At 39.4% G+C, this 116,845-nt stretch overlaps 5 protein-coding genes across 20 annotated transcripts; 2 read left to right on the forward strand and 3 right to left on the reverse strand.

The window, feature by feature from the left end:
• Positions 1-5,968: 5,968 nt before the first annotated feature.
• On the reverse strand, positions 5,969-13,179 carry UTP18 (UTP18 small subunit processome component). The gene is made up of 13 exons (XM_010217133.2): positions 12,928-13,179; positions 12,675-12,805; positions 12,488-12,583; positions 11,783-11,862; positions 11,478-11,563; positions 10,834-10,959; positions 9,853-10,027; positions 9,509-9,609; positions 8,686-8,776; positions 8,272-8,395; positions 7,586-7,760; positions 6,946-7,088; positions 5,969-6,004 (listed from the first exon to the last, which is right to left on the reverse strand). The coding sequence occupies exons 1-13, from the start codon at positions 13,147-13,149 to the stop codon at positions 5,980-5,982; spliced, it is 1,575 nt and encodes a 524-aa protein (XP_010215435.2). The 5' UTR covers positions 13,150-13,179; the 3' UTR covers positions 5,969-5,979.
• Positions 13,180-13,803: 624 nt separating this feature from the next.
• MBTD1 (mbt domain containing 1) lies at positions 13,804-44,584 on the forward strand. 8 transcript variants are annotated; one of them, XM_088535901.1, is made up of 17 exons: positions 13,804-13,944; positions 15,574-15,762; positions 21,100-21,301; positions 22,017-22,156; positions 23,060-23,174; positions 23,257-23,342; positions 28,391-28,508; positions 28,726-28,860; positions 29,254-29,342; positions 30,498-30,732; positions 31,313-31,368; positions 31,644-31,748; positions 32,593-32,740; positions 35,394-35,476; positions 35,568-35,805; positions 36,391-36,468; positions 42,861-44,584. In XM_088535901.1, exons 3-17 carry the CDS (start codon positions 21,148-21,150, stop codon positions 42,977-42,979), a joined length of 1,899 nt encoding a protein of 632 aa, XP_088392027.1. In that variant the 5' UTR covers positions 13,804-13,944; positions 15,574-15,762; positions 21,100-21,147; the 3' UTR covers positions 42,980-44,584. The 8 variants fall into 8 exon arrangements, with proteins under 8 accessions (XP_088392027.1, XP_010215426.2, XP_010215425.2 ...); XM_010217124.2 differs by lacking the exon at positions 13,804-13,944 and adding an exon at positions 14,972-15,242; XM_010217123.2 differs by lacking the exon at positions 13,804-13,944 and having other exon boundaries at positions 15,376-15,762.
• Positions 44,585-47,561: 2,977 nt separating this feature from the next.
• Positions 47,562-49,687, reverse strand: LOC148592052 (nucleoside diphosphate kinase). Its single transcript, XM_088535976.1, has 4 exons — positions 49,525-49,687; positions 48,840-48,941; positions 48,221-48,333; positions 47,562-47,809 (listed from the first exon to the last, which is right to left on the reverse strand). The coding sequence occupies exons 1-4, from the start codon at positions 49,651-49,653 to the stop codon at positions 47,692-47,694; spliced, it is 462 nt and encodes a 153-aa protein (XP_088392102.1). The 5' UTR covers positions 49,654-49,687; the 3' UTR covers positions 47,562-47,691.
• A 1,121-nt stretch (positions 49,688-50,808) lies between these two features.
• Positions 50,809-53,649, reverse strand: LOC104570133 (nucleoside diphosphate kinase). Its single transcript, XM_088535977.1, has 5 exons — positions 53,527-53,649; positions 52,894-53,026; positions 52,299-52,400; positions 51,832-51,944; positions 50,809-51,478 (listed from the first exon to the last, which is right to left on the reverse strand). Exons 2-5 carry the CDS (start codon positions 53,020-53,022, stop codon positions 51,361-51,363), a joined length of 462 nt encoding a protein of 153 aa, XP_088392103.1. The 5' UTR covers positions 53,023-53,026; positions 53,527-53,649; the 3' UTR covers positions 50,809-51,360.
• A 3,528-nt stretch (positions 53,650-57,177) lies between these two features.
• Positions 57,178-111,546, forward strand: SPAG9 (sperm associated antigen 9). Of its 9 annotated transcripts, none has more exons than XM_088535890.1 (30): positions 57,178-57,556; positions 63,471-63,591; positions 74,815-74,885; positions 83,259-83,353; positions 87,647-87,803; positions 88,766-88,976; positions 89,604-89,703; positions 90,753-90,874; positions 93,108-93,165; positions 94,061-94,213; positions 94,301-94,352; positions 94,783-94,913; positions 96,164-96,220; positions 97,069-97,242; positions 97,751-97,880; positions 98,151-98,243; positions 98,529-98,696; positions 99,496-99,667; positions 99,808-100,035; positions 100,294-100,489; positions 101,139-101,261; positions 101,798-101,878; positions 102,317-102,384; positions 103,607-103,755; positions 104,786-104,957; positions 105,671-105,784; positions 107,495-107,533; positions 108,399-108,575; positions 109,391-109,528; positions 110,584-111,546. In XM_088535890.1, the coding sequence occupies exons 1-30, from the start codon at positions 57,251-57,253 to the stop codon at positions 110,697-110,699; spliced, it is 3,972 nt and encodes a 1,323-aa protein (XP_088392016.1). In that variant the 5' UTR covers positions 57,178-57,250; the 3' UTR covers positions 110,700-111,546. The 9 variants fall into 9 exon arrangements, with proteins under 9 accessions (XP_088392016.1, XP_088392019.1, XP_088392018.1 ...); XM_088535893.1 differs by having other exon boundaries at positions 101,142-101,261; XM_088535892.1 differs by having other exon boundaries at positions 57,179-57,556; positions 87,650-87,803.
• The last annotated feature ends 5,299 nt before the right edge of the window (positions 111,547-116,845 follow it).

The raw sequence follows: 116,845 nt of genomic DNA on the forward strand, positions 1-116,845 counted from the left end.
ATTAAAACTGAGTTCTTTACTGATAATATTTTTCTGAGAGTTATATGAAGTAGAATGCATGTCCCATGGCAGCAGGAAATGTGCTCTCTTCCATTTTGTGTTATTATCTTCACCTCCAAGTAGGTTCCAAGGAGCTGGTACGATACTGAACAGCAATGCAATCAGGGTGAGGATAGTACCTATGACTTTATATTTAGTAGATTATTGGATCAAAGAAAATGAAGAACCATTGTATTCCACTGCACATCGCTCCACAAAAGGAAAAATGACTGATCCTTGGCCTTTGAATTGAAAAGTCTTAGGTTCTGGCTCTCATACTGCAGCTTACTATTTACTCTCTGGAATTGCACATTGCATAATAAAAGCAGCCTCAATTTTCAGAGGTTTCTGCAACTACAAGTGAAGCCTATTTGGAAAATCATAACCTCATCAGCTTCTGTCTGAGAAGGGAAAAAGAGATAACCTTACCACAGTCCAAAACAGATTTATCGCATAAAATGAAATACAGAAGCCATTTAGCAGTCAAAAACAAAGAGGTTTGAACTGTTAAGGTCTCCATTCATCTAGTTAAACAGCAGAGTTATAACAAAAATAGACTGTTTTTGAAAATGTCCTAACCCAACAGGATAGACTTTTAAATACAGGATAGACTTTGGTCACATTTACTAATATAGCAGCACCTAAACCCTGTTCTGTATCACCCAGCCTCAACACAATTGCCTGCAGCAAGCAGTGTCCTCTGCTACCCACCTCATTCGCCTGGAGAATTCTTACCTACATGAGGTGCTTGCAATGATTTTGGCAAAGTGAAACTCCACAAACCAAACCGTGATGCTTACAGATTTAAGGACTGCAGAAGAGATTCAACTGTTTAAGGGTCTTTGAATCTAGAGGATAGATTCCCACGCCCATAACATTTTCCCTATGTTTGCTAACACCATGTTCCTTGAAAGAAAGGTGCTCATATATAGCAGCATGACAACAAACAGCTTCTCACAAAGGTCTGCATAACAGACACTTCAGAGGTTTAAAAAGCATCTGCACCTTCCCCTACTGAAATGACCCACCTGCAAATCAGTCTCACGTGCTGTGTACTAGTTATTCACAAGACATCATAAAAACATACGGTATTTAGTGCTTGTAAAAAAAGACCTTACTGGAATACCAAGAGGTGGCAGCCACGTAAGTGTTACACATTTATAGCCACCCACATCTGTTCTAAAAAGACTGTCCAATGCTCCGCTGTCTTACACCTTGGGCTATTCATTACACTTTTTAGAGAAACCTAATAAAGAGGCCTAATTTTTAACCTTCACAGCGTACAGATGTCAATGACAATGAAGTACAAGACAGAAAAAGAGCAATCTCTGAGGATAAATGGATATTTTAACATCTGTCTCTGGGCAGAGACGGCTAGCAAGGCAGCTAATTAGTGATAAATCTGAAGATCATTTTTTCGCTGAGGAGTATACCTGTCTACTAAAGAATTAAAGACAACCAACAGCTTATTTTGCAGATTAGATTAACCAGCCATCAGACAGTGATTATTTTATGTCTGCCAACCAGGAATTGCTGTAGAAGACTAAAAATTACAGAGTCCTCACCTTTCCTCTAATGTAGGTGTGTCTAGTACAGAAAAAAAAAAAATCATACTTTCCAGTTCAGGGAAGAGCTACAGACCATCAGTTCTGCTTTGCAGTGATTTTGTCTCTCGATTAGATATATTTACATTCAAATTAATTAAATGCTATTGAAATAGTGCTAGTTGAACATTAAAACAAAACATCTGCTTTCACTGCCCATTTGTTCTGAGGGGCACGTTGTAGTGTCAGATTATTGTAGTGTCAGGTTATTGTAGTTAATATGCTAGTCATGTACAAAAACAATTACTTTCAAATGAAGCTGACATCATTTGCCCTTCTGTACTGGAGCTGTTCATCAGATGTCTTACCTCTGCCATGCATCACTTGATTCTCTCTGAATTAATTTGCTGGGTCATGAAACCTGCTCATTTAAAATTTTTTAGAAGATAGTTACATTTTTAAATCTTTTCCATATTCTTCAAATGACTTTAGAGCCTTATCCACACGGCTGACCAGCAGACTAGATAAATTTACTAACTCAGAATGAGTAAAGAAGAAAACACACAGCCAGACTGACTCTTAAAAAAAACCACAAACCTTGTAAACCTTTTGGAGGCAGACGTCATTCCTCTGCTAAATTGAACCTTGCCCCAAACCCACCTCTCAAACAGGAGCAGATTCAAACAGCAACCCTCAAAAATATTGCACCAACATAGGTCTCTTTCTCAGACCACATCTACACGCAGTTTTATCTGCTTACATTTGTTCAGTTTACTATATCCAAAACAGAGACCAGACTCAAATGCAGCTCTGAAGAGTATGTGAATTTCTGCAGGTATCTGTAGCAGGGTCAACAACATCAGCATTTCCCTCTTTTCATTTTAAGACTGACTTGGCAGCAAAACAAAGAGCATCATCCTCTAACCAATATTGCACCAACAGCTAGTCAATTTCTTTCTTGGAGGTTTCCTCTCTAAGCCCTAACCAAACTAACTCCCTTTAGCTTGCAGAATCTGACAAGATGACAGCCTGAAGGGGAAAGACTGCGGTAATAAATATTTAATAGGCTACATCAATAAAATTTATTTTTCCAAGAATGGAAGAGAAGAAAAGTGAGAAATAATTCATTAAAAACATTGGCTTAGCAGTGCCAGGAGCCATGCTAGAAAAACAGAATTGAGCAGCTCAGAAACTTAAGTACACTCAACATGTGGCAAACTGAGAAAGAGCCGAGTTCCTCAAAGTGAGATGAGATCACACAACAACTTCTAATTAAAGAGCCTGGCCTTCTAATTAAAGAACCTAATTAAAGATTCCACTACAAATAGTATCCTAAACATATTAGTAACAGTTTAAGCTTCTTGTAAAACTTACCATCATCCAACTAAAAATCTGCTTTGTATCTTTGTACCATCCCCAGCAATGTTCAAGAAACCTGCAGATGAGGCACTTAGGAACATGGTTTAGCAGGTATCATGTGAAAGGTTTACGGTTGATCTTACGGTTGATCTCTGTGATCTTAAAGGTCTTTTCCAAAGGTCTTAAAGGTCTTTTCCAAAAATAATCATTCTATGATTACTAATACATCACTTTTTTTTTCCCCCTTAAGACAAAAGGTATCTTCATTTTTTATTAAATAAGGCAATAAGTTGTTTTGGAGAAGACAAAAAATGCAACAACAATCAAGATATTTAGTATAAACTTGATATATTCCTGTGTATTAGTTCAGATGTTTTGCACAAGCCAAGTATAGACTTGATATATGTAAGTTGCATCAGCTGCATATTAACAATTTGTTAATAACTGTTTAGATTGATCTCTCCTTCCTTCCTAACACTATCAGAAAACAGTTGCACTGACACTACAAAACACATCATCTCAGCAAGACCAAAGGAAGATTTAAAGCACCTTTTACATTTACCTTCATGCTCCCCCATCCAAGTAATCACTGAGCTTGCTGTCTTAGTAACTAGAGGCCAGCGGGATGTAGAATAATGTCAGAAACTGTTGCACTGATGAGTCTGGGAATCCATAGCTAAGTTCTAACTGCAGATTTGCTAATAACGACTTGTTAAAAGGCTTTGGATCAGTGGGGTAGGGATTTCTTCATGGGTTACAGTGAAGATGCATTGGAAGCAGAGAAGACCATCAGGGATAACAGGATTAAACAATGTAAAGACACTTAATAGTCACTTAGGTTAGATTTGGTTAAAAAAAATTTAAAAAAACAAAACAAAAAAAAAAAAAAAACCAACACAGAGACACATGCGCATTTTAGAATTCTTTTAGTTTTCCTGAAAAAAAAAAAAAAAAAAAAAAAAGGAATTGTTTTGGAGAATAATTCACATCGCTTTAAACTTGAACACAAAATGCATAGATGACTGAAGAAACGGGGTAAACTGATACCCAAAACCCCTCATCAGCAGTGCTCTCACAGGACAAAATGTTAAGTTGCACAAGGCAGTCATGTTTCCGAGTGATTAAGTGCTGCCCTCTAGTGAAGATACACCAGTTTCAGCACCTAGATGTATCTATTTCAAAGTCATTCTCAACTAGATTTTAACAAGACTTGTTTTGGTAACAGAAAAATATGCAGCAAATATCTTAATGTGCTTAGTAACTTAATTTTCTTCTGTATTTTGATCTTCGGCTTACTTAGCATCACTATGAGCTCAAACAAACTAAGTCTACAACATCCATATTTTACCTGATTTGTGAAATCCTCTTCCCATCCTGTAACGCATAACTAGTGCACCTTTGTTAAAAACATTCCATCAGAAAACAGACAGTATTCCATTTTTGAAAACTGCATGGTAAGGTAACTACTTAAGAGACTTGTCTCTAAAATATTTTGACAAGATCTAGACTTAGCTTTTTCTTATGCTCAGAGACTGTACCTTCTTTTGTAAGGCCACTTTCACTGAAGGCTTAAAACTGACTTCACTACTGCTTAGTGGAACACCTTGCTCTTGATGCTACTGCTCAAAAAGCTCCCTCCTGTGAAGGGTGACAGACATCAGTTACAGTTCATTCTCAAAATTAAGGTACTTTATTAATGTTGTTGCAGATTTTAATCAATTATATGCAGTTTTTGCAAAGCATGAGGTAGTCAACACAGAGGGAGTTGTTTCACATCCATACACTCCTTAACTTTAGTCTCCTACTTCTAAATCACATCTATCTCATGAAGTCAAACTGAATTATAAACCTCTATCAACAGTATTCCAGGTTACTGCTTTGCTCCTATGGAAAGGAGAATTTATAACCTTCAAGAAAACAATTAGTTACCCAGCCTCAAATGAACTTGGCTGGTGACAAAGCTTCTTGGGGAGAAAATTCATGAAATCACAAGCCAAAGTTAACACACTTTGTATAAGATGTAAAAGTTCAATACATAACACAGTTTTCAGTGTCAACATTAGAATATTTCATGTTCTTATAATAACTAGAGATATTTAAGCATTTCTTGAAGACAGACACTGAAAACCTACTCAGCCATTTGCTTACACAAAACATTGAAAAGAATGAAGCAGTTTGAATGAAAAATTGTTTTCAGATATATTTATTAGCTAACAATATTCACAAATGGGATGTTATGTTAGTATTTTTGAACTTCCATATAAAAGTTAGCAAAAAAACCCTTGTTGAATTTTATCAGCATATATGTAGTCACAGGTTACATCTGGGGAAAGATCAGACAAGAGGATTTCATTAACACCTTTGGAACATTTAGCCATAGCAAAATTGTATGGAAGATTCACGTGCGGGAGATCTAACTGCTTCCAGGCCAAATCAGTCTAGTGGCTGATCATTAAAACTTTTTGGGTCAAACAGTAATACTGCATTACCAACAAAGCTTAGATTGTTCCAGTTTTAGACATTAGCTATTTAATACTTTATTCAACTCTTGTCCATGAAAGGCTTTTAACTGTACAATAGAATCTTTGCCTGTGCGCAAGGTATGCTTCAAACTTAAGCAACCTAAGCTTACAACTTCGCCTACCACTAGTTTATTGTTACTGTCAGAGTCTTTGGTTTAAGTATATCCATTTTTTTTCAACTGTTGTCAGAACTGGAGACAAGTCTAGCTGAACTGCCCTCTCCCTGGGGGAATACAATGGCAGCACAGAGTAGTAGTCTGTATGAAGAGCAGAGCTCAACAAATCAATACTGAATCTTATCATAGTTGTATGGAAACTCTTATAAAAGGTTAGCTTGTCTGTCCATTAATTGAAGCCAGTGTGTACAAGCAATCCAGATAGGATAGTTTCAGATCCCATAGCAAAAAAGAATCTCTTGTAGTTTTTGTTCTAAGGACCCTTGTTATTATCACAAAGTTGTCAGTTTTGCTGTTATTTATACCTGGATGATTTTCAAGTTCTCACTCCATCTTCTTCTAAAAATCTGAATAATGTTTCAGCCTAAAAAAATAAAACAAAGTTGAGGCACATGTAACTTTCGAAAAACCTGCTGACTAAAGTCCACATGAAACAGCAACAAGTGTTCAGTGCTGCCATCCTGAGTGTTCTCAGCTAATCTGAAATACATGCAGAGGAAAAGACAGCAACCATCCACATGCTGGGTTCACTTTAAGTGTTATTACAGAATACAGTTCAAATTCAAATAAGGGAAACTTTAGATTTATTCACATGGCTAGTCTTAAAGCTTTAAGAAAGCTTTCCCTGTCAGACTTTATAAGCCTGATTTAATTTAAAATATGAAGTTTCTAAAGCACCACAAAGTCTAACTTACTATAAAGAAACATCACCCGATCTGAGTTATTACCATTCCACTTCTCACAGAAGGGAAAAAGTTAAATCTATGCTAAAAGAGAGGCCAGTCATTGATACATCTCATGTTCCACAAAAACTGGGATTCTTTGATACTAACTTTAACCTGGCAAACAGTTTAATACATTTATTCCTATGTAATCTCCAAATAAACCAAGAAATCTGACATACAAACCATCCAGCATGTGCAGGAAACCTTCAAATCCCACTGAACCAGAGCACTAAAGATACTATTGTCAGGCTTTTACACCTAGAACAAACCCACGCTGGATATGGAATTAGTACAGAAGCATGACTCCCAGGGGGAAGGGCGTTGGGGACAGATGCCTTCTATCTAGCTTTTTCTGTCCCAGTTACATCAAAGGACAAGGAGAGCTTTGATAGAGATGCCTGCAGTAACATACAATCTATAGTCCAACAAAAGGTCTTTCTCCAGAACAGGAAGCTAGATCCCAAAATAATCAAGACCTCAGGTCAAATTAAGATCATGTCACCGAACACCCTCCACATTTCCTAATTTATTAATTATTCTATCACTTTAACAGGAAAAAAATGAATTAATTAATACATACCTATACAATAAAGCTCGGCCCTTATTATTTGCTATAGAAAAAAATCCACTTCTGGGAGAAAAGTCCATAGATTGAGTAAGATAAATTATCTTTCTTCTGAACATTGGGAAGTTCGAGAATACAGTATATGAAGGAATGTGCACCTATTAAGAGTTATAATTAGTTATAGAAAACCACAAAAATTCCAAATGACACAAGTTCCACATTAAGTTCCAATACTGAGTACTGGGAACACACTGCAGTGCTAGTCATTTTAAGTCACTTGAATAACTACATTAAGCACTTTTTATAAGCTTCCCACCAGTTTTACTCAGTAGTACCAATGCTAGCCAGAGTTCTAACAAGAGGTGCAAAAAATTCAATTTGTTGCAGGCAAAGCCATATTTACCACAGTGAAATACAGTTAAAAAAGAAAACAGTTAACAGTTAAAAAAAGAAAAACATTAAGAATTGAACTAGATGTTATCTTAACTTCAAGGAAAAGAGTGCTTTCTTACAGATATATAGCATTTGCACATGTCCTGATCTGCTTGCCCTCACTGATGCTTTTGCAGTGTATGTATCTGCCTATTACCTTCATGTCACTGAGAATACTTTTTTCAAAATAGAAGAAGCTTGCACTAAGCAAAGCTGAACATACCAGTTTGACAGCCTCATCAGTTCCTTTGGAAGCCACTGCCAAAATTTCTGTTGTGGGATTGAAGGTCACAGAAGTAGCAGCTGTAACTAGGTTCATTATGGCTTTAACTGGTTTCGGATTCTTTTCTCTGAGACAGACATCGGTCGTATATAAGTTCACAACTCCTGAACTTGAGCTAAAGAGGATAGATTAACACCAGTCATATCAATAAGGGGCATTTACAGTACACATTACCTTGTAATCTACAGCCACCCCTAAAAACAAAAACAAAAAAAACCCCACCGTACTTCCAATAAACATTTAATGCGTTTTATAAACCACAAACAGAACATCTGTGTTATTTTTTTTTTCCTCACATAAAGAAAATTTTCATATAAGTTTTTCATATAAAGATGCACTTTTACCAAGGTGATCCTTGGTAATTTTTTGCAACTAAAACTTTGGAACATACAGACATTAAAACACCAATTAGGATTTTTTTTTCTAGTGGACAAGCTACTACAATAGAACATACAAGGAATTCAAAACAATAAGAACTAATATCAGTGATTGAGGGAGCTAAAGTTCTACTCTGTCCTCATTACAGCTCAACTTATTCCACATTCTACCCTCTTACCAGCCATGACAGTTTACTGAAAAGCTACAGAACAAGATATTAAGAAGTTACAACTGGTTTAGTAACTTACCCACATGCCACATACTGGTTATTTCTTGAAACAGCAATACACTTGCCTCCCAGAGAGCCTTCATCTTCAAATCTGTGCAGACACTTCCTACTTTTCACATCCCAAATGAAAACTTCACCCTCCTCTGTTTGTGAAGTAAAGTACATAGTTACATACAAACCACATAAACAGAACAGTGACTTGCATATTTTGTTAGGTTTCAGAAAAAAACAATTTAATGTGTTCACAAATGTGAAATGCAGGGAATTAAACAAAAAGCATACTAAGCATAAAGCATACATTTTGATGCACGACCGCTTTTGGACCAGATAGAAAATGAATTAAAAGACTATGACACTAAAACACTGACTGCTTTGCAAAGAGTTCAATGATTTAAGAGAACTTCGGCTTAGTGCTACTAACAAGAACACTTACTTGAATATGTATATATTTTGCTGCTGTCTGGAGTGAAAGCAGATGCAGTGCACCTTCCATTAGCTTTCATAGTGCTGATCAATTCCTTTGTCTATAAGGCAAAAATTTACAGCAGTGAATTAAAGATTCTTCCCATTTTGACATTCTCTTGACAGAAGTGTTCCCAACTCCTGAAGTACATTTATTGAAGACACATGAGAATTCTATTATCCTCTCCTTTTAACTGCCTAGAACTTAAAAGTCATGGCTTAAAATGCAGCACTCAAAGAATACTTGATGCTCACAGGTGTGCTGTGACACATACAGAAATAGACTCAGCAAGAACACTGCTTCCATACTCCTGTCCCACAAAATTCATTGCTAAATTGGCAATAAAGAACAGCATTAAGACTCCTTCAGAACCAAGTTACCTACAGACCATGGAGATCCACGTACAACTCCTTTTACAACTAGAGCCAGCTCACCAAAGGTTCACAGGCTGTCTCACTGGGAGAACGCTATTGCACAATAAAACTGAATACTTTTGGACAACAGACTTTTTCTAGTGAAAACTTGAAACAAATCCAGCTGTTATCAAGCAAAACTTGGACATGACTTTCCTAAGGATAGCTTAAAAAGCCTACGAACCCTTGGCTTTAGCTCCAGCACTAGTCCCATTATATTTTCAGACACCCAAAAATCATTTTCTGAAGCTGACAGTATATGTCATATTTCTATTTTCACCCAAAAGCCAGACAACTTTTCAGATTAAAGGTAAGCAGATTCAGGCAGAAAAGGGTACCAAGACAATGACACCAAGTGAATCATGATAAAAAGCCCCTACCTTCATTGAGAGCAAGTGAAGATAACCTGAAGTCCCAGTAAGAAGCATTAACGATCCATCTGGAGACACTTCAAAATCTCGAACAAATCTTTCTTCCATACCTTTAAAAAGAGATTCAGAACCTCAAGTTGTCATGATTTATTCTTTTGCTTCAACTTTCAGACTTCACAAAGAATATGAATAAGACCTGACCCCATTTCAACTCTTCAACTCAACTTTAAGCTGTGTAATAATTACTCAAACTAAAACTAAATACATTTTTCACAAGTTAATTTGTATGACAGCTCTATTCGGGACAATTTCAACTATACCCAGCCTCTTAAAGTACTAACACTAAAGCATACCTCTTACTTGATGTACAGGAATTATACTTCCACCCATCATGTCATACACATAGAACATTTTATGGTGGGTACCAGTTGCTATAACTTGTTCTCCATCAGCACTGAAACAAGCCTTATGGATTGGAAAACTCTCTAAATAGATGCTCTGTATTTTTGGATTCTTTATACCATCAACCTTCAAAAGAAAACAAATTTTTACATTAAGGAGCATATAAAATAATTTTACACACAAAGTTAACCTAGACTAGCCAGTACAAGAAACTAAAACAGTAAATAGTATGCTCTTTTTAGGCATTTATCTCTCCCTATCTTCCCAATCTACAAACAACTTGGCTCTCGCTCCTTGTCCTCTATCTTTGTTGGATAGGTTCCAAATCTCTCATCCTTCCTCTCATTTCTATTGTGTATTTTTATTGATTCCATATGGAATCATTTGCTTTGCCTTATTCTTTCTTGCAGCCCTGTAAGTCAAGCTTGACTTGTGCCTTTGACCACTTCATAGGTCCCTGTATAGAGATTTATATTTCAGAGAAACAGAAAAGTCGAGTCTCTAGACTTGCAGCACAGTCTCTAGACTTGCCAAAATGCTTTGAGCACTTGGCTTTCATTTAAAACTATTATTGTTCCTCATTCTACTCCTACCTTTTTTTTTTTTTAAAAAAAAAAAAAAGGAGAAAAGTCTCCGTCTTGGTCACTACAGACCTTGAAGTCAAATACTTCAATAAAAAAAGCCTTCGCTAAAAACCTAAAAATAAATAATTGACTTGCACTCTAAGAGCAGTTAGCATGAATTTACAGATGAAGGAATTTTGTTGGAATAAAATTTCAACCAAGCAAGTTGTGTGGACACATGCAATCCCTATAACATGGATATGCCATCACAGGAAGGGAGGAGGAACACAGAAAGAAAAACTCCACCCCACCCAAGGTATTTTTAAAAAGTCAATTGCTATTTTCATTGCATATATTGAAATTTTGCACCTGAAAGAGCGACACACATCGATCGAGTCCAGCAGTGAGGATAACTTGAGCAGAAGGATGGAACTGCACTGTTGACAGTTTTCCACCAGAGAGGCGTTCCTGATTAGCAGGCAAGCAGACTTTCACCTACAATTCAGGTCAAGCAGTTAAAAATACCGTATTTGCTTATGCTGATGAGCAGTCAACCAATTTAATTGCTCTTTGTCTTTCAAAAGAACAGACCTCGCACATTAGGCTCATCTTTCAGATAACTCAGACAAACAGAACAAAAAATATGTCAAGAGAGGCTGCTTTGGTTCAGACATGGGAAGCTAATTAGCTGTTGTACTGACTTCCAAATTAATGCAGTCTATATAAAATTAGTCAAGTTTCAATGAGTCTGGAACACAGACCAGATACTATATGAAACTCAAAGCTGTCAAATCAAGTAGGCATTTCTCACTCTACCAAATACCATTTCAGTGGCTTCAGAGTTGCGAGAAAATGCCATCCTTCCTAGTTTCTGCAAAATAAATATTTACGTCTTCAAGTTACAGGGCAAAAAGGAACAAGAAATCCATACAATCACCAACAGAAATAACACTGCTCAACCAGCAGAGTGTGCATACGAGCCAGAAACACGGTAGAAGCTGCCTTGCCTTTACCTGTATAGTACCTTTTGGCAGGGACTCTGAGCTTGATATAAAATTACCAGTTCTGCATAGCAGATCATCATCTTCATCACTATCCCCTAATTAAAACAAAGCACATAGAAAAGACTCATTTCACAAACTTACACATCATGTCCTACAAAATCCCTACAGAAACAAAAAACAAAAGCACACTGAAGGGATCGAGCTGATTTACCCAGCTTGTTATCACCAGAAACATCAAAAATTTTTTATGAATTGCCAAGCAGACAAAAACATTATTAGAAACAAAGCTTCATAAATATAATGAGTTTCTTTACTATCACTTGCAGTCCTTTTGGTTTTCTTCTTATTTTCTCTATCAGCCCAGGCAGGAACACCACCCATAGCTCGCTGAAATCTAGCAAGAAAAAACAGGAGACAGGGGGGAGGCTTTTTGAGAAAGCTGCTTCCTTCTGAGGGTAACACTTACATGACAGTCAGTCTCGATTCAATTGAGATTATGCGCATTTAAGCATGCAAGCTTTTCCTGCCCTCACAATTTCACTCATTCTGGTATTGATGTATTTTTGGGATTCGTAGAACATGAAACTGAAGCATAAATCAGAACACGACAGCCCCGTTCTTCGCAGTTGTGTGTGTGGAGTTGTGGGTATACCCATATTCCAAGTCATTCTTCCTTGCATACCTTAATAAATAGAAACCAATCACCTAAACTAAGCTACTATTTTTCATCATCCTATTTAAAAGACCTTTTCTGACATAGCTCCCTAAAAATAGATAATTTCACATATCTCTACTAAAACAAGCACTAAATTAGTCAAGGGCAAGTTCATTCACAAGCTTTTTGTTTGTTATTAGTGTTTCTTCCTAACTTTAAGACATTTCTAGAAATTCAAGACAGCCAATAATGCTAGAAATTATAAACTGTCCACAAATTCAGCAGAGAGGAAAAGCCCTTTAAATGTCACATACAAATATCTCATCTTAGCAAAAGTATCTACACAAGTGTTACTGAAACTCACTCCTCTTGAAGTCTTCGCTTAAGTTTTTCCTTACTAAGTATCTTCTCAGCATCACCTTTCATCATATCTCTCTTATATCTGTGGGTCATATCAATCCTAGGGAAAAAAAATGGACGATGAACTCAAGCCTTTTACACTGGTTCTTTCAGGCATCATCCTTAGCTCCTGTATATGATCTCCAGCTTACATTTCCTCAGCTTCATCCTCATCGTCCACCCAGGCAGGTTTCTTGGGTGGCAGGAAATCATCCTTTGCTTCATTCTCCACTTCCGAGTCACTAGAATCCCTCAGAAAGCTTCCCCCGTCAGTACTGTGAGGCTGAGAACAACCAAACAAGCCACATTACCCCACCAGAAAAGACCGTCGGTTTTTCCACATGGGAAAAAAGGGAAATGAGGGCGATGATGGGGTTTTCCTCCCACACTCCATCCCCGGCCTACCGGAGCGGGCCCCGCGAGACACCGTAGCAGCTCGTCCTCCTCGGCTGCCAGGCTGTCGCCGAACACCAGTTCCTCCAGCGCGCGCTCCGCGCCCGAAGCCCCGCCGAGCGCCCGCAAGTGCCGCTCGCGGCGCGAAGCCTCCTCCGCCTCTTGCTGCGACGCCGCCTTCTCCTCCGCGCGCGGCTGCAACGGCTTCGCCATCCTCATTTTCTGCTTCACCATACTCGTTTTCTGCTTCGCCACCTTCGCTTTCGGCTTCGCTGCTCCCGTTTTCCTCGCCGCCATTTTGGGGCGCCGCGGACCCGCGCGAGCCACCACCGCGCGCCCCATGCCGCCTCACAGCGCCGGAAGCAGAAGGCGGGGGCGGTGCCGCGTGACCCGCCCCGCACCTGATTGGCTCGCGCGGCCACCCCTCCTCCTCCCGCCTGACCCGCCCCCCCGCAGGGCGTGTCACGTGGCCTCCTTTCTTTGCCTTCCCGTCCTCCTGCGCCCTCCCCCGCGCCTCGCACGTGACGCGCGCCGCGGCCAGGCCGCTCCATCGCGCCCACGGCGGGGGGGAACATGCCCCGTGTGACAACAGGCTGCCCCTCAGCGGCAGCCCGAAGGCGTCCCAGCCCCCGCGCGAGGATAAAACAAGCCCCTCCCCGGGGCCGCTTTCCCCTTGAGGGCCGCAGTGTGGTGCAGACGACCCCCCCACGTCCTCAACGCAATGGTTCTGCCCGGGGGCGTACGGCGAGCGAGGGCGCCCCAAAGAGGCGAGAGCCCAATGAGCGCGCGCGGTGGGTCGGGTGCTGCGCGTGCGCACTGCGGTTATGCTAATGTTGTTGATGTTCCGGCGCAGGGAGTCGGGCTCCTTCGGGCGGCGGAGGGAGCGGCTGAACTTTGCAGGCCGCCTCCTGCCCCCGCTGGGCCCGGCCCCTCGCAGGGGGAGGCGGAGGGGGCCGAGCCGCGGGGAGGGGGCAGAGGCGGCGGGCACCTCCTGCCCATGAGGGCCTGATGGAAAGCACAAAGGAGCGGGTGAGTCGCGGAGGGGCGGGCGGGACGGGGGCGCTGCGCGGGGGGAGGAGCGGCCCCTTCTCCTTCTCGACCCTGCGCCGGGCACCTGTGTGGGAGGAGAGCGGCGCCGGCCCCGCGGGGCGGGAGGACGACAACGAGGAGGAGGAGGAGGAGGAGGAAGGAGGGGGGTCTCGTAGCGGGGTCTCGTAGCGGGGTCGCGGCGGGCGGCGCTGTCACCCGCGGGCACGTGGAGGCGGCGGCCGCTTTGTTGTGATGCGGCTCCCCCGCCGCCTCCTCGCCGCGCGCCGCCCGCGGCTCCTCGCGCTGCCCCGCGAGCCGCCCCGCACCGCGAGCTCCCCCGGCGCCGCCGCTTGGGAGCAGCTGCCGCGGCCGGGGCAGCGGCCGCCTCCTCCTCGCAGCCGCCTGCCCCGTCGATATCCTTTATTTGTTAGATGGATTCTTGGTGCCCGTGGATGTTTTGACTCCTCTCTGGACGCGAGCGGTGAACTCGCGGAACCAGTTTCACTTTCAGGTTGGCGGTGAGAGTGTTTTAGTGGGAAGGACTCTCTGTCCCGTGTGTCTTTAAAAATTTACCTCGCTCTAAAGCGTCCGCTGACTGCGGTAGAAGCTGCTGCATGTAGAAAAGTAATTCCTTTTAGAATAAAACTGAAATACGTGGGTAGAAGCCCGTGTGATTTCTTTATTTCACTTTGAAAGCAAGTTGCAGCTTTGCAAGCTGCAGGGAAGTTCTCTCTATTTAAAGTTAAGGCTGTTTTTCAGGTCAGAAAGCTGTATTAATTTGTTTACATCTTTTTTTGTTTTTTAGTCATTTATAACGGCCTGTTTTCCTTCTATAAGGAATGGAATCATAAATTTAAGAGAAAGTCGTCTGGAAAAATTAAATGGGACTTAAACCAGTGATAGGCTTTACAGAAACAAAAGGCTAGTGTGCTGGGTCAGTGATGTTCAGTCGCGGCTTCTGCCTAGGGCTCGCTCTGAGGAACGAGGAGTGTCAGGCATGGGGAAGCGCTGCACAGCTGTGTCCCGTAGCCTAGGGACCTGGCACAGTCCTCCTTTGCACTGAAGAGCAGTTTAGTTCTTAGTATGGAGCGTGCAGCGCCAGCGCAGCAGGGTTGTCAGCTGCACGCGAGGGCTCCCCGCGCTGTGGTTCCCAAAAGAACTACATGGCAGTAGTGGTAAAGATGATAGCACAAAAGTTCCCTTGGCTTTCATTTTTCTTACCTTTTTAAAGTTTGGTTTGATTCTGCAAGGCTCTTGATACCTTCTGCAAACTGCTACCGCATATCTTCATTTCTCAGGTAAGTCAGTACATGCTGGGCATGGTGATGTTTTGCTGAATCTGGTCCTGGGCATGTAGACGGAATTCAAATGTTCCAGGGGTTGGGGATTTTGTTTTCTTCTATTTGTTTGGTTTTTTAACTCTTTTTTAATGATAATGTGTTGTTTAAAATAAAAATATTTGACTTCTAGACTTCATGTCTTCCAAATACTCCTGTGTGTGAGAGCTTTGTAGAAGCGTAATGGAATTTGTAACAAATCTTGAGTTTTCTCAAAACTCAAATATTTCAGATATTACATCTCCTCCCCCCTCCAAATTGCCTTCTAATTTGATATATTTTTTTGTAAAAGAGTCTCCCCTCTTGTGTGAAACCCCCTGGGGAAGAGGCTATGGACAAAACCATTGGCAAACAGCAGAAACTGGCTTCAGACAAAATGCTGTCATACATAGCAAATGAAGAGACAGGAAAAAACATTTCTGTAATTTTCCAGCTGAGATTTTACTTGTAATAAGAGTGGAAGGCACATTTCCAGATAGAGGTGAGTTACTTCTATAAAAAGTAAGTTTGGTTGGTTGTGATTTCCAGGAATCCCAAGATGTTTAGGTCTGGGGTGTTTTGTTTGTTTGTTTTTAATGAAAACTAAAAGTATGTTTTCTTTAAATTGGTACCATGTTTGAACTTTCCTTTTTTTCTTGTACTATAAGATGCAATTAGTTCTTCAGTTCCACATCGGCAAGGTAGTATTACTACACTAAGTTATTTTGTCTAGGTGAATTTCTGAAGCGTTTTAATGACTTAGTTCTGTCATCTCAGTGGCTTGATGATGAAATATGGAGCTGAAGCTAAATTTGCAGCATAAAGGACTAATGAACTTCTGTAAGAGGAAAAAAAAAAAAAAAGGGCTGTGCATCCAATTTAGTATTAGCTTGGAAGTACATGTGTGATCTGATAAGGATGTGTGATTAAAGTAAATGTGTCTTATCATGTACAATTGACTTGAAGTTTGTGATGACCTCGTTGTTGACCTTGGCCTCCAGTGCCATCTGTCCGCACTTCTGTCGTGTTCCTGGGCTTAGCTCCAAATACAGCAAGGGACGCGTTGCCTGTCTTCGAGGTGCTCGTGGGCCTTTGTTAAGCTGCTGTTCTTATATCTTGTCAAAATTCTGATTTGCTGCCTTTCTGAATTCAGCTGCCAAATTATAATAGCAATAAGCATTTTGAGCAGGTTGAAACCTTCCAAAGACCATTTTGTATCACCCTCCTTTGGCAAAGATGCATTTACTTGGAGGCAGGGAATTTAGTTGCTGTGTAATGAGGTATTTTCTCTAACAAGTTCTCCGCTGCAAAACATTTTGTCAAAAGTTTTGCCAATACTTGAGCAGTCTTCATCAAGAGACTAAGGCAGTTTACTGAGTAAGTATTTGATGTTTTATTAGCATTAAAGTGTTTTCTGTATGTGTGTGTGTTGTCGATGCATCATTTATTCTGCTTGTTCAAGTTTTTACTCCGTAAGAGTAGTTGCTAAACTCAAATAGTATGTGATATAATGTACTAAACAAATTCAACTGTCTGTACAACACTATATGCTAAGGGAGAAATGAGAAACAATTTATTTTTCCTATCTGTTTAGAATTGCCTTCATGATTTTAGGGAAACCGGTTTCCTTAACTATTCTTTTATCGTTTCATTTACTTTGTGTAATACCTTAAAAGTATTTCTTAAAAATACATTGTTGCCAAGTATTCACAGCGGGGAGAGGAAGAACTGGAAAGTGGGAGTTGGGCAAAATAAGAAAGGAGTTCTTAAGAGTTCCCTTCTCCACCCACCCCTTCAATAAAGAAAACTATGCAAGAAAACCCCCAAGCAAGTAGACCTATAGACTTATCTGCCAGTCTCACTTATACTACTTTCTATTGCTCTTCATAACAGTCTTTCCTGTTGAGGAACTGGTATTTTCATTGGGAAAATAACTCTTAGCTGGTATGCCTAAAAGCTTGGCTTGACTTTTTGTTTGTTTGTGTATTGCTTCTTAATGTAGTAATAGATTTTCTTTTAGCAAGAGAGTTACTTAAACTACTGCTCATTTGCTATTGACCAGAGTTACACAGGTCTGAGTATACAGATCTGTACCCTGTGACAGTCTCCTGCTCAAAGCATATTTTGCAAACAGGCAGGATGCTATTTCTTCATCTGTTAATTGGTGAAGAACACTGATCTGATTCAGCTTTGAGGGAAAGGTAATCTTCTCAGTGTGGTTTTAATGCTAAGTCCAGCTTCAGAGTAGGAAGCATTGTATTTGTTTTTCTTTTTCTTTTTATGCATTGCATTGCAAATTATTAGATGGGCCTATCTTTACTGTGATGTGAATGTTAGAGCAAGTTACTACTGCTGGTAGTCTCCAGCAGGAAAAAAAAGGGGATTTTTTTTTAAAGGAACTGTATCAAATGGTGATTATTGAAGTGTGTAAATTGAAAAATGTGCTTAATCCCATCCTGCTAATAGTCATAACCCCCAGTTTTGTAGTTTTGATGGGACACCGTCATACTTTTAACTATGATGTAGCTTTCCGGAGGGGCTACGTTCTCATTAGCAGCATGTCTCAGAACTTGCTAGGACATCTGTTTTGCACGTAATAGCCTGACCCTTCTGAGGCTTGGTTCCTAGAGGTCCTGCAGGTGCCCTGGTTAGGTGCATCCGTGTCAGGGAGACAAATGATTCCCAGTCAGCTGATGAGGCAGCCTGCTGCTGCACGTGGCTTGTGCGAGCTCGGCGGGGAGCGCAGGCTGCCGCTTTGCAGCAGCAGCTGCCTCCTGTCTGCTTTGCTTCCGAGGCAGCGGCCGCAGGGACTCCATGGGAACCAGATCCCACTGTCTTGCAGAGAAGTATTTGAGTGGGTTTTTCATCTTCCACCCTTTGCGTAGGGTGCAGTTTCTGACCTTTGAGCGGCACCCCTGCTTTTTTCCATGTCAAACATTGGACAGGCTTTGCAAGTGGAATAGGATCTCAAAGGACTGTGGAAAGTGTTGCCAGAGAATCAAGTTGTTAGCTGCTTTCTACCAATGCTCTTTCTCCATGTGTTGGGAAGAGCCTTAGTGACCTGGAAATGTTTTGGTCAGCTCTAGCACAATTTCAGCTTATGTGTTTATATGTTGCCTTCCCTACATTGCACCTAACTCTGCACACAAAATGCTTTATAATTTCAAAGTCAGTGGGTGTTTTTCTGTTGCAGGACTATAACTTTTTTTCAAGTTTCCTAATATGTATCTTGAGTAATTTCCTAAGAATTACAATTTGAATAATAACTATAAATTAGCATTAAGAATGCCCAAAGTATCCTGTAAACATGTGTGTTTATGGTTTTTAATAAATTTTGCAGCTTGATAAATGTTTTTATTCAAGCTTTTGCCAAAAGAGAAAAACAAAGCTACTGAATTGCTCATAATTTAAATTAGGACTATTTGTCCAAATACAAAGTTAATGAAAGAATGGCAAATGAGACCTCTTTCAAGTGTTTATTATAGCTTTTTTTCTTTCTCATCTGTGGATATTTTGGCAAATAAGGCTTGGCAGTCCTACTTAGTCTCTAAATGTCTGTGAGAAAGAGCAACAACAACAAAAAATGGAGGCAAAAGTGCTGTTGTGATGTCTTCAGCAGCAATCTCGCACCCTGCTTCAGCGTCCTTAGAGCATGTACCATCCATGCCACGGTTCCTGTTCCTCTCACCTCCATCCGTCCCTTCCCTGTTCTCCTTCCCCTTGCAGCGGAGCAGTGCAGGCTATAGGGCTCCCTGCTCCGGCCCTGAGCAGGGAGCACCCTGTGCTCCTTTTGCTTTCTGTGAGTTGGTGGCTCTTCGATCTCTAGCAGTGCAGCAGGTCAGCAGAGTGCAGCAGATTGCTGTGTTGGGTCCAAAGTTCTCTAGTCTGCAGCAAGAAAGGGAATTCCCCAAACTACCTGCTGCTGCAGCTTCCTCCATAGCGTTGCGTCCTCCTTCACATGACATGGGATCCTCATCTCTCAGTGAGGTAGTTATTCTCCATGGTGAGTTATTCTCTATAACTCAGCTGAATGAAGAAGATGATCACGTTTGTAGACTCCAAAACCCCACAGTGTAGGAGGAGTCGGGGTGTTCTGGTGTCAAGTGGTTAATACAGTATTGCATTTCATTACTTAGCAGAGGCTGTATCCTCTGGTCAATGAAAGTTGAATACTGGGAGACATTATGGAGCTTATGAAATGTTGAGGAAGCCAACTGGCCTTCTGGCCATGTTCTCATCTGTACATTATTGGTACTGGAAGCAGGACACTGTATCCACGGCAATGTTGTGCTCAACTTCTAGCTTAAATGACACGCGTTGCACACACCAATAATTCATCCTGCATCTTGTTGGCTTGTAATATCAGTAATAGTGTACAGGTGAGACTTGCTAGCAGCGCAGGTCAGTGCAGAAATCAAGTTTCCCATTTGGCTATGAGGAAATCCTTCTCTAACAGGATTTAGACAGATTGCAAAGGAGAATAGAGAATATGCTACTAAAGGGAGAGTATGGCAGAAAAAGGCTCGAATGAGATCCAGCAATAAAGATGTAGAGACATATACCCTCTAGGAAAGGGATTTGGGGAATTATTGTGACAAAATTTTTAAAGCTGTGAATCCAAATGCAATTTAAGAGGGAAAATTTTGATCACATTATTTTTCTGTCTACAACGTTTTTTGAAATAAAATTAGCTTTGGGGGAAAAAGGTAGAGGTAAAGGCTTTCTTGATACTTCTTTTTGGTTTCTTGCTGTATTTCATTCTCCTAACTTATGTTTCTGTGTTTAAATTTTTTCCTATGTCTTCATTTATTAACTCCTCTCAGTCTAAGTAGATATTGGTCAGAATGATGGAAATTCTTTGGGGGAAAAAAACAGCTTATTGCAGGCAGCTTGCTTATCTAGCATCAGTTTTGTTTCAATAGAGGTGTATAAAATAATCATCATAAAGTGAAAATGTCACAAAGCGCATGTAGTGAGTTTGTATCAGAAAATGACATCGGAACATTTATTGTTTATGCACGTACAATGTCTTGACTGGAAATTGCTCAACATGTTCTCCAAAGTTGTACATTTTCACTTGACCTCTGATTTTTGGTTATAGGAGAACTCTTTTATGTAACAGTGTTTTTTTGGTATGTGACAGTAGCAAATTAGTCACCTTTCTGTCTTTTGGTATTTATACAGACCCTATTGCCATAGTAACTGAGCTCCTCATAATTGTTAATGTATTAATCCTCAGAACATCCGTGTGAGGTAGAGAAGTGCTCCTGTTCCTCACATGCGAAAAATCTCCTACCTGCCCTACGATTCAGTATCTATAAGCCCACAGGCCAGTGAGAGTGGGGTTATACTCTCATTTCCTTGCCCCTAGAATAGTGTATTTTTTTTTTGAACTGTCTTTTTTCTGCACAGCTTTGTCAAATTAATGAATTTTAGTGAAATTAGCTGCAGCCATCTGGAATATGCTCATTTGCATACAAGTTCTGTGCAGCTGTCATTATTCTGCACATCAGGATTAATGAACTCTGAAGATCCAAGAAAAAGGAATGTATGGACTGTTGCTGCATATTCTCAGAGGATCATGAGATAAATTTTTCTACCTATATATCACAATGCCAACCACTGGCTACTTCTGACTGTACTGCTGTGGAGCATATTAATTGGCAGTATGTGGTTCATGTCTCTGTGTTGACAGAGCAGACCCCTGTTTGCAATACATCTACATTTGTAGGCTGATTTTGACCTTTGAAAAAATCCAAGTTTGTTTTTTGAAATTGTGCCCTTGGAATGCTCTGCTATTGTTTTTGTGGTGTTTTTTTTTTATTTTTCTAATTTTTAGGTAGACCTTACTTCACGAGCAGAAAGGAAAAGACGTGATTCATTCGGGATGTTTGACGGTTATGATAGTTGTAGTGAGGACACCAGCAGCAGCTCCAGTACAGATGAAAGCGAAGAAGAAGTTTCTCCTTTGCCATCCAGTCTCCCGATTATAAAGAATAATGGACAGGTCTATACTTATCCCGATGGCAAGTCTGGCATGGGTAAGTATATGGCTACAAAGACTCTGACGTTTATGTTTTTTCAACATACGTTAAGAATGTGGATGAGTCGAAACCCAAATGTCGGACAAATCAGCTGACGGTTGGTGGTGGTGGCTGTTGTTTGATTTGTTCTGTTCTTTGTTTTGTTTTGAGAAACTGAAATAAGATATTTGATGAGGGGTATCAGAATTCTGCATTTTGTAAATGAACATGACATAGGTGGATCACAAATATTGTTTTATTCAGTGGAGAAAAAATCAGTGGCAGATGCTGTGTGCTTAAAAAGCACGTGCTTACAGGTTAATGAGGCTATTAATGGGCTTAGGATACTTCAGATTTTCACAACAGAGGTCTGGTTTTATTTCAGTTTGGAAATGTGGGCAGGCAGGCCTAGGTTCAAAAAGTTAAGAACTACCATGAAATTATAGAAATTGGATCTTGATGATTTGTTCACTTCTACTAATGGTAAAAGTAAGAGGGAGAAAAAAGGAGAGACCATTTCACTTATGAACTTGAGATTCGTAATGTTTTACTGACCTTAGTGGAATTTTCTTAAGTTATTTTTCTGTGTAATTCTCTTCAGCACCAAAACCTAAGAAACTGCTCAGCTTGGTGGTGCCACCTACAGGGCCTTTTGCCTGTCACCTTTGTTCTGATTTTTTCCTGAAGTCCTTATCACCCTTCTAACACTCTGCTCTTTCTCTCCTCTGATCAGCTACATGTGAGATGTGTGGAATGGTTGGTGTCCGCGATGCTTTTTACTCTAAAACGAAACGCTTCTGCAGTGTGTCGTGCTCTAGAAGCTATTCATCAAACTCCAAGAAGGCCAGCATTCTGGCCAGGCTTCAGGTAGCGGTACAGAAACCACTTTCTTTCTATATTTATTGTAGTCTGTGTGACCACATTAACATTTTCACATAAAAAAATTTTGTATGCTGACACTCAAAACCATATCATGGAACAAATTCCTTTGCTCTGTAGAGCAAATTACAGAGAATATTGGCTCATTATTTTAGGTCTGCAGCAGTGGCCCACGTGCATCGGTAAGAAAAATAACATCTGTATGTGTAGTCATTTGGAAAGCACATACATTTGAAAATATTTCACCCTTAAGATGCTTTCTGGCTTTAGAGAGCATAAAGGTTTCTTTAGCATTGCAGTCTTATGTTTTCTTAGTAACTATTAGCTTTACAAAGTAAGTTCTGGTCTATTCATTTAGAATATCAATCACCTGTGTTTTGTCGTCTGTTTTGTATCATTCAAGGGAAGAAATGGAAGTGTCAGGAAATGCAATTATCTTATATCTCATTGCTGCATGCAACCAATGCCAAGGAATTGCATTCATATGGATTAGATTTAAGGTTCTCCCTTTTAACTAGCTTTTAGAAGACACCTTTTTCAGATAAAGAAGTGAATCTGTATGCTCTTCAAGTTGGAATACTGGTACAAAACTAATCTTTGGGACATTTTCTAGACACCGTGGGTTTTTTTTTCTATGTAAATGAAGTTTCTTTAATATTCTTTGTAGTTTTGTGATATTCTGTTAATCATCTTCCATTCTTTGTTGTTCTAATTTAAGAATTATATCTACCAGGAAAAACAAAAATGCTTGGCAGATAACTTTGAAATTGCATTTTATAATTTATTACAGTGATTTTTCACAAAATAGTGTGAGGGATATAGCACAGACCTATAGATGTTTCTAGTGGGAGTTTGGGAAGACTTTATTTATTTAGCTTTTTGTTATTGTTGTTTTAGGGTAAACCTCCAACAAAGAAGGCTAAAGTTCTACAAAAACAACCCTTAGTGGCTAAATTAGCAGCATACGCTCAGTATCAAGCAACTTTACAAAACCAGGCAAAGACTAAGGCAGGTAATGGCGTATAAACAGATTTTTGATAGTGCAAGATTTGTGGTTTATTAACAGTTTCCTAAATAAAATAACTTTCTCTTAGCAGCTGTCCCCGTGGAAGGTTTCAGCTGGGGTAACTACATCAATAGCAATAGCTTTACAGCAGCTCCTGTTACGTGTTTTAAACATGTAAGTATTTTTCATTATGTTTATTCTCTGTGTGTGTGAGATTTTTTTTTATATATATATATAATATATATATATTCAGGAACAAAAACACTGTGAATAATACTTTGATTCATTTTTGGGATAGATTCATATCCCAATGTGCTTTATAACCTTGGAAATTGACTTACATTGTGAAGTCTGGTAATATGACTACTTTTAATCTAAATGTTTTATCCTGTCCTTTAAAACCATTCTGAACACCATCATATGCTTATCATACATACTTCAGTTTAAAACAAAAAAAAAAAAAAAAAAGAGGAGGACTCTGAACGTGTGATTTTTTTCCCTCCACATTTCATAAAAAAAAAAAAAATCAAAAGTGAAATAAATATTTTATTCTCTGTATTAGTATTGCAAAAAAACCTAACAGAATTCACAGAATGCAGCTATGGGACGAGGAAAATATTAGCAGCATCTGTCTTTAAGATATTTGTTAAAACCCATTTCTTAGATGTTGTTTAAAATATTGACAGTACTTTGATATAAAATTGCCTTAGATTAAGGAAGAACTTCAATAGAGAAAGTTTTTTTTTTTTTTCAAATATTTATTTATTTACAAAGCTGAACTGTTTCAGCTTCTCAGTTCTAAGTTTTATTTTGCTGAAAATCATCTGCTGAAAATTACGCTGGAAATAAATATTTTGCTTCATAGAAGTTGTCTATAAGGGAGAAGAGAAATTTCTTTTTTGCCGAGCGCTGGAGCCGGTGCTGAGCCCTGTCTCGTAAATCAGCCGGAGCTGAGGGCCCTTGGCAGTTGGCGCTCCCTGAATAGCCCCCTTTATGCCGAGGGGCCTTGCTGCTGCCGCGAGCAGCGCCCTGCAGCAGCGCAGCCTGGGGAATGCGGAGTGGATTCCCCGTGCCTGAATAACCATGTGTGCGCTCTGCTTCCACGAGCATGTACACGTTATAACGAGTAATTTAAGTGCATATCAGAAGATAGTGTTTGATAAGATAACTGTGCTGTTGTAACAACAAATGCCTCGTGGTGTCTGTTGCACTTCATTAGGACGCAGCAATTATGCCACTTGTATTCTGTATTACAACACTGCATTATTAGAAGGAGTTCTCTCTTGTTTTCTTACTGTTTCATTCATTATACTGGATAGTATATTAATAACAAGAACAGATATAATACTAACATTCATATTTTACCTTGAAAATCTTTGCAATCAAGACGGCAGAAGTGCTGTTAAATCTGAATCTTGTTTCTTCTCTCTCCCTGCTCTCTCTTTCTGTAAAAGTTTATTGTTAGTCCTGAGTCCTCCTTTGGTTGTTTCTGTTAGTTAGAGGTATGACAGTGTGATTTATATTTAGTTTTACTATAATTATTTCTTCAAAAAATGTATCATTAAACCATTCAGAATCTGAAGGCACATTACTTCCGTCTCCTTTTTTAGATCATTCTTTTGTTCTCTCCCACTTTCTCTGTCCCGTGAGAATTAAAAGAAGCAATTTTCTTTTTGTCTATCTGCAAAAATTATTGATAAGTTTTGTATGTATTTATATTGCTTTTGTAACACTGGATGCAGTTTTGTTTACTGTTCATATTATGAATTTTATGCACACGTTCTGTATGTCTACAAGATCAAATACATAAAGCTTACCCTGCCCAAAATACTGGTCTAGGACTGATAGTACAGGTCAGACTTTCTCAGTGGAGTAAGATAACTATGTAGCTATCCTTAAATTTGTTAAGTAAGTGTGCACCTGGTTACACTGGCTCTATCTGCATGTATATTTTATAGGGAGCATTGGGATCAATATTAAAGAACATGTAAGAGGATTCTGAGATGTGCGGTTTGGCTTGCTTGACTTGGTAAAGCACAGCAGATTTTGGTGTTTCAGATCTGTGCCTAACTTTCCCACATCACATGGCTCTTTGCTTAGTGTGGGAAATTATTCCTGCTTTAATTTTAATGTAGACACATTATGAAGCAGAAATATTTAAGTCTTAAAATTCTTCTCTAGTTAATTTCAAAGCATTCTGATATTTCTAAACTGTTCTTACTTTTTTTTCTCTACTTGGTTTTAATAGCTCAAATTGTTCTGGTAATGAAAGCAAGTACCTTGTGAGTCGTGTCAGTACTTAATGTACTACTTAATGCCCATCGATAGCACTAATATTTTTTTCACCTGTTGCTAGTGAGATGCACGTTTTTCTGAAGCTGTGCATTTTTTCAGTCTCTGTTTCAGTCCAATTTTATTGAGCTGCAATATTTTTACTCTGTTTCTTTCGTAACAAAACACTTATAAATTCCTATTTCTCCAAGGGGCCATGTCTGGATTTTACACTAGGTGGCAGTGCTTTGCCTTTAACTTTGATTTTTTCAGCTTTCTCCTTTGTCTTCCCTGATGATACCCTCTAGGAGGGTGCTATATACACCCAAGATAACAGCACAGTATACCTACATTTCAGGAATTGGTAGTATTTCTTTTGCTATTAAATGCTTGATTGAAGCTGCCTCTCTGAAATCAGGGCCATGTGGATAGCTTTAGGAATAAGTTATTTTCCCCGCCAGTTCTTTGTTCAGCTAGGCAGCCGTGTGGAGGTACTTGGCCTTTAGGCATTCCTGTCAAATCCTGTCAAACAGGACCTTCCTGATTGCAACTTACCTTGCAGAGAAGGCAGCTGCCGCTCACAGATAAACCCTCCCAAGTCATCTCCTGGCTCAGGAAGCGATGAACCAGATCTTCCTTGTTTGGGAGTAACGTGAAGCGGATCTCTTCGTCACGAGTCTGAAAGGTAAATTTGTTCTTACCTGTAAATTATGGTTCTGCTAGTTCATACTATGCCAATCCAGACTTCAGAGTTACCCTTCTAGCCAGCTCTTGAATAAGACTTAGCACTTACATAGTGCTTTGTGAGTTCTTCAGAGCACTGTGCAAACATTGATTAATTGCATGAAGACTGTAAAGAAGAAGATGTAAAGGAAGGTGGCTGTCATAGCCCTGGTTTATCCAGTCTTCCTACTTTAAGAATTTATGTAAGGAGTGGAGAGATATACGGTATACCAGGTATACTGTAAAGCATCATGTCAGGACAGTAATGATATCTGGCTTTTCAGTAGGAATGCTACCCAGGATGGCTTCCTTCTTCTAAAGGGTGAGCTATGTGGATTGGTGTAGGAGAAACTAGCAGAACCAATATTTTCACAGACAAGGACAAATTTAGCTTTCTGCTATTTCCCTCTATACCAATCCATGTTTTAGAAGTAAAAATATTTGTGACAATTCCCTTATCATGGAAGGAGAAGTGCTATGATACACTTTTCTCTCTGAATTAACTGAGCAGGCAGTAAAATATATTTCGATGAAGTGCCGCTGGATTGTGAGATCATTCAGCCCTGCTATTTTTGATTGTTTGGACTCATCTGTATTTCTATACAAGGCAACAAGAGTTACTAAAATATGCAGCTTGAAAAGTTTATTTTCCCATTTCAATCCAAAAAGCTACAAATGTCAATTTAGAGATGATAATGAATATGTAATGGGACTTTATTAAGATGTTATATCTGCATATTTTGCGTATGGAAATAAGTCATCTATAAGTTGTTTTTAACTCTGTCTGCTAGATGGCAGAAAAGAGCTCTACAGTCTAGAGCGGTGTAGATGGGACATAGCAGAACATGAAGAGACCAGGCTTCCAGAGTACAAAACTGGCATGCTTGCAGTGGAATTATTTCCTTTAATGTCTAAAACTTGTTGCCTAGCATCATATATTCTCAATAGTTAAAAGCATCCCCTTTTAAGATAAATTTGGTTTACTGCTGCTAATTGGCCTTTGCTGATTGCCGACAAACTTCCAGCATTGTAATTGCCAATCATTCAGAATTAATGAAACTATTTTTCTCCTATGGCTCCCCACTAAGAGTCTAAGAATTTGGAGGCTGTTCTCAGTGAGCTGTGTAAATGCTGTGTTTGGGGAAAAAAGCCTTGTAAATCAGACATGCTTAGAATCCTGACTGCCTATTACGATACGGAATCAAAGGGTCCCTTCTGCCTCCTCTATGGTACCTGAATGCTCTCTGCACTGACTAGAATTTATTTCTCCTAAAGTACCTTTATACTCGATATGACCGTTGTTCTAAACTATCTAAAATCTGAACCTTTCACTTGTTTGTGGCTTCTTGTTGAATTTAGATTCTAAAGCGCTGCGTATTTCTGATCTCTACAACATCATCTCTGACTGTCTTTTCATGATGCTCTGGCCAACAAAACATTCTTCCTGAGATGGCAAACTAGATGTAATTTTTATCTGTTTCCCCTAAATCCTTAAGAGTTCATCAGACTTGTATTTCTTCTTGTTACTAGAATCCTAGTTTAAGCTTTAGGTACAGTGCATGAGGAATCTAGCTATGCATTTCCCTTTGGCTTTTGTTAGAAAGATGCAACTTAGATTTTTTTTTTGTTTGCTTGATGGAACCATCATTTGTGGGTGATATGAAGGCCAGTTTCTCTGAGAGGTTGTGAATCCCTGAAGCCGTATGAGATAATCCTTTTCCTAATAAATCTTCAGGATACATTCAGTAAATAGCTCTTTAGCATTTTCAGGCAAGTTACAAAAACAGATCATATACTGGATTTTAACGTCTGTGACAATGGTATCATTTTTAAGTACTGTAAGTTCCTTGAAAGTAGGATTGTGGGGGAAATTATACCATTCTCAGTGAAATCAGTGACTAGCCTCTAGTTGAAACCTCATGGAATAATGCTGGCCTGTGAGTATGTTATTTCTACTTGTGCTTTACAGATGTTTAACAATCCTACGGTTGTTACAAGAGATAAGCAATAGTAATTGTATATTATCAGTGCACATAAACTGCAGAGCAAAGCAACAATGGTTTCCAGAAAGACCAATATCCAAACATATGTTTGTCTACCATGTATATCGATTTTTGTCTCTTCTTGGAAAGTCGCTCATAAAGCATCACTGTAACAAAAATAGTTATTTTTGTGTGGAGTAAACAGAATGGTGAGCTGGTCTTGTTTTTCCCCATCTTAAATGACAGGCACCTATGGGGACATGCTGGGGTGATATCTCAGAAGGTGTGAGAGTGGAGGTTCCAAACACAGACTGCAGCCTACCTACCAAAGTCTTCTGGATAGCTGGAATTGTAAAATTAGCAGGTGAATATCTTTTGGTTGAAATTATTAAAACCATTAAAATAACTGTGGAGGGAGCTAATAACTTAGTGGCTGTTAATGACGGGAGCAAGATTTTTTTTAATGTTTTATCCTAGGAAAAACAGAGTTATATTTTTTACATTTGAAGGAGAGGTCTGAATACATTTGTCATCTTGCTTAATTTTCTATTTTTTTTAAATGGGCTTTTTTTTTTTTTCAGGGTACAATGCTCTGCTAAGATACGAAGGCTTTGAAAGTGATTCAAATCTTGACTTCTGGTGCAATGTCTGTGGGTCTGACATCCACCCAGTTGGTTGGTGTGCAACCAGCGGGAAGCCCCTAGTCCCTCCTCGATGTATGTAAATATTCGCAGTGTCGCTTGATTGAAATAATTTAAAAGTCTCTTCTTGGTTTAACCAAATTTGCTTATGATTTGAATATTTCACCATGGCAACAGTGTTTCTTGGAGCAACCCCTGCTATATCAAGGTGGAAGCAGTTAGACTAATCAGTGACATAAATATGCAATGGTCTTATTTATGTTTTGTCATTAAATTCTTTGCCCTAACATACACATGAATTTAAACTGGGGTATCATTCATTCTCTAAAGGGATTTTGTCATTATTTTCATCCAGGCTTTTTAACAGTCATGTAGGTTTTCTTCTTTACATATTCCAGGCTATAACATTGTCTCTAATGGACACATTTAAAAATCAGTGGCTTATTTTTTCCCCTTCATTTGCAACAGCCATCCAACACAAATACACAAACTGGAAAGCTTTTCTAGTGAAACGACTTACTGGTGCCAAAACACTTCCTCCTGACTTTTCTCAGAAGGTAAGGCTGATGCAATATCAATAATGTACTATAAACAAAATTGCAGCACAGTGTGAAGAGCTGAAATATTTTACAATGGCACATTACCCCTTTTATAGTGAAGATCTTCTAATAGTTTTCCATGGAATCTCTATTTTCCATTTATCTCTGCACGTGTTAGAATATGATGCCATTTGAAAAACACTTCTTTGAGAGAAAAAGACTAATTTTAAAATAACCCCAATTAAAAAAAGTGCTAAAAAGATGCCCAATGATAGATAGTAGCAAAAAAGTAAAACTAATCTTGCTAATTCAGGATTTTTTTGTCATTTTTTTGTTAAAACAAGCTAAACACAATTTGCTAACACAGCATATGTCTAGATGCAGTAAAATACCTAATTTTAAATGATAATATTTTCATCTACTTTAGGCTAGATTGGTTTTTGTCTTTTTGCAGGAGAGGAGGAGTATCTGTTGCAAGATGGTGCACAGATTTTCATAGGAATATAAGGAGTCCTGTATTGTTGTCCTACCTGCATACTAATATTCTAAAGACTTTTATTTTCTGCACATGTTCATTTCTATTTAAAACTTGGCTCAGTTTGAAGCCTAATCAAATTTAAAAGGTTTAAATGCTTTGGGGAGTTGACATATACTGTGTTTAATTAAAAGCATGTTAAAAAGAATACATGTTCACAAAGCAGATCAGTATTTCCTTTATTTTCTTTTTTCCTTAGTATTGTGAAGAAATATGTCTCTGAGTGGTCAGCTTTAATTATGTTCAAGCATTATTTTCCGTATTTTGATCCTGTTTAAGTGCTGTATTTTGAGTGGATGACAAAGCATTTTTTTTAAAATCTTTATCATTAAAGCTAATTGTTTCTCAAGGTCATTTTTATCCATTGCTAATCACTGAACAAACTTTCATAAAATCAATGGAAAATTCCTATAACCTGTGTGGGAGTCATTTGTACTGTTGTAGGATCTAGTCTACAGAGATTTGTGAAATGTTTCATTTTGTCACGTGTACAACAAAACGTAAAAGAAAGCATTCTGTCACTTTTGCAGGTGGATTAGCAAGTAATTGAATTAAAAGAAGTACTTTGGTTGCAGAAGACAAATGACTAGGCAAAAACAGAATGTATTTTTTACAGATTTTTTCCCTGTTATTTTAAGGTGTCTGAGTGTATGCAATATCCGTTCAAAACTTCCATGAGAGTAGAAGTTGTTGACAAAACACACCTTTGTCGAACACGAGTAGCAGTGGTAGAGAGTGTCATTGGAGGACGGCTAAGATTGGTGTATGAAGAAAGTGAAGACAAAACTGATGACTTCTGGTGCCACATGTACAGTCCGCTCATTCATCACATTGGTTGGTCTCGAAGTATAGGACATAGATTCAAAAGATCCGGTAAGCTTGTTGTGTTTCAGAGGTATCTTTGTGGGCAGTGTTGTCTTAGTGAAGCTTAACTTAAGCCATATTGTAACTTCATATGCTTAATTAAAATAGTTAATGTAATTATTAAGTATATTTATTTTAAGCCTAGATGTCCCCTACAGTTTATTTTCTAACACAACATAGAAGAGTGTGCAAAATATTTCACTGGCAACTTTTTTGCAAAAGCCTACATATATTGATAGCAATTTTGTGGCACAATCGTGGGAATAGTGAGTTTTTTCCTCAGAAGTTAAATTGTATTTTAGTAGCATTTCAGGTAGAATTAAAGAAAAATAGATCACTAGGTTTTTGTGGTAGTTGTCTTAAACTATGGACCTGCCACAGTAATAATGCTAATGGGTAGTACCAGATATTTCCACTGAACTCATTTATAAATAAGTGTAATTGAATTCAAGAGTGGTGCTGAAAGTCACTGAAAGGACCGTTCAGAGCATGTCGGTATATGGGAACTTCTAGCTGCCATATTTAGGAAAATGTACTGTCTCTTTCATTAATAAAGTCTCTGACAAGGATGCACCATTTTCCCCTGTAGATATTACAAAGAAACAAGAGGAACATTTTGATGCACCCCCACACTTATTTATGAAGGTGAGTTTGCCAGCAAGAAAACTGTTTTCTGCAGTTGATGAGGAGCTCTGATTCCTGCTCTGCATGAAACAGCACTGCAACTTTGCTAAAGTTTTGAAAACATGCCCAGTGTAAGTGTTGGGTTTTTTTATTCGTATGCTTAACCAACCCGAGCCTCTTGACATATGAAGAGGTTATGACAGGCGTTTCAGTCTTTTTGTGTTGATAGTGTGTGGTGATGTATCGTTCCAGCCTCACTGATTCTTAGCTTCTGGCGCTGTTTTTTCTCTCTATAGGTAAAAGAGGTTGACACAGCAGGGGAGTGGTTTAAAGAAGGAATGAAATTGGAAGCTATAGATCCCTTAAACCTTTCAGCAATATGTGTGGCAACTATTAGAAAGGTAAGAAAGCAAATGTCTATTTAAGAAGGTAGATATGAATCTAATTTTTAACTCATTTTTATTTAGTTTTGAAACATAAGAAAAGGCTTAAAGAAAATAAAATGCAGTTCATTCACACTGCATATCCATTGAATCCTCAGTTCTAGCCAAGTAATATAGAAAAGCCATATACTCATGTAAGTTCTAATTTAATTTTTAATGCTTGAAAATTCAATGTTATTGTTGACTAAGAAATAACATGCTTATGAGATTAATTTGCAGGCCAATCTTCTGCTAATTATCCCAAATATTCTTCAACCCTGTTCTAAAAACCTCATCTTGCTTACCTGTGGAAGTCAATGAAGATTTTTATATATACGTATATATATATGTGAAGAATGTACCTTTTTTTCCTAGCTGAAAAAGGCACCATCTATGTGAAGTCTATTTTAAAAGGAAATGTAAAGAGTTGCTTAGCAGCCTCGCAGAACCTTACCAATGAGTAAGGTTGTTATCTTGATTTTTTTTTTTTCCTCTTTACGTAGTGCTGAGTATCCATGCAAGATAAAGTGTAAACTAAATTATAAACCTTAAAAAGCTCATGTTCACCAAAAAAAAAAAAGAAGGATATTTTCCCCTCTCAATTTTGCAGTTAACTAAGGTACTCTTTACAATAGTATGCAGAAAATCATGGAGACAGGTATGACTTGTTTTTTTTTGTTTGTTTGTTTTACTTGAATGTCCTTATAAGTATTGTCTTTAGCATACAGTTGTATTTACTCTTTTGAAACATGGCATGCTTTCTTTCTAGCCTTATCACACAGTTAAAGGAATTTAATGTAAAATTTTGTTTTTCTTTACAAAGGTTTTAGCAGATGGCTATCTTATGATTGGGATTGATGGCTCAGAAGCAGCAGATGGGTCTGATTGGTTTTGTTACCATGCCACTTCCCCTTCTATTTTCCCTGTTGGTTTCTGTGAAATTAACATGATTGAACTAACTCCACCCAGAGGTACATATAGCATTCTGACCACATTTTATTTTTAATATTTTTCAGTGATATTGTATATGCCTTATGCTTTGTTTCTTAACTCAGTCTACAAAGTTCTTGTCACTTTTCAGGACTTTCCCGAGTCTGAAACCAATACTACAACGTAACATCAAAGTAATCTAAAAAAGTTACCAAACCTTTTCATACATAAAAAGACAAACAACATCTGATTGGTTCACTGACTAAATTAATTTGCTTTTACTATCAGAATTTGAGAGATTAACAATAAATTGAATAGTACAGCTATTAAGTGAACAGGAAATATAAATATGCAAGTCACTGTTCAGAATATGTCAGTACTTGGGAAGTTCTGGCAAGCAGAGGTTTAAAGAACATTTTAAAAATGTCAGACTTGGGCTAATTAATAACAACGGTAGTTAATTTATTGAAATAGATTCACAAACTTGATTTTTGTAGAAGTTGCTATAGATTTATGCATGGCATAATCCCTGCTGTAAGAAAAGCTGTCTGTCCACTAGCATATATGCCTACAGAAGACTCTTATTGCCTTCATCTTTCTACTTTACTGTCTTTGCAGTTTATTGTACTTTGTGTAACAGCAGATGATCGTGGCTTTCTGTAGTTTTTTATATATGTTCTTATTCTACCAGACTTCTGCTAGACTTCTGCTTGTATTTGTTGAATTTTTTTTAACTATTACACAGAACAACAATACAACAAGAAGATAATAGTTTCATAGCACTTCCTTAGCACACACTAATGAATCTGTCACCTTTGAGCATGTGGAAGGTCTGCGGTTGACAGATTTACTGTTATTTTTTCAGTCAGCTCATTTAGTGAGCTTATTGCCAAGAAATTCATGGGCCTCATCTCAGTATCAGAAATATGAAGAGTGGAGGGGGGGGTTGTTGTGTGGGGTTTTTTTTTTGTTTTGTTTTGTTTTTTCTCTCTTTCTAAACCTGCTCATCTGTCAAAAAATACCTGGTCCAAGATGTTGTCCAACATTATAAAATATGTAGTCCAACATCAGTAATTGGAGGATGCAAAGAAAACACATATTTGTACTAATTAGTTCAGACCCAAAAACATTAAACAGAAGGGAATTTATTTTCTATTTTATTTCAATGATGCAACTTCTCCATTTTAGTCTTCAAATAGTATTTATACAAGAGTGTTCAAATTTTACTGCTAACACCTTTATACTACTGTTTTACAGTACTGTTTTATACTACAGCTTTTCTATATTCATATATATATTATCCCATGTATTGCAATTTTCCATAACAAGCCTGCATCATCCACTAAGAGATGGTTATAAATCCTATGCAATAATCTAAAAGTCATTTGAATGGAGAATTAACTGCAGTAAAATACAGAACCTAATGTACATTAATATACCAAATGTTTTATTACTGATATAAATGGGTATAATGACCAAAGATCCATAGCTCTTGAGGTGACTACTGCCTGAATTGTGGCCTTGAAAATGGACTATTTTTTACTTCTGATTACTGTAGCTAGAACCGTGTGCCCATGTCTTCAGTAAAAGCTCAGAGAATTTAATAAAACAACTTGAGTACAAATCGGCCTATGCAAAAACAAGAAAAAAATCATTAATATGTTAAATTAATATGTTAGTATCCATATCACTTGTTAGTTATCCAGCTGATCTGTTTATGCAGATATGACTTACTTCACTTTGGATACCATTTCCAAATTACATCTAGCATTATGGATAGTTAAAGTATATTCCTGTGAAATCATTGGGCTTTTAGCTTACAGGCTTATTCTGTTTGAACATCCTAAGCACTTGCTGAAATCACCAGAAGTTGATGATTTTAGAAACTTTCAAGAATTTGATTGCATTTTGGGCCCAGTCTTAGCTACCCATTTGAGTCCTGCCCTGCAGTACTGAGCTGCAGCTCAGTGGGAGCTCCATACTGTGACTCCAATGAGATCCAAGCAAGATCCATCACTGTGCCATGCCTTGATAGTCTAAGCTGCTTTAAGTTATCCAAAATAAAAATAGTCGTGTGTGGGTTGCTGTTTTGTGTTTTTTTGGGTGATGTTTTTTTTTTTTTTTTTTTTTTTTTTTAAAGAAATCAGTAGAAAGCAAAAGCTAAATATGGTTTTCTTCCCTTTATTGATTTTTTTTCCATTGGTTTTAAATTTGAAAAACTGCTGTAAGTTACCCTATTACTGCTGTTTTAACCTCTTTATTGAAGTCTGAAAATATCCATGCCTGTTCTTACCAGCCTGTTCCTAACAAATCAAATTTTTCAATAGTGGAGCTCTTTCCCCGCAGGAAAGACGCTGGATGTGCTTAATTACATACTCTGTTCTGGGTGATTTGTGTGGGGCAATGTAGAGATCATGGATCTACGCGGACAGAAAACTTCAAGTATAAAAAAATAATTTTGAATTACAGTTTTTGTATTATCTAGAAGTTCTTTCATCTTGATTGTTGCATCGGGCTGTGTCCGGTGGACTGTCCTTGTCCTTTAGACCAAAGCTCAGAGTGGTGGAAGTTTCTGATATTAATATCTTGCTTCTTTGTCATCTTTTTAGCAGTAGCACAATGCCAATATACTGTTCTTGTAGTTTTTATTTATAAAGCTTGCAGCTGATTTGTGAAAATGTTTACAATTCACAGGTTATGCAAAACTCCCTTTCAAATGGTTTGACTACCTCAGGGAAAGCGACTCAATAGCAGCACCTGTAAAGCTCTTCAATAAGGTAATAAACATCATACATGCCTATTTAGAATTGTTTTAATTGGCATGCTTGCTTCCTGATTTTTACCCTCTTGATGTGTTCCCTTTTCCAGGAAGTTCCGAACCATGGGTTTCATGTTGGAATGAAACTGGAGGCTGTAGATCTAATGGAACCTCGTCTAGTGTGTGTAGCCACAGTAACCCGCATTATCCATCGCCTACTGAGGATACACTTTGATGGATGGGAAGATGAATATGATCAGTGGGTGGATTGTGAGTCTCCAGACCTCTATCCAGTGGGATGGTGTCAGCTAACTGGATATCAACTACAGCCTCCAGCACCACCACAAAGTAAATTTTTGTTTTTGCGAATAGCGTAGCAGTTGCTTTCTGGTCCTTGTTATTCTGTGATTTGTCCTAACTTCAACTCTTTTTTTTTTTTTTTTTTTAACATTTCCTTTTCATAAAAAGGACAAAAGTTATAACAAAAATAGAAGATATTGCTTGCTTCATGGTTCTAATCTCTTCCGTTAAAGTACTTCTGGTCATTTCTGTGTTTACTTACTATTTTTCTGTTTTTATTGCCAAGAAAAGTTTACTTTGTCCTCGGGAAAAAAAAAAAACTTTATGTACTGGTCAGTTCTGGATAATACCTGATCCTTTAAGATTGCAAGTATATGCTTTACATACTAAATTTGATGGAACTCAGCGTGTGCATAGAGTTATTCATGTGCAAGATATGTGATAATAGGTAACTATTTCAGTACTTGTTAATAGGATTATAGTTAAATAGAGGGAATTTTCCTCAGAAAAGTTCTTCTTCCACCCTCTTTCAGTCATTAAAGTTACTGCACAGGATAGAACATCTCTCTAACGCATCTGAAGTGCTTTTCCAAAATACCGAGCTTTAATTCTGCTTTTGAAATTTTTTTGCAGCATCAAGAGATAGCCAGTCAAGTTCATCAAAACAGAAGAAAAAAGCTAAGTCACAACAGTACAAAGGACATAAGAAAAGTGGGTGACAAAATACTGTTTGCATTTTTCTTCCTGTTTTGAAAAGTTTGTGGTCTCTCCCTAAGTCCCTAATCTATCTGGAAGTGTTGCTTGTGTGTAAAATAGGTGTTATGCTTAAAGGTGCAGTATGCCACAAAAGGAACTTTTTAATTAACTGAGAATATCTATTTTTTATAACTTGTGACAGAGTTGATATTGTTAAATATATTTTATATGAATTGTAGATGGACAAATGTTACAGTATTTTTGGTATTTGGAGATTGTTTTAGTTACGGAATATATGGAATAACTAGGTATACTGCCTTAAACTGCTCAGATATCAGTTAACAGACTTTTACCTCTCTGCTTATAGTTATTTTTAACACAGCTGTAGAAGTAATTAAGTTATTTGGATCAGAAAGAGAAGTAGGAAATTTAAGGCATTATCTTGCTGTTACCGGCTCTGGTTCCTTTTGAAAACCAAGCGACTTGTTTGCCAGTTTTCTGGGTGAGAGACATCTGTGGGAAGCTGACAATAAATAGCATTGCTTTACATGACTATTCTTGTCACAGTAAAACATAGTAATGACTGTTTTTTAAGAATCTGAGAGTTACATCAAAGCTACTCAGATTGTTTACATAGTAATTGTTTCCCTCAGGATAAAGTTTTCCTTAAAATTCACAACTGATTTGAATTTTAATTTGGACAAGTGCAAGGTCCACATCCCTCCGTGGACTTGACTCTTTTTTTCCCTGACTCTGGCTGTTTAAACTAGAAATCTGTTTTGAGTGAGTAAAATAAAGGGAGTAGAGGCAGTCAGTTCAAGAGGGCCTTGTGCCTTCTCTCATCGTTCTTCTCTAGAAATGAGATCCATCTGTTTTCTCTCCTCTGAGCAATATTGTAATTTCATAAAGCAGTTCTATTCCAAGCAGTTTTAAGATAATTCTCAAATAAATTGGCAGTTTTGAAAGGTAGCTGCCTCTTGAGTCAAGAGCAGCAGCAACCTTACAGCCATTGCTTGGGAAACGTGTGTGCGAGAGATGAAATGGTAATCATAGGAATACAGTCTTATCCTGTATTCTTAATAAGTTCCACACCATTTTTAATCATGTTTAAACTGTTTATTTTACAAGATTCTCCAAAAAAAATAAAAGTAAATGAGAGGATTTTTTTTCTGTTGCATAAGAATGAATAATTGTCTTGATGGAATTTTATGCCCAATATCAAGACAGCCTAACAATTTAGTATATTTGGAGCACATCAAGCCTCACTGACTCATTCCCTTGGTATTTCCTTGAAAGGGAAGGGGAGTTGAGAAGAAATTGCAGTATTTATGCTGGAAGTAAGGAAAGATGAGCTGCAGAAGAAGGTCTATAATCTGTTGTATGGACTTTGTGCTGCTTCTAAGACAAAATATTTTTTAATAGAAAGGTCTGAGGGACAATTCACTCAACAGTTGATGCGGAAAGTAAATTTGCCCTCAAGTCAACAAACTTAACTAAAGATCTTCTTAACATTCTTTAATGTAACTTTAGGAGAGATCTGATGTTCTCAGCTAGAACAGTAGAATCTATATCATCTGATTGACTTACTGAGACCTCTTTCCAGAGAGTTTCATTGCTGTGGCTGCCTTTGGCCACTGCTCTTGCGTTGAGGATTTCTGAACAGGTGTGGGAAGAATATACTGTCGAACTATATTTCATAATAAGCTTTAAACACAGTTTAGGAAAATAATTTAAATGAGTCTAAAAGACATTGTAAATAAATAGACCTATTGCTAGGTTGAATAGTAGTAGGAGTTGAAACAACAGCATCTAAGAAAACCGTTGCATAAACCTTAGAGTAAACATCTGTAGACTGATTCTGATCTCCTTCAAGTATATGCTATAGCCTACCTATGCCAGGCTTTACCTTGTCCCTTTCCTCCGTCCATTAGCTCTACAAAAGTTTCCTGATCTCTTTCACACTGCACCAGTGACAAAGACACTGGAAAAGAAAATCTCTTTATCTGCTGCTATAGGGAGGAGATTTGTTCCAGGGGGACTGGTTGTTCATCTCTGCCCTGAAACAACTTGTAGTATGTAAAAGGGGAAGAACTTCTGAGTACTTTTTCTGTTGACTCAATATTAAGAAATCGAGTTAATGTTATTTATCTAGAGGAGATGAAGACCTCTTCATGAAAATACCTTATAGTTGGCTGCCTCCCACGTGTTCTAAATAGACTGTAGCAACAGAAGTGCTGAGTCACAGGAAATAATAATTTGTTATCATTACTGTTTAAAATGCCTGAATACTTTGGTTTGGTGTGATTACTGAAGTATAGAGAACAAAATAATTTTATTAAAGGCTTAACAGGCTTTTTTGAACCAGGAGATCATACATAGAGGAGTAGAAATCAATCGGCCTTCAGTAGGCCTCAGTGCTCAGTGAACAGTCTGAGTGACCTAATGCACTTTAACCCAAGCGTTTATTTTAGTTTGACTTGATGTTTAGAGAGGAAGATACCAGTTGGGAAGAAACCTGTCAGTTTGTCCAGCCTACCCATGACAGGTGGGGTGCGGAGGAGCTTCTCTGGGGATGAAGAGTTGACTCCTCCATACCGAGCCCTGCCAGCACAGACAGCCCCGGAGGCCTTCCCGCCTCCCAGGACTAGCCGAGAGTTCAGTCCCAGCCTCAAAACAGGTAACTCGCCACCTCCGTCTCTGTTCCTGCAGAGGGAAATGATGGACAGGGTGGGCACATAAGCATGATGTAGCACGGAATATGCTGACTCATCAACTCTTTCTTTTTTCTCTTTTTTAATTTTTGCTTTTTTGTTTCTTTTTTCTCCTCTTAGAGAGCTTTTCATTCTCACTGATGCACCCCATCACTGAATCAATCTTAGGGAAAAAGGATTCCAGCCTTTTCAGACCTTCATCTGAGGCCAGATTGCAATAATGCACAAAGGCACTGTGGAGCTGCAGTGATTTTAAAATGCATTGAGTTTGACTTACTGAATGGTAATGTGGGATTGGGAATATCTGACATGAGCAGGAAATTAGTGTGAATTTTCTCTTTTTGCAGAGAAAACACCAGAAGCAGAAGATAGAAAGATTTTTTACCTTTTTGTCAGGGGAAAACTCACTAAAGCTTTCATTTATTCATAATATTGATCAGATTAAAACCTTAAGGTTTATTTAAGAAAGGTTTATGTAATGTAATCTTTGATTTTCAGACGCCCGTTTCAAGGAACTGATAACTTCTCTTCCTATTCCTGATATGAAGGCCATATAGATTCTTTTTGATATGATGTAGTTATATGATCTGTCAGACAACTGAATTGTGGTTTCCCTGCAGGACAGTTGCCAGATTGATCCATTTATTTCAACTTTCACCCTCTTAAAATTTCTTTCTGTATGAGAAGGCCACAGGATTGGGCTTTTTTCTTTTCTCTCTCTTCTCTCCTCATTGATTATGATATATTCAGAACACAGATTCTCTTGTATATTATTTCTTTATGTTATAGAACATTATAACCCACCTGCTGCTTTTCTTGGACCCTGAGGACAAATGTCGACTCTGCTTTGCATCCCTCAAGGTGTCTCAACTTATCTTGTTTTTTTGAGGTTCAAATACTGTTGTATCTCTTCAGGGATGAGTTGAAACAGAGCTGCACTGTTTTTGTAAAAGTATTTAAAATTAATTACTTGTTATTTCATTAGCACAGGAGCTATAACAACAAATCACCTGTACACTTTCCTTTAGAATTCAGCTTCTTTGCTTTTCCTGGATTCATGTCAATGTCTCTTAGAGTCCTTGATACAAGACAGAAACATTACACAGGAGAGGAGGTTCTCAACTGCATTTTCTGCACAACTGTCCTTCTTCTATGTCAAAGCTATAGTTAAAATGCAAATATTTAGTGCACGTATATGCATAGACTGAATTTTCTGAGGCATTATAGCCCTGTGTTCCTACAAAAAATTCTTCTTTACCTTGAGATCTGATGCTTTCTATTATCATCTTTAGAAGCTCTTCAATTTTCGAGTTTTTGAGGAGTTGGGCAAAAATATTTTAATTTACAATACAGCCTTTTTATTATGCAAAGTTTTTTTATTATTATTTTTTTATACCTTTTAGCAAGACTACATATTTTCTGTCTGAGGGATAGGGGAGGCATAGCCCTGATGCAATTGTCTCAAAAAATGCATTTGAGAATCAACAAAGATTCCTAGATTGTGTATGTATTCCTCAGCATATCACAGTGCTCCACACTTCAATAATTACAGCTAGGATATAGGCACTTTGCAGAAGATTCATATATGGCTTTGAATGAAAATGGTGAAAGGTTATTGATGAGACAGGCATCTAATCTAAAATATCTATCAGAGATCTTAGTCAGAGCACTGAGGAGCTCTTTCCACTCTTATACCATCATCAGTAGAGGAGATTTCGGTGGTGCTTCTTCATGTCTGGAAGAAGCGTTCTTGTTCTCCAACCAAGTCATGCCGCTTCCTTCACATGCCCAATGTTTTGAATCTCTGAGTCATGTGAAATGATCTTTAAAGCAGCTGGTTTCCATGGAGAACTGTTAACCAGCCTGCTGGGGAAGGAGACTGCTCTGGGTCACTCACCTTATTTGCTGTGCACGTGGTTCCCTCTAAACCATTGCTCTTATTGCTATAATCATGTTCCTGGGGGCAGGAGGAATGACATCAAACAGTTTTTCTTTGTCTCTAGCAAAACATGCTTAAAAAGAGAGTACTTCTCATGTCTCTGTCCCTTTTGCTTAGATCATCATCAGTCAGATGACTTCGTAAGACTTCTTATTTTTCTTTCAAATAACCATTTGGTTGTATGTTTGTAAGTAAGCTTTTCTTAGCAGGAGTTTTAGCTGAATAGCAATATTCAGCTATTCAGCTAAGTAGCTGAATAGTAGGGACAAATGAACTAAAGTATCATTAAATATCTAAATGTAAGGATTCGGGTTCTAATTACCCAGATGCAAGCCAAATTGTGGAGACTGCTCTTGCTCTCATACAGCTCTTGTTCTTGCTCCTGCAGAATTAAATACAGAGGGAGAGAAGGAAAGGCACAGGCCTGGTAGAGTTCAAGTGATATTCCTAACTTTTATGTAGCATTTTCTTAAAGTATTAACAGCATATCTAAGTAACCAATTATGTTTCTTACTATTTAGACAGTACCTTTGTTGTCCTCTACAGAGGACCCAGACCAAAGGAAATGGGGCGTTTCATCAGAGTTGGGTATGAGGCAAGGAGAAGTGAAAACAAGCAAGGGATTTTGGACCAAGCAGATGGGGAGGAGGCATCCATTAGATAAATTAGCAGAGCTTGTGTCATGCTTCATTTCTGGGGATACTTTTAATATCTTGATTTTGAAAATTTGTTTATGTTTAGCAGAAGATGCAATATAGAACCATAATAAAAGAATGATCAAAGGCCTTGTAATTATAACGGGACTACAAATAGCAACAAGTTATGGGTTTTATTTTTAGCTTTCACCACATAATATTTCTGCATTTCAAAAGACATTAATATGCATATAAGTTTTGTATTCAGTGGCTATAAGTTTCAATACTTCTCTCATTCATTTGGTCATAGAGAACCATTTATTTTCGTATAAATCAACCTTTTAATGTGGGTACTGCACCTTTAATGAAAATGTTGACTTATTTTGTTTTCAGTGTTCTTTTCATATGTTATGCTCATTTCGATAATTATCACTATTCATTAAGAAATTTGGAAGGTAATTATGACATTACTGCTATTCATAACATCATTCTTTTTATGTCTTAGATCTCATTTCTGTTTTATTTTTACAAAAGAAGGAAGAAGGAAGATTAAAGCTACGAAAAAAAGATGTTTTGCTTGAATGAAACTGATCTTTGGAATCTTAAAATTTTAGTGATATATTGGGAAGTCCTTGTCAAAGTTATTTCTTGTCAGCTAAAAGATTGTTTAAAGCTAAATATGGTTTGTAGATTGCAAATGACCAGTAGCTATTTTTACCTGGCTAAAGAGTAAACAGTAAGTAAGCTGAAGAGTAACCAGTGAAATAACCAGTCCTTTGAGTGATACTCATTACTTTTATTTGCACTTTCAGATACCATCTTAAAGCAGAGTTTTCAACTAATAAATTCTTGCAGAAAAAACCTCTGCAGAGTATTAATATGTTGTTGAAATCTGTTGTTTAAACACAATAATATTAGAGCATAATTTAATGTTCCATCTAACGTCAGAAAAGATCTACTTTTTATGGGATATGGAGTGTTAGAAGAATTATGTTCTACATTTTATTAAAAATTCGGTAATCTGAGATCTATTTCCAATTTAAATCTCGTTAAGTAAACTTGAGGGAAATTTGTTCATGATTTAAATTTTATGGTTCTTTAATGTTCATCTTCTATTTTTAGTGACTTCATTGCAGCTGAAGGAGGAGTTGCTAGATGGAGAAGAGTATGGCTTCCTTCAAGGAGCATCCGATCAGGAAAGCAACGGATCTGCCAGTTACTACATCAAACAAGAACCATAAAGGCGGAGCTCAAAAAAGTGAGGGGCAGAGTATTGGTGAGAGGAAAAGAGCCTTTCTCCAAGACTGACTGATTTTGTTCCCACTTCGACAGGACAGTTTGGATGGCTGTATCCGGGGCACTTTGCTAACTGTAGATGAGTTAGACTCAGTTCAGAGATTTTTGGAAAGGCGGGGAAACTATTTTAGTGAAAAAGATTTTTCAATTTATTAAAAACAAAATGGACACTTTTGTGTTGTATTTGAAGCTTTTGAAAGAATTTTGTAATATTTTCAAGTTCAGATTTATTGTGCATTGTTAACAAGAACTGAAATTCTAATTTTTTGGTAAGATTAAAGTTTAATTAGTAGGATTGTGGGAAACTGTTGGAGGAAGATATAGTTACAAGTACAAATGAACTGTCATAACAAATGAACCTTTTTTGGTACAAGTTGGGAGACTTTTAGACTCTTGTGAACTGCACTGGTCACGCCTCTGATTTTTATTGTGAAAGTAAGGAATTTAAGCCCTAATTTAGAGGCATGAATTGTAGGTGGGAGATAGTTCTGTAAAGCTCTACTCAGTGAGTAGCCCCAGTTGCAATGGAGCCGTCACGAGAGAGATTTTAACTTTTCAAGATGTTTTTATTTAGTTAAAATACTTTTTTTATATAAGATTTTTTAAATAAAGCTCCTTTTGGGTCTGATTCAGTGCCCATTAATATCCGTAGCCTTGTCTCCATTGACCGCTGTGGGCGCTGCATTGAGACTCTTAAGCTCTTGTCTGTACATGAATGTCTGTAGTCTTGGAATGCTCCAGCAAATGTTTACAGAACCCTATGCCAAACTGGACCTTCAGCAAATTCCCCCATTTGGGAGATTAGATTCAGCTATGAATTTAGACTGGCAAAGAAACTAGATGGACAATAACTCAGGCCTGTCTTGGTAATGAAAAAGGACTTCTGAGTGTTCTTTTCATTTATTTGTTTTTCCCTTCAGGAAGACCTAGATATTTTCTCACCATCTTAGGTATTTATTTCTGCGCTTCATCGCATTTAAAACTGATGTTCCACATGGCTCCAGGTGAGCAGAGAAGAACCATGCATTACGGATGAAAAAAAATAGTTTGGTTCTGCAGAGCTTGCTCTTTCTTTTTGTTGCTGGGATAGTGTAATATGGAAGTTAAGATCTGAGAAAAGATATGTTCGTAAATGGCATCTGTTCATTTTTAGGAATCCTTGCGTCACACTTCACGTATCCCTTAGCTCCACCTGCTTGACTGTCCATATGTTCTTTGAAAGGCAAAAATCATGCAAGAGAGTGAAAATGACTTAACAGTAAAATGTGAAGTACTTTAGCTTGAGCTGTCAATGATTCGGATTTTATCCTTCCGTATATTTTAAACTTTTTACACTTTTGTAGGTGGCTTCATGAAGTTGATTAGCAGAATGAATTATCAGCTCTGCAGAGCTGTGACTGGAAAAATGTGCATCAAGAGCTTAAGCTTTTACCAGTAAGGTTCATTAACTAAACTCTCAGGAATTAATTGCATATGTTCTGTAAGTTCTTCTGGGTCTTAGCAGGTCCCCTTCAGAGCAGTACAATGAGCATCTGACTCTTGACCATAGGTTAGGGCTTTAAAAAAAAAAAAAAAAATTAACTTCTGTGTTCCTACAGCCTATGAAATGCTTTGAGGATATCAACCCACAGAGCCCCAGGAGATCATTTTTCTATATTGTTATTTGAGCTTAAGAAAAAGCATAGAAAGTTGAAAACCAGCAATTTCTTTTTGTTTGTTTGTTTTTTGTTTTTCCCCTAAAATATTGCTCCAACTTTGGGTACATAGTATTGGTAATATGCACAGGTTTACCTCATTCTATGCAAGAGGAGTTAATTATGTAAAGTTTTGTATTTACTACTGGAAGTAAAAATCGTCCTGTATAGTGTAGGAATGTCTGGAATTCTTTTCTCCCTTACTGGTAAAATTACTTTAATAATGACCCCTTTTTGACAATAGTTTCTTATATTGACAGAATCTGGTTATCAAGTTATAAATATCTGTAAATTCAGGTGGTAAAGACATTTAGTGCTCTAACATAGCCATAGTAAAATGACTCTGTTGGGGTTGGTAGATGTCAAATGCATTCTCTCAAATTCTTGCCAAACCATTATTTTTATTTTAAATAGCCCGAGTTGGAGGATAGCCAACTGGATAGCTGGGATCCAGCAATAGGATTGATGAGACAAATGTAATCGCATTTTTGTGAGCCTTTATTTACCTGAGCTCTCCATTTAACCCACTGAGAGCAGGCTGGCAAGTTCTGCAAGGATTGGTTTGTGTTGGTAAGCACATCACTGTTGATTTTTGAACTAGACATTTTGCAGATGGTCCCGATCAGCTGTGACAGGTTGGCACAACTTTGCCTTCTTCCAAGTCCTCCATTTTAACTAAGCGTCATGACTTAAGTGGAAACACGACTGTGCAAGTTTGTGTTTCCTAATGTGACTCTGAGCTGGAGAACTAGGCTGGTAATGAAAACTGTGTTTCCCAGTCCAGAAATCTGGATCCCTCGACTTGGGTTGCTAGACCTAGAACTTGATTTTCTGGTCATATCCATTTGTTTTTTTAGGTACAGTCTTCAAGTGTTAAGAGGAAAATTTAGCACTTATGTTGAATACACTTCCTGGGATGGAGAAATGTGAGAATTGGCTTTGAAGTCTGTCAGTCTTCGTAATTCTTGAAAAATAGCTATTTTGTCAGCTAAACACTAATGTCTGTGAGTCGAGTTGCACTCTCAAAATACCCATGCGCCTTCAGTAGGAGCTGCATGCTGGGATTCTTGGATGAAATTCTGCTCATGTTTCTGAGTTCAAAATATACCTATATTGCACAGTTGTCAAGTACAGTGGAATCTGCCCTAGGCAAACCACATAAGGAACTAAAAGAAGTCGTTTGCTTAGGAGAGGTTTGAGTAAAACCTGAGCAAAATGCTACCAGCTGTTTAGAGAATGGTCTCTTCTACAGTGGGTTGCGTCCTGGCTGCGGTACCATAGTCTAGGCTGCACTGTATTTGTATAGCATTAAACAACATGGTTCTACACATGTTTATTTACACTCTAAGCTGTGTTACTTGGCTAAAAGAAGAGCAAGGTGTTGGACGTCTGAAATCTTTAATGGGGATCAAATTAATTTCAGTATTTGGCATAGCAGGTTTTTACAACTATGGGGTACTGCAAGTCACATCTTACTTTGCAGCTACCCTCTTTTATTGCTCAAAATCTGATTTTTGATTTTTATGTTATTTTAAATACAACTCTTTAACCTTTTCCTTGCTGCATCTGAGGAAAGCTAAAGCAGTTATCAATTTCTTGTTCTACGGATACTAACACGGGTTTCAGTGTTTGTTTGTTTTTATTATTGTTGTTTTATGTGATGTGAATACCCTCTCCCGTCAATATTTGTACAATGGTGCTAATATATTTGGTAACAATCCTTTATTGGGAAGGGATTTTAAAAACTGTGATTTAAACTGAATTTTTCTTCCTTTTAATTTTCATATTTAAGAAAAGCCACAGCCGTTTATACAAAAAGGCCTCCCCTTTGGCCCCTGGGAGATATGCTGGGGCGCGAATCAAGATAAAACAAATAGGGTTTTTACATCATTTCTGTATGTATTTGATATATAGATCAATATCTGTACAAATTTAATCTTTTATTTTCTTGGTAATTTGTGTGGTCAATGAGAGAAAGTATTTAAAACTTTCTCATGCAATGTACATAACTAAGTGAAAAAATGCTTTTGGAGAAATTAATGTTACTTTCATTTTTACGAGACTGCAGATTTTCAGCATGGATGTGAAAAGCATTAAAATTATAACTTTGTGTACAAGATGAAAATAATTCACTAAATTTGCCTTTTTTACACAAAATAAAAATGTTAAAAGCCTATTTATGAAGTGATTGTTCTGTTAAACTAAACTACACCTTAGCCCATAAATGTACTTCAGCTTCTCTCGATAGAGAACACAGCTCCAAAACTGATTTGCAGAACCCCTACTATTATATAACCCAGGAGAAACGGTTTTGTGAGTACAGGAGAACATGAAGGGTCTTGAATCCAAGAAGGAAAGAGGAATGGGATAAGTGTGAGCTAGCACTAGATTAGATAAGCATTTAATGGAAGTACTATGGGAAAAACTAGAGGTTTAGGAAGTTTATTTAGACTTAATGGAGTTCTTCCCTGAAAAGCTTAGATGTTTATTTTCAAGATAGTTATTGCAAAGCTAGTTTTAAAAACACATCCCTACCACTCAAAGAGCTTGCACATGAGTTAGTATGCTGATCAACTAACTATTCAAGTGTTTTGTTTAAATATGCTCTTAAATGCTCTTAGTTAGCTTGAGTAGAAGTGTTGCAGGTACAAGCCTTGCACTGGCTTCCCCTCTTTCACAGGTGGTTAATGTTAACCATGCCATAGAGGGAATTTTGAAAGTGAGTAGTGTCATGTTTTTCTTTTGGTGCAGGACAGTGTTGCAGTCATCACACAACTTTTAGTGGGCTTTTCATCACAAGAAGCCTCTCTCCTAGAGAACACAATACCCAGAATTAGTTCTTATCATCCCATTTATTTGACAGTTCTGAAAATGACAAAGATAACTGTGGTGATGATTGCTCCCAGATCAATAGCTGGAATGAGATGACTTCTTAAGAAGGCACAATTCATTGTGGAAACCTTTTACTCATAGATCCAGTCATGTGCGCAGGATTTGTAGTCAACAAGCTCTGCAGGTTTGAACCACAGGTTGATCTCCTTCTGTGCACTTTCTACAGAGTCACTGCCATGAATGATATTTCTGAGGAAAAAGGAAAAACACACTTCATATAAAAATAGGCCTTTAGAAACCTAGTAGTTTTCCCTCTGCACCAATCTAGATGAAGCAAGACTACTGCTTTCAGGTACAATATTCAGCCATCATCCAACTATAACTAAGGAAGCTCAGCAGCTGTCACTAGAGCTAATTTAGCACAACCAATGCCACTGACTGGTCTTACATAAAGCTCTGCAGAGTAGCTGTATTTCAAAATACAAAATTGTGTTTTGGAACAAGCCATTTTCTTAAGTAGCAGTTATGGATCATGACCTGCAAATAAAACATTATCAGACTAGCATTTTAAAATCTGTCAACAACTTCAACCATCCAGAAGAAAAGACTACAGCCAGTAACTTAAGTCTCTGTTGACAGCACGCTAAGCAAGAGCTTTACCTTCCTACTTGAATGCAGAAGTCACCACGGATGGTACCAGGCTTAGAATCTGCAGGGTTGGTTTCCCCTAGCATTACTCGCCCAGTTTTAACCACATTCAGTCCTTCCCATACCTTAAGGAGAGAAAAAAAAAGCACCTATTAATACATGATTCAAAGAGTTGTAGGGAATCATAATGAAGCTAGTATGTTCTAATCACTACACGTGCTGCTATTAAGGCTTTTTGTTGGTGTTGTTTTTTCAGGGGACATATTCCGAATAGTGAAATGAGAGATGAGTTTCAGTGGGAGACAGCACCCACCCCCAACCCCACTTCCTTCCCAAAACAAAGGGCTCTGATGCAGAAGACCAGATTTCAGCAATTCATTTAAGAAAAGCTAAGGATTCTTTAATACACATTTTTTCTGCACAGTATTTCCTTGTTAATAAATAGTAATTTCTCAATTTAGACTATCTGCATTTTGATTTTGTTCTGCCAGTATATCAAATGAGGGTCACTGAAGGGGAAAGTTTTTATACTAAAAGTGTTTAACTGAGTATCTGAGTATTTTAAAACAATATGCAAAGGAAGATAAATAAACGCAAGAAAGCAGTCTTTAAGGAAAGCCCAGCTGCTTACCATGGCCACAACAGGTCCAGAGTTCATGTATTTAACCAAACCAGCGTAGAAGGGCCTGTCTTTCAGGTCAATGTAGTGCTGTTTCAGAAGATCTTCAGAGGCCTTTAGAAAAACAGAGGTAACGGTAAATACAAATTTCAGAATAACATAAAAGCTGTTACAATTACAGAGGTAGTGATTGGCTTTGCTGTCCGTTTAGGTTAGCGGCAGTTGTTGCAACCCCATTAGAAGAGTTAACAAGCAGAGTCCCTGCTGCAGCCCTGACTCGCTGCCCGGCTCCTTTCCCGCTGCGGCCGCAGTGCAGGGAGCTGCTTGGCCCCGCAGCAGCGCTCAGCGCGGGCTGCCCGGAGGATCCCGCTACCCCAGTAACCTTCCAGTCAAGGTCACTGCAGCTCCCTCACCATTCGGCTGCATCAAACCCGCATCAGAGCAGCCCTTGCGGGGAGCGATCGCCCGCGGACGGGTGCGAGAGGAGGCAGCGCGCGGGCCGCTGCCATGAGGGGACCGGACCCCCGGGCGTCGCCCGCCCCCTGAATGGCGGCCAGGAGCCGCCTCGCGCTTCCCCTCGGCGCCGCCGGCTGCGGAGGGGCTCGGCGGGCAGCGCAGGGCCGAGCGCGGAGCCGGCGGCCGCCGCGGGGCCTGGGGGCCGGGCAGGGCGGCTCCCGCCCGCGGCGCTGGCACTTACGAGCACGAACTTCATGGCGACGAGGTGGAAGCCCTTCTGCTCGAACCGCTTGATGATCTCGCCCACCAGCCCCCGCTGGACGCCGTCGGGCTTGATGGCGATGAAGGTGCGCTCGCTGTTGGCCGCCATGGCGCTGCGGGGACCCGCACCGCCACGTGAGGCTCCCGCCGCCGCCGCCGCCATGGCGGCCCCGCTCCACGCGGCACCTCCCGCCTCCCCGCGGCCGCCGCTCGCTCCCGCTTCCCGGCCCCGCTCCCTGCTCAGCCCCCGGCCTCCCCTCAGCGCCGCCCGCGCCTACCCGCTCCAGCCGCCGCAGCGAGAGAAGGAGAAAGAGGAGGAGGAGGAGGAAGGAGGCAAGGAGAAAGGGAAGGCGGCTGCGGCCCGGAGTCCCGCCCGGCGCAGAGGAGGAGCCCGAGGGCGGCGGCTCCCGCAGCCCCCGCGGGGACAAGTGAAATTTTCGGGACATTTAATCACTCGCCTCCAACCTGCCTTGTACCTGTGAGCCCCTGAGACGCGAGCTCTCGGTAAGCAGATTGTCCTGGGCAGTTTGAGCACTTTGAAACACGTTGGGGCAAGGAAATACAGTATTACATCTGCTTTGCTACTTGTTCACAACTAGTGAGTAGCCATTGTAGAACATTTCTGCACGGGCTTAATAACGTCCTGCTAGAATCACACACCTCTACTGAAGTAGCTTTATTATGAATGTATGTCTTTACAATTAAAAATACTGCTAGATATTCAAGAGCAGCTCGCTATGGAGTTCCATCTACTAAGCTTAAGAAGAGCCCAGGTCAGAATGTAGCCGAATTGTTCTTTTCAGGGCTGTTGTCAGCTGTTGGGTTGGAAAAACAAACAAGTTCCGCAGGAACTTAAGGAAAAAATTCTTTCCTGTGAGGGTGCCAGAGCACTGGAACAGGCTGCCCAGAGAGGTTGTGGAGTCTCCTTCCCTGGAGATCTTCAAACCCGCTTGGACGCAGTCCTGTGCCACGTGCTCTAGGTGACCCTGCGTGTGCAGGGGGTTGGACTAGGTGAGCTCTAGAGGTCCCTTCCAACCTAAAGGATTCCCAGATCCTGTGCTCATCCTCGCTCCTCTGTGTGGGGTCCAAGGGCTGCTGCTGTAACGAGGCTGAGCATGCATCCCCCCAGCCCTTCTTGCACATTAATCTTCTTTTCTCATAAATGGCATTTCAAAAACCCTGGCCCATTAATCCTTCCCTAAAATGCTAAAAAATCCCATGTGGGGAAAAAAAAAAAAAAACGAGTTTAAACTATGTCAATCTAGAGAAGAGTTCTTGCTTCAAGCAAACGTATGCTCTGTGTACAGTAACAGCACCTTTCAGAGAGAGAGATAAATACGCTTGTTTCTGTGGTTATTTTGGCATGGGAAGGGGTTAGCTCAATTTCGTAACATTTAAAATCTTCAATATTTGGGAATACTATCAATATATTTAGATACTGCCAGTTGTTCCCTAACACTTTAACAATGTAATGAAACTTTAACATAGAGTCATTTGCATATGCTTCTATTTACCAGAATATTTTATTTGGCTACAGAGTATTTTGGGAAAAATACATGCAGCCTATGTTATTCACAATGATTGTTTTCTGTGTTTTAATTTTATTTTATCCTTAAAAGTAGCTGCAAAGCTTTATAATACAATTCCATTATAAGTTGATAGCTTTCTAATCAAAGCAGCTGCCAACAGTGTTTATATGTAATATTCACAACAGGAATAGCACTGATTTTTGAGACAGTTTATGTGAAGGGCTCTGAAATAACTACAGGAGAATAGCTGTATATCAGTAAGGATATCAAGAGATGGAGGCTCAGTTCTAGTCATAAATCCACTCATGAGCACAGCTTCTGTAATCAACCAGCTCTTCAGGAGTGAACCATAGATTGATCTCTGTCTCAGCACTTTCTACAGAGTCGCTTCCATGAATGATGTTTCTATAAAAAGAAGAATTAGCAATAGAAGTAGTAATTCTTATGAAACTCAAAGCAAAGAAAATATCCTTTCTGAAGTAGCCTCCATTATGGAGAAAAGTCATAAGCAATTATAAAGTAGGAATAGGCATCAAGTATATAGTCCAAGCTTGCTTTCCTTTGAGAACAGGGAAGAAAGACTACATCTCTGCTTGCATCTTTAGATACTAATGTTACACAGCCCTGCAGAAGGGCAGCTCTGTGCACACAATGAAGGATAGAGTGGAGTTCCTATATATATATCATGACATACCACTGGGCCTTTTATTAAAAAAAAGCATTTTAACTTTAAATGGTTTCAAGATTTCAAACTATACCTGCCAACTTGAACGCAGAGGTCACCACGAATAGTGCCAGGCTTTGAATCAACCGGATTAGTTTCCCCCAGCATCACTCTTCCAGTCTTAATGACATTAAGACCTTCCCACACCTTAAAAAAAAGCATCGAGGTTATAAAAAATCTTAGCGGTATCTAAAGTAGCAAGAGTTAATACCACTCAGCACTACAGAGTGCTGTCCATCATGTTATAGCATAAATCACCAGCTGAATGTTCCTAGTGGCAAGACACAGGAGATCTCCAACTTTTCAGACAGATGCCTGAAGCTGCTGGTGCAGCTGTCCCCTTCCTCATTGCCTCTCTGCACAAACCCCTCCCCACCAAGGATGGGAAGGCACCACCTTTACGGGTCTATAGGGTGAACAGCCCTCCAAAGTTTTCTTATTTTGAAGGCTAGACAATTAAATATTATTTTTCTTAGCTGAGCTTCGTTGTTAAAAACTCACCATAGCAACAATAGGTCCAGAGTGCATATACTGCACCAGACCATCGTAGAACGGCCGGTCTTTCAGGTCGATGTAGTGCTCTCTCAGAAGGTCTTCAGAGGCCTGCGAGAAACACGGGGGAAAAAAGCTTACTGTAAGAATGTAAGAGCATATTGAAATCACATAGGATAACAGAGCACTATTCATCTTAGCACATGTGAGCACTTCAAAATTCACCATTTTTAGCAACTTCCTAGAAACACAACTTGGGATTTGAAATTTGAACAGTTCATTTTACCATAGCTGAACTCAGAAAAGCAGATAGATATAGGTGAACCGATATGCGCTGTAGATTGACAAGGCTATTTCCTAGACATAGAATTCCCTGAAAAGAATATTCTCTTCAGACTAAGGACATCAGGATACTAAAAATAACATGCTTAAGATGTCTAAGGCATTTAGCCGGAGTTAGAAACTGGAAGTTCTCCAAAATACCCCAAGCCATTATCAAAATATTATTTATTCTGAGGACGACATTTACCATTACAGCATGCTACTCTATTCTACGGGTGAAGTTTCCATGAAAAGGAGGACACACGAATCGAGGAAGCCTTACGTGTATTAACTTCATGGCCACCAGTTTGAAGCCCTTCTGCTCAAACCGCTTGATGATTTCGCCCACCAGGCCCCGCTGGACACCGTCGGGCTTGATGGCGATGAAGGTGCGCTCCGAGATACCAGCCATTGCCCTGATGGAGAAGAGAAGCTGGTTTGTTAGTCGTGGAGCAGCAGGCGAGAGCCGGCGCCGTGTGTAACACCGGCTATTACAGTAATTAAACCAGCCCCATCCGAAAGTCATTAGTTCACGCGCTGCCCTGACCTAGGGAATCAGTCGCCTCCTGCAAGGGAGGCTAAAGCACAAACTATTTGCGTGGTGCAGGGATGAGCAATTAACAAACGTTAAACCAGAACAGCTCTGAGCAGGATGGAAAAACTGAGATTACTGCAGAGCTGGACAAGCGCTGCCCTCAACACAGACAGGCAGCAACTGTGAATGACCAGCTCCTCGGGACTGATTTGGGTTTTTTACTGGTTTGCCCTAAGGATGTTGCGTAGGTGCATACATTAATAATGTACACGAATACATATGCACGCACGCGTGGGGATGAGGGCAGCGGTCCCCACAGGGCCCCTTCCCGCCGCCGCCGGCCCGGGCAGCCCCGCGCTGACCCCCGCGCTCCCACCTCACCTGCTGGCGGCCGCGGGCGGCTCTGGCGGCCTCCGGGCCCCGGCCCCGGCTTAGCCGCCCTAAGCCGCCCCCGCGGGGCCGCGCTCCCCGCCGCGCCGCCATCTTGGCGCGCCGCCATGCCGCGCGCGGCCCTCCCGTCGCCATGGCGACGCCGCGGCCTCCCCGCCTGCAGGGGGCGCCCAGCGGGAGCGCGGCCGGGGCCGCCGCCGCGAGGAGCCGCCGGGGCCGCGCTCGGGCTGCCGCGCTCGGGGCTCCGCGTGCTGCGTGTCCCGGCTCGCCCGGCCCCGCCGCAGCCTCCCCGCCGTTCCCCGCACCGTTACCTTCCCGCGAGCCGCGCGCCCCGGCCCGCTAATCCGCTAAGGGGATTGGAGGTCGCCTTTCTTTCTTACTCCTCTTCGGTGGCCCCGCCGGACCTTTTTTTACTTTTTATTTATTTTTTTCCCTTCCCTCTGCCCTTTCGCCGTACTTGGTGTCCTAAAATGTTTCATCTGCTTTCATAAGTTTCAAGTTCAAAAATAGTTTTGTTGTTTTGTCCCATCGTCCACTGAATTTCTGCTCTCTGCATTATCAAAAACAGGAATTTCAGGGAAATTCCTCTAAAGCATTTCACTCCCTGTCTGAAAATGTCCATAAGTCCATTATTAGTGGATTTTTTTCTGAATTTTAAGATCCATGTTCTTATTTGGGATTTCTCCACTACAATCTGCTATAATCCTGGAAAGCTAGGAAAATCCAGGACATTATCATATCATGATACCCAGAAAATAGTATCTTTTACAGAGATCTGTATGTTGACATAAGCATCAGTTATATATATAATATACAACATGACCACCATAATATACATATATTCTGGTAGGTCCCCCATAAAGTTGTTTTGGATTTAGAATTCTGAGTATTTTCCTGATATTGTCTGCAATATTCTGCTATTTCAATACCTCCTTATTTAAGCTATTTCAGAGTTTTAATACAAAGCCTAGTGCTGTAATCCTTACTCGGGCCAAATGGTTCTTAAAAATAGAAGAACTCCAGAAACAGGATGCTTACCAAAAAAAAAAAAATGTAGAGTTAAGAGCAGCAACAGGGCATCTATTTATAGTCTTGCTAAAACTATGCCATTTAACGATTAAAGCTTAGCCCTTGCCATACGGTGGGCTCGCACTATTTGCAGCTTCACCCTAAGTTTGCCACGTGATCTTTGCCAAGCCTTTTAACCTCATTAAATGAAGGTCATCTTTGTAAATAATCATTTGATTGTTTTAGTCACCGTCCTTCGTTTGGTTTTGGTTTGATTTCTGTTGTACTTGAAGAAATAAAGTACTGTTAAGCTTTACAAAATTTCTTCGGAGTGAAGTCCCAGTTGAGCTCCTCTTGTCCCAAACTGCTTCAAGACCTAATTTCTTTCCTTGTTTTATTTCAAATCAGATTACTTTCAAATATAAGCTGTTATTTCTAGGGATGGGGAGTAAAACTTTCCATATTATCCAGAAAACTAATTTATTAGGTAATTTTTCTAATGTTTGTATTTTAAAAATATTTTTCTAGATTAGAAATCCTGCAGGTGACTTAAAAACACGTGCACAAGTAGCTGTCATCCTCGTCAGTCTGACTGCAGTTGTAGTGGTAGCAGCTTGCAATTTAATGATAGTCTAGCTTCAGCTGTGTGAAAGAAAACCACATCTATCAATTTTGCTAATAGAAATGGGATAAAAATAGAATATCCTCAGAGACCCCGTCTCTGAAAGACTGTCACCAGACACCTTGACCCATTTTTGATGTCTGTCAGAAAATATGACTTTTGAGCTAATATATTTGTGCAATTTGCCCAGTAGGATGGCAACATCTATAAAACTTTATGTAGGAGAAAGAATCTTTGCTGCAACTCAAGGTGATGGATATTTTTAAATCTTCATTCTCTTCTGAAGTTGTTTGGAGCTCCTATCACATTATGCAGTAAGGATTACTCATGATAAACGTGGCGAAGCTTGGGTTAAAAGTCCACTGCAGCTAGGTACGGCCTACCAACTTTGTCCTGAGATCAGAACAGAGACACCTCACCACTTTGACTGTTTGGCTTGTCTTCCTACACGATTTATTCGGGTTCACTAGAAAAACACAAGGCAGGGACTCCTCCCTAAAGGCTCTTGGTGTCACCTGCAAACAACTGAGGCAAGTGCTGACCTGGAACACAAGTGGAGGGAGAAATACCAGGAGAGCTTCCTTCAACACTGCTGCATCCTGCAACAACTGCAAAGCACAGCAGACAGCAGGCAAATACAGAGAGGTCTCTCCACTAAAGACAACCACTAAAGAGAAGGATGAACCTACTAGATTTTATAGAGATGATTTCCGTTAATTTAACTGAAAATTTCACTTAGGGACATGTGAGAAAGTACGTATCATACTGTAAAACAGGTTTTAGCTTAAAAGATACATTCTGGGGGGTCGTATGTAGTGACAAGCAGTTTTTCTCTCCCTTTGCCACATTTATAAATATTTTTTGTACTTCAGTGGCCTGTATCTTGGCCTCTTTATATAAAATGTAGCTTAAGAGGATGGTGGCTAAACAAAACTCAAGTGTAACTAATATATTTGACTAAATATATTGGACTAAACTCTTTTCCTTTGTTGTTCCTGTGTGGATCTGCTAGCCTTGTATGTAAAAACAAAGCATCATTTGCATCTAAAGCATGGTTAATGTCTTAGCATCAGGCTAAATGAGAAAAAATACTGCGCAAGCCTCTACTGCTCTCCAGTGGAAATTATATGCAATCAGCATGGCTAAAGTGCCACCATTTCTCAAGCTTTTGCATTTTTTATAATGCTCATTTCTTTTTCGCTGCACTGCTGCTAGGCCACCTGCTTCCTTAGCTCAATTGCATTAGAAATACATACACTTAATGAAAGATAGTGCTTTCCCCAATGGAATATGCATTACACGGTGAACGTGAGGAACATGAAGCACTTGCAGAAACGTTCAAATCTCTTAAGTAGATGTTTTCGAATTTACAATAGATGTGCAATAGCTCACATTATTCCAATGACAAAATAAATGATCCAGGATGGAACTTGCTGTTCTGAATCTCAGGAAAACTGGTGTTTCTGAGCAAGTGCAACATTCTTTCACAATTGTTACTGCTAGTGAAAACAGCATCTTTTGACACTGGTTTATCTAGAGCCTTCTTGAAACATTAAAAATGTCTTTTTCTGCAGGCACGGATTAGCCAAGGCAGCATCACCTCGGCACCGTGAAGCCCCGCAGTCTAGTTTAAGCTGTCAGTCATCCCTAAATAAATCGCTTGATCTACTTATGCCGCAGTTTCTATGTACGCAATGAATAAATAATAACGCTTTCACGGGAAGCGCGGCGCGGCCCTCTCAACTGCTCGTTAACGGCTGCAGTTAAAGCCGCCCCGCAGCCCGGCGGCCGCCACCGCCCCGAGGGAGTCCTCGGCGGGAGCCTCCGGCCGGCCGGTGTCCGCAGCGCGGCCGCTCGCCCCTCGCCTCAGCGGCGGCCGCCCCGCCCGCGTGACGCAGCAGCGCGGCGCTGCCGGCGGCGCCGCCTTCCCGCGCGGCGCCGCGCTGAGGTCAGTGCCGCGCGCCGCTTCCCCTCGCCGCCCCCTCCGCGCTCGGCCGGGCTGCGGGCGAGGCCCCGCCGCAGAGGGAGGAGGCGCCCGGGCCGCCGCCGCTGCCCCCCGTCAGCCGAGGCGCTCGGCCCGCAGCCATGGAGCTGGCGGACGGCGTGGTGTACCAGGAGGACCCCGGCGGCCCCGGCCCCGCCATGATGTCGGAGCGGGTGTCGGGGCTGGCGGGCTCCATCTACCGCGAGTTCGAGCGGCTCATCGGCCGCTACGACGAGGAGGTGGTGGCCGAGCTGATGCCGCTGGTGGTGGCCGTGCTGGAGAACCTCGACTCGGTGTGCGCGCACAGCCAGGAGACCAGCGTGGAGCTGGAGCTGCTGCGGGACGACAACGAGCAGCTGCTCACGCAGTACGAGCGGGAGAAGGCGCTGCGCAAGCAGGCCGAGGAGGTGAGTGGGGCCGAGGGGACGTCGTGAGGCCGCCTGTGATACCCCGGCGTGGGCCGGGCTGTGCAGGAGCTCTGGGGCCTTGCTGGGGAAGGAGGCCGGGAGGCCTCGGTGCCCTGTGTGGGGCTGGGCGCCCTTTTCCTTGGCCCGCCCGGGCCTCTCTGCTCGCAGGGCCTCCCGCCCAGCACTGAGAGCGCTCCCAGAAACCCTGCTTTGGATTGCAGGGTCCCTCCAAGAAACGTGACGCTGCTTGATGGTCAACATGGAGTCATTCGATAACTGCTTTACTATTTCGCTTCTCCTCTGGTCCTTCTTAGGGGCAGGGATTTGATATTTTATTGCTTTTAAGCCTTTATCGTGTGTATTGCACAGGGCTCTTGGAACAAGAGTCACCACAAAGCGCAGGGGAATAAGTACTGTCCAGGCTGCGGCTGTTCTGAGGTGCCAGGTAGAGACTGCAGCCAGCAACAGGTGCTGCAGGTTGTTCAGTGGCCCCAGCTGTGACTTGGGCTGTTGCTGCAGAGATTGAAGGTGGCAAAGAATTACCATTTCTACCACTGCTATTACGTGTTATATGTGCATGTGAAGTGTCTTTTCTGTGAGACCTTAGAGCAGTGCAATAGAAATCAGCTGTGTGGGATATCAGTTCTTTGCCTCCCAGAACTCCAGTAGGAAATTGGATTGGCAGCATTATCTGCAGTAGAACAAACCATCTTATAAGTCTATTTCCAGGCTCTGTGCCCCGTGTTTATCTCCATGGGTGTGTTCGACTTAAATTTTCTAGAAACAAAAAAGCAGCAGCACTGAAGGTAAAAACAATATTAGCAAAGTAAGTTGAACTTGGAAAGATTGTTTTCCCTGGACACATATTTGTGTATATATAATGGCTTGAAGTGATTGGAGATTGTTAGTGTTAGTCTCTAGTCATGACACAAGCAGCATGAAGAAGTCTTCTTAAAAAAAATAAAATAAAAAAGGAATATACTGTAAATATTATCTGAACTTGTTCAGGAAAAAGTCAGTTGGGCTTAAAACACAGGCAATGTCTGCTAGACTGAAAAAGCAGGCCTTGGGCAGCAGAACAGGAACCACAACAGTCTGATGAAATAGAATATAGTATTAACTGTATTCTGTGGCTCTTCTGAAGCTGAGGATGCATGTGTTGGTATTTGTACCTCAGTATAATCACCATTTCATTCTATCATGGTAAATTAACCCAAGGAATTAAGGAGACCAGCATTATGCAGTATGAAAACTACTACTCACGTGCTGTGAGACAACTTACTGCTGCTTTCTAAAATGCGATTAGCTAGAACACCACATTTTCACCTCCAAGTCCAAAGGTCATCTTTTTGGTGTGTGCTGAGGTCAGCTAAGCTGTGTACAGTATGTGTGGAAAATGTTACAGATAAAGCGTTTTATATAAATGACAGTTGTGTGTTTTATTTGTATTTGATTGTTGCAAAAATTTTTTGAATGCTGAGGTAATGGTGTGGGCGCGGTGCTATTGCAGCAAGAGGCGGGAACCGGAATATCATATAGTGCTTTTTTTTTTTTTTTTTTTTTTTGGACAAGTGGTTTGCTTAGTGATTTTTATTTTATTTTTTGCCCTTTCATTTGGATTAAGCAAGCAATCATCACATAGTAGGTCAAATTTTCCACTTCGCTAAGTTTAATATTCTGTGTCTCACCTGTTCTGACAGTCCTGAAGAAATAACTTCCCTGTGTTTACTTTGTAGGGAGTGTTTTATTTGTAGTGGTATCTTGATGAATATTCATAGTTTATTATTTAAATAGTTATCTCCTTGGACTGCTGTCCTAAACTGCCTTCTTCAATTCCTGTATTTTAAAAAAAGTATTACCTAAGAAACAACTGGGAAGTTAATGACTGTGAACTTCTGATATGTCGATTTTAAAAAGCAAAGATACTTCAGAAATTTGGGGCCTCCTTCTCAGATTAAGTAACAGTCATGATTGTCTTAATGGCTTTAAAGTCCCTTGCCTAACTTTTAACCTTGGATATTTGGAGGTACAGCTAAAGTAGCAGAGGAACTAGCTATTCTGCAGTTCTGCTTACAGTTGTACATAACTTATCTTCCCCCTTGGTAAGTGTTAAGCAGAGTGTCCTGCGTCAAAGAGGGAGAGGAGGAAGGGTTTGGGGTTCTGCTATCTGGCGTGTTAATCAGCTCAGTAATTGGTTCTGCTTCCTTAGACGTGAAGTGAGCTCTGCCTGAATGTGTGTGGCAGAGGGGGCTTTGCGGGGTCTCCTCTCAGCAGGGTATCGTGTGATATCATTGCATAGTTAAACAGTTGTGTGCATGTAGAGTGGTTCCAGATCTACATCCTGTGTTGCTTTATTTGTGATCTGAGTTCGTATTTTTGCATCTACTTTATCTAGATTTAAAATTGATTATATAAGGACTACTCAGTCTTATTTTTAAGGCACTGTTTCTTTTTTTTAATAATTTTTATTTATTTATTTATTTCTACTGGCGGTGTTTCAGAACAGGTTAGACGAACATTTCTCTGGAATGACTTTGTTGATCCTGTCTGGAGCAGAGGGGAGGTATTACCTGGGAGTCACCACACACAGTTGCTGCAGGGATCACGGGCTGAGCTGTCAGCACGGGCGCGTGCAGGCGGCGGCACGCCGCACATCCTGCGCTCGCCCTTCGTCACACGGCAAAACTAGGACCGGCAGTATGAGTACCTGAGTATCAGGGTCTAAGAGCCTTGAAACTAGAAGGCCTTTTAAAGTCTGTTCTAGCTCTGGCTTCTCTAATCTTCTGTGGTTTGACTGTTTTAAAAGGAAAGTGTGGTGTGATTCAGCTCCTCAAAAAAATTCAAAAAGCCCCCCAGATTCACTTTGTAACAAGCTCCCTCTTGGAGAGCACTTTCTTTTAAGTGGGGAAGGCTAGTTTTTGTCCGATGCTGTGGTGTTTTGTGTAATTAGTAGCTTTAGTAGCTTAGAACATGTTTTGTATCTGTGTATTGAGTAGCACATGTCTCTGTCCTTGCATTTACTTAAAAAATATTCTACGTCTTCTAAGTCTTTTAAAGTGTCAGTGTAAACTCAAGTCTTTTATAGGGGGTACTCGGTGTATCCCTGGCTGTGCCAGTTGCTTATGAGACTTGTCTTTCCAGTGAACTCATCTTGTTTGAGCCCAAATGATCTCCTGGGACTTTGTGTGTGTTAACACTATCACGGGGAGCAGAAATGAAACAAAATGGAAACATTATAAAATCTAAAGATTGTGTCGAAAGTACTGGGGCACTGTTTGTTCTGGCCTAGCTTTCAGTGGAGGAAGAAAGCTTTAACCGAGCAGCTAAGTATCTGTGTCACACGGGTTTGAATCAGCACGGATGTTCATTATAAATTTTGAAAAATGTCACCTTAGGGAGATGTTGAAACTGGTTTATGTAATTCTGAATTTAAAATAATACTACTGTTCAAAAATGCAAATATCACTGAGATGCAATCAAGTTTGTGACCTTAGAGGGATTAATTTTTTGTAAAAGTTTTGCACCTATAAAGCTGGGGGAAGGGCAGGGGAAGACTTTAATACATGGGTGGAGAGGGAAGGAGGAAATGGGAAAATTCCCAGCAGATTTCTTCATTGAAAAAGAGTGGAAGAGAATGCCTGATATATCTTAATGTTCATGCTTGCAAAGCTAGAATGAGCTTAAGCTTTTCCTAAAGTGACTATTACAGGCTTCATTTAAACTGTTTCTCTCCTATGTATTAATCTATGTGTTTATAGAAACTAAACTAGTTAAAAACCTTCAAACCTTAATATACAGCAGCTTTTAATACTTACTGTTGAACTTGAGAGGAAATAAAACTGGATGAAGAACCTGATCTATCTTTAGCTTCATGAGTAACAAGGACATTGATGGATTTAAGCGGCTGTTCATTCAAAAGCATAATTGTCACTGGTCTTTTGCAAGTTATGAAGCACATCTGACTTTTGGAAATCATCGGAGAAGCAACTAAACAAAGATGTTACAGTTTTATTTTAGAATTCTTCTTTCATGTTTTTCCATTTTTACTTTACCAAACCATGTTGGTATTTAGCCTCAGTGCCAAATTTTTGTCAAAAGCTTTGAAGCCCTTGTTAATAAGGGAGTCTCTTAAGAATGAATAAGCTAGACATGGCTTGGATTTCTAAAATAAAAGGCCATAAAACTTTTGCCTTGTTTGTTACAAAGCGGAGGGTCTGTGGGCTAAGTATGAAGTTTTCAGGGTTCCACTCACTAATTAACCTTCGTAAGCTTTGCTCTGGTGTCTGTTCGTGGGGAAGGGGGTGTATGTGTGTGTTGTGTATGTAGAAATAGTTTTCCACACTGACTTTGTGAGGCAGGAAAGAACTCTTATTTTTAAATCCCAGAATCCAAAGCATTTCTACCTAGCTTGATGTCAGCTGTTTCTTGATTATTTCACTATTTTGCTTCAAGCACAGTCATATGAAAACCATTCCTGGTCCTGTGATAGCCATGTAGCACTTGCTTGAAAGAGGCTCTTGTTCCACTTTACAGATAATGATGTATTTCTACATTCAAGGTAATTTTGAAGCAAAATGTTTTCCAAACACTGTGCTAAACCAAAGCCCTTTCATAGGGTTACAAGTTTCTACTTTTAAAAGCTTGTCAGCAGCTTAAAGGTTGATTATACAAGCATTTGAACACAGTAGGGTTTTTTTTTTTTGCCAAACATTTCTATAAACAAAGAAAAGCTTAGATGCAGATCTATAATATACTTTAAAAATCTATTTTGTGAAGAGTTTATATCAAGTTAGTTTATTTTTACTGAAGGTTACCTCACCTGGTCTGATGTAATAGCATTGTACTAATACAGCAGTGTCTTGCACACAAGTATTAACGTGTCTGATATTTCGTGTGTTCCCCCGTGGTAGGATTTTTTTCATCCACTTCTGCTTTCCTTTACTGGAACTGTTAAATGTTACCTTGTTGACCTAACTGATGCTGTGGAAATGAGTGTTACCACTAATAACCACTCTAAGAGTAGTTTTCCATTTAGATATTTCCCTCAATTCTGTCAAATCGAGCATGAGACTGTTTCATCTTTGACTGGGAGGACCAAAATGAAGTAGGGCTGTGCACAGTCTGTATCCCCCCTTTTGAATTGATAGATTATTGCTGACAAAAATAAATTAATAATCCTTTTTATCTTACATTTGCCACCTGTTACTTTGTATCCAGACTCCTGTCTGCTGCTGCATGTTATCCAGCTTGCAGTTTTCTTTCTGAAACCTGTTAGTGCTCCTGGATGTTTTTCTCTGGTAAAATTTTCCTCCTTGGATGCTTAGTGTTCTGTGCTTTTCCTGTGTGTTATTTCTGCCCCGCTGCAGCATCTCCACCTGCCTGGCTTGCACATGAACATACACCTTAGCAGTGCAGCCAAATGCAAAGGATACCAAGGCTTTCAGTGCTTGTATGTAGTGTTGCCTGGCAGGTGAGTGCCAATCCTAAATAATTCATGTTCACATTAGTCCCAGGCAGACTTCTCAAGTAGTTGACACTCAGGTGATAGTGATTATGCAGAGCAACCTAGATGGAAGGTTTAAACAATGGTCTGGACTGGAATATCATTAGTGTCCTTAGTGTTTAAATGTGGACTCTTGATCTGTGGTATTGTTTTGGAGACAGGCTTGCCCTGTTCTTTGAAGGGCTGCTGCATAGTCTCCTGTATGCTGCTTGGAGTCAAAGTCTTTCTAATTTAAAAACCTCTAGGAAATTTGAAGTCTTTCTAATGTCTGAAGTCTTTAACATTCCTATGTTAAAAACATAGGAATGACTCTAGATTTGCTTCTGTTTCACAATGAAAAAAGTTTGCTGATGCCTTTAAAAGAAATTTTCTGTTGTTGAGTCTAACTTCACTTTATTTTTTTTTGTCTAGAAATTTATTGAGTTTGAAGACTCTCAAGAACAAGAAAAAAAGGACTTGCAGGTCAGAGTGGAAGCACTAGAATCACAAACTCGACAGCTTGAACTAAAAGCAAAAAACTATGCTGATCAAAGTAAGTGAGACTCGTTGCAGTCTGTTTAATGGTACTACTGCAATATGATTTTCCTGCTGCTAAACAGGAATGCATATGCTGAATATCTGTGCTGTGTTCTGTGTTTTGACAGATAATTAGGCGTAACTTTTGTGCAGGTTTTTTTCCCCCCCCTATAATTAAGGTATTTTTTTTGATAAGATCCTTAAGAGTTCTTATCTTATTCTTCTGGTATCATGTTTTCTTGTTTTTCTGTGACCCACTGTCTCCATGTTTAGCTCCTTTTTAAAGTGGCATTTAGAACTTATTCTCATGTTACTCGTCCTAAAATAAGCTAATTTTCTCTCCACAAAGAAGTTGACATTTTACTAACTTGCTGTTTATGCTAAAAAGAAATGTCATCTTCAGGTCTGTAAAAGCTACTATGATGAAAATTCTTTTACTTTTGATTCTAATTAGCTTTTGTATAACTTGTATTTTTTGTATGTGCTATTTAGTATTTACAGAAGATGAGCTGAGGAAGAACACTTCAAAAAAAAAAAAATGGAACAGGAGTTAAGGGTAGCCTTTGCTGGTGACAAAGGATAAAGTTTACAATTAAGCGGATTGAGGAGGCCTCTATTCTAAGCCCACAGCCCAAACAGCTTGTTAATAGGGAGATGCTGTGCTCTGGCAGCAGGAACATGGCATCAGGATTGCATCATATACTGTGCCAGACCTTTTCTGATAGCATCCTCCCACTGCACTAAGAGATCACTCCAAAAAGATATAAAAAATCCCTGAGTGAATTCACTGCCACCAATCAAGAAAAATGCAAGAGATGAGGTGGAGACTCAATAGCAGATGTCTCTGGTAGTGTGTATGTTAAGTACAATATCCTGGCTAGACCACTTGTCTGAGTACGTCCTGGTGCTTATTAGTAGGTGGGTGAGAAAATGTGAATGAAGGAAATGAGGGAATGAGTAAGAGTGGGTGAAATATGCTTAAGATTTTGTAGAGTGATACCAGCTTTCTCTTCCGTTGGGTCTTACGTTGGCTTTGGTTACGCTGCTTCCTGCAATATAGTTGTTACATACGCTCTAGTATGTTTTCTGCCTTTGAAACTTCATTTAGAAGTGAGAGCGAATACATAACTTTCAGTAGAGTATTGTGGACACCAGCTTTGTGCTTGTTTGTGTTTTTCCAAGAAAAACGTTAAGCTAGCATTTAGACTGATGGTTCAACTACCCGTTTTCAGGGCGCGCTTATTCTTGGGTCCTGAGAGCTGTGTGAATTCTAAGGCCATGTTCATTTTTGTAGTCAGCTCTGGGAAGTCCTAATGGTGGGCCCTGCAGTGAGCTTTCTTCTTATAAAGCATATTTTCCAAAACCCACCTCCTGTCCCTTGGCAGGTACAGTGTTATTATATGTATAGGCTGTCATCAACCCCGTCATAAAGTTGTGGTGTTTGATCATTGACTTTTAAACAGTTTCAAAGCCTTTTCATTGGAGCGGAAAAAACTCTATGTCTTTTCTCAAAAGCTCTATTTTTAGCATCAACAGAGCTATGATTTTGGTTTTGGTTGATAACTTGTTTAGGACAACATAAAAGATGGCTACGAAGGTTTGACCTGCTGCTACTGAAAAGATCAGAAGAGACATAAAACACAGCTGGGAACCCCCAGTGACTATTGTGCCAAGTGGTCTGCTGCTTTTAACTGTTCGTAAAACTTCTAGGGTATAGAAACCATACCATCTGCATAATCTTGCAGCAGTCTGACTCTATTGTCTTGTTGTTGTTGTTTAGGTCAGGTGATTAATCTTCTATGATACAAAAGGTGCCAATATATCACTTTAACTCACTGGATAACAGCTACGGATTTCCTAGTTGTGTGGATTTTTGCTGTTGTTTTTTCTTTCTTTTTTTTCCCTATGCTACTGTTAGTTCATTTAAATTAGTCGGTGGTATTGCCAACTATCAGCACATCAACATCCAAAACGGCGGTAGCGTTATCATTGATAACGGAGATTGTAAATGCCTGACACAGAGCAAGTAAGCAAATAAAATCTGTCTTTATTTATTTATTTTTTTTCTTGTTTGAGTACAGAGTCTGAGATAACATCACTCTGGAGACTTCTTAATTTATTGCCTGTTGAACTGTGGTAGACTGTGGATAAAATTGGATGGAACAATTGCAGCTATTTAAGAATGTGCTTTCCAGCCTTGGAAATAAAGCTTTCCAGAGCCTGGCAAGTACCATGGGGAGGTACCATTTGGCAGTTCTGCCCCAAGCACGAGCCTGGGATTTGTGCCCCCACACTTCTAAGGCTATTGAACTGTAGAGACTGGCTAAATGCTGCTGAGAACTGCCCAGAAGTTCCCTGGAGGTCTGTGTCTGCTTTCTTCTGGGGGTGGTGGTGCGAGTCAGGTCAAAGATGGAATTGTAAGTCCTGATTGTGAACTATGTACAGGTCTAGGATTTTTGGGCTTGAGAATTTTCACCCTTATTGTTGTTAATTCAATAGTAATATGATGATATAATACAGTTCAACTGTTGGATAACTTGCTTTGGGTTCTAATGAAGAATGACTACAGTAGAAAGTTATGGGTTTATTTGTTTTGACTCATATGCAACTTTTTTTTTTACTTAAATTGCAGGTAAGGCTGTCAAAGGTTCAAGATGGCAAAACCTCACTTCAGAAATTATTAACACAAATGATTTGAAATGGCTTTTCTGCTGTTCTCCAGGAAATTATTAATAATTGGAAAAGATAAGATGTGGGAGTACAGCAAACGTGCTACTTGGCATCCCAGCTCTTAACCAAACACATAATTCTCTTCTTTGGAGTTTCCAAGTTACTCTTACCAGTAATTTAGATGCTTTACAAATGAACTGAATTACTGTGAAAATACATTAAGTGGACATAATATGTTATGCCCCCCAGTGGCATAGGGAATTCAGGGGGAGGAAAGCAGGAAGGAAATGTTCTTTTTTTGCCTCTTGTAGGCCACTTGTGCTATACTTAATTTTCTTCAAATAAGCAAGGCTTGTGGAAACAGCAGTTTTGTCTTTCAAACAGTTTTACCTGTGCTCTTGAACACCCTCTGTCGTGAGCACTAAGCGAGATGAGTCCTGGAGAAGGCAGCTCTGCAGTTACAAACATACTGAGGCCACCACGTATGTACTTAAAGGCCGGTGAAGTAATTTGGGAAGCCATAGGTCTCTGGTTGTAGATTACAAATGTTTGTTTTTGCAGTTTTAGTGGTCTTAAGACTTCAAAAAATTTGCACTCTGTTGCACTTTGATTTATTATGTAGGTTTATTTGCTTAGCCTTATGTTCAGCCAGGTGGGTCGGGGTGAATCTCCCATTTGAAATTAGTGAAATAGGAAGCTAATTTTGTGTCAGCCAGTTTGCGTAGCCATAGCCAGTTACTGTGGTTCACTGGTCTTTTTTCCTTCTTTTTTCCTCCATGCTGCAGTATGAATTTTAAGGTTGCTGTGCTCTGCTCTGACCTAGATCTGTGACTACTGCTCTCAGCTCCTTTTTTTGGAGGAGATAGGAAGGGAGAGGAATGGGCACCTGGACCTGGTGGCGCTTCTGGCAGGGTCATGAGCTCGGGTAGGTAGGAGGAAAAAGCCTGGCTGGCTGGGGCAGGTACATTGACTTGCTCAACACGGAGCACTCCATCCTCACCCGTAGTGGGCTGTGGTGGTTGCCTAAGATCAGCTGGCGTCACAAAAATGGCTTGCCAAATTTCATCCTGAGAGATCTGCTGAACATCAATCGCCTGTAGTAGAGCAGAGGTGGAGGGATTTGCAGCTTCTGTTTAAGTGCAGGAACGCGTTCCTGTGTCCAGGCCCTTCTGCTCGTGGCCCTCTCCTTGCTCCCCACCTCTGCTTCTCTCTGCAGCTTCTCCGTGGGTGCCTCCCTGTGCCCTTGTGCTGGGGCTCTTGGATTGTCAGTGGGTCCCTCCTGTGCAGGGAGAGAGGCCAGACGGTGCTGGAGCTCTTGGGGCCTGTGGAAGTAAAAGCAAGTCAAATACTGCGGCGTGCAGGGGGACAGCGCCAGCACCGGGGCTGTGGCTGGAGGCTCTTGCTGTCAGTCTTCAGCCAACTTTTACTGAGTGTGAGCAACAGGCTATTTTTGGTTTTATGACTTGGTTAGACTTTTGTGGACTCTGTTAACAGCAGACAGCACCTCTGAATACTGCATTGGTGCTCCAAGTACTGAAATATTACTTAAAGAACATTTAACACTTCAAAGAAAAAGTCTCGTACCTTCCTTTTCCCTTCAGAAGTATCTGAGACAGACCAGTGTTTATCAATCTGAAATGCCTTTAAAGAGAGCTGTAGATACCTGCCTCAAATTTTCTCACTATTTTTCGTTCTCGTAGGAGTGAGACCCCCAGCTCTGTTCCTAACTAGTTTGCAGAATTAAAATGCTTCAGATTTCACCCTGGCAGCTGGAAAGCCAGGTCTCCCTGCTGTTACAGGTTTTAGCAGCCCAAGCGACCTGCTTGTCTGGCAGAGCTGCACAAGGGCACGTGGTGCTTGGCTTCAGTTACAGCGTCGTCTCCAGTTACCCAGCGCGACTGCGGTGCCTTTCAGGGCTTGTGTAAGGGGCACTGGATTCTGCAGGGACTAGAGATGCCTGATCTCTTTTTCTGTACCTCACTTTCTCTTTTGGGATTGTGTTTGTCTATGTGTATGATTATATGTATCTAACAGATTGTGCCATGATGAAGGTTTTTGCAATAAAAGCCAGCTGCAGTATATTTTGTGACTTCCTACAGCTGAGGAACAGCACTGCAATATGCTTTCTGGAGGAGTCACTTTCAGGATACCTTATTATAAGGAATGTTTTCATTTGAGAACCTGAAAAAAACATCTGGATGGTGGCCCTTTCTGATGAAGTTGTCTGTCATAGGATTAGAAAGACTTGGTTTCTTTTGCCTAGTTCTGAAGCATGACCAGGGTATCATACTGCACTTGACTGCAGCGTAGGCACAACTATGTTTACATGGATAAATTTAGTTAGCAGAGAGACTTTAATAGAAACTTTCAACTGCGAAACAATTTTCATTTGTGACTTGAGAATCCTCACATGCGATTGTGTGAATAATTAAATTGCTGTGAATTACCTCTGCCAGTAACACTACTCTCCTAGTATGGCTCAAGTGTAGTGCTTATTCTAAAGCATGTAAGAAACTTTGTGAAAAGGTGCTTAAAAAAAGTCAGGAGCTAAGGTTTCTTCCATGGCAGTCTGTATTGTTCCTGACTATTTCTCAGAGACTGAAAAGAGCCTAAACCTTGTCTTGTACTACCAGTTTGTTTTGAGTAACAAATCTGGAGCCTCTTTGCCACTTGTTTCTCTCTGAAGTTGTTCATTTTCATAAGTTTGTCAGGCACAGGAGGCTCCACCTCCCCAGACTGTTCCTAAAGCTTCACTTTGGACTTGAAGATCCTTTCCATAAGGAGAGGTATGAGGGACACTCAGAAATGCTTCAGTCCAAGTATTCTTCCAGTTGGGTGTGCATGTAGAATTACTACCTATTGCAATAGCAATATATGTGGCCTGTATTGGTTCTCTGTAGTAAACACTGTTGCTATTTATCTTTTTCTATGACAACTTGCCTTACCATTCCTTTTCCTTATTGAAGTCATTTTCCAATCTTATCTAGTTTTTGAGAGAATTCCTGCCTGCCTGATGCTGGGAAGTTACTGTGGTCTCGGGCCCTACGGCAGTGTGTGTTATGGGTACCTGCAGTCCACTAGATGGAGCAGAGGGAACAGTTAGCTGAGCAGGGAGCACCGAGCCTGCTGCAAGGCTGGAGGCTAAAATAAAATGGAGTAGGAAATTAGAACATAAGGGTTGACCTGCTTTACACTCATCTATTAATATATCTGATCAGGAGTGCTGAGAGTAGGTTGAAATCTACTAATACATAATTAACTCTGTGTACTTCTGTTTTGGTTTTGTTAAGGGAATCCTGTGCTAGTGGTTTGGGTGCTGATGTACAGATCAGTTGTTAAAATAATGTGATTGCTCACCATGTTACAGCAATGAAAAAAGCTGGATGTAAATGCCTTTTGGAAGTTCACGTTCTGACTTGTTACTTTGCTCTACGTGCAAACAGTTTGCTCTATCCTCTGCATTTGCAGTGACTTCCTGTTGTGTTTTGTTCGGAAAGAGCTTAGTGTGTTTGTACGATGCAGTAGAAGCCAGGAAAATACATTTCCTCATCTTGCCAACGCACTCTCTAGAAAAGCTGAGAATTGGAAAAATGCAGGCTCTGAAAGCAGCTTGCTTAATAGGCAAAGGTGTAAAGGAAGTATCTCTGGATTTAAAGAACATATCAAAACTCTTCAGTGAAACACTAGGTTAATCAGGAGAACGGTGGAGAAACTGGCAATAGAGTCAAGTAACTCTTGAATCAGTGTTGGTAGCAGTCAGCTTGGTCATATCTTTGCTCATTTGAGTTTCTGCTTCTTTGAGAGACCCTTGGATACCTTTTTCCTGTGTTAAATGGTGACAGCAGTAAATTTAAGAAGCTTGATTTAAAGTCAAAAGCCCAACTTAGTAAATATTAGTGATCATGTGGAGCCCACTGAGGCACAGAGAATACTTTATCAGGCCAGAAATATGAGGGGAAAGACACTAAAACTGCAAATTTCGAAGCTAATTTAGTTGTCAAGATAACATTCTCTTAACAGCAAATTTCAATATGTCAAGTGTCCTATTTTTCAAACTGAGAACTAGATCTATAGCTTTTACTACTGTGAAGATTTCAGTCTTGCCATGGAGTTTTACTTATCTCTTTTTTTTAATGAAAAATGAGTGTTCTGTGCTGGTTCTGTCTAGGTCTTACTGCTCTCTGGTTTGATGGCTTCAGTCTCTGTTTCAGTCTGTGGTCTATGTGATCTTTAGCAACTGCTTAATAGGCCATAAGAGCATATCGGATTCTAATGATCTGTGTCTTAACTTTGGTATAGGACATGCTTTTAAGAAGAGCTGAATGAAAGCTGTCCAAGGAGAACTTCAGATAGTCCTAAGTGCCAGGAAAGGTCTGTGAACAAGTCGGATCTCTGTCCTAGGTTGTGCCATAGGAACTTATAATTCCTCTTGAAGGAATCATGCTGGTTGGATTTGGCTTTCTAGCAGGTCTGTTTCTCTTTCTTCCCCCTTAGGCTTATCAGCAGTTTGAGGCAGAGGACAACATACAGATGGAGGGTGTTCCAAACTTGATAAAAGCCATCAGACTTGGGAGGTAAGCCCTGATTTTTGAACAGGCAGGGTAGGCGGCTTTTACTGCCTAGTTCTTCATAATCCTCTCAGGAGGCAGATATTCCAGAGACTTCTCTCTAGCTTCCTATAATATATAATCTCTTTTTTTGTTTGTTTGTTTTTTAGGTTTGTTTGGTTTGATTTGAGAGGAGTTTGGTTAGGATTGGTACATAAGGTTGTTGAGTGTGTATTAGGCTATTGAAAGTACTGGAGAATGTTGCAGGTAGACCTTGAGCATAAGTCTATGTGGTGCTATTGGAGTGAATGCTTTCTCATCTGTTTAAGGTTACTAGAATGTTTGCATTATGTGCTCATATTTATGTTGCTAAACTGTTTTTTAATGAGGTTCCCTCTCCCTCCCTCCCGCCCCCCCCAAAAAGTCGCCATCTCACAAAGTTTTAAGATGAAATCAGTCTAGACTAGCAAGCATGAATAGTGGTGGTGTTCTGTGTGTGTAGTCTTACGTAGTGTAAGATATCCTGCATCCTTTAATAAGGATGTTCATGACTTCATAAAAACATAGCTGAGACAATGACTATTTAGCTTTTAGGAGCTATTCTCATGTTGCAAAATACAATGGACGTTTCATGCATGTTGCAGTGACTGACGGAGCTAAAGAACTAGAAGTTTCTTTCAGCTTCTCCCCTCTTCCTCGGCATTCATGGTATATCTTCAAGCTACCTTTCTCATTTGCCTTTTCAGGAGTTGTTAGGTTTAATAAATGAATTGCCAGGTGAAATATTAAAAGAAACAATGTAAAAAGCTCGTAAGACACTTTGATTTTGAGACTGATTCCTGTGCTAGAAACTTTGTTTGATTTGCCCCTTTGCAGGCTGGTATGTGTTAGCCACTGCCAACATCCAGCTCTGTTTTTCTTGGGGTGGGCGCTATCGGAATAGTTCCAAGTTTCTACTCTTGTGTGCAAGTGAAATAAAAAGAAGCTGAGATGACAGTTTGATTTCTGAGCTTACTTCTGTTTTATTGTTCCTGGTTTCCCGTTGCTACTGATGCATGCTGGTGCATGCTTAATAGTAACTTAAATTTCTGTAAGATTTTGGGCCAGAATCTGATGGTGGTCTTCAAAATTCTTCATTAGGTTCAGATATCTTTTCTATTCACATCTTGGTGATCTGTAGCCCTCAGGGAATATCTGATTTTTCTTCTACAGTGTTTAATGGAAAAGAGAAGTGTGTTCTGTTGGCTGGCTTATTTTGTCAGGTTACAGGTTTGCCTATAGAGTTGCAATGTGAATATTACTTCTTTAGTGAAGCAAGAAGTACTGAGGAGACCTCTGAGTTAGGCAGAGAGAAGAGTAGATGGATGGAAAAGGCTGGTATTTTTGGAGTTCTTGACCAGAGGGGAATTCTGACAGACTTGCCTTCATCTTTCTTGCAAGAACTTCATATTTAACAAAAATAATTATTTTAAGATTGCAATTAAGAAGGATCTCTTTCTCGACTCTGTGATACCTGCATCTCTGTCCCACTGTCGTCTATGGCTTTCTTTGAGGAAGTATTTAAACTTGGGCCATAGAAAGAGGAAAATAACTTGCTTCACTGTGGAACCTCAACTGTTGTGCATGTGTTCAGTGTATAGATGACAAGGGGACACAGTTCTGTGGAGTTCATTAAGGTAGGTAGGTTACCAACAGTGCAGAGAAGGACGGCTATTTGTAAAGATATTGCAGGGTTCATCTCCAAGTCATTTTCCGAGAATCCATCAGATAGAATTAGTCTCGAGGAGCCAGTGTCGGTGCCTGTGTCCAGACACGAATATATCAGACAACCTCAGGGTGTTTCACCATTGTTCGCTAGTCTCCAGACAAGACTGTGCTCTGCTGTGGCTCTTGCCAATGTTAAGAAGCAGAATTTCAAATCAAGGCAGCGTTAGTCATCACAGAGCTGTAGCAAGTCTGGATCGCCTATTTCTGGGTACTTGGAAACTGTCTCCAAGGAAGGGAGCAGGCTTCACAAAACGTGAAGGCAATTAGTAATGCAGTTCACACTTGATGGTTTCTAGGCTACTTGCTGGCCCTGAAGTAGGTTTTGCATAGCTGAAAAGTTACCAGAGCTTTGGCCTGGAAGGGAGAGACCTTAGGAGCATCCATGGAGACCCCAGGGCTGGTGGATTTACAGGTGCGTGCTCTGGTTGCTGGGAGTAAGGAGCTGTGCTCTGTCCTCTAGTTACTGGAGGTTATTGCTAGCCTGTCTCTGGCAAACCATTGTAAAACACAATTATTCCTGTCTCCTCATCTTGCCCAGGCAGCTGACTTGAATGCTAACTTGTTTTATTATGAGCTACTTGGTCAGTCTAAGGGAATGAATAACCGTTGGTGCTCATATCAAATGTTAACTATAAATTCTGCCCCTTGTTTCTGTAGGCAGTTCCTAAAGGCTTCCTTTTATTTTCTTTAGATGTGTGTTCACAGGATCACAAAGCGGTTGACCTTGTAAGGAACCTGGTCCAATCCCTTGCTCAGAGTGGGCTCAGCTAGAGCAGGTTGCCCAGGACCACATTCAGTTTTAAGTCTGAGTTTTAAGCAGCTCCAAGGATGGCCATTTGAGTAACCTGTTCCAGTGTTCAATGTTGCCTGAAAATAATAAACCAGGTTCTTCTATTCAATAGACATTTTTTTTTGGACTCTACTGCATCTTAATATACATTTTTGAATGCTGGGCTGTGAAATACATGCTTATATATATAGCGCCGTAAATATTTCTATATCAATTTTTATTATTTGCCTTGAAAAGCTTTTGTCCAATTAGGTAGTGATGAAGGAATGAAAGCATTCAGTCTGGCATTAGTTGATGAGGTTTGATTTGATACTTCAAGTGAGATATTTATAGGTAGAATGCAAAAGGTTGTGTCAAAGAATTTAGTGTCCTTATAGGATCCAAACCAGATGAGGAGCTAGGAATGGTTGCACAAATTTGAGTGATGAGATAGTTAGGCTGTGCATTTTGGTTCTGGCATTTGAGTCTGGCAAATATTTTTGACTGAAATGTACCTGCAATAAGATATGGTGCCACAGTGTAGAAATATGAAACAAAAAAAAATGTATATTGAGAAATCGTTTTTCAAGGAGCCAGTTGACAAAATGTGCAAATAGCAAAGAAAATGCTAAAATTTATCTTCAGATAATGGGTGGCTAGCAATGATTTTTTTGAAGGTTTTATCCAAATCTTAAGTTTCTGGAGAGTAAAGGGTACAGGGAGGGCAAGTGGAATAAGAAGCCTCAGTTAGGGAACTTGATACGTGTGGCTGTATCGAAAGTAATTAATACATTCTCAGTGTCCAAGCAGAAAGATGGTGTTCACAGCTCGACAGCTTAACGGTTTCTGTTTGAATTAAGTGTGTTGTATAAGGAAAATACTGAATTCTCTCACTTTTTTGCAGGAGAAAAAAAAATAGTTGCATAGAGCTATTGCTGTTTCTTTATCTTCTCTTAATATTAACTTTCTGAATTTTGTTTTTAATATGCTGGACGTGATTTTTCTTTTTTTTTTTTTTTTTTTTTTGTTAGGAGTGTTCTTTCACTGAGTCTATTACTTCAGCACTCAGTGGAGTATGAGTGAATGCCAACATAAGAGTCTTAGGGGCCACAATATCTGACTTGAAATTATCTATCATACCTTCTTTATATTTCTTCCAGTCAAGCACATCTGGAGGCTGGAATGTGGCTGAGCCTTAGGAAATCCACCCAAGGCTTTACCTGGGGCTCACAGCTCTCATCAAGTCCAGCTGTGTGATATGGCTTCTGCCTCTCCTAACATTCTACATGTGCCCATGTGGATGTGTGCAAAGATCTGGATGGAAGTCCAGTCATTGGGTTAGCAATCAGCTGGGGAAAGGGTTTTGGCTTTTTATGAGGACAACTTGTATTTTCAATCCTGGTCTGGTTGCCTTGTGTTGGGCAAGTCGAAGTCCCATTTTAACAAAACTGAATTTAATTTTATATTTGTCTTCTTTCCCTTCCAGTTAGCAGACTCGAGGAGAGGGAGTCAGAACTCAAGAAAGAATACAATGCACTTCATTCAAGACATACAGAGGTAGGTTATGTCAAGATGAACTGAGAGTACCTCTGAAAATCTGTATCTACGGGGAACTTCTGTTATGACAAATTGAGGAAGTGACTGGATATTTACACACTGATAACTGGGTATTTTCTTTGCTGATGTTGATTGTAACTAGGCTTCATTTGATATGCAGCTTTCATCTCTCTCACATCTAAGCGGGTATTTTTGTGTTAGTAGGTTTGAACACACTTTTGTAAAAGGCGTAGCTATTCCTCAGATATTCAAGCACTTTCAAAGAATAGGAATTTGCTTCTTCAAAGCAAACTGAACTTCTCTGAAGTCTTAATCTTGTTACTTTTTCAGAAGTTTTCCCTCAGTGTCAGTATTGCTTGTAAGCTTGAAAACATACATTTTCAAAAACTAGCCTGTTAAGAGTCATGATCAAAAAAGTTCCTACTGTGCTTATTGCCTGTTGTTTTTGCAGTACTCACTAGGGAAGATGGGACAAGTTTGGCTTTGTCCTCATTAAACTAAAATGCTAAACTGAACAACTTAAATATCAGCTATACTTGAGATTCTCCTAGAGCAGAAAGGGACTTGGGAGGTATGGAGAGGGAAGGGAAATGCAGAAGTGGATTTGGTCACCCTTACTACTTCCCTAGCAACCCTAAGAGTATGGGTTAGGTGTATGAAATGTCGTCATACTGACAGCAACTGAAAGGGGCTGAGAATCACAACAAGCATAGTCCCGCATGACGAGACTTATGCAGATCTTTAAGAAAACAGTCCCTTTTTTAATTTTTTTTTAAGTTTGAATCCATATGCTCATAGAAACCCTAATGCTTTTAGATGAAGGTTTAAAGAGTTATTTTAGAATGTTATATTTGCTGTAAAGTGGAAGCTTTTGAGTAAAATAACTGTCAAATCTTGATGCTGATAGTTTAATTTACAACACATTTTATTCCTTGAAAATGGTGTAACCTTTACTCCCTGCTCAACTGGAGGTATTTCAGATCTTAATGATACTGTGTTCTTGCAAAGTTGTTTTGTTCTTGTAGTTGGAAGCTATGAGCACTAGCATGATGGAAGCAACACAAGTTTTCATTGATTTGTGCTCTGCAGAGTTCAACTTGACTAAATATGTTTGGAACCATTAATTCCATGAAATGCTAATGAAATGTTCTGAATATCTCTTCATATAGGTTTTGCTCCAAAATGGACAACAGCCTCTGCTGGTTTGATTCAAACTTATTAAATGCTCTTACAGCTTATATTCACTTTCTTGGGTGTAGGGAGAGGTGTCTCCTTGGCCCTTATTATCACTGAGGTGACTATGTCCTTCTTAGAAAGGAACAAGTTGTGAAGAGATATATTCCTTCCTCCTATGCTTCTGAAATGAGACCTTGCGTTTCCCTTTGCTCCTTCCTTTCAGCACTTCATTTTGATTCATTTTCTCCAGTCTCAGCATTTTCGTTTTTTCCTTTGAATATTGCATCTCTTGCCCTTTGTCGAGCCAACCTCTGTCTAAATGAAAGACTTGAGTGAATCGGCGTGAGACAGCCTCATGTTGCATATAGTTTTTTAAAACAAATATCTTCAGAATATTTCTGCTTTTGCCTATATAGGTTTGAAACCTGGCTTTAGGTGATAATTTGTGTACATACAATTCAGCTTATTTTAAGTATTAAATTATCAAGTGTTTTGGATTAAATATGTGTCTCAATGCTAGTTTCTGACGCCTTTCTTTTGTGCTTTTCAATAAAGGAATATGTTTTCCTTCTTAATCGGCTTCACTACTGTCTTTGCAAATAATCTGTTTTTGGTGCTTACTGTAATGACAACTGTTTTTCTTTCAATTGACCAAAGCAAGCATGGAGCATTAGGAGGATTTTTAGCTCCTTTAGCTGTTAGCGGTGATTGCTGTGACAGGTGTCCCATTAACTATATGATGACTTGCGGTCTTTAATAGTCAGGTTTCTCCATTCTGCTTGCTGCTGCTTGCTCCCCTTATTTTCTCTTCCTCCACCTTTTATCTCACACCTCAGTATTTCAGGCCTGAAGGGCTTTCTGGGACCTCCCTAGGGGTTGGTAAGCATGTCCTCTTTCCACTGTAGCGAGGCTGGCTGAAGAGGTCCCCAGCCTCCCTTGCTTGTGCTCACCTTTTGGCTGGAGGTCGCTTCCCTGCTAGTTTGCTGCTCGTGGGAGTTGCATCTGAAGCATTTCAGTCAAGATGGACCAAGGCTTCCCTCAGCTGATTGAGCAGTGGGTAGTTCAAACCGATGTGAACTGGAGAAGTGATGCCCTGGGCCGCTTTGTGCTGAGTGCTAGGAGAGCTCCTTGGAGCTCAGCCTGCCCGAGACAGTTCTGTGCTGTGGCTCCAGGGCCCCAGCCTGCCCTAGCAACAAGGTGCTCTTAGCTGCAGCCGGCAGCACCACGCAGACTTGCTAGAGCTCTGCCGAGAGCCCTTAGTCGCCTTCTTCCCAATAAGCTAAGCCTCCATCTTCCCCTTCTTTGCTGTTTTGCCCTGAGTGGGAGATGAGCTAATGAGTTTGATAAATTCCTTAAAGCTTCCTCCCCACCAATAAGCCTGTGCCTGAGCTAACTGGCTTAGTTTGTAGTGGGGAAAGGTGGGATTACCTGAGCAGTAGAGCTGGCAGCCTGGGAGATGGAGGGGAGCTAGGGCTCTGTCATAGGCAGCTGGGAGGGTAACTTCAGTCAGAGCAAGATGTGTGAATACACCTGGACCGTGAGCTTATGTCCGTGTTGTGATTCCCTGCTTAGTTAATGTGCTCCATTCCTTCCTCTGCTTACAGTGTGTTTTGGTCTGGTCTTTCCTCCTTCTACTACTTAGAGCAGAACTGCGCAGATGAGTAGTAAAACAGTGTGCTGGAGAGCTCCTGGAGTGCCTGGTAACATCTCGAATGATGACTGTGCCAACGGCTGTTGCTCTTTTCCCGTAGCTGTGAATGACCATATGCAGTAAATGACCACATGGCCTGAAGATAGCTCGCTGGAAGGCTGAAGGGTTGGCAGTGGTCTATCCTGTATGGGTTTCGTCGTCTGTTGTATAGAGTTTAAAAAAAATCCACGTTGTTAGGCTATAGTATATCTCAAATACTATTTGTATAGTTGAGCATCAGTTGTTCCACATATTGGCTGCATAAAAGCAACAGTTACTAGAGCCATTTTTTTTGCATATACCTGTTGGCTCTTCTTTGCCCTTACTTGTGAAGAGATGATGACAGGTTGCGGCTAGGGATCCTTTCAGAGCAAGCCACATGAGTAGGAAGTAAAGGGTCGTATTTTCGTTTGCTGCATAGTTAGTAGGACACCTTTCATAAGTATGGCACTAGCTTGTTTGAAGCTTGACTGAAGACAATATCTTTCAGCTGGGAAGCTGAGGAAAAGCAGCGCTTGGACCTTTCCTTGGCAGTTGCCTAACTTGTGTAGCACCTTAGTACACAGACTTTCCAAAGAAAACCTCTTTTTTTTCCCCGCCTTTTTTTTTTTTTTTTTTTTTTTTTTTATCCTTTGGGAAATGTACAGCTAAGATATGGGTCGATATCTCTTTGCCTGACATGCACAGTAAGGGCTTAGCTTAATGAAGCATAATTGGGCCATGCAAGTTTCTCACTCTTTTGCTCTGATACAATGTGACAGAACAGTGAGATGGTCTCTCACATTGGGAATGTACTTTGTCATGTTGATTTGGATAAACAAATATCCAGGCCCAGGGGATATGCTGGAGCAAGTCCCAGTATTGGGAAACAGGAAGAGAAGATTAAGTGGAGATGTCTAATTATAATTTTTCCAGAGTGTGGGTACCAGTCCTAGTGTCTTTAAGATTAGACTTTAGGTATTTGCTTGAACAAAGAGTTTTCCTAACTGTTTATTTTAAGTGTAAGAACCTGGTATATAAAGCATAGATTTGGACTCCTTTTACATTAATGTATCTGGCAGCAATGTCATCTTATATTTGGATAAAGATGCCTCAAGCTCAGTGGGAGTGATGCTTTTACTTAAGTGACAAGCTCACCACAAAGTCTTAAAGATGCTGGACAGTTACATGGAAGTGCTTAGGACTCCGTTACTGAATCAAGGAGATTCTAAAAATGTCTGTTACGTTATTAAATCTAGATTATGTGGGACAGAGGAAGATCTATATATACTGAGTTGGTTCTACATCTCCCCAAGGAGGAGCTGCTTGTGCCAAACCTGATTGGATCTGCAGGGTGAACAGGGAGTGCTGAAGCCAGAGCCTGCTCTAGCAGTGAAAGAGCTATTAAGCTCTGTCCTGAGAGATTTGAAAGCAATGGCACAAAAAAGGAGGAGGAGTAAAAGATAAAGGGAGGTAGAAATGAGATGCTCTCAGCCTGGTTAAGGAAAAAAATGCAGATAAAGCCAAAGCATAAGATGTACTTTGTTTTTCATAAAGAAATGGTCTCAGGTTTATGTCCATTGGGAGTGATTACATTCATATGGCGGGAATAGAAACTGGTGACAGGAGGTGTGTCTTGAATCCTGAAGCTTAACAACAAAAATAGATTTCTAAAGCTTTGGAATTTCTCAAAAGCTGTATGAGGAACTTGCCTTTGAGGAGAAAGGCTTTCATATTCATGCTATAATGTTCTGAAAAACTCATTCTAGTCAGGTTGGGTGTATTGTACTGTAAAATGATGAGCTAAAACATAAATTTTGAAAAAGCTGTTAACTATGTAAGGTGACACTTTTCCCTTCCATCTGAATTAACTCAAATTCCCCTCATTAAAAGTAATTGAACAATGAACCTACAGCAATAACTATAGCTAACATGCTGTCTGCTGAAGTATGGAAACGTGCACTTCTGCTTATTTTGCCATCAGTTTTGTCTTCAACTGCAGAGCTGTGCTATACTTAGGCCTTTAAATTGACCTGCCCTCCAGCCTCTGCCAGTAATAAATATGATGAGACATTTCAGTAAACAAACAAACAAAAGAATAGATTGAAGAGAGACAGAAGAATGTAGGTTAAACGTGCTCTTTGCAAAAGCTGGAAGATGGGCAGGTTTTATTAACCCCTGTTACTTTCCATGTATTATTTTTTTTTTCTCCCATAAAGATGAGAATAAGAAGCCTGTTTCTGTCCACTCGCTAAAAGGAACTTACAGACTTTGTTTAACAGTTTTAGAGTTTTAGAGAAACTATTAACTATACTGCAAAGTTTTTGAAGATAAATCAGCTTTTATTGAATAATACCTCCCTGTATCAACAAAGTGCAGTGTCTAATATGCATTTCTAAGTTATACATTCAGCAAAAACAAGTTTTATCTGGATTATAATAAACTTGTTGCTGTGTAAAACTACATGCAGACACCATCAGAGCTCCTAATTTTGATTGTTTGAGTGGAACCGGAAAAACAAGAAATGTGAGTAGGGGAAGGTGGAGCTTTGGGTTCTTCCTATAGCTTTGGCACATGAGCAAGCCTTTAAAGAAAGGTTCAGGAAGCAAATACAGTGGTCATAGGAGACTCTGTGTTCATGTCATTATGTTACAGGATAAATTTTGTAAGCTTTTGACAGCGGTTAAAGTAGATTATATAATGTTCTTCTAAAAATAGGAAGATTTTTTTTTTTCCTGCTCAGAGTTGCAATTAATTAGTTCAGCATAATACAGGGAAATGCCAGATTTGTTCGTAACCGAGTATTTATTTATAAATAATTATATATCATATATTATTCAGGGTATCTTAAGCCTCAGTTTCCTCTGAGAGGAAAACAAAACAAACCTTCGATTGAGAATATGAAGTTAGTGCTGCTGACCAGTGTTCACAAAGAAACAGATTTTAACTGAAGCTGGGAACATCTGAAGCCCAAGCTTAGTGGCACTGGACACATCAGCTCCGCCTTGGGAACCTACATCCTCTGCTTCCTTTCAGCTTTTGCTGAATTCAGTTCTACTGAGGATAAATGACAAACACCCTTATGCAGAGGGAAGACATGAAACATTATTTGTACAGAAGTTTTCATATAGGGAGCCTGTAAGTGTGGGTATGTCCTTTTTAGGCTAATAGAAGAAGCTAGTTTTAGAGAATAGGTTTTTTTTTTTTTTCTGGAAAAAGACTTTGAGCTATGACCTGGTTATGCCTTAGGAAACCCTTGCACTCAGTTCTTGTGCTGAACACTTAGGACTGTTTTATTTGCTTTTTGATCCGAGCGCCCTATTCATCCTGCACATGACTGCAGAAATCCAAATGGCCCATGGGCTTCCCTTCAGGGATTTCTAGTTTTCGTTTCAAAGGTACATGTTGTCCAACTTTAACCTTCAGGAATGGGGTAGTGATACCTGGTATTCTCTCCATGCACCTCTCGGCTCAGTTTCCAACCGAGTAGCATGATCCTTAGGTTGATTAGAATCGGGGCTCGTTAAATAAGTGCTTGACTGCAGGAGTCGGTATGTCTGCCCACAGTTGTCTCTTTTTAACAAAAAGAGCAAGCAAGAAGAGCTTTTCCGAGTGCTAAAAGTCCCCAGGCGTGCTATCTTTTTTTGGGAAGGCAGATGTATATAATTTGAAACCAAGGTTTTGTGTTAGTGAGGTTAAATTCATCTGAATGCTGGAAGGAGGGATGCTGACGTTGATATTTGTGTTTAATACTTGAGGTGCATATCATTTCAGCTTGTTAATAGCTGCTAGACATTATTAAATATCTTAGTCTCCAATATGGATCTGAAAATAAATCTAGGAATGTGCTATTTTTAGTATAATCTACCTGATCAATAATGCATAGCTTGCTTAGTGCTGCTACTCTTCCTGAGTGATTTTACAGCTGAAGAATGAGAGCAGGGTGTGTGCACTTTACAAAACACCCTCTTAATTATATAAAACCCTTTTGTAGAAAAGGTACGTCTATGCTTTGTTTTTCTGTCCTGCTTCTCTAGAGGAATTTTAATTCCTGACTAAGCAAGGTCTAACAGTCTTTGTTTTCCTCCTGTAAAGCTATCAGACTATTTAGCTGATAGGAAGTTTCTGTCACCATCAGAAATAACATCACTAGTAAACTAGTGATGCAACCGATAGGTTGACTGCTGTGTCAGGAGAGCAGTTTGAACAACTGTCTTTGAGGAGAGAATCTCCGTTTGCAAAATTGCAGAGATGAGAAATGAAGGCTGTATGTGTCTGTGACCTTTTCTAAGCTGGTGCTAAATCATGGATAAATGGTCACATAAATAGAAGACCAAATAAACTCAGCTGATGTCCAAATTAGTTGTTGGGTCTTGTTATCTGATTGGATTTGCTGCTAGAAATAAAGTTAAATGCTAAAACCATGTACGCTTGGAGAGCATTCTGCCCGAATGGCTTATGTCATTTCTGCAGGTTGTGCGTGTAAGGATGTTCTTTAAGCCTATTTCCAATTCTGACACACAGCACACTTTTTCTTAAGGAAGAAAGCCAAGCATTCTTTGTCGTTTGGGGGATTCTGATGTCAGAAAGTAATGTAAAATATTCTTAGTACTGTAAAATACAGTCTAAAAATGATGTAATCTTTAAAGCTTTTTCAATTGTGTTTCTTTTCCAGAAAGCAGGAATGGTCTGAACTGACCTAATCTTAGTTGTTGTGGTCATGCAGTTGACCCAGTGAAAGACCCTATTGTGGCAAGCTGTATAACTGCCTAAAATGACTCTTGAACTGTAGACTGCCAACATTTGACATTCTTGTAATATGTTTTAAAGATGATGAACCAAGTGTGGCCTTTCAGGTGAAAAGCTGGCATCTGTTGCCTTGTTCGAGCTTTGTTTTATTCCTTGTTCTTGTAGATAAGTGAACTTTACTGTGAAGTGGGGAAGGTGGGTTTAGATTGTGAATGGAGAGGGCCTGACTGAGCAGCAGACCTAGTAGTACGGGTTATTAATATAGGCTGGGGCTACCCAGGCTAGCAGTTAAATTCCTTTGAATTTAATTTATTTTCAAATGGGAATTTGATAAATGTCAACCCCAATGTTAGAAGTTCAAGACTTGATTAAGGCTGAAGATGCTGCTTGTGCCTTAGTCTTGCTTGGTCACTTTTTTTCCCTCCCTATCTATTCTTCAGTTTACCATATATAATGTTATTGCTGGCCTTTGTAGTCCTCACTTAGAGGCATTCAAAGCTGTTGCTCACAATGCCATGTGCACTGTGTGCTATTGGGATGCTTCCTGTGCATGAATGCACAAAAGTTCTCCTTTTTTTATGGGCTTCTGTTCTGGTTTGTGGTATTCAGTACTGTATAATCTAGCTGCTCTCTTTATTCATTAATTTATGTTTCTGAATGCTTTTAATATTTTTAACTTTATAGTGGAAGAGTCTAGCATACTGGCCAAGAATTATGCAACTGCAATAAAAGTAAATGGCATTAAATATTTTTTACTGTTTCTTTATCACTTTAACCAGATGATTCACAATTATATGGAGCACTTGGAAAGAACCAAACTTCACCAGCTAACAGGGGGTGATCAGCTAGAGTCCACGACCCACAGCAGAATTAGGTAAGCTTTGTTACGCTCGCCCCAAATGAAAGAAAAAAATCCCTTCATTTGTGTTTGCAAGACTTTGTTCTTTAATCCTACAACAACGGTTTGGCTGAATCGGAAAGATTTGTTGTATGATTGGAATGCAGGAAGAGAACAGTGTAGAAAGAAATAGAAAAAAGCTTTTGCTGTTGTGCTGCTAGATGTAGAGATATATTTTGCACATCAACCTTAAACAATTTGTGCGTGGTGGTTTTTGTTTTTTTTATGAGCGTTCTCATTCAGGTAGGCAGTGAAAATGCCCGTGGTTCTCCCCAAGCGCTTGCTCCCTTCCCGTTGCTTTGTGCGCAGCTCCGTGAAGATGCGTAGCCCGATCTCCTTGTGTCTTGTTCCGATACCCTTGTGTCTTGTTCCGAGCACCCTGGGGAAAACCGTTATGCAGATTTTGGCGCTTTGTAGCCGATGAAGCCCGTGTGCAAGGGGGAGAGAGCAGCTCCCGCGCTGCCTGCGTCGCTGCGTTGCCGCCGCGAGGCCCCGGCGCGCAGGGGGAGGAGGGAGGTGATGTCATTGCTTTGAGCTGCTGCAGAGGAGTGCAAAGCTGCTGCTGATGGCATTGCTTTTGTGGCAGCGCCTGAATGACAGACTTTGCCTACAAAGATCCCCCCTCGGCCCCTGCGTAGCCTTCTCGCTTGCGGCGTTTCACCATGCCAGCGCAGCGCCATGAATCCCGGATGCATGCTGCTATTTGTGTTTGGCTTCGTTGGCGGGGCGGTGGTCATTAATTCGGCCATCCTCGTGTCCCTCTCCGTTCTGCTGCTTGTGCACTTTTCCATTTCTACTGGCGTGCCCGCGCTGACGCAGAACCTGCCGAGGATACTCAGGTACGCGGAGCTGCCCGACCGTAGCCTGGCGCTCGCTCGCTGCCCCTGCTTTCCGCTTTCTTTTAAAATGGGAACAGCGAGGATAAATCGGAGATGTCAATTAAATATAAATTTCATTCTGTAAAGTTAGTATTCACAGATTGGGCTGCAGCGATTTTCTTATACGCTGGAATTTTCTTGCCTTTTGTTTGAGCAAATACAAGGTCAGTTTTTGTATTTCTTTTGGAAATTATTCATCTTATAGTAACCTGTGGAGAAAGCTGCAATGTTAAACATAGTGGATAAAGCTCTTGTTCAATGTGGTCAGGTACTTGGCTGATCGTGTAGCTATAGATGGATGCAGGTAGAAGTCCTGCACTTAGATATTTGATTCATTTTTTGAGAGAGAGAATTATATGGGATCATCTAATTGATTATCTGCACAAATACATTAATTAATCTAGTGCGTTTTAAAAAATTCTGGCTACTTGTGGGGGAAAAAAGATCTTTCATTATTTGAATATTAGAACTCTTAAAGCTTATTCACTATTGTTCAGGCAAATGTTATCCTCTCCTTGCTTGGTGTACTTGTATGGCAAGCTGCCAACTCTGTCCTCCCTCAAGTTAGGTTCTGTTTGTCCTACTTGCCTGGAGCAGTAGCAGATATTTATTACAGTATTGTTACTGAAAGTAATCTCCACACACATTATAGTATTGTAATTACAAATAGAAAACAATTGGAAAAGTTTTTGAATGTAGCTTTCTGACCTAAAAATTGATACACCTTAACTGCGGTTGCAAATTTACTAACAAACTTTATTTGCGGAGTTAAAAATGCTGGAAATAATTTGTCCTCTAAAAGAGCTCTGTGGCTTTTTCTGACTCCAATATACGGCTAATATTTAGGGTTTTTTGTTAGTGGGCGTTTTGACTTGGATCTCTGAGCATATATGCACACTCACGTGCACACATGTTAAGTACAGTTAAGCAGATAAAAAATGAACTCTCTAGAGACTCTCTAGGTTTCTCTTCCCCCCCCCCCCACCAACTTAAAACAACAATGAAAATAATCTAACAATATAACAACAAAAATAAGCAATATATAACAAATACAACAATAAAACAAAACTTCAAAATTTGAAATGTTTAAATACTTAAAAAAAAAAAAAAAAAAATAGATCTCTCATACTTAACCTGTCAGGTAGTTTAAGAAATATGTGGGGTTTTTTTTGGACCTGTGGTAAACAGGCTTTGGCAGTGGGAATTCTTGTTTGGGGGTGTATATGTTTCTGCCGTGTTGGTTGTTTGGAAACCGTTCTTCTTCCAGCAGTAAATTTTGGGGGTATTATAATAATTAGGAAACTTAATTTCATACCCTGTATTCATATAATAGAGTAAAAATATATGATGAAGAAATCTAATGATAAAACACACTGCTTTTACTGCATTTAACTTGAGTCAGATGTTAGAGTATCTGGTATTCACCCTGAAGAGGCCTGCAAATGCTTCGGTGCCTCTCTCTAGAACATCAGTTTAACCTTTAGAACATTTGCCTACTTCCTGCTCACCGAAGTGTTTTCAGGTATTTTTTGACAACTGGGAAGTATAAGGGGCTGCTCACTCTCTAATCCATAACCAGTGAAATAAGTTGAACCCTCTTTTATTTATTTAACAAGTACCCTTACAGCAGATGTGCACATAATAGGCATTAAGTTTCAAAATAATTCCCCCTTTCAAACTTTGGTTACAGGGATATTCTTGACATGTACCTGAGCTCATATTTTAGTGCATCAAAATAAGGCTACTTTCAAGTCTGCTTAAAACTATTCTGCAAAAAAGCAAGTCTTTGTGGGCCCTCTTTTGTGGGGATAGTAGGGAGGGGGGCAATATAAATATAATTTTCTTTTCTGAAAGCAGGAAAGCTTTGTGGCATATCCTGCAAGTAAGCAAATCTGTGTTCTGCTTCAGGAGAGCTAGTAACCCTTCACAATGCATGCTTTGTAACTACCTTTCTTTTACACTAAACGATTTCAACTTGCCTTCTTTTTCTTTTTTTTCTTTCTTTCTTTTTTCCTTCCTTTTTTTTTGTGTGTGTGTGTGTGTGTGTTGCTGGACTTCTTGACCAATGAGATGTTTCAGTCCTTTTCTTAGGATAATCTGAGCTGAAGTAGTGTGTGTCTTTTGTTCCTCACATGTGCTGGAGGTCAGAGTTGTGGGCAATCTAAAGAAAAGCTGTGCTGCTTGTAATGTAACTGCTGGAATCAACCTATTTGGTTCTATTTTATCAAGCTTTTTTCAGCAAAGTTACTATTCCAACATCTGACTGTCTGGTGCTCCCAATTTTGTCACACTGACTTTTTTGCGTTGTTACCTGCTTTACTCTGCTAAACTGCTTCTGGCTTGCATTGTCCTGACAGGACGGATCCTTCGCGCCCCGTTCTGTGCGGGTTGGTGGCCTCCCTGTGGAGGCTGGCTCTGGCTGCCTTGTTCTGTGCCTTGCCTTGCAAGCAGGGGTTTTATTCCTCACAATAAGGAGGAGTTAATCTTCTTCACTTGCTGGTCTCGCTGCTGAGCACGGGACTGGCTTTGTAAGGTTTCTTGAGGATTAATAATGAAGCTTTAGAATTCCCAAATGCTGTTTGCCATGGGAAAATGATGAAGAGAGCAAAAGATAGTGAGGGGTTGGGGAGAAGGCCCTGCCGGTCCTCGTGGGAAGCAGCACTGATGCCTGAGGTCATGTAACCTTAAGCCAGTGCTGCTCTCTAAAGCAGCAGCCGTCTCCAGTCACTGGTAGCTCTTTTCTTTGGAGTCCCTCTCCCTGTGGCAGACACAAACGTTAGTGCAACCTTGGGGTGAACTGGAACGAGGAACTGATCTGTTAAAATGAAGCAGTTTTGACTGGGATGGTTTTAGCTTGGGTAATGACTTGACCCAGTTTTCGGCAGTTATACAAACACATAGGATTTGCGTGACCTTTAAAAGAAAGAGGCATTTAAAACAGTGAGGTGAATAGCCTTTAAGCTGATTGTTTATGACTTTTTTTTTCAAATACTTCAATTAATGGTCTAGTAGTTAATTGTTGTAGAAGTTGTGTAGTACTGTGTGGTTTGACAAGAAAGTATATATATTTTCTGACATGATGGCCAAAAATTGTGTTAGTTTTGTCTGAAGTAAGGAAACGTTTTGCTCTTCTGTTTGTATCCCATTTCTAGGGGAATTTAGCTTAGGTCTAATCAAAACTGCTTCCTAAAACTGTAGAGCAAATGATTTGCAGTTAATCAAAGCATGTGAAATGAGAAATTATGGGCTGTAATGCTGCATTGCATATTTAAAAGTAATGCATAAATGCTTGAATGTGCCATTATACTACTTTCCTGACAATTTCTTGTTCTGCATGTCCTAAAATTGTATGACATAGGAAACTGCTGATGATATTGGTCTCTCTCTCAAGCAGAAAGGAGCGTCCGATATCACTGGGCATCTTCCCGTTGCCTCCAGGAGATGCGCTGCTGACACCTGAAGCTCAGAGAGAAGCCGGGGAAACGCCTGGATCGGAGCATTGGAAATTCCCAGAGTTAAGCCAGCCGCGCTCTCACACCAGTCTCAAAGTGAGTGCCTATTTTGTCTGCCTTGTGTTTTAGGAGCAACCTTCAAAAATATGACTACTGGAGGAAACAATTTAGGTTGGATTTTCAGTATGTGTGTAATGCAAGGTGTAGTTGTCTTGTTCATCTTTTTTTCCTCCTCCCTCTTCGATTAAGGGCTGTTTCCAAAAGCCGTTCGCTTGTTCTTTAGTGCCTAGGTGTGTAATTGGATAGTATAATCAGACCTGCTGATAAATGTGGTGCTAGAAGGAGAACTTTGATTACTATAGATTCAGTACTGTGATGCAGCCTTCGCCTACTACCAGGAGTATAGCGTAGGTATACCCCAGAGCTGAGAATGACCTAACTTTCCTAAATTAGCCCGTTATATGGGTTGTCTCAACTTGCCTCTAACTCTTCCAATTAGTCTCCACTCCAGCAATGAGAGGGTGGCAGTGAGAAAACAGCAATGAGAAAAATGGGGAGAGTGGAGGTGGTGTGTGGAGAACCTGGGAGCCAGGGCTAGGTGCAGCAGTGCAGCACGTGGGGAGGCATCCACAGCAGCAAGCACTCAGTGTATATAAACCTCCCTATATCTTTATGTTGGTGAGCAATTTGGAAGGCTGTGAGTGTACTATTGTATCTGAAGATGCTTGGAGAAGGCAAAGGAAACTTACTCCTTCTATCTGAATGTAGCATCTTAACTGACAAGCATCATCGATTTCTGACCACGCTTTATCAACTGAGATAAAACTCGGATTCAAATAAATGCTTTAAGTAGCTATAACCTCCTTAGCAGGCATGACACTACAGCAGTGATCTCAAAATGATGTTGCCAGTACTAGCTTAAGGTATTGCTTTCATTCCTGTTTCTTTGCATTTCCCTTTTTTTTTTTCTCTGCACTTGCCCTTTAATTTGTATCCCTAACAGTGCTAGTAATTTTGTAACTTGTATTGATTCTGACAATGATGGCCTGCAATTTTAGGATGAGCTCTCTGATGTTAGCCAAGCAGGCTCCAAATCTACTACTCCAGCATCAACAGCTGCTTCAGATGTACCTGCACTGCCTGCTGAAACTCCTCAAAAGGAAGATGCTGAAGGGCTGGCAAAGGGCACAGATGTGCCAAGTGAGAAGATGGACGTAAGCAAGAATATTGAAGTACAGGTAGCTCAAGAGACGAGAACTGTGTCCATTGGTAAGCTGATTTAACTTTTTAGCATTATTATAGGCTTCACATATTATCCATTAAAAAAATCAGGTAATTATTGTCCCAGGAATGTGATAACTTTTTTTTTTAAACATTTTAAAGGACTACTAGTCTATTTTTCATTAGCTTTAGCCCTTCTTTTTCTAGAGTTAGAATTACTTATGTTATTTTCTTCTGAACAGAAAAAAAATGGCACTCCCCTAGATGTAAAGACATGGAATGAGACAGACACCTGCTTAGTTTGAAATGTGGAAATAGTGGGAAATAACTACCATTTGGTGAGAGTGGCAACTGAACTACCATTCAGTTATGGGCAAGGGTTGTGTATAATCAGCAAAGTGCCAAAGAAACTGAAACTGTTTCAGAACTCTAGAAAATTGCCTTCAAATTTTTGTTATATTATTACATTTTCTTGGATGACTGGAGTTAAATCCAGTTAAGACTTGCTTAGAAATATCGGTATCTGCAGTGGAGTATCATAACATTGATAGTTTTTCTAACTTAATGAGTCTTACTAAGCCAGCTGCTGACAAGAGTCTGTTCATGACACACAACATTAGTAATAATCATTAATTGGCTGTCTGGTATTGAGATTTACCACTTACTTGTCTTAAGGTGGAAATGAAAATGAAGAAAAATCCGAAGTTCAAGCAATTATTGAGTCAACACCAGAGTTGGATATGGATAAAGATCTCAGTGGATACAAAGGTTCCAGGTAAGTCTTTTGCTGTCCTTGGAGTAGGTACCAGAGTTCAGCTTTGGACTCGCAGCATGTTTTGAGTTTTCAGCAGACTGAGATCATGTATTATGTAATGAATCCCCTACTTCTGTGACCTTCTTTCTTTTCTCAAATACCTCGGGAGGTTTTTTATGTACGTCAGGAGTTCTTGTTGCTGTTGCTACTCTTCTAGTGAATGTTCAGGGTACTTCGTGTTACAGTGGTCTTAAGAATGCTGATTTTTTTCCTCTTTGTTCCCAGAAAGGGTGTATATCAAAAACAAAACAAAAAAAACTTTTCACAAATCTAGGTTTAAAAAAAAAAAAAAAAAAAAAACTTTTTTCAGTCATGTTCTTGCATCTTCATCCCTATCTTTACAGTCTGTATTTATGATTTATTTGGCAACTACCACAGCATTTATTTATCAGATACCCGTGCTGGTGGAATACTTTTGCCTAGATCTGATGTTTTTTGTATGTGAAGGATAAGATGCTTTTAATAGCTCAAAAGCCCCATCAAAAACTAGCATATTTCAGAAGCAGGGGAGTGCATGACCTTCTAGATAAGCCCTGATCAGTTTAGGGTCTGTTAGGTCTCGAAATACTTGCTCTGTGTTTCCTTGTGGGAATTGCCTTGTATAGTGAATGTTAATGGCTCAAAGGACAGAGGAATATTCTAATCTCTGGCTGCTTAATTCTTTTGTGTTCTTCTAAAGTTAAATGACTCCCTACTTGACTGAACTGCCTCTCCTTTAGACACTTAAGCTAAGCTCTGATGGAACATCTAGATGCTAAACCTGATATTCTCTCATATGATAAAATCCAGAGAACTCAAAGTTCAAAACCTACTCCAAGTTTGGCATCTTGGTGCTAAAATAGTATTGGAAAACAGGATTTAGGATTCCAAGCCAACTGGCAGCTTCTGCAAGTTTTGTTTTTAATGCAGTAACAAATGAACTGAGGTGCAAACATACACAACACTTTCTTCAGTGTGGGAATAGCTTCTTCCTGCTCTTTGTGATTTGTTTGTTTTAATTCTTTCAATAGCACTCCTACCAAAGGTATAGAGAACAAGGCATTTGACCGTAATACAGAGTCCCTTTTTGAAGAACTGTCATCTGCTGGTTCCGGCCTAATTGGAGATGTGGATGAAGGTGCAGATTTACTGGGTAAGATGCTCATTTAAAGACGCTGCATGTTCCGTGCTTTTCCTAGCTCACAGCGATCCCTTTAATGTATCATTACTGGATTTGCTATTTGGTTTCACTTGCGTTAAAATCTTTCAGTGTCATTCTGAGTGCTTATTAGATTTACATGAAAAGTTGGAGAACTGACCCTTATTTAACAGGTTAAATTGGTTAAGGAAATGAAATTTCTGTCCAGACTTCCTGGTAGAAGGTGCTTTGTTTTCCATGGGCAGAATTAGCACTCTCTAGTATAATGTGTAAAAGTCTGGTACTGACTTACCAGGCTATTTTTTTCTCCCCCAAAAAACGTTGCTATAAAGCAAGACCACTCCTAACCAAGTGTGTTGATCTAATAGTTTTACTGTATAATCACCATTTCCTTACAATACAACCATAGTAGGAACTAATCTGTCTTTCCTGAAAGCTGCATCTGCATCCCGGATATCTGGTGGGGATTTTTTAGCATTTGGCTTCCTTCTAAATGAACATTAGTTTTGCTTTCTGTTAAAAAAAAAAAAATAATAATAATAATAATAATAATTGAAATTCTCTAATTTGCTTTCTCTTGGGCTGCATACCCAGGGGAATATTCTGGTGTGTATGCTTTCCTTCTTAAAAATAAAATAAAATAAAACTTCAAAATCTATTGCTTCTACAGTTAGGCGTTCTTGGCTGCTGCTCTCATATAATACATTCTCTGCATTATTTTCCTTGCTTGGTAACATTATTTTTGCCCTTCTACTCATGGCTTTTTGGGGTTTTTTATTTTTCTTTTTTCCTCACTTTGTGAAGGAACCTGACACCAGTTGAAAGTCTGTCTAGGTACTTTTTAATCTATGAATATTAAAAACACATAAAAAGCAATATTTACTTGAATAAAAACTTCTTGATGAGTGTCATAGGGCACTTTGGTTTCTGCAGATAAAGTAGCAATAGCTGGTCTAAGTTACTTCAGTAATTTAGTGCCATTTATTTTTAATCCCAAATTCAGAGAGAAATTTCAAGTGGTGAAACTAGCATTATCTATTTAAGTACCTCTTTAAAAAAAAATATCATCACTTAGATTTGTGGTTATCAAAATTGTTTGAAAGATTGTGCTCAGAGAATATCGCAAAGCTTCTGCAATTTTAGTTCTCTTCAGTTCTGCTAATCTCAAATTAGTATATGTTGTGCACGTATCAGAATGGTAGTGAGAGTAGGTTTAATTTCAAAAGAAAGGTACAAGATGTAGAATGTTTTGTTTGAAAAGTTTTTTTTTATATTTTCATTAATTCTGCAATTGGTATTATATTAGGCATGCAAACAACAGATTAAGAAATTAATTTTCAGAAATTTAGGTAATATTAAATTATGTAAAAGGTAAAATTAAATTCACCTTTTCATTAGCATGGGTATTTTGAACTTTTACCAAACGACTTAGAAATGCTAAGTACTGTTCTTCCAAATTATTTTACAAAAATTGTGATAGCCTTTTAATAAATTATTTTTATAGGTAGCATAACCAATGAACAATGTCATTATGGTGGGTTTTTTTAAGTGTCTATCTTACCTATGAATTCTGTTTCTAATCATATCACATCTCGCTTCATGTTTTTGGTTGTAGTTTTGCTTTGAATTCACACTTATTTCATAAGATTAAATATTTCATTGTTCTTCAGTCATACTACACCTTACACAAACTGTTTCTTGTTCTTGTTTTTGCTCTACATGGAATACATGGGCTTTAAAGACCATAATTTCTTTGGTAAGGTATCATTTGCTCTGGGTAGGTCTGCAGGGCTTTTGCCTTCTGAGCTTTCTGATAGAGCAAGTCTAATGTCTCTGACTTCTGAGTGTAGCATGTGATATCTAAGACAGTTAGGCATTAAAAGCTTAATTTTTTGCACAAATGTTTCCCCACTGATGCTGTTTTTTTGTATTTTGAATTAGTAGTACTGTAGTACTGCAGTATTCTACTGCATAGAATATTTGAAGTAGCATTAACCGCTCATCTGTGGTTAGCCAGGGTTGCCTTCAGGCTTTATTTAAAAGTGGAGGGGGAAAGCTAGTTGTAGAAGGTAGGTCCTCAATTTTCAGAGAGCTTACAGGTTTTTTTGTTTGTTTTCTTAAAAAAAAAATGCTATGTGTAATGCAAATGCCTTTTAAATAAGGGCAAAACAGAGGTTGTAAAAATATCCATTTCGTTTGCTAAATTGTTTTATTTCCCTTTGGAAAGGAATGGGTCGTGAAGTTGAAAACCTTATTTTGGAAAACACTCAGCTGTTGGAGACAAAGTAAGTGCGAATGTATATATATAAAAAAAAAAAAAAAAAGGAGGGGGGCAGGGGATGGATTTCTGCTGTTTTGTTCATACTTGCCAAGTGAATGCCCTTTTAAGTGCATGTTTTAATTATTAAATAATATGCAGGTGTTCTCAAAGTTCAGCCTTCAACTTCTCTGTATACTTGTTTGGATACTCATCTCTGCCCATGTCTTCCCTCTTTAGTGTACAACAGAGGCAGATTCATAATACGTGTGGAAAGAGGAGCAAAGGCCACAGTTCAAAATAGTGCTGTATCTTTGATCAGGAGTTCAGGATCAATGATACAGGACAGAGCTGTGTGAACTAGTTGCTTATCTATCTTCCTTTCTTCTTCTTTGCAAGCAAATCTTCTATCGATGTTAATAGCAAGTCAATACTTAGGTGGTACAAGTATACCTTCAGTTTTAAGAGTATTGGTGAGATAAGTCTGGAGGGTTTGTATATTTGGCTAAATATATAGCCTAATTGGCATTCTCCCTTTTAGAAATGTTGAGGGTTTAGTAGGCAAAAGCTGCCTTTGTTCTTGAAAGGCTGTAAGGAATGCAGCACAATGTCACAGTATGAGGCCAACTCTGCCTCTTCTGTTAGTTGTAACTGCAGGAAGGTCATCCACTGAAGTGCTTTGAGGATTTCAACTTCTTGATTAAACTATCCTGACTCATCAGTATGTTTTTATAATGCAGTAGTACTGGTGTATCTCCCAAGTGTTTGATGTGAGGGAGGGATTTGGCCAGTTTTGGAAAACTGTAGATTTTCATAGCAACTCTGTAAGAAATTCATTTGTAGGTCTTGAAGTTGAAGAATGAAATTAAATATTATGAGACCGTAGTCACCCTTGTAATGATGTTTTTTAAATGTTTGCATAGAAATGCACTGAATGTAGTGAAGAATGATTTAATAGCAAAAGTGGATGAATTGACCTGTGAGAAGGATGTGCTGCAAGGTGAATTAGAGGCCGTAAAACAAGCAAAACAAAAGCTTGAAGAGAAGAACAAGGAACTGGAAGAAGAGCTTAGAAAGTAAGTTTAATATGATGGCTTACAAATAAAGAAAAATAAATCTTTTGGTATTTAATATAGCCATTTGCTATGTATCTGTTTTTCTAGAGCTCGTGCAGAAGCAGAGGAAGCCAGACAGAAAGCTAAAGAGGATGATGATGTAAGTATTTGTGTGCACGTATATTTTTGTATATACAGTTTACAGTAGAACATTAGAAGTCCCACGTGCATTTAGTGCTGTTAGCAATGGTAAATTTTCTCTATGTGTAGTAAAGACAGAAGACCTAAAGATCATAAGTAAATGAATACAAACTGCTTCTAGTTTTCAATCTTCTCTCTGTACACATTGTTGTCATGTGTTTTGAAGAAAGGGTTTTTTAAATTCATACAAAGCATGCATGCATACAAAGTGTTAGGGGGGAAAGGTAGAAGGCACTGGGTAGAACTGAGTTAGTTTTACAAAGCCGCACATGGTTCAGCATCTGGAACCGTGCCCTAAACTGACTCTTACCGGAAGGCAGAGGCTGCCTCTGCAAGGCCCTGCTGTGCTCCTTTGTTCCTTCTATCTTTGGGTTTTTTTGTGTGTTCAGAGTGATGTCCCTACTGCTCAGCGGAAGCGTTTTACTCGTGTTGAAATGGCCCGTGTTCTAATGGAAAGAAATCAGTATAAAGAGAGGTTGATGGAGCTTCAGGAAGCTGTGCGATGGACTGAGATGATAAGGTAAAATGATAGCCCTTCTTGGATTGAACAGGCTTTGGAATTTTTTTAAGCTGTGCAGTGACCTGATCTATAGGTTATGAGGCCTTACTTGCCCTTCTGCATGCTGCCATAACTGCCCATGAATAAGTCTGATTTTTAGTTACCTGCATATGATTTATTTTGTCAAAGTGAGTTCTTGATTGGACTTGCTGTTTTTTTCATGGGATGTGTAATAAGCATCCCTTAATGGGGTGCTTGTATTTTGGAACAGTTACAAAACGTAAACATAAAAACAGTCATTTGGGGGCAAGAAAAGATTTGTTGTATGTGTACATATATGGTAAAGCAATGGACCCAACTGTCAACTGCAAAGTCAAATAGAAATAACATGCAATCAGTTTTTAGAATTGATGTAATCAGTGTATCAGCATTTGGATAATTCAGGGTGTGTGTGGGGGGGTGAAAATAAATACAAAATTGCAAAGTTGGCTAAACAGAAGCAGTAAAGATATGACTTGGTCTAACTTGCACCCTGAATACTGAACTGACCTGAAAAGGATTCCAAAAAATCTGGTCTTCTGCCTTTGACCTCAGTCCAGCTCGTTTTTGTGGCACCCTTGCCAGGACTGAGCCCACCTCTGCTGCAGAGCAGTGTCACTTGCTGCCGCCTGCAGGTCAGGTGTCACATTTACACTTGTTTTTTTTTTTTTTTTCTATTGTTCTTAATAAGTGAGAGCCATTTTGACTCTAAATCTGTCTGAGGAAAAACATTTATTCCCAAGGAGATATGAGATATATGTACGTATGGCTTCAGGAATAAACATTCTGTCATGTGTTTACTAGAGCCTTGGGGAATGAGCGGTTTAAAAATAAAAGCTCCCTTCCCCCTGCCATAGTCCCCCTCCCACAAAAAAAAAAGGGCAGGCAGAAGGATTTAAAATTAAATGTTTTGTTGTTTACAGTGAAAAAACTGGTTTTCCACAGCTTTGTCTTGGCTGTCTGAAAAGCACTTGCCAATTGTGGGTTCTGACACAAATAAGAGCGGAGGATGTTTATTGTGGAACTTTAATTCCTCTAGCTAGAATTTCAATGTTAAGTTCATTCTGTAATTATAAACGAAGCAGTAATGTGAAGAAATAGGCATTGGTACTGCTGATATCTACTACCTTGTTTTACTTTAAATGATAGGGCTATTTGAATGCTAGAACTGTTCTGTTCTTTACATTTAGACTTAATGCTTACTGAGTAAACTTAGAATTCCTTTCTTGTAGAGCATCAAGGGAAAACCCAGCCATGCAAGAAAAGAAGAGATCAAGCATTTGGCAGTTGTAAGTGTTGAAACACAATTCACTGGCAAAAATAAACCAAAAGACCCTAACCAATTAGCTGGCATATTTTTGTATGTTATCTAATTATGTTTTGGCAAATGAAGGTATCTTATCTGTTTTCCTTTTGTTACCTAGCATGCCAACTCGGTAAGGCTGCTCTTGAAGACAAAAATATATCGTAAGCTGCATCATATAGTGAACGATTGTGCACTTTGAAGTTAAATACCAAAGTGCTGTAATTTTTTTAGCTGAATGTGCACCTGGATTCTTGTTCTGAGCATTTTAATGGCATTGAAAACAAGAAATTTGAATAGCTTGTGTGGATTGCATTTAATTCAAATTCCTTTCCATCTATGACATACAGCTTATTGATTGTCAAATTATCCTTTCTACATGGAAATTCTAAATCAAAAAAGGAGGATTAAACAGCAAGATCCTCATAAAATAATTTTATGATGTGGTGACTTGCTGATAGCTGTTCTATCTTTTAGTATAGAGTGGGATCTTATGGTAGTGCATGAAGTAATATACTTCCTAATACTTGTTTTCTGGATATAATACTTGCATCCTAATTCTACTGTTCTTTATACATTTTTATTCAGTTAAATTTATTCAGTTAATTTTATAGGTGAATGAGATACTACTACTTTATTTAAGAATGTTATTGACATGTATTTCTATGCTTTGAATGTAATGCTGAGTGTGTGATGACTGCTGTGTTGGGTTCCAGTTTTCTCACTCTAACTCTCTTGAGCAGGCTAGTGTATGCAGTGTTTTGTCCACATAGTCAAGCCTGAATGTATCTTACAAACCTGAACTGTCATCTTTTTTTTTTTCTCTCACTTTAGTTTTAGCAGGCTCTTCAGTTCATCTAGTAACACAGCTAAGAAACCAGAACCTCCTGTCAATGTTAAATATAATGCTCCAACCTCACATATTACTCCATCAGTCAAGAAAAGAAGCAGCACCTTATCTCAGTTACCTAGTGACAAATCTAAAGCCTTTGAATTCCTCAGTGATGAGTAAGACATTTTGGTTTTACAATATTAGATATGATATCTCAAATGTTCATGCTTTTCTCAGAGATAAATGGTTTGCTGCTCAGTGAATTATAAGCATAAAGAACAGTCTCCTGAAGTTCATGCTTGTGAAGTCAATGTAGTGCGCACTGAAAAATGCAGCAGCAGATGAATGTTTGGGGTTCTGTGGTGTTTTTGTGTTTGTGTTTTTGGTTGTTTTTCACTACACTCTTTTGAACTGTCAACTCTTAGAACTTGCAAAGATGTATAATCCATGTAGCTAGAGTTACTGAAAACAGGCTTTCTGGTTTTGCCTGTTTTTTTCCCAGGGTTCTTAGACAGTTCAAAAGCTTGTGTTCAACAAGTGATGTGTTGAAAGCTAGTTAAATGTTTGATAACCCAGCAGTTTCAGAGGTCTTGTCTATTGAGTTTAATGGACACTACTATGATACAGGAAAATAAGGAATTCTGAAAAGGGAAACTAACAGGTTCTTTAATGATTTCTTCCTAGAACGGAAGCCAGTTTAGCCTCACGCAGAGAGCAGAAGAGAGAACAGTATCGCCAAGTAAAAGCACATGTGCAGAAAGAAGATGGCAGAGTGCAGGCATTTGGTTGGAGTCTACCTCAGAAGTACAAACAGGTACTTACGCTTGAGTAATGCCAGCAACTTCATGTTCTGTAAATTTGGACAGCAGTTTCAGAAACAGGGTATTTCAGTTTGACTGATTCTAGCATCTTTTTTTTTTTTTTTTTTTTGGGCCTGATTTGGACTTTTACAGTTAAAAGTCTATCTGCAGAAAACCACAAAGCAAAACTCTCAAGCATATGTACCAATTTGCAATTGAAGCTTGCAAATTTCTTTTTTTATGGAGGAAAGCATTTCTTTCTCCCTGCCTTTTTTTCTGTCTAGGCAACAAATGGTGGCCAGGGTGACAACAAGATGAAGAACTTACCTGTACCTGTCTACCTGAGACCTTTAGATGAGAAAGATACATCTATGAAGGTAGGATTTTAGAGTTGTCACTATACCTTTGAAAAACTGGTTTGTGGTTGTTTTGTTTTTTAAGATTCCATTGTTTTCCTTACGTAATGTAGTATCTTTTTTCTAAAGCACAGGTGTTTGAGCTCAAGCTTCAGTAAAATATGCCTTGGCTTAATCTTTACCAGATTACTGAGAACTGCTATTTGATATCATACTGAAGTGTCAATGTGTCTTTTTAGTTGATCTGATTAATTTTTCAAAACCCCCAAATTTTGTTATTTCAACTGAAGTACTTTTTCTCTGAAGCTCTGGTGTGCTGTGGGAGTGAATCTGTCAGGAGGGAAAACACGAGATGGAGGGTCTGTGGTTGGTGCTAGTGTATTCTACAATGACCTGACTGGTGTGGATGCAGATGGCAACAAACAGAGAACAGGATCTCAAAGTAGCTTAGACAGACTGGATCAAGAACTGAAGGTAAGATCTGCCATCATGTTCTATTTTGAATAATTAGCACCGTTAAACAATTTAACAGTATATTGTAGGTCAATATTGTCTTTAGTAGTCAGGTTTGTTTTTTGGTAGTAATGAATATAGTTTTTTTAGGAAGTCATTAACACGTGGTATTTGGGATATTGATTTCCAAATATTTTAGTAGTAAATACTTAATTCTTTCCTGTGTGCCAGCCTGTTGGTAAATCTCAGGAACAAACCAGTTCTGCATCAAAACAATGTGCTGTTTCTATTAGTGTTGCTTCTATTAGAACACTTGCAGTACAATTACTGAAGTTCTGGCCAGCATCAAAAAATGTATTTATTTTGGTACCTGTCCCTTTGCTTAAAATGTCTGTCTTTATGATGTTATGAATTCAAAACACTGAATCGCACTCATATGAGAGGCATTAAAAACAAAGGCAGAGAGTTGCGTTTTGGCTTGAAATGCTTTGGGACATAACATTAATCTGTAGAGATAGTGAGTATGGCAGCAGGCATATAAATACATTTGCATTGCTTTACACTCAATCAGCTTTCTAATCGAGCAGTTTTATCATTTTCTGTTGTTTTCTATGCAGGTATGAAATAAGTTTATCTTCCAAATCCATTGAGAACAATTAAATAACTTTAGTTTTTGTAATAGCATTCAAATTACATAATTGTGATAAGTTAAATATACTTCTGTATATAGGAACATACAAGCTTAGTGGCAGTATTGTTTTCGTTTCCCTTCCTCCTCCTTATTGTTGTTCACTTCTATTCTGGCTTTATTCTCCTTCAGGACCAGCAGAAGGAGCTGAAACATCAGGAAGAATTATCCAGTCTAGTTTGGATCTGTACTAGTACACATTCTGCTACAAAAGTTATCATTATTGATGCTAATCAACCAGGAAATATTTTGGACAGTTTCATTGTTTGCAATTCTCATGTGCTTTGCATTGCTAGTGTACCAGGTAAAGACTCATTATATACTGAATACCTATAGGTTTATATCATATCTCGGGTTTTGGGGAGTTTGCTCAATTTGAAAGTATAATTTGAAATTAGATGACACAATCTCTTTGTGCATGCAAAATGATTTAATCCCTTTTAGGGGCTAGAGAAACAGACTATCCTGTGGGAGAAGAAGGGTCGCAAGAAGCAGATCCCAGTCAAGTGGACAAGTCATCGCTGTGCGGAAGCATGACCAGCAACAGCTCTGCAGACACTGATAGTCTATTAGGAGGAATAACAGTGGTTGGCTGTAAGGCAGAGACCTATACAGGAGTACCTATAGTTCATGATGCAAATGGCAGCTCATCTATGGCAGATAAACAGTCAGGTATGAAAGTTGTAGTGCAAGTGAGGTTTTTGTCACCTATTGATGCCTGAACTTAAGTAATAGATTGCATTGCCTCCTTTTTTTTTTTTTTTTTTTTTTTTTAATTTTAGATGATGTATAAAATGTATATTGCAATTATCTCGTTATATCAAATATTCAGTTAACTGTTGAAAGGATCAAGTTCTGGCTGTTTTAAACCATTAAGAACGCTCTCCATAATTGTTAAAGCAGTTCAAGTGTTTTTGGTTTGTTTGGTAGATATCGCAACTGAAAGTAATTCAGTAGATGAGAACATTCCAACAGCAGAGGAGGCAACAGAGGCGACAGAAGTTAATGCAGAGGCAGGAGAAGACACATCTGATACTTCACAAAGTGGAGTCTACACAGAACATGTCTTTACGGATCCTCTGGGAGTGCAGCATACAATAGAGGGCTCTCCAATGTACCAGCCTAGGTACTGGGTCAATACTCATACCTTGAAAATATTATTTAAAATGAAAAAGGATATTTTCAAGAGCACAACATAGAGGTGAAACTTTTATTTTGTAAAATACAGTGAGCACATCGAGTTTTCATCCTTACAGCTCTCATGAGGTATATGTCAGGAGTCTTATTCTTTCCCCTGATCAGTTTTTTAAATATCTCCCTTTCTCTGAATAGTCAGTCCATAGGTATAAATACAACTGTAGAGGAGAAGTGTAAAAATGATGTTTGCAATGAAAGCATATTTCAGCTCTTCAGACAGCTCAGGAATTACGATTCTCTGTGCAAAAGTCTAAATATCTTATTGGGAGGTACTAGAGCCTTTTTTAAGCATTTTCCGCACCACGTGCCTCTGATGCGACTCCCTTCAGTAATAGTGACAGGGTTGAATGGAATGTAAACTTTCTTTTAGACATCTATGACCACTGGGAAAAATTAATGGTTACCAAAGTTACCTGTACCATTGGTATACTTTATATAGAGTTGTTGGATTTTAAATATCTTGTGCACATCAAAAGCAAATGTAGACATCAACAGCCATAAAGCTAGTATTAGGCTATCCCTGAAGTCATCTGAGCATTTAATTCACAATACTTGAACTTTTTTCCTTCCTTCCTTAGCAGTGAATCAGAATTGTATAAGGATATGGCGGTTTTGCCAAATGAGCAAGATCTAGTGAGAGAAGAAGCACAGAAAATGAGTAGCCTTTTGCCAACAATGTGGCTTGGAGCACAGAATGGATGGTAAGAAAATGCTAATCTTAGATTAGATTTGTTGGAGGAATTATTTTAAACTTGCTTCTTGGGCCTACAGGCTGTTAACTGTCTCAAGAGTCAAGATTAAGTGCAAGAAGCCCTCAGAAGAGCCTAAACTTTGTATACCTGTCTATGTTAGTTAGATATTTCATAACTCAAAGGAGATATTGTAGGTAGCTAATAATCACAGTTTGACAAATGATCTTTGTCTCTGGAATAGTTCTTTTAGTGAAAGAACTAGTTTTGTCTGATACTTCCATAACATTCAGTATTCAATATTACACCAGAAAAATACATTGCCCTTAAAGTAGACATGTCTGCAAAGGTGTCTGTAATCTTTTGGGCATCTTAAAAACCATTCTGTCTGCGCAGGTGGTTTGTTCTTTCTATAGGTCTTTTTTCAGTGTAAGATGAACACTTGTTTTCCCTCTAACTGTGGGTTTCAACTTAGGGCTTTTTTTTTTTTAATCCTGTCTGCTAGACCTTTTTGAGTGCTTTCAATCCCTCCTGATTTGTCTTTGCAGCTTGTATGTTCATTCGTCAGTGGCCCAGTGGAGGAAATGTGTTCATGCCATTAAACTTAAAGATTCTATTCTCAGTATTGTGTAAGTTCTGAAAGAATATCATGTAAATCATAGTGAATTTTTGTTTAAAAAAAAAAAAAAAGGTTTATTTTTTCTCCTAAGATATTTGGAATGTCAATTGCCATAAATGCATGCATATTCTTACAAGGGCTTTGGAAAGTGTTTGGGGAGTAAGGAAAATGAAAGGAATCTTGTATCTGTTGGATGTACTATGATTCAAATCATAAGTTTCTTGGTAGCTATATGCTCAAATATTACATATCATTGTTTCGTTTAGGCATTATAACTAAAAATATTTTAAACTACTTGAATTGTACTTAGAGTATTATTGTAGAAATCAAAGCACTAGTGTTAATGTGAATAAAAACTATGCTGAAGTATTTAGAAAAGAAAAACTCTAAAATTTTATATTCAGACTTAATCTAATGGTATGTACTTGTGCTTCCCTCCTTTTCCTAGACATGTAAAAGGAATAGTATTAGTTGCACTAGCTGATGGAACACTAGCAATATTTCACAGAGGAGTTGGTAAGCTTTCTATTGACCTTGAAAGAATGAAGTTGTTACAGTGCTTATGAAAGAAATGTACCATTTACAGTGTTTGGAAAATGTATTCCCCAGTGGCCTTTTTACAGACAAATCTTTCTTATACTTCTATTGCAGTTTTGAGTATCATTTAAATATTTAACCAAGTGCAATACTTGGTAAGTTCAGGCAAAATTAAAACACAGCGATTGGGAATTCCCTGTTCCTTTCTTTTTCATAGATAGAGATCTAGATTCTCCTACTTGGTATCACTGCTGTAAATTCTCGCTCTGAAGTTCCTGTAAGTTGCTTCAAGGCCTACAAAGTGGTTGAAATTGTTGAATAAGTTTATGAACTATCTGGCTTTCTGCATTTATACTCATCTCTGTGTACCCCCTGCAAACCCTATACAATTTTCTCTGCAAACTGCCCATCTAAGCTTCAGTTTTTTTATGCTTTCTTCTGAAACCTCTTTTGGTTGCTTAGAAAACCTTGTTTTCACTTAAATTATCACAAGTGTAAGACCTATATACATAATGCAAAACTACAAATATAGGCTGAATTGCCTTAGTGGCCTGTTTAACTGGACCATGTAAAAAGTCTAGTTTTGATTGTAGTTTGATAGTGGAATCTTTTTTTCTTTTCCTTTGTGTGTATGGGGTGTTTGTTTATTTTTGATCGCTTTTTTTCTTAATGGCATTTTTTTTTTTATCTTCCATAAAGTTCTGTAGCCCTTTATCCCTTGTTAAAGCAGACTTCCTGATTTTAGGCTTATCTCGACTGTTACTTGGTCCAGAAACTGGATCAACCTGTGAGCTGCTTTAGCTTGCTGCTTCAGAGTTCTTTTATAAGCAGTGTAATTGTTGCTAATGACCTTTGAGGAAAATGTGGGCTTGTTCTGACTCCCACAGAAATTTCTGCACTGCTCTGGTTCATTCCTTGAATTTCTTCATATCCTAGGAGGAGAAAAAGGAGAGTAGGATATGTGTGAGCTAAACAGCAAAAACCTTGTTAGTCTGTTTTTTTCATTGTTCATCATGCAGGGTAGTAACGTCTCGTTTTACTAATGTTAGTAATGGTCTGAGACCAAGTATTGACTTACTCAGGTTGTTAGTCTTAAAAATTGGGCTGTTTTTAAACAAGGCATTTGCCTGGGTTTGTGGATAATTTGTAACTAGAAACCTATGTTTTGTTTTCTTTCCTTTTTTTGCTTTTCTTTTTAAAGATGGCCAGTGGGATTTGACAAACTATCACCTCTTAGACCTGGGCCGGCCGCATCATTCTATAAGATGCATGACAGTGGTACATGACAAAGTCTGGTGTGGCTACAGGAACAAAATCTACGTTGTTCAGCCAAAGGCCATGAAAATAGAGGCGAGTTCAGCTGATGTTTTAAGTATAATTAAACTTTGTTGTGTCTTAATGCCATCTTATGCCAAAGCTCAAACGCCAGAGAATAGTTCATTAGCACAGAAACAGGCAGCAAAACAAACTTGTTCTGGGAAATGCCATTCACTTAAGATAAATGAGTATTTCATCGTTTTAGAAGAATTTGAGAAATGATAGGACAGCAGTTGCAAGGTAGCTCCTACCTTTGATACATACATATTCTATCATTATGTTCTTCATCTATCTGTCTAGAATGTCTCTACATATTTTAGAGGGGTAAATGGTCAAAGCTATTGAATATATTTTCCCTCCAAAGAATATTTTGTTTCTGTAAAGGTGTTTAAGCTGGTGTTTCTGTAGTGCTGTTGAGTGTTCATAACATTCCACAAGTGCAGGAAGCGACTAAGGTTTCTGGAAACTCTTATCGGAAGTTAAAGTATTAATTTTGGTACCTGGTCTGAGATGTGGGCCTTTTAGTGGATGAATGCTCAGTTCTTGAAAATATTAAGGACCTAATTCATGATAGGTCTTTTTGAGGAGAAAAGTTTATATATGGAAAACTGGGAATGTATGGAAACAAGGGAATTGATACAACTGTGATCTCTGTTGTGATGTTGATGGTTAGTAGGCATTTTGCATGGGTGGGTTTGTTTTTAAGGTAGTACTGGAAAGAGAAACAGCTTTTGATCATGTCTATCTTGTGCCTAGAGCTTTTGCTGAGAAGGCTCAAGGTTAAAATGGAAACAGAAGTCAGAGCAGGCTGGGATTGTAATGTAACTTAGAATGCAGCAGGAAACCATAGCTTTGTGCTCACGCTCCAGGGCAGGGAATCAACACTTTTTAGTGTTTACTTTATCAGCATCATATGGTAATTGTATCTAAACGCTGTGTCTGCTAGATGTGGTAGATGACTTGAGAAAACTGCCAATATTGACAGTATAAGACTGAAAGAGAAGCCCTTCTTATTTTTCCCTTTATCACGTCAGTTCCTAACTGAAAATCTATTTTTTTGTAGAAGTCATTTGATGCTCACCCAAGAAGAGAAAGTCAAGTGAGACAGCTGGCATGGGTGGGTGATGGGGTGTGGGTGTCTATTCGTTTGGACTCTACGCTGCGTCTCTATCATGCACACACGTATCAACATCTACAAGACGTGGACATTGAACCTTATGTAAGCAAAATGCTAGGTAAGTTAAGACCATTCACAGTGTTCTTACACCTGTTGGTGGCTGGAGCTTTCTTTTCCTGTTACTGATCAGGGACTTTGCACTGCAGGCAAAGAGGGAGGGTGGGTCCTGTTTGATGTAAAACTTGATTCTGGAATTAGAGGCCTACGTCAAGTCTGTAAAGCCTGATGAGCTCAATGGGTATTCTGATACAATTGGTTAATCCTAGCTGATGCTGACAATGTCCTTTAACTCAAAGCTGATTAAAAAAATAAGTTTGAGCAGAAATGCAAAGACATTAAAATCTTTGTGTTACTGGACTGATGCTTGGTTTTAATCCAAGAGTGGGAAGAACCCATAACTTATGTGGAAAAACTATCTTTCCTTTTCCAAGAGAGTTGGAACATAAAATTACAAATATGTTACTGCTCTGAAAACAAATAAGTTGTGTCATTGTTCTATCACTGTTTGTATAACAGCAGTTTGAGAATCTACCTAAACACAAAAGACTCAGGTAACGTAGCCATTTGGAATCCATCCGAGAAGTGCTTTAGCCTCCTAGGTTATCTTCCAAGTTAAAATACAGCTCAAAGAATATCCCCCTCCACTTTGCTTCTGTTTGAAGTGGGAAACTATTGCATGTCTGCATGGGTTGGGAGTTGAAGTTAGAATTCTGTTATGAAACTAAACTTCTTTTTTGCTCATTTTTGATGAAAAGCATCTTTTGTTTTTAGGTACTGGTAAACTGGGATTCTCGTTTGTGAGAATCACAGCTCTTATGGTGTCATGTAATCGTTTATGGGTAGGAACAGGAAATGGTGTCATCATCTCCATTCCATTAACAGAAAGTAAGTAAAACATAAATGAATAGCACTGTGCAATATTCTGTAGACAGAAAAATAAAATATTTAAGGTCATTTAGAGGTTTACTAATGGGTAGAGAGCTTTATCAGTAGATCTGAATCTTTCAGGTATTGTAAGAGATGGGTTCTGTGCATTGTGTAGCACATAATCTGTGTCCATGGTTACAATTCTCTGTGCAAAAAGGACCATCTTGAAAAGCTCCTTTGTTCAGAATTTAATAGAGATGATCTGGTTTGACTAGCCAGACATTTCAAAGACATAGAGGTGTTAAGAGTATTAGCATTAATTATATATCTCTAAGTTTATTGCTTGCAAGAGAAAACTTTTATTTTCGAATTGATTTTTATTTATGATCAGCTTTTATGAAGTAGCTTTTCAGATTGACTTTAGCAAGCTGATACGGTTGCTTGTACAATTTGCATGGCTGTGGTTTTAAGAATTCATCACAAAATAGGCATGAAGGACTGGAACAGCAGTATACCAACTATTCTACAGGATGTGCGCAAAGCCATTGGAGTTGTAAACAAGCTCTTCAAATAGAGCACATCAACCTGTGTTTAAAATTCCATTACTAGATAATTCAGGTATCTGCTTAATAGAACCCAGCTCATACCATAGTCTGAAACTACTGGGGTGAGAGGGGAGAAGAAACATTCTGACAGGAGCAGTTGAACTCTTGGAGAAGGGAACAGTCCAGTGTTTGCTAAGGGCAAACAAATTGGAAGTAGGTTAGGCTTGGGAAGAGCGTTCATCCAAAAATATATATATATATTATTATTATTATTATTTTACAAGTTGTGGCTGAGGCAAATGTAAAAGCCTATGGACAAAGGCTTCACAAAGTGCAGCAATTTGGTAGTTTTGATTGTCTTAAGTGATAAAAAAAAGTAGTGCATTGATAGGTAAAATCTTAAAGTAATTTAATAGTAAAAACTCATCATGTTGTATCTGCTTTTTTTGAACAGCACATGCATATGTTTTTTCTCATACTTTTCCATTACATTGTCCATTCATTCAATAAATGTCTTTTTGCATTGCATGAGTGTACTTAAGGGAGGATAGACTTCCTAGCATGATTCTGAAATAATTAAGTCTTGCTTTCAAAAATTATAGCTCTTTGCATCAAACTTAATTTAATGTTTTCATATTTGCTACTTAAAAAAAGGGAAAAAAAAAAAAAAAAAAAAACACTCCTCTGGAAAAAGAACGTAACCTTAATTTTGCCAGTAGTTCATGAATCAGAACAACCATTTGTGAATCAGATGATTTTGAGAACCTGTGTTACAAATATTTGTTTCAAAGGCAGTTGCATATTACATACTCTCAGTTCCCTGGGTGTCATCAGCAGGGCATCTTACAGGCACTTGGTAACGTGAGGAGTTGTATACTATTTTGTTAGCTTCCTGCTAAGAAAAGAGAGAAAGGGGAAACTTTTGTTAATTAATGACTCTTTATAGTGGTAAAGCATGTGAAAGTGGCCCTGTTTTCTTTATCCATTTTATACTGAAACTTTTATATCAAGATGTTCTCTGACCTTTTATTAAATCTTCTGTAATTAAATAATTGTTTTTAGGAGCTAAAATTTTGAGCTCTATCTTATCAGAAACCAAAATATGAGAGTGGTGGGTTCTCATTAATCTTTCTCCTCTACTGTCATACCTATCCATTTCCCCTTTCCTCCTTTCTCACTTTAGCTGTAATCCTCCACCAGGGACGTTTACTGAGGCTGAGGGGTAAGTGCAGATCCTGAACAAAAAAATCTATTTCCAGGCTTCTAATAGCCACTTTGAGGCTGTTTCCCCACTCCTTATAGATTTACCCTTTGTATGTTCCTAAATGTTTTTCCACTTGCAGTTACTGCATTGCAGCAGTTTTATGTTTGCTAAATGGCCACCAATCTGCTCAGCAGTTTAGTATCATCCTGTGTTGCAGCTGAACTTTCATACAGACTTTGTTTTTCTTCCAGCCAATGTGACACCATATCTTATAACTGTCATTAATCCACATCATTTACTGTCTTGTTATAAATCACTGTTTCTTTCACTACTCTGATGGTCTTTGGAATGGAGATGGCTTGTATGTCTAGCATGATCACTTTTCTATTTCAATGGATTTTACAACTCTTCAGTAAAAAACAGACATACAATTCTAATAGGGTAGCTCCTTCATGCCTACAGGTGGTTATTTTTAGAGAACTTTTTTTTTTGCGGGCCAGGGGATACCCTATAGTTAGTTGGAAGAAAAATGCCTTTATATGTTTAAGTACATTACGTACATTTTCACACTGAAACTAATCAGCAGCATTTTCTGTAAAGATGGTGTTTCCACAAATTATTTTTTCAAAAATAGAAAATTAAAACTTGATGTTTATGCTAGACTAATAAGAGTCCTGCTCCATTTTCTGAGGTACTTAAAATAACGAAGCATGCAATCTTTTTTTCTTTCCAGCTCTGTCTTGAATTGGCATTGCTGCCCTCCTGTTTCATTTTTATCTGAGTTGGCTTTAGCTTTTAGATGGTATCATAAGGTTTCTTAACGAATAACTATTTCTGTAATGCGTATTTTCAAGTAGAGAACACTTCTTTTCTTCTTTTGCAGCTAATAAAGCAGCAGCAGGTTCTGGAAACCGTCCAGGAAGTGTAATACGTGTATATGGAGATGAAAACAGTGACAAAGTGACCCCTGGAACATTCATACCGTATTGCTCAATGGCACACGCACAGCTTTGCTTCCACGGGCACCGTGATGCTGTCAAATTCTTTGTCGCTGTACCTGGTGAGTTTTTATTACCATTGCTCAAGTGATGTCTCTTGTTCATCCTCCTTTGCTTGGCTGAACATAATGTTTAGGCAAAGAAAGCAAGAAAGAAATTTGTACATTCATAACAACTTGTTATTTCTTGATTTGCAAGACTTCCCAGTTCATAAAAGCAGTATTGTTAAATGAGGTGAAACAGGGTTGGTCTGAAAGAAAGAAGTGCCTGATTTTTACCTGGGGACAAGTGCTCTAGTAACAGGGTATTGCTTTTAAGAAGATGGGTTCATGATAATGAACATAAAGGTTCATATTTAAGAATCAAGTGTCCTGTAGGAAGGTTAAAAAAAAAAATCAGATGGAGAAAGTCCCTAAGGAAAGGATCTTGATTGAAAAAGCTAAGGATTTTCTAGAAGCTGCAGTGCTGGTAAAATACCTCCTCAGCACTTGTATGCAGTAGGTGTCCTGGCATGTGAACAACAGAAGCTTATTTAAGCTGACATATGATGAATAATTTTAATTGCACAGCTCAAGTCTCTAGGTCTCTTTCAGTGTCATCTCTAGACTTGTGTGTCTGTGGGAAATTTAATGAGGTGCCTCATTCTCTACTTCATATTGAACTGTCCTGAACTGATTTCTTCTCTTTTAGACAGGGAAGGAAGAGTCTGAGCGTAGCCTGCTTCCTGCCCCTTTGTGAAGAATTTCCCTAGAATCCCAAGTTGAGTGTATGATTAGGCAATAAATATGTAATTCCAAAGCCCAAATACATGTGGTATTTTCTATGTAATTGTTCTGTGAATGTGGCATAAAAATGTGTTTGTATGTTTTTAATGCAGGTCAGGTTGTTTCCCCGCAGAGTGGTGGTGGATCGGAGCTAGCAGGTGATAAACCAGCCCAAGAGTCCTTAAACCAGAGTCCCTTAAAATCAATGTTGGTGATAAGTGGTGGAGAGGGATATATTGACTTCAGAATGGGTAAGATTGTCAATCAGTTTTAACTAATTTTGACCTTTTACCTCAGTGTACCTTGGGTTCTTTTGCTAATATAAAAGGGAAGTTTGTGTGTTCTGAGGGGAACAAGAGCTGTCATCCCTCTCCTCAATAAAAAAACCCAAACAACTCTGACTCCTAACTCCAGTAGAATTGCACAAGAGGCACGACTTGAGGCACTTCTGTGCAGTGCTGTAGTGAGGTGCTAGAATATCTGAGGTTCTTCTAAGCAAGCTGGAATAACCACATACCAGATGTCCTTACAGCATGCTACAAAGGCATGAACTAAAATGTCAGAGCTGTGTAGTTGCATTAGCTCAGCTATTACCTTGGTAATGCAGCAAACTGGTTCAAGAGCTAGCTCAGTCCATGTTATGTTTTGATACCTCTGACCTCCAACACAGTCTAGCTAAAAGATAGCCAAAATGTGACTTAGCCTTTCTGAAGTTGTCAGTCAGCTCCTGTTTCATCTGGTTAAACCAACATTCTTCTGTACCAACAAGCAGCCTCTAGTGATGTGTATGACTGTCTACATGCAGTTTGGTTAGTGCTTAGTCTGTCACCTTTGAGTCACGTTGGCTCACAAAGGGTATGGGACACAGCCATAAAACTTGTCTTCTCTTTGAACAGCAGTAATGGAGGACAGGTTTAAAGCTGCCTTGTGCCCATGTGTGCTGAGTTGTGAAAAGCTAGAATAACTAGAAAAGGAAGGAAAGAAAACAGAGGTTTGTCATTCATCAAATAGATGAATGTTTCATTATCTCTTTTGTGTTCAATTCTTGCTCATTATGCTCAAGCAAGAACTGAAGAATATGACCATCAGAACATGGGGTTCTGGTGAAATAATTACGAAACAAGTTCCAAACTGTAATGTATATAGTCAAGATAGCAAATGTACTCATATATGAGCAGTCGCCCCCTGCCCCCCTTGCAAAAAAGCCTTTTGCAATGTTTTTTCATAAGTCTAGTACTCCTTTATCTCTCTCCGCTTAATATTCTTTTTCACTGTACCTGCCTGAGTCAAAGCTTTTGTTTTTCAGGTGATGAAGGCGGAGAATCTGAACTCCTTGGAGAAGCTCTACAACTTGAACCTTCTGTAGCCAAAGCTGAGAGGAGTCACTTGATAGTGTGGCAAGTAATGTATGGCACTGAGTGAGCCTGTAGGATGCAGCTGGAGACCTTAGGGGAGGGAAAAAACAAAGCTTCTGCATGTTTTTTTTATTTTGTGAAACCTGTTTCACTACATGATGTTGAAGCATTTCTTTGCTGTTTAACTTTATATTGCAAATCCGTCATACCTTAACTATACAGAAATTAGCTTGTGCTGTTTTACTGCACCCGTGTTACATGGAAGAGTATAATGAACCAGAACTTTCTCAGAAGTGGTGTATACACCATAGTGAGCAATCCAGACATAGTTTTACTGTATCAATCACAACAATCTAATGTAGTTCACTTTTTGATAGTCTTAACTTGACTTGAGCTTCATTACAACTGAGCTTCACTTATTGGTATAACGCATTGAGTAAAACAGCAAAGTTATTCCCAGAGTATTTCAAAATTGACATATTGGTATCGGATGAATTGTCAAGATTCATCTGTATGTTAAGTGGGGGCTAAAGTAAGCTGTAAATTTCAGCTTTTGTTTTCAAACCTGGAAAATCTTGCTTAGTGTATACAGTTCCATCTGTCCCTTTCATCCAATATTCTGGGGGAAAGAGCGGATTGTACAGAAATTAAGATGACAATATTTAAATAAAATTTCATGTTTTGACTGCTAAACCTTAAAGCTTGAGAACTGCTGCCCTCAATGAGCAATTTTGAGCATAGTGTTTTCCTCTTTCCTGACATGAATACATATGAACAGCTCAGTTCAAAGGGTATTCTTAAGATGATTTAAATTTGAAAATAATTGTGAAATTCTCCATGAGGGGATACATCTTGTTCTCTTTTTGTCTTAAATCCTTATGTCCTAAGCACTAGAATGATCTTCTCTGCCTAGCTGGTCAAACTCATGAGGCACTAAAGGTGTGAAGGTTAGAGACCTCAATTAGAGCATGAGAAAAGACTGAGAGTGTACAGGCAAAAAAATGCATTCTGCCCAAGTGAGATTATAAAAGAACTTCAGTGCCAGATTATTAGAAATTAAGTGGGTGTTTTTTTTTCTTTTTTCTTTTCCTTTTTTTTTTTCTAGTTGCATACCCCCATTTAGGCAAAAATAAAAATGAAATCATGTTTAGAGACAATGTTTGCAGATTACACTGAGTGGATAAATTGGTGAAAGTCAGGAGACTTGAATATCAGGCTGACATTCTTTCTACTCACCATCTATTTTCTTTTTTTAACCATAAGGGTGAGTTGAAGATTGTCTTCCTTTTACATTGAATTTCATACATTAGTATCAGAAATAAGTTAATCACTTCATGGCTTCTGTTCTTCGAAGTACTTTAACACCTAGAATTATTTTTTCATTAGTCTCTGGAAAGCAAGAATTTCAGGGGTTTTAATAAAAATTTAGTATATGCCCCCAAAAGACTGGGACTGTTCTATTCAGATTAGCAGAAAAATTAGTAATTTGATCATGTGAGAGAACTGAACTGTTTCAGAAAATTAAATATAAAAACACTTTTTTAAAACTGCCTAAACATTTTTATGCAATAGGAGCAGTTCTGGTCTATCAGGCAAACATGTGTTTATATATTTTCTTAATTTTTTAAATGAACACATTTAGCTGAGGTCTATTGTGTAAATATATATTTAGGCAGCTTTTTCAAATGCATATCATAGCTGATAAACCAGAAAATCTCCATTCAGGTCTATGGTTTAGATTTATATGTATAAATACTTTTTAAGCAACATATTTTGTACACAGCTGTTCCTCTCGTAAATATGTATTTAGGACATGAACTATGTAGTAAAATCCTTATTAAAAATGTCTAATATCTTGGTAGTATTTTTCTCTTCAAAATGCCAAAAGTGATAAGAGCATGTTGTTCGTAATTGCTTTCCAAATTCATCTTTAAGGCAACTCTTAAAGTACTTTATATTTAAATATAGAGTCTGGGAATTTTTTAAAAATTACACAAGTACAGAAAGTAACTTAATGCTAGTATAAAGACCTATCTAAAATTCATATTGACATGTATGCTGAACTTGAAGCACATCTGAATTAATATATGAAATTGGATGCCTGAGAAAAATGCTGTCTTAAACTTTAACTGTTGTGCAGAATCTTCACGAAGTGGTGCAGTTTCATTGCTTTTTCTGCCATCTTAAATTTATTGGCTCTATGGAAAACATGGTTTCCAAAGCTTTTACTCACTGGTTGATTGTCACATTCTCATGTTCTCAGAAAAAAAAAAAAACGCACAATTCTTTTTCTTGGTTCTTGTATGGCATTTTAATCGTAACTATTGAGTTTCTCTGAATGGCTTCAGTGCTGTCAAATAGAGCAGATGAATCTGGCAAGTGTGTACCTGGTCTTTTGCCAAATGTGTCTGGTTCACTGTGTCATTTCAGTCACCTCAGTGGACCAACTTTGGCAAATTGTTCAGAGATGGTTCTTTCTGTCCAATAGTGGAAGGGTTTTGAAGCAAATACTAGGTGTAACCATGTAGCACTGTGGGTGTAGATAAAAGGCAGATGCACTTCTTTGTATTTCTCATTTTAAAACTTTATCCCCTGTCCTAAGGTTAGAAGGGTCCCTATTCTCATCACAGCGTGCTGGGATTTAGAAATTCTCAGTTTAAGGTCACTTTGAGTAAAGCATGTAAAACCCCAGGCACTGAGATGACAATATAGTCCTAAAAACCCGGTCTCGAGAATGTGTTTATGCATACACTCATGTGACTAAAGCATCATATAAATAGGAACTAATCTCTTGATAGCTACAGCTTGTTAGTCATTTGGAAACATTTCGAGCACAAGAAATGCAGCACGTTACTTGCCTGGGTAAGGGTGTTTGCATGGTAAGGTGAAACGCGTTGTATGAGCTGCTGCGTTGTTCTTTCTTGTAAAGGTCTTCCTGAGTTGGATCAGATAGAGCTGGCAGAGCGTAGACACTTTATCATAGGCTGCCTTAGTAAAAAAACAAATGTTAAATCTGTTTTATTATACTAACTGTTCTAAAGAACGTGTGTCTCTTAAAATGCTGTGTAACTGAATATTTATTTCCATGTGAGTATTATAAAAGTTACCAAAGGATTAAACCTGATTTAGCACTCTTGTAAGCAACCCTGTTGAGGCAGGGTCTTGCAAAGGCCCTGATCTGTAAAACAAGACACAGTCAACTCAAATACGGTTCTTTATGGAAATGAAATAACAGGGTTATGCCATATTGTAACAACCTATGTTGCACCTCAAAGCATTTTTCTATACACTAAATGTCTCTCCTGCCCTCTAACAAGATTAAGTTTCCTTTATTAATTTTGTTGATGCACATTTCTCAATCTTTTAAACATATATTTTAAACATTTTATTGTCTGTAATTTTTGAAAGTTTTCGTCTGTTGGACACTTTACGCTGAATTTTACTTGCCTCTGTTCCGAGTTGGATACTACAGCGTTAAACTTGCTGTCTGTTAAAACTTGAGGCTTCTTTTCTGTGAGCAGGAAAGCTCATATAGCAGTGTAGTTATTTCAGTATTTATTTCTATTATTGAATCCATGGGGTTCAGAATGTAACTTTGTACATGAAATATATATAAATATGTATATGAAACATACACTGGATTGGTGTTTTTTGTAGTCTCGTGTTAAGTTCAAAAATTATTGATGGTATCAAAAGTCATAATAAAAAGCAACAATTCTGAAGGAAAGTCTGCCATGAGATGGACCTTGGAGCCTTCCAAGTAAACAAGCGTCGTGAAGCCTGAATTTGTTTCCATCCACTGGATTCACAGGGCGGGAGCTTCAAATTTATGCTCTAGCTCCTCCCCAGCCTGTTCTCTCAGTGTCGAATGCCCTTGCTGAGGAGTTCTGCTGTGATGCCTTATCTGTTTGTGGGTGTGTGGTTTTTTTTTTTTTTTTTTTTTTCTTTTAAATCTTCTTGATGTTTAAAAACTTTATTTTGCTTGTTTGCCGGAGTTTCCTAGCAAGACTTTTGCCTTGTGGAGCAGGTCTGCTGACAGCTTTCCCTCCCGTCGCGGTGTTTACCCATGGGATGTGTCCATTGGCACAGTGCTGCGCACGGCGTCGCACCGGGGCAGCGCACGTGTATTTAACATATGAAGAGGTACCATGAATCTTTACTCTGGGAATGTTTAAGCTGTTCTTCCAGCCTTGCCAGCACCTTATTCTGTGCATGTGGGTAAGCCATTACGTTTTTTCAGATCCTGCTTTAGGAATGCCATTTGAAAACTGATTTATTTATTTATTTTTATGCCTTTGCAAGCTCAAGAGAAAGGAAATGATGAGAATGAGAACAAGATTATTACTGGAAGGAAAGAAGTATTAGCAGGGGAGGAAAAGAAGTCTTAATGGAAGAGGAAGAGAATGATGGAGGGGAAGGTAGAGAATTATTAGCTGGAGAGGAAGGCAATAATTAGTGGGAAAGGAAGAGTTTATTACCGAGAGAACAAGAGAATTATGAGAGAAATAGGAAGATAGCTATTACCAGGAGAAGAAAAGAACTATTAGCCAGAGAGGAACAGTATTAATAGTGGCATATAAAGCGAATTATTATCCGGCATGCAAAATATTTATTGGGAGAACAGGAAGAAAATTATTTGCAGGAGGCAAAGAGATTTACAAGGAGCAGAGGAGGAGATTTAGCAGCGGCAGCAGATGACCATGGTTAGCAGTATAAAAAGAGAATTATTACCTGCAGTGAAAAAGAATTATTGGGAGAAGAGGAATAATTTTATTGATGGGAGAGGAAGAGATATATTAGAGGGAAACCAAGAGAATTAAGAGGGAAATAGGAAGAGAATTTTTAGCAGGAGTAGAATACAAAGATTAGCTGGAGAGGAAGGCAAGAATTAAGGGAATAAAGTGATTACAAGGACTGAAAGAGAATTATTGGGAGAAAAGCAATAAAATTCTTAGCGGCTGAAGCCCCGATTTATTAGCAGGAGACCAGGAGATGTATGAGGGAAATCAGATAATTAATAGCAGGAGTAGAACAGAAGTACTTGTTGGAGAGGGAGCGATATTTAAGAGGAGTAAAAAGAGAACTGTAAAGGGGCATGTGTGTGTGTCAGCCATTACCGTTGCAGCACCAACTTTCCCTCAAGCCCTGGCGGGGTGGGTGCGCTGGAGCGCGTTGCCCACGCATGCCTCCCTTTGCGTTGCAATACCGAATTGACACCTGAGGGAAGCAGTGAGTGCCTCACAGCATTCCACGCCCGTGGCCTCCCCGTTATGTCTGCAGTCCCCCTTTGCCGCCCCGGAGCGCTCTGCGCATCCGCTCCTCTCCTTCCCCCTGCGGTACCGGTTTTCTAACACACGCTGGGAGCAGCGCTTGCCTCAGAGCGCGCTGCGCGTGTGCCTCAGAGCGCTCTGCGCATGCGCCTCCTTCCGTTACCGTTGCCGTATCGATTTTCTGACACGGGATGGCACCAGCGAGCAGCATGCGCTGATAATCGGCATCCCTTACTAAGGTACCATTTTTTTAAGCACCAGCGGGTAGCATGGAGCATTGCACAACCCACAGTGGATGCGAGCTGATCTTTCATTTGCAACTCTCTTTTAGCGACACGTTCCAGCAGTTTGCTTGCTTTTCTGGAAGAAACCGCCCCCTTTTGTAGAGATATGTATCTGTACACCACCCTTACCTGGAATGAAGCAGGCACCTTCTTCAAAGGCTACTGCAAGAAAAATGTTGCCTCTCAGTCTTAATACAACATTTCCAGCCTGGGGGAGCTATCCAAGCGGCCATCTTCGTGCCCCCTTTACTTGCAGTGCTACTTTTTAGAGGCACGATTGCAGCAGATCGGGGTGGGAACGTTGCCTTGCGGTACCTGTTCTTCTCCACGCGAGGGCAGCACGGAGCGCGGAGGAAGGCAGCGCGCATGCGCGGCCCCTTTCCCGTTGCAGTACTTGGCCTCGGCACAGGAGGCAGCAGCGAGCGCTCCGGGGCGCACTGCGCATGCGCTCCAGCTTTGCTCGCGCCGCACAACCTCCCAGCCACGTGATGGCAGTAAAGGACATGGCAGGTAGTGGAGCGCATGCGTGGCCACTGGTCGGTGGGCGCAGGCGCAGACCCCGTTGTGTGTCCCTTCCGCGCATGCGCACCGGCGCCCCCGCGGCCACAGGCGGCGTCGAGGGGCTGCTCCGTTTCCCGGAATATCTGCGGTCTCGTTCT

The sequence above is a fragment of the Tinamus guttatus genome, unplaced genomic scaffold, assembly GCF_059628265.1.
Source record: "Tinamus guttatus ecotype Peru unplaced genomic scaffold, ASM5962826v1 Tinamus_guttatus_pri_ptg000649l, whole genome shotgun sequence".
NCBI classification, from domain to species: Eukaryota; Metazoa; Chordata; class Aves; order Tinamiformes; family Tinamidae; genus Tinamus; species Tinamus guttatus.

Bases quoted from the DNA above. Each gene is read 5' to 3' on its own strand.
- UTP18 (XM_010217133.2), bottom strand. From the start codon at position 13,149: ATGGTGAAGCAGAAAATGAGGATGGCGAAGCCGTTGCAGCCGCGCGCG. The intron at 7,761-8,271 runs GTAAGTTACTAA...TATCCTCTTTAG, and splicing joins AACCAGTATGTGGCATGTGG to CTCAAGTTCAGGAGTTGTGA. The intron at 6,005-6,945 runs GTATGTATTAAT...TTATTTTTTTAG, and splicing joins GGCCGAGCTTTATTGTATAG to GCTGAAACATTATTCAGATT.
- MBTD1 (XM_088535904.1), top strand. From the start codon at position 21,148: ATGTTTGACGGTTATGATAGTTGTAGTGAGGACACCAGCAGCAGCTCC. The intron at 23,175-23,259 runs GTAATGGCGTAT...TTCTCTTAGCAG, and splicing joins CCAGGCAAAGACTAAGGCAG to CTGTCCCCGTGGAAGGTTTC. The intron at 39,131-42,860 runs GTAACTCGCCAC...TTCTATTTTTAG, and splicing joins CAGTCCCAGCCTCAAAACAG to TGACTTCATTGCAGCTGAAG.
- LOC148592052 (XM_088535976.1), bottom strand. From the start codon at position 49,653: ATGGCGGCCAACAGCGAGCGCACCTTCATCGCCATCAAGCCCGACGGC. The intron at 48,334-48,839 runs GTAAGCAGCTGG...TCTCTCCTTAAG, and splicing joins CTGGACCTGTTGTGGCCATG to GTATGGGAAGGACTGAATGT. The intron at 47,810-48,220 runs GTAAAGCTCTTG...CTTTTTCCTCAG, and splicing joins TTCTGCATTCAAGTAGGAAG to AAATATCATTCATGGCAGTG.
- LOC104570133 (XM_088535977.1), bottom strand. From the start codon at position 53,022: ATGGCTGGTATCTCGGAGCGCACCTTCATCGCCATCAAGCCCGACGGT. The intron at 51,945-52,298 runs GTGAGTTTTTAA...CTTTTTTTTAAG, and splicing joins CTGGACCTATTGTTGCTATG to GTGTGGGAAGGTCTTAATGT. The intron at 51,479-51,831 runs GTATAGTTTGAA...TTCTTTTTATAG, and splicing joins CTCTGCGTTCAAGTTGGCAG to AAACATCATTCATGGAAGCG.
- SPAG9 (XM_088535890.1), top strand. From the start codon at position 57,251: ATGGAGCTGGCGGACGGCGTGGTGTACCAGGAGGACCCCGGCGGCCCC. The intron at 97,243-97,750 runs GTAAGACATTTT...ATTTCTTCCTAG, and splicing joins TTTGAATTCCTCAGTGATGA to AACGGAAGCCAGTTTAGCCT. The intron at 99,668-99,807 runs GTAAAGACTCAT...AATCCCTTTTAG, and splicing joins TTGCATTGCTAGTGTACCAG to GGGCTAGAGAAACAGACTAT.